Raw genomic sequence first — 121,896 nt, 5'->3', positions numbered from 1 at the left:
ACGTCAGAACCTATTATGACGTCACGTGTTTTTGAAAATCTCTGGCTTAAAGATGGAAATAGTTTGTTCTGCAGCACCAAGTGAAGTGTCGAACTTGGATTCACCAGTAACCTACTGGGACCACACGGCCCTTCTGAGGTATAGCATGGTAAAGGACAGAGTGGCAAACGTCTTCTGTGCGGCAGATACTCACAACGTCGCAAAACACTCGCTTTTGATGCCATTTTCACAGTGAGCGCACTATACAACACGAGTTTCCAACGTTTAAACGGCATAATGTCAAGTTTCATATTTAAGAGGCGGTACAATAAAAATAACTTTTGTAAATAGTTGGACAAATTTCTTGTAAAGCAGCGTACAGTATTTGCACCACTTGCACACACTGCAAGGTAGGTGGGGGAGAGAGATAGACATGGATCGAGATAGTGACTGATAGACATGGATCGAGATAGAGGTCGATAGGCATGGACAGAGATAGAGATTGATAGACATGGATCGAGATACACATTGAAAGAGATATAGATTTATATAGATGGATCGAGATAGAGATATAGATTTATAGAAATGGATCGAGATAGAGATTGATAGAGATATAGATTTATAGAAATGGATCGAGATAGAGATTGATAGAGATATAGATTTATAGACATGGATCGAGATAGAGATTGATAGAGATATAGATTTATAGACATGGATCGAGATAGAGATTGATAGACATATAGATTTATATAAATGGATCAAGATAGAGATTGATAGAGATATAGATTTATAGAAATGGATCGAGATAGAGATTGATAGAGATATAGATTTATAAAAATGGATCGAGATAGAGATTGATAGAGATATAGATTTATAGAAATGGATCGAGATAGAGATTGATAGAGATATAGATTTATAGAAATGGATCGAGATAGAGATTGATAGAGATATAGATTTATAGAAATGGATCGAGATCGAGATAGAGATTGATAGAGATATAGATTTATAGAAATGGATTGAGATAGAGATTGATAGAGATATAGATTTATAGAAATGGATCGAGATAGAGATTGATAGAGATATAGATTTATAGAAATGGATCGAGATAGAGATTGATAGAGATATAGATTTATATAAATGGATCGTGATAGAGATTGATAGAGATATAGATTTATAGAAATGGATCGAGATCGAGATAGAGATTGATAGAGATATAGATTTATAGAAATGGATCGAAATAGAGATTGATAGAGATATAGATTTATAGAAATGGATCGAGATAGAGATTGATAGAGATATAGATTTATAGAAATGGATCGAGATAGAGATTGATAGAGATATAGATTTATAGAAATGGATCGAGATCGAGATAGAGATTGATAGAGATATAGATTTATAGAAATGGATCGAGATAGAGATTGAAAGAGGTATAGATTTCTAGAAATGGATCGAGATAGAGATTGAAAGAGGTATAGATTTCTAGAAATGGATCGAGATAGAGATTGAAAGAGATATATAGATAGATACAAATGAATGGAGAAATAGATTGATCGACTGAGATAGAGATAGAGGTTGATAGACATGGATCGAGATAGAGATGGAGAGGCTTGGATAGAGATAGGGATTGAGAGGCTTGGATAGAGATAGAGGTGGATAGACATGGATCGAAATAGGGATTGAAAGAGGTAGAGATTGCTAGAAATGGATAGAGATTGATAGAAACAGATGGAGATAGAGATTTATATGCATGGATAGAGATAGAGGTTCATAGACATGGCTCGAAATAGAGATTGATAGACATGGATAGAGAATGCTGGAAATGGATGGAGATAGAGATCGAGATTGATAGACTTGGATAGAAGTAGAGATAGACAGAGATAGATATGTTGTTCATACGCAACTTGTTACAACCAGATTTGTGAGTGGAGTCCCTTGTGCTCAGTAACACCTCATCACACGCAACTATTTTGTACTTTCCTGACGCAGCATAAATTAATGGCTAAATAGGGCTCACAGTACTCTAACCTCAGTACTGATATATCACAATTTTGTTTATTGGTCATATTGTTGATGGGTTTTATTCGGAATAAATGAACACTGCCCTGTTATTTAAAAAAAACATTGTTTGAGAAAGTATCTGCAAGTCATGCCAACTGCACAGAAAGTACCCCGAACAGATATTGTTTCCATTTCTGGGTGAGCCAGTTATAGTCATGACTACAAATAACATTAACCCCCTCTGAACATCAACCACACCGGTGTGCATAAAGTATCTCCAGCTTTGGTCTCATCACCAACCTCAGTGCTCTCATTAACCACAGCAGGTAGATTTTTTCTTCTTCTCCGAGTTGATGTAGTCTTGGATCCGAAATTTTGCGTCGTTTGGCTGCTTTTCCACCCGGTGTTTGAGCTCTCTGTGGGAACATGGCAATATGTTAGTTATTTTATTGGCCTTTAGTCCCTGCAAGTATTGATCTTATGGTCAATGTGCCCGACTAACAAGGATGATTGTTTAAATAGAAGAAGAATAAATGCTAAATAAATAAATGACATCTGCTCCCACCACTACCAACCTTCCCCACCCCCTCCTCCCTTGTTCCGCACTAAAATCGATCTCGTCCCAGATTTTGTGCTCACCCCGAATTTTTTTTCTCTGTAAAAATATAGCAATTTAACATTGCAAAGCACATCAGTCCCATCATAAGGTCGGTTTGAAGGAAAGTGCGTGGGGTTGGAGAGAGTGTTAAGACAACGCCATTGTGGAGAGCTGGGGTAGGGGGGGGGAGAGGGCCGGTGCATGTTAAAGTAATCTCAAGCACTATTGAATTGCAATGGCTGTTCCTTGCCCATCGATATAAACTTTCATCATGATGCTTCACAGGCAGCATTGTTTGCTGGTGGGCAGGTGTTATGGAGGAGGCATTTCAGGTTTGGGGGGAGGGTGTGGGGGCGAACTAAAAATGGAAAACAAACATGAAAATAGTATTTTTCATTACAAAAGGGTTCCTTCTTTTTTCCTGTGGTCAGAGTGCCTCCCTCTCCTGAGAAAATGGTCACGTTTCACCATGGAATGGCACCCATTCTATTCTTTTATTTTATTTTAAACCACCTTACCTTGTCCACCATAAATGGACCAGTTGTGTGTGTGTGAGGCATGTTTTTTGTGGAGTTCTACTGGAGCTTTCTGATGTGGAATGTGATGCACCGAAATGCTCATCATGACCTCCTGAGTTGATTAGGCTAATTAAATACAAATAATCTGGACAAACTCCCATGTTTTAAACACATGCCATGTTAAGGTGTATAGAGCAGCTTTATCGGTCCTTCCAAGGCATGGCATTCTAATTACAAACAAGAAAAAGAGCAATCAGAGATTGCAAACCCTCGCCAGGATGTATTAACAGTGGTTTTTAAGGCTTTTGTGTGAAAACAAATATGGCGGCCGAACCACGTGACCGATGACATCATTATTTTTTTTCTAAACTAATTTATTCCGAGATTATGCTCAAGAAATTTCATCTTGATTGAATGAAGTTTTGTACTTGTCGAATTATGACGTCATAATGGAGGCACCTATGACATCTTCATTACCATATTTTATTCCCCATGGAGAGTTGTTTACAATGAGCCATGTCTCAATTTTTTCTATTCATCGCTTTTGGAGATACAGAGGTGCAAATTTTTCGATTTTTCCAAGATGGTGGCCGAACCACGTGACCTATGACGTCATGATTATCATTAATATATTGCACAGGAGGAGGCGCTCATATGGTGAAAATTTTGTGTCAATCGGATCAAGAATTGCAGAGAAAAAAAATTCATACTGATCGAATCAAGCGTTGTACTTGTCGAATTATGACGTCACAATTAAGTTACCGATAACATCATCATTAACAGCTTTTACATTAACATAATATTTATTATATTTTGCATACAAATCAGAAAACAAATGTAGAGTTTAGCAGTGCTTTGCCTCTGAATTCGTCCTGATCGTGCATGCTCAGAGAGGAGTGAGATCATTTTTTTACTCTGTTTGCTCAGAGAGGAGTGAGATCATTTTTTACTCTGTCTGTTCAGAGAGGAGTGAGATCATTTTTTTATTCTGTCTGTTCAGAGAGGAGTGAGATCATTTTTTACTCTGTCTGTTCAGAGAAGAGTGAGATCATTTTTTACTCTGTCTGCTCAGAGAGGAGTGAGATCATTTTTTACTCTGTCGGCTCAGAGAGGAGTGAGATCATTTTTTACTCTGTCGGCTCAGAGAGGAGTGAGATCATTTTTTACTCTGTCTGCTCAGAGAGGAGCGAGATCATTTTTTTACTCTGTCTGTTCAGAGAGGAGTGGAGTGAGATCATTTTTTTTACTCTGTCTGTCTGTCTCTCAACCAAAATTGAAAATCATTCCAAACAGGAAACTTACTTTTTTGGTTCGTCACAAAGGACACAAACAACAGGCATGAAGAACTAATGTAACGTGTTAAATTGTAAAAAATAAGTTGCATCAACGGTGGTAAACTCCAAAATAATTTTGTTTGACGACCTTACAAATATTTATTTGATTTCAATTGAATTGTATACTTGAACAGCCTGGTGTTGGCTGAGTGGTTAGGGCGCCGGCTTGGGATACGAGGATCCTGGGTTCGAATCCCGGTCGATCGCTGAATTAACGCCAGGGGGGTTGACTCAGCCTGTTCATCCTTCGAGGTCAGCAAATTAAGTTCCAGCTTGCTGGGATGAATGATCCCAGTGTGTACCCCAGCTTAGAATAGGTACACCGTATCCCTGCACATCGCAAGAGGCGACTAAGGGTTGGCATCCGGCCATAAAAACATTGCCTCAAACAGGGAACCATGATTGTCATGGTAGTCAGGTTCACTATGTTTTTTCGTTCAAAATTTTGGTAGATTAGTAAAACTATACATTTTTGGAATATTCAGAGCATGAGGAATCCAAAAATTAATGTTTACATTTGCGTAGACACCTTTGCGAAAATGACACTCAGGACTCAGGACTATGGGGCCCACAAGGCTAACCCCCACTATAGTGGGGAAAATGGCCTTAAAATGATCATTCATTCATTCATTGTATACTTGAACAATGCAGAACACAAATCGCCTTTTTGGCACTTTCAAATCCCTTCTGTTTAGCGGTACTTGGAAAAAATATTACGGCATATTACATCATCAGGACCAATCAAATTTGCCAATTGTAGACTCCGCCCATTTCCTTGTTTCTCAAGACATCACGGGGTGTGTTCTATGAACTCTCTAGTTAGGTAAATGAGTTTTGGGTTGGGGTAAAAGGTGTAGGAGAGTTTGTTTATAACTAGTTCTGGACAGTTTGCTAACTAACATTAACGAGCTGTTAAAAGTTGCCAGAAAGAAACATCAAATGTCTTCTTTTTTTTGTATACAGAATCAAGGCTCGTGTAAGAGCTAACACATTGAACATGAAAACTTCCACAGACACATAAAACCTACAATGAAGGGAGCGGGAGACAAGAGGGGAGAGAGAGGGAAGCACACAAGCACAACAACAGTAGATAACAGGGACGTCGGTAGATCTGTGGAAGGGGGAGGGCTGGGGTGCACGGTGTAAAGCAAATGAACATTACTAGGAATTTCAGGAAAGAAGTTGGGGATTGAAAGAGGCGGATTTGGGGTGTTTTAACGGGGGTAGAACAGGTTTCCCAGGTTTACATCAGATTGAAGTTGCCTTCAGTTGTTTCTCACTATTTTGTCAAAACAAACCGTATTTTAAAAAAGAATTATTGGCCAAAGGCTCCTGGCATTGTATAGGCCTACTCTAAAATAGGAAGCATTTCATTTTCGGCGTAAAGGAATGACGAGTTGATTTGAAACGTCCTTTACCCCTGAAAATGAGATTTTATTTCGTGTGTGACGTCATAATTATTTGGATAATGTGTGCACATAGCCTGCTGTGACTACACATAATTGCATCTCGAATCCTGACACTTCACCGACGTAAGCAATATTCCCAAGGAAGGTGAAAACTCCGCACGTATTAAATCACCAATACAGCAATAACGACCAAGACTTCAGCAAATGTCATTTGAACGTGGGAAAAAAAAGACAAGTGATTGCTTTCTCGGCGAGAAGACCTTACTCAGCGGTGCGATATCAAATTAAAATAAATTAATTCGACTTATCATCTTCCACCAGATGCTTGCTCAACAAACAGAGAGGCAAAAATCACGATTATTTGGAGCAGAGAGTTGGTGATGATTGCTACAATTGAACTCGTGATTCCTTCCCTCCTAGCCAGCAGACTATAAGACGGGTTATGCCGTACGGCACGGTAACAAGCTCCCATTGAGGGTCCGCTCCTCTCCATCAAAACGGTGTCTCCAGCAAACAAGTCCCAGGGGAGCAGAGCCGGGCAAAAATGGCGACTTGGTAGCAGGCGAGAAGCCCGCTAATGAATTTCCTGCCGCACAGGGACCAATGAGTCTGGAAGAACGAAATAAACCAAGTTATCTTGCCCGTCTGCTTCCTGTATCAATTTTGGGGCAACCTTTCAGACTTGCTGATGCTCTCGGCAGGGTGTATTGAGAATGTCCACAGAGAAGCTTCATCCTCGGGATGTTTGTCAAATCGTTTATTATCCAAACGCGCTAATTCCTACAACAATTCATGGGAGGTTTTGGTGAAGCTTTGTTCCAGTTCATTGGGTTAGAAACTGTAAATGTTTGGGTTATGTGCTTTTTCTGCTTCCACTTCTTCTTCCTTTAACAGCCCCAATTATCTCGACCTTGTGGGATCGGCCGGGGATGGAGTACGATTCTGGCCCAAGTCTTTGTGGAACCGGCTGGCCTGGTCTGACATTCGATTGCGGCAGGAATTTGTAATTGGCTTCAGGTACCAGCGACAACTCGCTTACTCTTCGACAAAGACACCATGGGATATTGAACGACTTCCATTGAAACCCCGAGTGCTGGTAGCCTGGTCATCTGACGTAATGGCCTTCTGATGGACGACGCACAAACTGATGCCTCACCATGGATGTGAAACACCAGGGTAACAATTTATCGCTGTGTCAGATTCAAACCCAGCCTCGACAGCTCAGAAGTGAGTACACACACATCGGCTATATCTTGCCAGCCCAGTTTACCATACTTGCATATACACTGCTTTTTGTGGGACAGTAAAGAGGAATGCTCAGTAAAGAGAGTAAAGTAAAGAAACATTAAAGAGGATTGCTCCAAGCTGGCCTCCAAAGCCAGTCGCCGACTGGGCATCCTCCGTCGTGCGAAGTCCTTCCTTGGCACACCTGAGCTCATCACCACATACAAGGCTTTCATCCGCAGCTCAATGGAATACTGTTCCCCCCTCTGGGCTGGTGCTCCTGCCTCACACCTAGCTCGGCTTCACGCTGTTGAAACCAAAGCTTTCAGAATCATTGGAATCTCCCGCGATGAAGCTAACTCCGAGGGCCTTTCACGCACTCACCGCAGGCAGGTTGGTGGTCTTTCTGTCTTCTACCGACTCCTCTCCAGCCTTTCTCCCCCAGCTCTCTCTGTGCTCTGTCCCCCAAATATTCCTACAGGTCGCACAATATCTGCCAGCAACCCTCTTATGGCGAAACTGCCAAAATAAAGACTCTCTGCTCACCTTCACTCTTTCATTCCTCTTTTCTCCCGCCTCTGGAACAAACTCCCTCACTCCCTTCAATCCCACTCCTCCCTCCAAGTCTTGAAAACAGCTGTTCACCACCATCTCTTATCTTCCCCCATCCAAAACCTTGATCTTTTCTACCCCTGTTAATTCACCCCAGATCCACTTTTGTGAAATACCAACTTCTTTCCTGGAAGTTCTAGCAGTGTCCGTGTGTTTTTTTGTTTGTTGTTGTTTTTTTTTTACTCCATGTGCTTTTTACCTCCCCCACCCCCACCCGCCTTCCCACGCCTCCTCCCCCCAAGCCCTCTCCCTCCCACAGATCTCCCGATGTCCCCGCTCTCAGATGTTGTACTTGTGTGCTTCCCCCTCTCTCCCCATCTTGTCTCGCTCCCTTTATTTTGTCTTATGTGTCCGTTTGTTTTTATGTCATTAATGTTAGCTCTTACACGAGTCTCGATCTTGTATACAAAAAAAAAAAAATGCAACTTATTCTTGACAAGCAAGTGATGAGAATATCAACATAAAACTATTTTTTTCTTATTTAGTATTAATAATGTTATACTTTTTTATGATGGTGTATTTTTGTTTTGAAAAAGAAAAAAAGAAAAAAAAAAGCTGATCTGTAGGTTTGTTACAATGTGTATACATGTGTGTATACATGTCGTATGATTGAACTTTGCTTTTAACTTTGCAGCCCAGTGAAGTCATTAATGATGTGACATACCAGCCTAGAAAACTGCTCAATATCTCCATGGAATTAGAGTCGAGGACCCATTCACAACCAACAATACACATGAACTTGCCAACATGCATGAAGGAAACACCATGGGCAGATGATGTAAACCTACTTTGCAATTGCAGTGAATGCCAGCTCCACGTTCAAGCCAGTTTTGGCGCTCGTCTCCATGAAAGGGATGCCATACTCCTGGAAAACAGTGCGCACAGACAATATCCTGGGAGGAAATGATCTTTAAATGCCAAAATTATCTATAGCTTTAAAAAGTAGTTGTAGCAAAGCAAGACTATTATTTGTAACAATACAGAGCACGGCCTTGGTTTTAAAGACATGTTCCGGCACCAGTTCCACAATCTTTTTTCGACAAAATGCAGAAAACAATAAATTGGACTTGCAGACTGCTACAACAGATTCTTGTTGTAGAATATAAGTTCCCTTACAAGTAAGTTGGCCATTACCAGAATCGGTAGCTTAATGGTTAAAGCATCTGCTCTAAACCTGGGATAGGTCGGCGGTTCAAATTGAGTCTGAGTGTGGGAAATCGGCCAATCAAATCAAAGACTTTAGAAATGCTCCGTGCTGCTTTCTTGTTTGATCCTCAGCATTTAGAAAGGATAGAGCAAGGACAAACAACCATAGGTCAGGCTTTGATGTGCCTAATGGCCTCCCATTTGAAAGTTTATTGTAAGGGAACTCTTACTATTATTACACGAGTGGGATATCCTTACACATTGTGTAAGCAATAACAAACCGTGCTTTGTACATACGTACATAATAAATAGAAGCTTTATGATTATAGGCAAGCATTATTTTGGCAGGAGAGCCATTGCTTTGGCTTTGGCCCTATATTTCAATGGTGAAGAATCACTTTTTTAAATTCTAGCACCCAGATCCCGATTTTCACCAAATTCGAATCGTTTCGTCCGTGTCAAATACCCAACCTCTCCACCAAATTTCGGCCAAATCCGTCCATAACTTTTTGAGATATCCCGCAATGTATAGTTTTTGGCCCTATCTCGCAATGGTGCAGAATCACTTAAAAAATTTAATAATTCTTATATCCGAATCCATATTCAGATCTTCACCAAAATCGAATCGAATCGTCCTTGTCACACATCCAACATGTCCACCAAGTTTCGTCCACGTCCGTCCACAACTTTTTGAGATATCCTGTTCACAAACAAACAGCCAGTCAGTGGTGAAAACATAACCTATGTCTACCTTCAGCGGAGGAGGTAATAAACTGGCAATTGAGAGTTGTATTAAATTTATACTTAGAATATATATATATATATATATATATATATATATATATATATATATATATATACAGTATATATATATATACAGTATATATATATATATATATATATATATATATATATATATATATATATATATATATATATATATATATATATATACATACATATATATATATATATATATATATATATATATATATATATATATATATATATATATATATATATATATATATATATATATATATACATACATACATACATACATATACGGCTCGAAATTCGATCAATCAAAAGGGTCTTCATTTCCACATTGATCAAGATGGAATTGAAATTTGTCCAAAAAATTTACAAATCAAAACAGGTTTGCCTGTCGGAAGTGTCGTTTATTACAATGAAATCCATTATAAGGAATGTTCCCGATAACAACATCCTACTGAATAATGGGATTTTGACCATTTCGGTTCTACACAGGTCTCGGAACCCATTTCTCAGCATCAGAAAGATGATGCAACCCTTTAGCAATGTGAAGCGCAGCAAGAACTTGGGGCTGTGGAAAGGTCGCCACACATTGTGCTTCCTTCAAGACTCGAGACTACACCGGCCATGAATCATGAGCTGGTACATTATTCATACGAGTCGAGGTGGGTTAATATACAGATGTAATGGCGGTGACATGTCGTGGCGGGGAGGTCGTGCGTTTAAGACGAGTGTCAAGAGGACCGTACCTTGACCAGCTACCTGACACGAATAGAGGAAGAGTCTACGGACGTGCAAGAATCTTAATCGAAATTTCAAACCTGCATTATGGGATTTGGTAACCATGGAGAGATTGGAAAAAAAAATTCAAAAAAAAATCAAAAAAAAAAATCATGCGTCTTCTAATAACTTTTTTTTTTTAATGTGTCATTACATTACCTTGGCGAGTCTTTCACCTTCATCTTTCTTCACAACCCTTTCGGTCGTCATGTCTCCCTGGGATGTGGAAAAATAATAATGATGATTGTAATTAAAACATCTATCTTTAATTACAAGGAAATTTGGGAATTTACACCTGCTCAGCAAGTCAAAGAGTGCAGCTCGAAATGCCAGAGTGAAACTCGACACAACGATGTTGAAAACAACAATCTGTTCTGGAAAACAGAATCTTTTAAAAGTGGAACAATCCTCACTGATGTGCGACAAACATAACAAATGTTTTATAACCTACAATTAACAGAAAATAATTTTAAAAAATACACAAATGAGCCTTGCAGCCCCTTTTGCGACACACCGAGACCCCCTGTTTAATCCCTATGCATTTCCCCGTTGCTAGAGAACGGATGGATCACCTTGTTTCCAAGCAACATGATGACCACGTTTTGCTGCGCGTACTCGTGGATCTCGGTCAACCAGGCCTGAAGCAGCACAGATGGTGAAGGGTGGGAGGTGGTGAGTTCGAGTTTGAGAAAGCTTATCTCCAATAGACATCCATAACGCACTCATAAAACATGCAAATGCACGCACAGTCACACTCCCTTTCTCACTCACGATGTGTACGATAAACCGCTCGAATGTTGACACAGCCAATCAACTTTGGAGGGACACTTTACAAATATACTTTATACGAAACATCATATGAACATCATGCAATCTCCATTGCTGAAGCCTTGGTCGCATCGTCTAACATCGACCTTTGTACTATCTTAATTCTCGATGATTTCTCCTGTGAAAGACAACACCAGACATCTCAAAGAGTCTGTCTGAGAAAGGCATGAAGCTTATAATGTTTCATTTATATTCCATTACATCAAAAGGCTAAATTCCATCTTCTTTCTGATGGTTTAACTGTCACTTTTTCTCCAACCTCTAAGAAGCTATTTTTGCTTAAGAGGAGATCCAACTCGCTTTGTCTGATCTTGAGACTTGTACAGAAACAAGGCCAAGTGGAATCAGACCCTTAACCTTGAAGGTTTGCTCAACTGGGATAGCTTCAAATTCGTCTTTTTTCACACTGTCTGGTTGTCTACCTCCGACGTGAAAAGCAAACAAATTTGGCAACGAATCACAATAATAGAAATACAAGATCTGCCAGCAACCCCCTTCTGGTGAAATTGCCAAAATCAAGACTCTCTGCTCACCTTCACTCCTTCATTCCTCTTTTCTCCCACCTCTGGAACAAACTCCCACACCCTTCAATCCCATTCCTCCCTCCAGGTCTTTAAAACAGCTGTTCACCACCATCTCTTATCTTCCCCCATCCAAAACCTTGATCTTTTCTACCCCCGTTAATTCACCCCAGATCCACTTTTTTGAAATACCGACTTATTTCCTGGAAGTCCTTGCAGTGTCCTTGTGTTTATACTTCTCCTCCCCCCCCCCCCCCCCTTCCCACGCCTGCTCCCCCCAAGCCCTCTCCCTCCCACAGATCTCCCAATGTCCCTGCTCTCAAATGTTGTGCTTGCGTGCTTCCCCCTCTCTCCCCATCTTGTCTACCGCTCCCCTTATTATATATTTTATGTGTCCGTTTTTTTTTTTTTGTGATTGATGTTAGCTCTTACACGAGCCTCGATCTTGTATACAAAAAAAAAAAAAAAAAAAGTCAGGAGACGACGATGGTTCACGAGCGAGCGGTATTCAATGACAAAGGACGGACTATAATCGAAACAGGCCCAGACATGCCAGGCCTGGAAATGGCAAAACGAAGGTTACTGACCTTGAAATGAGATAGAAAATAATGTATAATCAGTTATGAGGTTAGTTAGCCACACAATACCGAAAATTCGGTGAAAAATGAGGAAAAAAAAAAAATGAAAAATCGAGCTCCATGGGGCTAGACACGACATTGGCCGAACCAAATATCGAAACACCTGTCAGATTCCACCAACTCCCTCGGAGAAGATATAGCTTGAACTCGATTACCCCCTAAAAAGACATCTTTTTCGGGCGTGGCTCCGCCCACAATGGGCGCAATACGCCCACTATAGGCAGGACACAACTAGATCATGATATCAACCTCCCACCCAAGTTTCATCAAGAACGGATGATATCATCAGGTAGTTATGATGCGGACAGACAGACACACACACACACACACACACACACACACACACACACACACATACACACAGACACACACACACATGACGAATATAGTGGTCACTTGATAACTCGTGAACCAAAAACTGTATATTTTATCCAATGAATCACCATCAAATATAATATATACTCTCCGAACAACGAAAAACGTTATATAATCCATCGCTACAATCATTATTGGGTCTTATCTCTTCTCTAATTTGCTAATAGGTCAGAGGTAATAAGATGCCATAAATGCGCCATTTTGCAAAAAATTTGCACAAATCATACATTTTGCTTGTACTCTCAAGTAATGCCATGGAAACCAAAGCCTTCAAGATCATTGAAAGCTCCCATGATTGAGCTGAGATTAAGTTCATTACAGGCCAGAATGAGCTAAAACGCCAATTTTCAGCTTTCTGTATCCATTAGAACAGAAGATATGGGAATTCAAAAATGCCAATAAACCAAATGTCCAATATTCAAGAGCGTGAAAAAGAGGCATGGCACCCATATTTTGAGGGGCTACAACTCGAAAACCGTTGGAGATGTTGAGCAGAATCTTGGGAATCCTTTGTTTGGCATGAAGAGGTAGTTTTAGAAAATTTCCAGGCAAATCTGAGAGGTGTCATATGGGAGGGTGTGTGAATTGAAATGGAATGACCCCTTCTACCACCTCCTTTCTGGTTTTGCACATGCAATGTCGATTTAATTCTATTTCCTGTATTGTGTATTTTTGTTATATCAGATCGCGAGTGTGTTTCATTTATTTATTTCTCTGCCCGTTTTCGTGTCTGTCTTTCGTCCCGGGATTCTTCGTTTTCGTCATCCTGTGCCTTCTTATAATGAACTATATGTGGTGACCGAGATTGCAGACTTTGCATGTGATAAACCATTGTGGCATAGCTTTAATGGTAAATCCCTGGGGGAAGTTATAATTGGTGATGTTCTATGAAAGTGGCTTTTGAATTAACAATCCTGACAGAGGGCCTGGCACATTATTTATATTTGCGCAATTTTCTCGATTTTTCAGGAGTTTCAACGACTTGGCCAAATTTTTAAAAAGACTTTCCAGTACTGGAAAATGTTTTTTCATTTTTTCAGGAGTTTCAAGAACTGTGCGAATCCTGTCCCTTATTTGTCTAAATCCCCCTCTATTTTGTCTCTCAATCCTGCTGTTTGTGTGTTTCCTCCCCTCTCTTTCTACTGTTCCTTGTGTTCTGTTGCATCCTGATCCATTCTATGTTGTAGCTCCTCCATGAGCCTCGACTTTGTTTACAAACAAAATGTTTTTTTTATGTGTACACACCTTACTACATAGCAAATAGACTAGTAACCTTGCCTTTCATAATTAGAACACCTAAAGAGGGTTAGAACACGTTAATCCGCTCTCAACCTTGTAAAACCTTTTTTCTTTTTCAAAAGCTTCCTTCAAACGTAGGAAGGAAGCTGTTATATTCAGAAAGCCAAAGTCATCAGCACCATGCATATCAAGCTGGTAACATGTGCACGATGAACACATTGAACTGTGAGCAGACGTCAGGTGCTTTGCTTACACGGATGTTTTCAAATGAAGGTCTGTTGGTGATGTCATAAAGCAGCAGCAACGCTGCAATGAAGAAAGAGAGGTGTAAATGTACGGCATAATACAACTTTTTCCAGCTTTGGCAGACTCGATTGTGGACTGGTGACATTTTACAGTCAAAGGGAGCTGGGACTTGGACTCGAGTTGCTTTATCACTCGTCGTGCTACACATGTACCATCAATGACTCATTAGGTGGGAGGAAAAAGAAATGATTTGGATGTATTTGTGTCAGGCACTGCTGTGATGAAACAGGAGTGAGTGGATGATAATGGAACTAAGTAATGAATAAGTATACTTAATAAGCCTGGGCCTTTGTGTATGGGCCCGAGCACGAGGAGAGTAAATTATGAAAGACCTAAATAATGGCAGGAGGGATGGGTGATGACACACCATCGTTGTTTATGTGGAAAGCCAAAAACAGTTTGGACCTACTTTGATGAAATCACGGTGAGCAATCTTTTGATTATCGCATGTTTTTTTTCAACCCCAGCTGAGCTGTCATGGTGAAAAGAGTGCTAGGTTCGAGACGCTGTTTAAAAAAACCCCCCAAAAAAACAGACTAGACTATGCATGGTAGGAGTCAGGAGGAGAGGAATTGGGAAAGGGGATAAGGAGTGGGCTGGGTGGAAGGCAAGGGCAGAGAATGATTCAAAATGAATTCAAACTTTAAAAATTCAAAAAGCAGAGACATATTCAAAATGTCATAAATTTCAGGTAGCCACAATTGTATTGAAACAACATTTTGGGTCGGTCACCTGGGCCTTGGAAACAGAAATTACATTGATTTCATGGTTTAAGCTGAAGATAAAAACACGGACAAGGGGAGGTTTCATTCATGCAGAACATAGTTTCAGGAGTTTCATATATATATATATGTGAAGGAACTGCGCTCCAACGCGAGTCGAAAGAATTGACGCGACCAAAGACGGAATTCGTCCGAGTTGCTTTATTGAAACAAAACAGCTCAGGTATTCTGACAAGCCCGTTTATCGGGCAGCAATATATATACACATTTATGTCGGGAAGTTTGCCCGGCAAAAGCTATACCGGGCATGCCCGGGTGTCAAGGGCGAGCCTTGGAAAGGCGAGTCTGGACCTGCCCGGGCGTGTTTGGCTGCGGCCTGGCAAGTCGAGGCTGGGCGTGCCCGGGCGCTCTGGGCGAGCCCTGGAAAGGCGATAGCGGGCATGCCCGGACGCTCTGGGCGAGCCCTGGAAAGGCGATAGCGGGCATGCCCGGACGCTCTGGGCGAGCCCTGAAAAGGCGATAGCGGGCATGCCTGGACGCTCTGGGCGAGCCCTGGAAAGGCGAGAGCGGGCATGCCCGGGAAAGACGAGACCGGGCGTGCCCGGGAGGTTCGGGCGTGCCCGGGAACAGTGAGTCCGGGCATGCCCGGGAGAGGCGCGTCTGGCCGTGTTCTGGCCGGTGCAAGGCGATTGTGTGCATCCAGCGGTAACCGCTACACACGCCCCTCCAGAATCGACCTGCACCGGCAGGGTCAATTTAAGGGGGGTCCGGATGACCCGGCCGAAGCGACCCCTGGAGGGTCGTGGGGAGGGGTCCGACGTGGTGGTGGGTGGTCGAGCGGGGGGAACTGTGGACGGGGGGCGGCCTCGCCGCGGAGGAAGGGCCAACCGTGGTGGTCGGTCGACGTCCATGTGCGCCGGTTTGAGGCGGTCCACAGAAATCCGGTCCGGCCGGCCGCCGAAGTCGACGATGAAAGACTTGTCGCCCCGTCGCAGGACCCGGAAGGGCCCGTCGTACGGCAGCCGGAGTGGCCCCCGGTGCGCGTCATGACGCACAAAGACGTATTCCGCTGTGCAAAGCGCCGGGGGGACGTAGGACTGGGGGCCACCGTGGCGGGACGTCGGCACGGGGGCAAATCGTCGGGCGGCCTCCTGGAGGTCCGAGCGCTGGCGAGCGGCGGACCAGGGACTGGTAGCTTCGGGCACGAATTCGCCCGGGACGCGGAGCGGCTGGCCGTAGACGAGCTCGGCGGCGGATGCCTGGAGGTCTTCCTTGGGGGCCGTGCGAAGGCCCAAAAGGACCCACGGCAGCCGGTCGGCCCAACCGTCGTCCTGAAGGCCGGCCATGAGTGCGGCCTTCATGGAGCGGTGAAACCGCTCGCACAACCCGTTGGCTTGGGGGTGGTAGGCCGTGGTGCGGTGTAGCGTGACCCCCAACGAACGGGCGACCGCGCCCCAAAGCTCAGACGTGAACTGTGGGCCGCGGTCGGACGAGATGTCCGCTGGTGCGCCGAAGCGCGCGACCCAGGTGGCGATGAACGCCTGCTCCACGTCGGCGGTGGTGGTGGAGGCGAGGGGCACGGCCTCCGGCCACCTGGTGGTCCTGTCCACCATGGTGAGCAGGTGGGTGAACCCCCGCGAGGGGGGCAGGGGACCCACCAGGTCCACGTGGACGTGGTCGAAACGCCGTTCAGGCACGGCGAAAGGTGCCAGCGGGGCCTGGGTGTGGCGGTGGACCTTGACCCGCTGGCAGGCCGTGCAGGCGTTGGCCCAGTCGCGGATGTTTCGTCGAAGGCCGTGCCAGACGAAACGCGCCGACACCAGCTTCTGAGAAGCTTTCCGGCCCGGGTGAGAAAGGCCGTGGATGGAGGCGAAGATGCGGCGCTGCCAGGAAACGGGCACGATGGGGCGAGGCTGGCCCTGGGAGACGTCGCAGAGCAGGACGGTGCCCGCGAAGGGAATGTCGGCCAGGCGGAGGCCCGTGTCCGCCGCACGGAGTGCCTGCACCGAGGCGTCGGTGGTCTGGTCGGCCGCCATGAGCGCGAAGTCCACGCCGAGGTGGACCGCGTTCGCGCTGGCCCGAGAAAGACAATCGGCCACGGCGTTGTCTTTGCCGGCGACGTGCCGGATGTCCGTGGTGAACTCCGACACGGCGGAGAGGTGGCGCTGCTGGCGGGCCGACCACGGCTCCGTGACCTTAGCCATTGCGTAGACCAACGGCTTGTGGTCGACGAAAGCCGTGAACGGGCGGCCCTCCAGGAGGTGTCGGAAATGGCGAATGGCCAGGAATAGCCCGAGCAGCTCGCGGTCGAACGTGCTGTAGTTTAACTCGTTCGGCCGGAGTTGCCGGCTGAAAAAAGCGAGTGGCTGCCAAACCCCGTCCACCCATTGCTCATGGACGGCGCCCACCGCGTAGTTGGAGGCGTCCGTAGTGAGGGCGATGGGCGCGTTGAGCACCGGGTGAGCCAGCAGCGTTGCGTCGGCGAGGGCCCATTTGGCGCTGGCGAAGGCTGCGTCCATGGCCGCGGACCAAACAATGTCATGCTTGGCCGGCTTGCCCCGGAGGGCCTCGTAAAGGGGCTGCATGAGCTGAGCAGCGCGGGGCACGAATCGGTGATAAAAATTCACCATGCCGAGGAACTCTTGGAGGGCCTTGATGGAACGGGGACGCGGGAACGTGGTGATGGCCTCGATCTTGGTCGGCAGCGGCACGGCCCCGGTCTTGGTGATGCGGTGGCCCAAAAAGTCAACGGTCGTCGCGCCGAAGTGGCATTTGACCGGGTTGACAATTAAGCCGTGCTCGCTGAGGCGACCGAACAGTGTTCGGAGGTGGAGGAGGTGCTCGGCGCGGGACGTGCTGGCGACGAGGATATCGTCCAGATAGACGAAAAGAAATGGCAGGTTGCGCAGCACGCCGTCCATCAAGCGCTGGAATGCCTGGGCCGCGTTCTTGAGGCCAAACGGCATCCGCAAAAATTCGAACAGGCCGAACGGCGTGATGACGGCCATCTTCGGGATGTCGGCCGCCCGGACAGGTACCTGGTGGTAGCCCCGTATCAGGTCAATTTTCGAAAAGATGACCTGTCCCGCCAAACGGGTGGAAAAGTCCTGAATATGCGGGATCGGGTACCTGTCGGGGGTGGTAGCGTCGTTGAGACGGCGGTAGTCACCACACGGGCGCCATCCACCCCCCGGCTTTGGCACGATGTGCAGTGGCGAGGCCCACGCGCTATCGGAGTGCCGCACGATGCCGAGGTGCTCCAACACGTCGAACTCGGCCTTCGCCACGGCGAGCTTGGCCGGGTCGAGGCGGCGGGCCCTGGCGTAGACCGGCGGGCCCGTAGTGGGTATGTGGTGCTCGATCCCGTGCCGCACCGCGACGGCCGAAAACGTCGGCCGCGTGAGGGCCGGGAATTCCGCGAGCAGGCGAGCGAACTCGTTCGCTGCCGGGAGGGCGCACGCCAGTTTGGTCGGCGCGGAGCTGCTCATCGTGCACGCCAGGGAGCTGAAGGTCTCGGTGTTGACAAGGCGACGACGTTTGACGTCGACCAGCAGCCCATGCGCGCAGAGGAAGTCGGCGCCCAGCAAAGGCATGGGGACGCAGGCGGTCACAAAAGTCCATTGAAAACGCTGGCTGCCGAAGCAGAGGGTGACGACGCGTGGGCCGAAAGTGCGTATGGCCGAGCCATTAGCAGCGACCAAAGAGGGGCCGCAAACGGCGTCCCGCCTGTCCTGCTCGGAGGTGGGTATGACGCTCAGTTGGGCGCCGGTGTCACACAGGAAACGCCGCCCAGACGCTTTGTCCCGAATAAACAGCAAGTTGCCCGAGTGGCCGGCGCTCATGGCTGGGAATGAACGCCGGCCCGGCCGTTTCCCGACCTGCCGAAAGTGCACGGGGGCCGGCACGTCCGAGCCTTGTGTCCGAACCTGGCGTGGTAATAACACCACGCCTGGTCAGGTGGAGGCCCCGGCCGTCGTGTCGGAAGCGGGTGGTGCGGCGTGGCGGCCGCCAGTTGCACCGGCAGTTCGGCCTCCAACCGCGCAGGGCGCTCGGGCGTCGTGGGCGTCGCCTCGGACGGCGGCGGGCTCCAGGTAACCGCGCCGATGTGCTGGCCCGCCGAGGAGATCTTATCGGCTTCCCTGGCGAGGGCGCGGGAATCCGTGATCAACGTGCCAGCCAGGGCGAGGCGTACCGGGTGAGGCAGCTGGGGAAGGAACAGCTCGCGGAACAGAAAATCCGGAGAGTGCTCACCGAGCAACGAGAGCATATAGTCCATGCGCTCTGACGGGCGCGTGTCGCCGAGCTCGGGCAGAGCGAGCAGGCGCTGTGCGCGTGCTGCCGGTGAGAGGGCGAAAGCGTCGAGGAGGAGTGTCTTCAGCGCGTCGTATTTGTCAGCAGCCGGCGGGTGCTCGAGGAGGCTCAAGGCGCGGGCCGCGGTGGCGGAACCGAGCGCCGCCACAACATGGTGGAAGCGGGTGTCGTCCGCGGTGATGCCTCGCAGGGCGAACTGAGAGTCCGCCTGAGCAAACCAAACAGCCGCGTGAGCCTCCCAGAAGGTAGGCAGTTTAAGCGTCACTGCCGTATCCATGTCGGTAGGTCACCAATGAAGGAACTGCGCTCCAACGCGAGTCGAAAGAATTGACGCGACCAAAGACGGAATTCGTCCGAGTTGCTTTATTGAAACAAAACAGCTCAGGTATTCTGACAAGCCCGTTTATCGGGCAGCAATATATATACACATTTATGTCGGGAAGTTTGCCCGGCAAAAGCTATACCGGGCATGCCCGGGTGTCAAGGGCGAGCCTTGGAAAGGCGAGTCTGGACCTGCCCGGGCGTGTTTGGCTGTGGCCTGGCAAGTCGAGGCTGGGCGTGCCCGGGCGCTCTGGGCGAGCCCTGGAAAGGCGATAGCGGGCATGCCCGGACGCTCTGGGCGAGCCCTGGAAAGGCGATAGCGGGCATGCCCGGACGCTCTGGGCGAGCCCTGAAAAGGCGATAGCGGGCATGCCCGGATGCTCTGGGCGAGCCCTGGAAAGGCGAGAGCGGGCATGCCCGGGAAAGACGAGACCGGGCGTGCCCGGGAGGTTCGGGCGTGCCCGGGAACAGTGAGTCCGGGCATGCCCGGGAGAGGCGCGTCTGGCCGTGTTCTGGCCGGTGCAAGGCGATTGTGTGCATCCAGCGGTAACCGCTACATATGTATATATAATTTCCTCATATATATATATATATATATATATATATATATATATATATATATATATATATATATATATATATATGTACATATTAGTGAGGTACCTGTGCTACGCATGGGAGGGCACAATCTCAAAAAATGAAATGTTTTGAGAAATTTTATGAAAACCCCCACCCACATTAGGACATGTGCAGGGACCCTAAAAGCTGCACAGAAAATTTGGTGGGCTGTACCCAAAACTGTATACCTTTAATGATGATAGTGTAGCTGATAACAATGATGATCATTTACTGAACCAGCGAATGTTTCCCCATGCAGTAAATGGCGAAACTGCGAATGCTGAATCCGAGAATGTGTTTACATGCGGAGAGACAGCAGTATCATACGGGTGGAAACTCAAAATCATAATTGGATTGAGACATTTTGAAAGCTTCGATCCACCTTAGGATTCCACTTTGACATTATGGGTTATGTGTAGCTCAGTGACAAAAAAATCTCAATTTAATCCATTTTAAATTCAGGCTGCAACACAACAAAATGTGAAAAAGGTCAAGGGGTGTGAATACTTTCTGAAGGCACTGTAATTGCCCACATGGAATGAATAAATGCTACAGCCTTCCATTTTAATTAGTGAAAAAAAAAAACTTCCCTTCTCCCTGCCCCTTTCGCATGTCATTTCCTCATTCTCCTTTAAACTTAAAATCCCTATATTTTCATTACAAACAGCATCATTCCAAACACAAATGAATACTATACCATAAAGTACAAAACACAATGTTACAAACACTCGTGAGGTAAACTAATATAAATGCCATTCTGACATGATAACCAACTAGATGGTATTCATAGAATACTTACCCTGCGCAGTCAACTTGGTGCGAGCCAACTCTTCTGTTTTTGAAGGTTTTTTTTTACTTTGATCCAATATGGCTGCCAGACCACGTGAGCGATTACATCATTAATTTTTATTCTCGAATGTAATTGTTGCGTAGATCACGCTCAATAAATTTCAAACTGATCAGACTAATCGTTGTCCATGTCAAATTATAACATCATAATTACAGCACCAATGACATCATTGTTAACAACAAACACCTATTCCCCATGCAGAGTTCTTTACAATGAGCCACATTTCAATTTTGTCCATGGAGCAGTTTTGGAGATATAGAGGTGCAACATTTTTCAGTTTTTCCAAGATGTCGCCTGTACCACGTGACGTATAACGTCATAATTATCATTAAAAGATTCTACAGGGCACTCCTATGGTGAACATTTTGTGTCCATCAGACCAACAGTTGCAGAGAAAAAAAAATTCGTACTGATCTGATGAAGCGTTATACTTGTCGAATTATGACATCATAACAAAGGCACCGATGACATCATCATCAACATATCTTATTCCCCATGGGGAGTACTTGGCAATGAGCTATGCTTCCATTTTTTCCATGGAGTGGTTTCAGAGATATAGACGTGTGATTTTTTTTCCAAAATGGCGCCTGTACCACGTGACGTATAACATCATAATTCTCATTGAAATATTCTACAGGAGGAGGTGCTCCTATGGTACAAATTTAATGTCCATCGGATTAACAGTTGCAGAAGATTTTTTTTTCATACTGATCATATCAAGCGTTGTACTTGTTGAATTATGACTTCATAATGAAGGCACCAATGACATCATCATCAACATATCTTATTCCCCATGGTGAGCACTTGACAATGAGACATGTTTCAACTTTTTCCATCGAGCGGTTTGGGAGATATAGAGGTGTAACGTTTTTCCAAGATGGCGTCCGTACGACGTGACCTATGACGTCATAATTGTGAATAAAAAAATTCTACAGGGGGAGGCACTCCTATGGTAAAATTTTGTGTCAATCGGACCAACGGTTGTTCTAGAAAGTGAATTTTAAAAATGCAAACACGTACGCCACACGTATTTACACGAATGCCTAACCCTGCTTTTCGCTTCGCGAGTGCAGGGTAATAAAGACAAATCTGCCAGTGAGCAAGGGCGGATACGTCTCATTTCGTATGGATGGAAACTCAAAATCATAACTGTATTGAGAAATTTATGAAACTCCCCACCCACCTAAGATGGATAAAAGCAGCGTCGTTGGGGTGGAAACTCAAAATCACAATTGTATTGAGATATTATCAAACCAGCGAATGTTTCCACATGCAGTAAATGGCGAAACTGCAAATGCCGAACCCGTGATTGTGTTTACTCCTGATAGGGAAGAGTTTTGTACAGATCGAATCTCAAAATCATGATTTTATTGAGGAATTTATGAAACCTCCCACCTACCTGAGGACACCCGCTGGGACCCCAAAACATTCCAGGGAAGGTTTGTCAGGACTAACTCCAAAACGGAGGGAGTAGTTCGGTGACGGATGGACGGACACTCTTGACGGTCTTGTTTTATTTGATTTACGTGTGTGTGTGTGTGTGTGTGTGTTTTGGATTACACATTTGAACAAGGAAAATAACATGAGCACCTTAGCTTCTGGTTTTAGAAACACTAGAATATAAGACCAGTCGCTTCGCTGATGGGATCACCAATTTTTTGTGTGTTGCAAGTAGACTGTAGAGCGACCTGCTTTGTGATGCTTTAATAGGCGGTGTATATAAGAATCATCTGGAAATGCTGCCCTCCGGAAATGCCGGTATAACCAGTGGGGAAGTGCCTACATAATGAATAGATGGTATTGTGTTTTCACCGACAGGTTTTAAGAGAATATCAATAGAAATGAACTTGTACACTTTAAAAATTGTGTGAATAAATTATTGAAATATCACTTGCCTTTTTGTTGATGTATTAGTTGTGTACAGCATCAAGTCATTGAGAGCGATGCTCCTTGATTTCCTATTCCCTTGCAGAGGCGTGACTGGTCTTGGTCAAGTCGTTGTATATCGTGCAAATGAATTATTGTTAATTATTGAAATAGGTGCTTTTTGGTTCTTATCCTTTTCTCACCTGTGTTGCAAGTGAGACTGCAGAGCGACCTGCTTTGTGATGCTTTAATAGGATTCATACGTCACTGATAAGCAACGTCACGTGTGGGCATTTACACTTTTGACACGCGTGTCCATGTACCCATAAAAAAAAATTGGGATCACAAACCTGGGATTTTAAATTTGGATCCTGGGATTTTGGGATTTTTTTTGAAAAATTTTGGATCCTGGGATTTACCCAAATCCACCGTAGTTGGATTTATTTAAATCCGTTAATCCGTTCTCAAGTTATAACACGACCAACAGACAAACAGATAGACAGACACGACTCCTTTTATAATATATATAGGAGAGTGCAATGCATGCACAGACAAGTGAGAAAGTTACTGGTGGCAAACACTTCAATGCGAGGCTTACCATGTGCATCTCTGTAGTAGGCATGCGTAACGCTGCGAAAACGTTCTTGTCCAGCCGTGTCCCAAATCTACAAACAGGTAAAGTGTTACGGAAACAATCAAAACCTTTCCAAAAAGATGTAACTTCGTTTTCAATCTGCTCACCTTGTGATTTGCTGTGTGTCAGACGCAGGCTGGTCCTGAAGAAGCAGCGAATATTAAATAATTAAATGCACCAAGTCATGCTGAGAGCTTCCCGAAACTTATTGAGGTGGTCCTGGATGCCCTACTACCTTTCATACCGCACGAGATGCCATGCTCAATATGGTGAGAGTGATTGCTCCCTCATTTGTTTTGAGCTTCTTTTGACTGTCTCCCCAGTTCACCATGTTTCCAAAAGCTGAAACTTGCATCACTGATTAATATGGAATAGGTATACTGTACCTAAGGTTGCGGAGCTAATACATGTACCCGTTTTGGGTCAATGATATGTAATGTCATTGTATGCACTCCTTGAAATAAAAGTTCACAGAATTAATAATTTATAGTTTTTCACAATTGTAGGCCATGCCTCTCATGGATAACGATGGAAGAATTCATCAAAGTCAACACAAGAAATATGTCGTGCATAGCACATAACTTGCAAAATCCCTAAAATAAGTTGTTGGCCTATGATGACCTCAAAAATAATTGGTGGTTGAATTCAGTGACCTGCTATGCAAATCCTCTAAACATTTCAAGTTAATCGATGAAAATTGAGGATTTTAGAAATTTGGCCTATCTTGACCTTTTGGCCTATGTTGACCTAAAATATAAATTAATTGGTGGTTGGATTAAGTGACCAGATATGCAAATCCTCTAAACATTTCAAGTCAATCGATGAAAATTGAGGATTTTAGAAATCTGGCCTATGTTGACCTTTTGGCCTATGTTGACCTAAAATATAATTGGTGGTTCGATTAAGTGGCCAGATATGCAAATCCTCTAAACATTTTTTTTTTTTTTTTTTTTTTTTTTTTTTGTATACAAGATCGAGGCTCGTGAAAGAGCGAACATTAATCACACAGAAAGACAAACCGACACATAAAACATATAACATAGGGAGCGGTAGACAAGATGGGGAGAGAAGGGGAAGGACACAAACACAACATTTGAGAGCAGGGACCGAGAGACATGGAGACATCGAGAGATCTGAGAGAGGGCGAGGGCTTTGGGGGGGGGGGGGGCGTGGGAAGGGGGCAGTGGGAGAGGTATAAAACATATGGACACTGCCAGGACTTCCAGGAAAGAAGTTGGAATTTCAAACAAGGTGGATCTGGGGTGAATTAGCGGGGGTAGAAAAGATCAAGGTTTTGGATGGGGGAAGATAAGAGATGGTGGTGAACAGCTGTTTTAAAGACCTGGAGGGAGGAGTGGGATTGAAGGGAGTGAGGGAGTTTGTTCCAGAGGCGGGAGAAAAGAGGAATGAAAGAGTGAAGGTGAGCGGAGAGCCGAGATTTCGGCAGTTTAACCATCAGAGGGTTGCTGGCAGATCTTGTGCGACCTGTAGGAATATTTGGGGGACAGAGCACAGAGAGAGCTGGGGGTGCAAGGCCGGAGAGGAGTCGGTAGAAGACAGAAAGACCACCTACCTGCCTGCGGTGAGTGAGTGAAAGGCCCTCAGAGATAGCTTCATCGCGGGAGATTCCAATAATTCTGAAAGCTTTGGTTTCAACAGCGTGAAGCCGAGCTAGGTGTGAGGCAGGAGCACCGGCCCATAGGGGAGAACAGTATTCCATTGAGCTGCGGATGAAAGCCTTGTATGTGGTGAGGAGCTCAGGTGTGCCGAGGAAGGACTTCGCACGACGGAGGATGCCCAGTCGGCGACTGGCTTTGGAGGCCAGCTTGAAAATGTGGTTTTCCCAAGAAAGATCATGGCAGATAGTGAGACCCAAAATCTTGAGCGACAGAACTTCTTGGAGAGGATTGTTGAGAAAGTAGATGGGAGGGTTGTCCAGTCGATCTTTTCGGAGAGACATAGTAAGAGTGTGAGATTTGTCAGGATTGAAAGACATGTTCCACTTGTTTGACCAGTCTGTGATTTTGTCCAGGTCTTCAGAGAGTGAGGAGGCAGCAGACTGCCGATCTGAGGGAAGAGGAATGGAGCGGCAGAGAGTGGAGTCATCAGCAAAGAGATAGAGAGGATTTTCGAGAGTCAGAGAGATCATTGATGAAGACCAGAAAAAGCACGGGGCCCAGAACACTGCCTTGGGGAACTCCAGCCTGAACAGGAAGAGGAGATGAGAGAAACCCATTCAGGGCCACACGTTGACGACGACTAGAGAGGAAGTCCGCCAGCCATGCGTGGAGATTTCCATGGATACCAAAGGAGGAGAGTTTGGTGAGCAGAGCGGGGTGCCAGACCGTGTCGAAGGCACGTGATATGTCGAGGGAGACAGCTCTAATTTCCTGTTTGGCATTGAGGACCTCCATCCATTGTTGAGACAGCAGAAGCAGCATGTCCAGAGTAGAGTGACCTGGTCTGAAACCAAATTGATGATCAGAGATCAAGCCATTGGAGAAGAGGAAAGATTTCATATCAGAAGCAATGATGGATTCCATGACTTTGCTGATAATTGGGAGAAGGCTGATTGGTCTGTAGTTGCTAGGATCTGTTTTTGCACCTTTTTTGTGCAAAGCGGTGATGTTGGCTGATTTCCAAGCAGATGGCAGTTGACCTTGAGCAAAAGAGAGGGTGAAGAGAACAGAGAGAGGGTGAGATAGAGCAGCAGAGCAGGATTTTAGGACCCGTGGGCTGATGCCGTCGGGTCCAGTTGCAGAATCAGAGTCGAGGGTTGACAGAAACTTTTCCACCTTGTCAGGAGGAAAGGACACGGAGTCCAGGAGCAGCAGGGTACGACTGGGTATGGTGGGTACAGAGAGGGATGGGTTTGGGACACAAGATTTAGAGGCAAACACAGAGTTGAGGCATTCAGCTTTTTCACGTGCGGAGTCAGCTGTGTAGCCGTTTGAGGTAAGGGAGGGGATGGAGGGGGAACAAACACCAGAAACGGATTTGACCAGACGCCACCAGGATTTGGAAGAGGGAGACAGATAAGAGAGTTCGGTCTTGAGAACGGAGAGATATTGTTTCCTGGCTCTCCTGAGGGTGGACACACACTTGTTTCGGGCTTTGTGAAAGGAAATGAGATTTCCTTCCGTTGGATTTGCTTTCCAGGAGACGAAGGCAAGTTGTTTCTGGGCAACAGCCTCACCACAAGATTCCGTGTACCATGGACGGGAGGAAGGGTATGACAACTGAAGACGAGATGGGATAAATCTGTGCATGAGAGAGAGCAATTTACTTTGGAAGAATTCCCAGGATGAGTTGATGTCAGAGGTGGTAGAGATGGGAGACCAGTCCAGATGATTGATGGCTGCTTGAAGACCGTGCCAGTTGGCCTGAGTGAAATGCCAGACTCGTCGACGCTGAGCAGGCTCCCTGAGGATGGTCAGAGAGATGTCCACTTTAACAAGGACATGATCAGATGATCCGATCGGAGCAGAAGAAGAGCAGCAGACATTTTCAGGGAAGTTAGTCATAACCAAGTCCAGAAGAGAAGATGTTCCGTTGACTGAGATCCGGGTCGGGAAATTGACAGATTGTGTCAGTCCCAGTGAGTCGCAGAAGTCCTTTGCTGAGGAGCCATGGCTGGTGAGAGAGGTACCCACACCCAGCCAACTGGCATGATGACAGTTGAAATCACCACATATGAGGAAGAGAGAGTTGGGATGAGTAGATAGAAGTTGGTCCATATCATCAGACAGCGAGATGTAGATGGAGTCATCACTGTTTGGTGGACGGTACAACACACATATGAACAAGAGGTGGGAGCGAAGGGGAAGCCGTAGCCAGAGGTATTCCTGGGGGTGAGGTGGAGAGAGTGCAGTGCAGGGCGAGTGAGGAAGAGAGTTTTTGATAAAGATAGCAACCCCGCCTCCAGGACGAGGCTCAGGTCTATCATACCGGAGGAGGGAGTAGCCCGGGAGAGATACTATGGAATCAGAAACATCATAAAGGAGGAAAGTTTCTGTTAAGCAGATCACGTCTGGTTTGACAGAAGCAACCTGTATGGAGAGATCAGTTAAGTTTGAACGAAGGCCCCGGATGTTTGAGGTCCATACCGTTAATGAAGAGGAAGGGGGAGCATCAGATACAGAACAGGGGGGAGGAGGGGTAGGGTAAGATGTGGAAGAGGTGGAAGAGGTAGGGAGAGCTGTTGAAGGTGTGTCAGAGATTTCAGAATAGCTCGGAGAAAGGGAAGGATGGGGCGGACAAAAGGTTTGATGGTGATTGGGTGAGCCACAATGAGGTGTTATTTGAGGAGGGGGAAGAGCGAGGCAGAAGGTTGGGGGAGATGGAGGTGAGAGTTTGAAGGGGGAAGAAGCGGGGAGGACGCTTTGAGGAGGGGGAGTGAGAGGGGGGAAATTGAGAAGCAATGAGGGTGGGGAGATTTGAAGGGGAGGGGTGAGGGGGGAGTTTGGGAGGGAAGGGACAAGGGGAGGGATTTGAAAGGGATGGGATATGGGGGAGATTTGGAGGGGAGGGGTGAGGCAGGAGTCTAGGAGGGGAGGGGCGAGGGGGCGTCTTGGTGGGGAGGGGTGAGGGGGTAGTTTAGGAGGGAGGGGGCAAGGGGGGAGATTTGAAAGGGATGGGTGATGGGGAAGATTTGGAGGGGAGGGGTGATGGGGAAGATTTGGAGGGGAGGGGTTATGGGGAAGATTTGGAGGGGAGGGGTGAGATTGGATTTTTGAAAGTGTACGATTTATGGGAAACGAACATTTATTGCAAAATGAGTTTCTTGTGACCTTCGAGTTAAAAATACGTTTAAGGACGCTGGATGGAGGATGGAGTGCAGGAGAGTTTAGGGAATGTAGAAAAAAGGCACTATAGGAGATGGATATTTTTTTGGGGATGAATTGATTTGGTGAGCAAGTCGAAAGCAGCCTTTTAAAGAAGAAGAAGAAAAAGGTGTTATAAAATATGACGGAATACATAACTTGAGGGGAAAGTGTAAACATTGAAGGTTAATGAGTGAAAACTATCTGGGGAAATGGGGGAGAAACACGTGGTCGAAGAACGAACGAACGAATAAGAATGAATAAACGAATGAGAACAGAGAAGGAAATGTTTTTTTTTTTTTTTTTTTTTTTTTTTTTTTGAGTTGAGATTTACACAAGGAAGTAGGCTATGGGTGAAAAGACTGGGAGTACAGAGAACGAAAGTTATTGGATCACAAACGACGGACCACTGAGAGAAAAACAAAGCCTCAAGGTTGTGCAGTGCACACTGTACAAGGCCTTGCTCGCGACACGGCAAACAGACGATCAATTTATGAAAGATAAACACCGAGAAACAACCAAAGTTGCACACAATAACTTCACACACCGAAAGATAAATACAGTTTCGACAAAATATAATTGTGAACAGACTTAACTTCGAAAAACGTGGAGACCGTGTGGAGCTTCGAAAATCCCTGCCGCCGTCTCCAAGATCTCCGTCTCCAAGATTTCAAGTCAATCGATGAAATTTGAGCATTTTCGAAATCGGGCCTCTGTTGACCTTTTGGCCTATGTTGACCTAAAATATAATCAGTGACCAGATGTGCAAATCTTCTTCAAATTTCAAGTCAATCAAATAAAAATTGAGGATTTTAGAAATTCGACAAAGTTGGTGACCTTTGGGCTATGTTGATCTATGGACCTTTTCACCCCAAACACAATAGGCTTCTTGCTTATGACCATTGACCAACTCTACCATCTGGTGAAGTTTCGTGAAGATCGGTTGAAAATTGTGACCTGCAGGCGCCTGACATACAGACAAACAGATAGACAAACAGACAGACAGAATAACGCACAAGACCAACCAATATACGTACTTGAAAAATCTTCGATTTTCGCAATTAATAACCGTTTCAGCAGTGTGATGAGAGGGAGTGAGGGAATGAGCAGGAGTGACAGGTAGAGAGGTGGAGAGAAGGAGACAGACAGAGAGAATAAGACAAGAGAAAAGAGAGTCCTGAACAATTCCATCAACTTATTGAGTGACTGATTCAATGACCGTCCGGATCATCAACTACAAACTGTCCAGGTTTCCACCCTTCAATCACAGAACCTCTCTGAACAGCAGGTCCACATCCATAGTAGTTGTCATTGATAAATGAGCCAGGAAGGGAGAGAGGAAGGGAGTTCGACAGACAGAGACAGACAAAGTTGTTCTCAATTTGGAAACGACAGAAGAAGTGATCTTTTTGAGGATTTTTTCACCGAAGAGATGACATGTTTTTTATATCGGTTCTCAGATGTTTAAGAATGGAAAGAGTTTCAGATTATGTTATGTCGATTTTCTTAGAACTGGTTCATGGCTCTGATGTATTTGGAAAAGTTTAGCAAAGTTTCAAACTGTGGGAAACACTGCAGAACTCATTACCTCCACCACCAAAGGTGAATGGAGGTTATGTTTTCACCCCTGTCTGTTTGTCTGTCCGTTTGTTTGTTTGTGAACAAAATATCTCAAAAAGTTGTGGACGGATTCGGACAAAATTTGGCAGGGGTGTAGCGTATGTGACAAGGACGAAATGATTACATTTTGGTGAAGATCCGGATTCGGATCCGACTACTAGAAATTTTAAAGTGATTCTTCACCATTGGGAGATAGGGCCAAAAACGATACATAGCAGAATATCGCAAAACGTTATGGATGGATTTAAACGAAACTTGGTGGACCGGTTGGGTGTGTGACAAGGAAGAATCTATTAGATTTTGGTGAAGATCTGAATATGGATTCGGACATGAGAATTATTTAATTTTTATGTGATTCTTCACCATTGGGAGATGGGGCCAAAAACTATACATAGCAGGATATCTCAAAAAGTTATGGATGGATTTAGACAAAACTTGGTGGACGGGTTGTGTGTGTGACAAGGAGGAATCTATTAGATTTTGGTGAAGATCTGAATATGGATTCGGATATGAGAATTATTTAATTTTTATGTGATTCTTCACCATTGGGAGATGGGGCCAAAAACTATACATAGCAGGATATCTCAAAAAGTTATGGACGGATTTAGACAAAACTTGGTGGACCGGTTGTGTGTGTGACAAGGAGGAATCTATTAGATTTTGGTGAAGATCTGAATATGGATTCGGATATGAGAATTATTTAATTTTAAAGTGATTCTTCACCATTGGCAGATGGGGCCAAAAACTATACATAGCAGGATATCTCAAAAAGTTATGGACGGATTTAGACAAAACTTGGTGGACCCGGTTGGGTGTCTGACAAGGAAGAATCTATTAGATTTTGGTGAAGATCTGAATATGGATTCGGATATGATAATTATTTAATTTTTAAGTGATTCTTCACCATTGGGAGATGGGGCCAAAAACTATACATAGCAGGATATCTCAAAAAGTTATGGACGGATTTAGACGAAACTTGGTGAACCGGTTGGGTGTGTGACAAGGAAGAATCTATTAGATTTTGGTGAAGATCTGAATATGGATTCGGATATGAGAATTATTTAATTTTGTAAGTGATTCTTCACCATTGGGAGATAGGGCCAAAAACGATACATAGCAGGATATCTCAAAAAGTTATGGATGGATTTGGACGAAATTTGTTGGACAGGTTGTGTGTGTGACAAGGAAGAATCTTCAATTTTGGTGAAGATCCGGATCCAGCTAGTAAAAATTTTAAAGTGATTCTTCACCATTAAGTAATATGGCCAAACAGGCGGACGTAGGTATGCTCTCTACTGAATGCCGTTCTAGTTTCAAATGGTTTTGCATGGAAGGAGTCCAATACAAAATATGCAAAATATATAATGATGTAATGTGTGAAATACAAAATGTATATGATACAAAATATATAATGATGTAATGTGTGAAATACAAAATGTATATGATACAAAATATATAATGATGTAATGTGTGAAATACAAAATGTATATGATACAAAATATATAATGATGTAATGTGTGAAATACAAAATGTATATGATACAAAATATATAATGATGTAATGTGTGAAATACAAAATGTATATGATAGAAAATATATAATGATGTAATGTGTGAAATACAAAATGTATATGATACAAAATATATAATGATGTAATGTGTGAAATACAAAATGTATATGATACAAAATATATAATGATGTAATGTGTGAAATACAAAATGTATATGATACAAAATATATAATGATGTAATGTGTGAAATACAAAATGTATATGATACAAAATATATAATGATGTAATGTGTGAAATACAAAATGTATATGGTACAAAATATATAATGATGTAATGTGTGAAATACAAAATGTATATGATACAAAATATATAATGATGTAATGTGTGAAATACAAAATGTATATGATACAAAATATATAATGATGTAATGTGTGAAATACAAAATGTATATGATACAAAATATATAATGATGTAATGTGTGAAATACAAAATGTATATGATACAAAATATATAATGATGTAATGTGTGAAATACAAAATGTATATGGTACAAAATATATAATGATGTAATGTGTGAAATACAAAATGTATATGATACAAAATATATAATGTGTGAAAATGTTCGCAATACAAATCTGGTCGCATTCATTTTTGAAATGACAATTATGGACTGATTAATTCTCCGCTTGCATTCGGAGGGTTATAAGCTCGAGTTAGCTTGTTGTATTTTGTTTGTTCATTTTGCAACAGTTACTACTACGACTCATTTCAACAGCGCCAAATATTCCAGCATTCTACGGTGAGCTGGTGAAGGTTTTCGCTGAAGTCCTTCACAAATTGAGGGCAAGGACATCTGGCAAGGACTGATGTTCAACTGAAGATGCGGAAGGAATTTGTAATTTGTTCACGGTGCCGTTGATAACTCGCCTACACTTCATGAAAGACAGCATGGGAACTATGACGCCGCCAACGGCCGGTGCTCGCAGTCGGGTCCTCCGGCTGAACGTACTCCTGATGGATGGCATCCACATTGACCTGTCACCCGTGTGAAAAACACCAGGGTGACAGTTTATAGCTCAGTCGAGATTTAAACTCCGAATAAACAACTCAAAGGTGAGTGCTTTCAGAAAGTTGACTTTTCAAAAAGTTGATTAACACCCGTTGACTTTTTTCACATTTTCCTGTTACAGCCTGAATTTAAAATGGATTCGATTGAGATTTTTTTTGTCACTGATCTGTACATAATACCCCATAATGTCAAAGTGGAATCTTTTATTTTTAGAAATCTAAACGTAGTAATTGAAAATGAAATACAGAAATATCTAATTTACATAAGTATTCAACCCCGAGTCAAAACTTCATGGAAGCGCCTTTGAGAGCGATTTCAGCATTGAGTCTTCTTGGGTTTGTCTGCATCAGTTTTGCACATCTTGATTTGGGGAGTTTCTCTCATTCTTCCTTTGCAGATTTGGTTAAGCTCTGAGAAATTGGATGGGGAGTGTCGGTGAACAGCAATCTTCAAGTCTTTGCACAGATTCACAATGGGATTCAAGTCTGGGATTTGCCTGGGCCACTCAAGGACTTTCATGTTCTTGTTCTGAAGCCATTCCAGTGTTGCTTTGGCTGGATGATTGGGGTCATTTCCTGTTGGAACGTAAATCTTCGCTGAAGTCTAAGGTCTTTTGCAATCTGAAGATGATTCTCCTCAAAGATTTGCCTGTATTTGGCTCCATTAATTCTTTCCTTTATCCTTACAAGTCTCCCAGTCCCTGCCACTGAAAAGCATCCCCATCACATGATGCTGCTCCCACCACACTTCACAGTAGGGATGTTGTTAGATGGGTGATGAGTTGTGCTCAGTTTTTGCCAGACTTAGGACTTTGCATTCTGGCAAAAGAGTTCAATCTTCGTCTCATCAGACCACAGAATATTTTGCCTCGTGCGCTCAGAGTCTTTCACATGCACTTTTTGCAAACTCCAGCTGTGCTGTCATGTGCCTGTTTCTCAGGAGTGGCTTCCATCTGGCCATTCTCACATAAAGCCTAGATTTGTGAAGTGCTGCAGAGACTGTTGTCCTTCTGGCATGTGTCCCATTTCAGCCAAAGATCTCTGTAGTTCTATCAGAGTGGACATTGGGTACTTTGTCACCTCCTATACCAAGGTCTTTCTTGTCTGGTTGCTCAGTTTGGTTGGACGGCCAGCTCAAGGAAGAAACTGGGTCGTTCCATATTCTTTCCATTTCCTAATGATGGAGCTCACTGTGTTCTTGGGACTTTCAACACTCAATAAATTGTTTTATACCCTTCCCCAGATCTATGCCTCCTCACAATTATATCTCGGAGTTCTATGGACAGTTCCTCGGACTTCATGGTCGAGCATCTGCTCTGACATGCACTGTCCACTGTCCTTATATAGAAAGGTGTTTCTCTCTAAATCATGTCCAATCAATTAACTTGGCCGCAGGTGGACTCCAATTATATTGTAGAGACATCTCAAAGATGATCAAAGGAGTGTCATAGCAAAGGAACTGAATATTTCTTGACTCAAGACATTTCAACTTCTCTTTTTTTTTTTGGTTAAAATTTCTAAAAAGAAAATCGACTGACATTATGGGGTATTATGTGTAGATCAGTGGCAAAAATCTCAATTTAATCCATTTAAAATTCAGGCTGTAACACAACAAAATGTGAAAAAGTCTAGGGGTGTAAATACGTTCTGAAGGCACTGTACACCTCGAACTCGAAGCTATCCTACCAGCCCTGTTAACTGTACAAATAAAGCATAATATAGAAGCACAAAGCAAGTTGCATAAAATGTGTGCTAAAAATAGTGTATTAGGAAGGTGAGAATATCAATGTTCGAATAAAAAATGCAAAAGCTTTCAGTAAAGCGAAACATTGGCCTGCAAAGTCAAGCTAAACGCACATTTTCTCCATAATTTCAATCACAACCTTGGTTTTTGCCGACAACAAACAAAAATGCCATCTTGTTCACCCAGTCCAACCTCCCTTACCCCTCATCCCTCCCCACACACATTGTTTGTCCAAGTCTACGTCTATTTTATCCTTCAACACTGCTGTTGGTGTTTCTCCCTTCTATTTCTAGTTTATTTTGCTCTGTTGCATCCTGATCTGTTCAGTGTTGTAGCTCTTCCACGGACCTTGACTTCGTATATAAATATAAAAAAATAACCACCTTTAGAGGCCATTTTTCCCCGCAAAGCGGGGGTTGGCCTTTTTCGGGAACCGTGGTTGTTGTTGTTTTTCGGTCCCCTATTTGAAGCAATGTTTTACGGCTGGATGCCCTTCCTGACGCCAACCCTTTTTGCCGCCTTTAACGACAAACAGGGAATTACCAGTGAACTGGTACTCAATTCGTATGCAAAAAGAAAATGAAAGCATTTTCCAATATGACAAACACCAACAACCTCATATCTGCATAAACCAATTTAACTAGAGGGTTCATAGAACACCTTACCCCGTGCAGTCTTGAGACAAAAGGTCATGGACAGGGGTCTGCGAGCAGCAAATTTGATTGGTCAGGATGACGTAAAATGTTGTAATATTTTGTACATGTACTGCTAAACTGGAGGTTTTTGGAAATGTCAATAAGGCCATTTTTGTTCTACAGTGAACAACTGTATATAATTAATATCTAACCAAGTATATAATTAAATATAGTTAATTAAGTATATAATTATAATTAAATTAAAATTATTATAATAAATTAGTAATTAACTAATTAGTAAATAAATTAAATTAGTAAATAATTAGTAATTAAGGAAGTAAGTATATAATTAAATTTAAATAAAATAGATATTACAAAGGTTGTCGAATTTTTTTTTGGACGTTTACCACCGTTGATGCAGCATCTTTTACACCACCTTATCTAACACGTTCCATTATTATTTGTGCCTGTTTGTGTCCTTTATGATGTCCCTAAAAACAGCAAGTTTCCCGTTTGGAATGTTTTTCAATTTTGTTTGACTGCCAGATAGGCAGACAGAGTAAAGTGTTATCTCACTCCTCTGCTCATGCTCGGTCGGGTCAAATTCAGAGCCAATGTACTGTAAAACTGCAGGTTTGTTTTCCGGTTCAAGTTGTCATTCGTGTTTAAAACATAACATTCAATTGAAATGAAGTTGTTCCTTGATCAAAAATTGATGTTTGAGAAAAAAAGTACATACCTGAACACTGCATGGGGTAACGTGTCCTATGAACTCTCTAGTTTACGCATGCGGCAATCACACGTTTTGGACATTTCGGTATATCATGTCCAAAAGACAATGAAACTTCAAAACTATTAAATTTTCCCTTCTTTAAAAATAATTGCTTGAGGGATTTTCACAATAATAATTTTAACAGCAATCAATAATTAATCGTAACGTACCTGTAGCTTGACTTTTGCGTCATCGACAGCAACAACTTTATTCTGCAGACAGCACAGACATACTTTCCATCAAGCTTTTCCATCAAATTTTCAACAAACCGTTATTATGAGAATATAGAAACCGCTAATAATCTTTTTTATCTGGTGTTTTTGTCAAGTTTAGTTGGAGTACAAAACAGATGCGGTGGGCACATTTTGAGATGCTTTCTAATTTACTTTGTATTAGTTATCTGATAATTCTAAAGCTTGAGATTTTTATTAGAAGGTTCTAGTGATGGTTATTTTCATATTGTTAATCACCATTGTGTGTCTGATGGTACAAATTCCTCGGTGTAAGATTGACCAAGCTGACCAGCAAGACTGGTGCGAGCTATTGAAGTGGCATGTCCGGTGCATCTAACAAGATACAAACTGAGCAGTTTGGGGCCATCTAATGAATATGTATGAACTAGGTGGGTGGTTCGTGTGCAGCCACCCGGCTGCTGGTTGCATAATTTTCAGTGGGCGCGTCTGCCGCTGATGCAATGCCTCTCTATAACCAGTTATCTGGTGCTCATCTTGCCGACCTCAGAAGGACGACAGGCTGAGTCAACCCCACCTGGCGTTAATCCAACGGGATTTGAACTCAGGACCTTAGGATCCCAAGCCCGCCGCCCTAACCATTAGGCCAACACCAGGTATATGAACTAGGCGATCGAGGGGGTGGGGGAGAGGTGGGGAGGAAGGAGTGCTAAATTGAGAAAACGAAAACTAAGAAATGGAGGAAATGGAGAAGGTTGTATAATTGTTAGAGCATCTACTTGGAGTCTGGGAGGTTGGGGGCTCAAACCCCGGCCGAGTCATTCCACAGACTTAAAAAGCTATTAAAAATAAAAGAAAAAAAAAATTGAGCTATTAACATACTAAGTGCTGCTTCCTTGCTTAATGTTCAGCATTTAAAGGATAAGAGCACAAACAGTCCCCATAGGTTGGCATCCATGGGGAAGAGGAAATTCCTCCTTAGGAAATGCTCCGCTGAGTGTAGTGAGAAAGGCGGCATCCGCCATTGTTGTGGCGTCGCTGGTACCCAGAGTTCCGTGCGCCTGGAAGTGACAACACTTCCCCCAAGCCCAGTGGCTGCTTGTCTTGTCTAACAGTCTTGTGTTGCTGTATCTTGTGTATGTATGTGCATGTGCCTGAGGTGTGTGGTGTAATGTAGACAGAACAGAAAGACTTTTGGAATGGGTAAGGGCCGCCGGAGAAACGGGAAGTACTGTACATGGCAGGTATCTCACCATATTTGCATTCATACTATATGGATAACCTATTACGTTGTATTAATCTCAATCTCTAAGCTAAATGAGCGGTTTGGATCCAAGAAAACAATTCAAGCATATTAATGCAAAACCCCTGTTCATCTTGAGCAGTGCATCAATAAAAATGACCTCACACATCGAGCCGTGTACAGTAAACGGAGCACACCATGTTCCAAACACATATGGCTCGTTAATAATGCAAAGGTTATTTCCTGTGATGCTCCACGGAAGCTTTGGAAGAGAGAGACCCAGCTGAAAAGTTGTGTGTGCCCCATAATCAGATATTACTGGATGGGTAATATACATTTCACAGGTGGAGGATAGGACAGGTGTGGGATAGGCAAAGGAGATAGTTAGGGGGTGAATTGGATAGGGATTAGGGTACGGTAATGGGTAATGTTGAGATGGCCATTTAAAAGGTTACCGACACCAATTCTGAAGTGGTCCGAACATTACAAAATAAAGTGAAGACTGCATTGTTGCTTTCTGAAAATTCTTGGAATACCCGGTCCAAACAGAAACCGTAACTGCCATTACATGGGAATGGAATATGCATGTGCATATGGTATAACCACTCACTCAGACACCTTTCACAACATGTACACCCACGGAGCACACCCACATCAGCTTCCATGTCTCGGTGACTTTGTAGATCCTCGTCTGTCTCCTCTGCACAATTGGGCGACTTGTTCCAGTGACTTTTTCAAAGCGCTTTAAAGCTGGGTTATTTGATGGAAGATTCTGTGGTTTTTGAAATAAGAGTCGAGAAAAGCTACGAGTATTTTTATTATCTTGCCAAAACGAAGTTTTTGCAAGATGTATTAGTCAGCTTGTATGTTTGTTTGTTTTTTTTTTTTTTTTTGTGGTTAATCATTTTTTTTTCACGTTTAGATCACTCTGTAGACCACAGTTATTATTGGAAACTCCTGTAACTTCGCATATCAGAGTCCTATAGAGATACCCTTCAGCACACAAAATTTTGAAGGTCAAGGTCAAAGGTCAAGGTCACTTTGCGGTCAATCATGGAGGTCAACGAAACCCTTATTTTTTGAGTAACTTTGATCGGATCGTCTCCAAACTTCATGGGAATCTAGTATATGGTCCGGCGCTCAGCTGATTAGTTTTTGGTGGCGATCGGCCTTGACCTTCATGGTTAGCGCTGGAGGTCGAAAATTATTGACCCCAAGGTCAAATTTTGAAATCGTAGGTACCATATCGAGTAATACCTCATATGAATGCCCTTGATGAGTGCTTCCCAGATCTGTAAACAGTTTGACGCTATGACGTCATTTGATGACGTCATGACGAAAAAACGGAATTTTCATGAAAAAATTATTTCCTCAGTTCTCATCAAAATCTTTCAATATTTCATGTGCGTTGGTCATGAAGACATACTATTCACCATACGAAATTATTAAGGTCAAGGTCAAATGGCAAGATACGGTTCACCCTGTGGGTGACATATGTTCATTTATTTATTTATTTCACGAATAAGCAATGAAAAAGAAATCAGTGCCCACTTATACCATGAAAATAGTGCAAAAGTGTTCAGGCAGAATTGGACTGCAGTGTCATCCACCGGACGAGGAACATGGCTTCCACGGCTTCAGCAGCACAGGGTACCAACCTTCTTCCCCACAAGTGTAGTTTTGTGGTTCTCGTTGACTAATACGAGCTTGTACTCGCTCATCCACCTTTAGATGGCATTTTCTCGATCATGGGTTCCACGAACCCTCTAAAGCTATCTGAGTTTCCACAAACCGGTACAACTTAATCAAGGTTACTTTCTAGGAGACACCATGTCCTTACTGGATGGCTGTTGGCTCCCAAATGGAGATCATCTGCCTTTTGTCAGGTGTTTTTAGTCCCGCAGGGTGTCACATTCACCCTACTCACTGGCAAGCCCGTGAGGGGAGTCAGTTTAGTCGCTGACAACCTGATCATGCGACAGGTAGCATTGGGTTACATGATCATGTGGCAGGTAGCCTGACCAGTAAAGATTACTTGGCCGAATAATGAAACGATTTCATTGGTTCATTTCCACCTCAAAAATATGCTGTTAATTGGTCAGAGCAGTGGAGGGGAGGGGAGGGGCTTTGTCTTTTGACGAATGAAAAAGGAGTGACAAGGTCAAGCTTGAGGAACTTTAATTTTTGTATTACTGGTGATCCTGGTGTGCATGTAAATGAGAGCTCAGTAAATTCCAGGTGAGCTTTGTAAATAAAAAATAATCACATAGTGACCTTTTTAAAAGGTCATTTCAATGGCTATCTTTGAATAATGGGGGGGGGGGGGGGGGGGGGAAATGATGAGAAGTGGAAAGGAGGCAGGCAGGGGTAGGAGGGTTGGGATGAGGGAATTCCCAAAGAGAAATGGTAGAGATGTGGGTTTTGGTTTTGAAAGGAGATATGTAGGGAGTGAACGGTAAAGTAGGGGGGGGGGGGAGGAGGGCGGAGATTGAAAAATAGGTAGTTCGGGGAGGTGGGTAAATGGGCGGGAGGATTGGAGAAGCAAGTAGAAAAGCAAATACTGCTTTGGAGTCATCAGGAGAAATCGGAATAAGTGAAGAGCAAAGATGGAGTCATCAGAAGAAACCGGAAGAAGTAAAGAGCAACGATGGAGTCATCATAAGGTTCTGGAATAAGTAAAGAGCAAAGATGGAGTAATCAGAAGGAACCAGAATAAGGAAAAAGCAAAGATGGAGTCATCAGAAGGAACCGGCATAAGTAAAGAGCAAAGATGGAGTCGTCAGAAGGAACCGGAATAAGTAAAGATGTAAGATGGAGTCATCAGAAGGAACCAGAATAAGTAAAGAGCAAAGATGGAGTCATCAGAAGGAACCAGAATAAGTAAAGAGCAAATATGGAGTCGTCAGAAGGAACCGGAATAAGTAAAGATGAAAGATGGAGTCATCAGAAGGAACCAGAATAAGTAAAGAGCAAAGATGGAGTCATCAGAAGGAACCGGAATAAGTAAAGAGCAAAGATGGAGTCGTCAAAAGGAACCGGAATAAGTAAAGATGAAAGATGGAGTCATCAGAAGGAACCAGAATAAGTAAAGAGCAAAGATGGAGTCGTCAGAAGTAACCAGAATAAGTAAAGAGCAAAGATGGAGTCGTCAGAAGGAACTGGCATAAGTAATGAGCAAAGATGGAGTCAACAGGAGGAACCTGGATAGGATTCAGGTTTTAAAGGCTACTGCACAACCCTCAAACCCATCCAGGTGCAGCCAAGTGAGCCTTACAGAATTTTTTCAGCAAAAATTCAGATAGATAAAGAAAGAGAAATATAGTAAAAGAGATAAAAGAAAAGAAAAAGCAAGAATCACAATGAATAAAGAGAAATGTGAAAATGTAGAAAGAATTGTGAAAGGAACAAAGATGTCTGGAAGAACCCGGATCGATAGATTTCAGCAGTTACTCCCCATGCTCAATCGCAGCAACAGGTGCAAGCTATGGGTAAGTCCATAATTGGGATTGGGTGAGGCTGCATGGAGGGTTGAGAAAAAAACAACGATGAGAAAACCCTGGGCTAAAATTGTATATACATATTCGACACCCACGGACATCCAGACCCGCGCATTCACAACCTACAGACCTTTTGCTTGTGAGATTTCCAAAAGGCGTTCCACAGTCCTCACCACAAGTCATCAACAGCAACACAAATGCCTCACGCCGGGCAGTTTGTCAAAACAATTTTTGCAGCACTCAAAACTAAAAGTTTTACTATTGCAAATGACAATGCACTTTAACACAAGCTTGCTCATTGCAGAAGTAATGTTTTCCATTTGTCATTGCTTTGTGAAGCTATTTATGTTTCCTCAATTGCAGACACTTATGAAGTGTTGCAACATCTTCAGGATAAACAACATAAATCATCGGGCATTTTCAAAGTTAGCTTTAAGCAAGTGTTTCATTTTGGCTTGTTCCTGGTAGACGTCAAATATCCCCCTGGGACTTTTGCTTTTGTACACCTCCCCTCCCTATTCCATCTCCAGGTGATGACGCGCGCCGCCAAAGGGCATACTCAGTTTTCACTCGGTTTGTTTTCTTGTTTTCCTGTTTGTCCGAGCAATATCTCAGCCATCCTTTGAGCTAGGAGGCTGAAATTTGGGCACAATGCTGAACAAGTGCTTTGGCAAAAACCGTAGTTATAATTTTTTGATTAATCAATTAATTACTTAATTATTATCCATTTATTAATTACTTATTTCTTTTCTTTCTCATCTGGCCAATATCTCAGACACATTTTGAGCTAGGAAGCTAATATTTGGACATAACAGTTAACAAAATATTTGGCTACTTTTGATTTCTTGATTAATCAATTAATAGATTAATTATTTCATTGTTCGATTAATTACTTAATTCATTTTCAAAAAGTTACAGATTCGGATGAAACAGTGGTTGTTTAGGTATGCTATTAGCCAATTGATTAAGAAATGAATTATATTACGATTATTATTTATTTATTTTAATTACACAATGATCAATTAATCAATCAATTATTGTACACTGCTCCCTCCCAATTCCGTCTCCATGGCAAGGCCGGGTGCCGAAGGTGCCCCAGCAATGTCGTGCGCTGGAGGATATGATATTTATTTATTTGCCATGGGGTGGTTACTTTGAATGTATCTGTACTTGTTTTCTTTCTTGTTTGTTGTACTCTGCCTCTCCCTATTCCATCTACAGGTGCTGCACGGTGGCATCGCTAGGTGCTAAAGGAGCTTCGGCAATGTCAGCTTCGGCAACATCAACTCAGGACACGTTATTTATTTATTCGGCATGGGGTGGTGTACTTTGATTGTAGCTCTACTTGTTATTCATTTTTCTTCCACAAATTCGAGACTCATTGAAGAGCAGGGTGACAAGCAGAGGCATGAAGGAAGATGAACAGAAGAGAGAAGCGGAGGAAACACCGCAAAAAGAGCAGAAGGCCCGGACAAGGACAGACAAAGCTAATACAAAAGCACAGATGAAGGCACCCAAAAGAGTACATATGTTACATGAACAAATCAAGCCAAGTATTGACTTAATGGTTAAGGTAGCTGCCTTAAGAACGTAGTCTTGAGTTTGATCCCCTGCTGTACCGTTACATAGCACCAGATGGGTTGACTCAGGCCGTCGTTCTTCCGAGACGGGAAAATGAGTAATAATAATAATAATTCATTTATTTTGTATAGCGCTTTTCCAGAAGCCCAAAGGCGCTTTGACAGAGTGGCAAACATAATGCATAACAATACATGAAAACAACAATTTCAAAAAAGACAAGAATCAATAGGGAAATATTTAAAGCAAAAGGAGGGAGAAGGAGAAGAGATAGTCAGGGGTTAAATGCTGTGGGTTGAATGTTGAATGCAGTGTTGAACAGGTGGGTCTTTAGTGATGTTTTGAATGTGGTGAGTGAGGAGGAGTCTCTGATGGTGTGAGGTAGTGAGTTCCAGAGGGTGGGCGCAGCGATGGAGAAGGCCCTGTCCCCCCAGGATCTGAATTTGGTCCGGATGGAGGGGGTCAGGAGGTTTGTACCAGCAGAGCGGAGGTTGCGGGTGGGAGTGTGTCTGGAGAGGAGGTCAGCCAGGTAGGATGGGGCCAGGTTATGGAGGGCTTTGTATGTCAAGAGGAGGATTTTGTACTGGATTCTCTGGGGGATGGGGAGCCAGTGAAGCTTGTAAAGGACGGGGGTGATGTGGTCACGGGTCCGGGAATGGGTGAGTAGACGGGCAGCGGAGTTCTGAATGTATTGGAGTTTATTGGTGATTTTTGAGGGTGAACCATAGAGGAGGCTATTGCAGTAGTCCAGACGGGAGGTGATGAAGGCGTGGATGAGGGTTTCTGCAGCCGTGGAGGAGAGGGATGAGCGGAGACGGGCAATGTTTTTCAGGTGAAAGAAGGCTGACTTTGTGATCTGTTTAGTGTATTTGTCGAAGGAAAGGGTTTGGTCAAAGATGACGCCAAGATTCCGGATGTGAGGGGAGGTGGATACTGGGATACCGTCGATGTTGAGGGCAAAGTTATGGGTGGATTTTGTGAGCGTTTTTGGGCCAATGATGATTATTTCAGATTTATCACAGTTAAGCTTGAGGAAGTTGATTTGAAGCCAGGATTTTATTTCAGTGATGCAGTTTGTCAGGATAGAGTGGGTGTCGGTGGAGACGAACTTGGTGGAGATGAAAAGCTGGATGTCATCGGCGAAGCAGTGGAATTGGAGACCATGACGGCGGATTAAGTGACCGAGCGGGGACAGGTAAAGGATGAAGAGGAGGGGGCCAAGAACTGAACCTTGGGGGACACCTTGGGGGAGGGGAGCAGTGGGGGATTTGCAGTTATTGATGGAGATGAACTGGCATCTGTCATAGAGGTATGATTTAATCCAAGAGAGGGCAGTGCCGGTAACGTTAAAGGTGGATTCAAGTCGGGTGAGGAGGATAGTGTGATCGATGGTGTCAAAGGCAGCGCTGAGGTCGAGGAGGACGAGAATGTTGAGGTTGCCAGCGTCAGAGGAGAGGAGAAGGTCGTTGGTGATTTTGAGGAGAGCAGTTTCAGTACTGTGGTTGGACCGGAATCCGGATTGGAATGTTTCATACAGGTTATTGGCAGAGAGATGATGTTTGAGTTGAGTGGCTACAGCGCGTTCCAAAACTTTTGACAGAAAGGGTAGGTTGGAGATGGGTCTGAAGTTGTTTAGGGTGTCAGGGTTTAGACCAGGTTTTTTTAGAATGGGGGTAACAGCAGCAATTTTGAGGGAAGGTGGGACGATGCCTGTAGACAGGGAGGAGTTTATTGTTGCAATGATAAGTGGAGAGAGAGCAGGGAGGGAGGCTTTGACAAAGCTGGAGGGGATGGGGTCAAGAGTGCAGGTGGCAGTTTTCATTCCTATGAGGAGTTCAGAGAGGTCAGTAGGGGAGATTGGGGAGAACCGAGACAGGGGATGGCAGGACAAGGGGGGGCAGGTGGTTGGAGGGGGAGCGGGTGCGGCGGTGGTCAAGCTGTTGTAGATGTTGTCAATTTTGCGTTGGAAGAAAGAGAGGAAGGAGATGCAGTTGTCTACTGTGAATGACTGGGTGGTGGTGTTCAGGGGGCGGAGGAGTTTGTTTATTGTCGAGAAAAGTGCTTTTGGGTTTCCGGAGCCAGAGTGGATAATTTGATAGTAGGCAGAGCGGGCACGGGAGAGGGCATCTTTGTAGTGTTGTAGGTGGTCCTTGTAGGCTTGGGAGTGAACTGTGAGACCCGTTTTATTGCGGAGTCTTTCAAGTTGGCGAGCACGAGTTTTCATCAGGTGGAGTTCAGGGGTAAACCAGGGAGCAGAATGGGTGAAAGAAACTGTTTTGGTTTTTACAGGCGCAAGCTGGTCAAGGCAGGAGGAGAGAGTGTGGTTGTAGTAGTCAGTGAGGTCAGAAGGGGTGTGGAGGTCAATGAAGGGAGAAGTGGACATTTTTTCAGAGAGGGTGGATGAGAATGAGGTAGGTGAAAGAGCGTTTAGCTTACGGAAGTTGATTGTGCGATAATGCCTTGGTGTTGGGGCGGGGATGTTGATGGTCAGAGTGATGGCTAAGTGGTCAGAGAGGGTGAGGTCAGAGCCATAGAGATGGTGCAAATTTAATCCAGTGGAGCAGACAAGGTCCAAAATGTGACCACGGATATGGGTAGGAAAGTCGACATGTTGAGTGAGGTTAAAGCAGGTGAGTAAATCAGTGAAGTCAGTGGTTATTGTGGAGTCAGTGGAGTCCATGTGGATATTGAAATCACCAAGGAGGAGGATTGAGGGGGAGAGGGAACATAGCTGGGTCAGAAAGTAGGAGAAGTCAGACAGGAATGATGGGTGTGGTTTGGGAGGGCGGTAGACGACAGCCATGACTGACTGCGTGCGACCAGAGAGTTTTAAAGCCAGGTGTTCAAATGATGGAGCAGATGAGATGGAGATGAGGTTGGTCTTGATGTCTTGACGGTGGATAACGGCAATTCCACCACCTCGGCCCTCCGAGCGTGGTTTATTGACGTAGGAATATCCATTGGGTGTGGTGAGGTTAAGTGTGTAGTAGTCCAGAGGTTGTTGCCAGGTTTCGGTGAGACAGAGAAAGTCCAGTTTGTTATCCAGGATGTATTCGTTCAGGATGAGGCATTTGTTGTTGAGGGACCGGGTGTTGAACAGGGTGAGCTTGATGTTGTTTTGAACAGCAGGGATGAATTCAGGTGATTTAGCCAGGGTTCGTAGGCAGGAGGTGCGATCGTGTGCGTTGCTGTGACCAGGTGCGCTGGGACGAAGAGTGAGAGTGCGCTGAGCCGACCAGAGGACGGGGATGGAGTGACCTGATTGCAAATAAACAAACTTACGACCGGAGCCACGGTGAATGTACCTGGGTCGTCGGAGGAGTCCATTTGATTTGATGGCAGAGATGCATGATGGGGTGGAGCGGGTATTGAGCAGAAGAAGCCTTGCGGCGGAGTACCTCAGAGCCATGCCAGGCAGGAGCGAAGGGACGAGTACGAGGCCAAGGTCGAGGAGGCAAAGCGGCAAACGCAGCGGCAAACGACTGCAGCCGCTAATCAAGACCACAGCGGCAAACAGCCACCGCCGCAAACAACGGGAGCGGGCCTGAGGAAACAGTGGAGGAGCCGGGCAGGCGAAGCCAGGAGCAGAGCCGGGACCGAGCAGAGGGCAGACCCAACGGTCAAAAATCCGCCACGACCACCAGAAAAGCAAACTATGTACAATGGCCCAGTCGGAGAAGCGGCGAACAAGTAACGCCAGCGTCCTCTCCAGACCGGACCGGAAGTACCAGCTTATGGGTAACATGGGCATCAGTGGCACAGCCGTGCTCCCAGAAATGATGCTACCAGCAGGCTTAGGCTGCATACGATATATATATACACCCTACCGTACCCTTTTAGCTCTTTCACGAGCCTCGATCTTGTATACAAATATATATATATATATACAGGGGGCTGCGAAAGTAGGTATACAGTAAAGCCTAGGTCACACATAGGCGGATTTGTCGGCGACTACATAGGCGATTATACCAGTATTACCAGTATTGTAATAGTGGTGCTAGGATTCATTTAATACTAGAATTCATTTAATTCATTAAAATTATGCTTGTATAATTTATTGATATCCTTGTATAATCAATAAAATACGTTTTGTGCGCACGTTTTGTTTTTCATTACTGTATACCTACTTTTGCAGCCCCCTGTATATATATATAATTTTTATTTTTTTATATATTTTTTAATATCAACAAACCAACAGCAATAGTTAACAAAAAACTAAACAGGACAATTATTGAACAAGCTTTCCAAGGAGCCTCTCAGAAACTAATACGTTTCCCTAGGATTTTGCCAACACCCTGAGCAGATTCTAAGTTCCAGGCCGTGATGTGTACGATGTACTACATCAGCGGCACAGGTGTGCCTCAGTAATGATGCAACAAGCGAGAAAACTGGTAATTGAATCCCATTGGAATATGCATTTGCAAGAAGAAGAAGAACTCTGCCTTAATAACAAAAAGCCGAGACCAAATTTGAACCATCGTCGTCCGTGTTATAGAAAAAGCTAATTATTTATCCAAATCCACTTTAGAAACTGCCAATCCGTTTTAATCAATCTAAAGTTTTTATGGCCATAATCATAAGTTTTTTTTCTTCTTCAAATTGTACTAGAAATTAAATGGTCAAATCATAACAAAGGAATTTGAATTCTTCTTCGATGGGTTATTGACATGGTACATTATGGGGTTCGAATCTTGGCCCAGCTTTAAACTGTCAGCTTGGTGTTTCACATGCAGGATCCCTCAGAAAGATTTCCCTCCACACTGAACAAATTACAAATTCCTGGCCAAATCACCTTCAGTCGAAGGTTAGGCCTGGCCAGCTGGTTCGTGCAAGATTTGGGCCAAAAATAATTTCCAGCCGACCCCACAGTAAGGTGGTTGTAATAGGGGCCCTTAAACAAGTAATAGGTAGACATGATACACAACAATTGGGATTCAAATGCTACCATACACAAATTGAATCCCAATTGTTTCCATGATTTATATTCACAAGCATGTCTTCTTGTTTGCCTGCAAATGACTTAAATGTTTGCATGAGTGCCTTATACATAATCTGTGATCATCCTGTCCTTGCTCAGGTATAATAATGAGAACATGTGTTGGAGCTGCAGGGTATGTCCTGTTAAACAATGCGTAAAGTAACAATGCGTTTTTACGCATGGGACACCAACTCCGATCCGATGTACCCCACTCTGTGTTACAGATCAACAGTAGTTAGAGCAGGAATTTGGAACTTTTTCATGGTGCCGGAAGTGACTCGTCTACTCTTCACGAAGGACACCGTGGGATATTTAACGTCCACCAACGAATGCCGGCTGATGGAGTCCCAAGTTGAACGTCCATCGGATGGACGGCACACACATTGATGAACCACACTGCATGTGAAACACCAGGATGACAGTTTATAGCTGGGTCGAGGTTCAAAACCAGGCTAGACAGCTCAGATGTGACTATGCGTACCTCTAAGGCGAGACAGTGCCGGACTCGACCAAAAAAAGACGTCACAAACATTTTTATGATAATAATTCTTACAGATTACCTGTTGAGTGGTAACTTATTTTGGCCACATACATCATGTGATAATGATTATTTTATCATGCGTGTTTTCGGGTTTTTTTTTTTCTCTCTCTCTCTCTAGGAAACAAACCAATCATGTGCAGATTATACCAACTCAACAGCAGAGCAAAACCACAAGCAACTAGAACGGCACTCAGTAGAGAGCATACCTCCACCTGGTTGGCCATATCACTCATTGGTGAAGAACCACTTTTAAAATTCTACTAGCTGGATCCGGATCACGATCTTCAATAAAATTGAATCGATTATTCCTTGTCACACACACAACCTCTCCACCAAGTTTCGTCCAAATCCGTCCATAACTTTTTGAGATATCCTGCTATGTATCGTTTTTGGCCCAATCTCCCAATGGTGAAGAATCACTTAAACAATTAAATAATTCTCATATCCGAATTAATATTCAGGTCTTCACCAAAATCAATTCTTCCTTGTCAGACACCCAACGTGTCACCAAGTTTCGTCCAAATCCGTCCATAACTTTTTGAGATATCCTGCAATGTATCATTTTTGGCCCCATCTCCCAATGGTGAAGAATCACTTAAAAAATAAATAACTCTCATATCCGAATCCATATTCAGATCTTCATCAAAATCGAATCTAATTGTCGTTGTCAGACACCCAACCGGTCCACCAAGTTTCGTCCAAATCCGTCCACAACTTTTTAAGATATCCTGCTGTGTATCGTTTTTGGCCCTATCTCCCAATGGTGAAGAATCACTTTAAAAATTCTAGTAGCCGGATCCGAATCCGGATCTTCACCAAATTCTAATCATTTCGTTCTTGTCACATACGCTACATCTCTGCCAAATTTCGTCCGAATCTGTCCACAACGTTTTGAGATATTTTGTTCACAAACGGACAGACAGACAAACGAACAGACAGCAGGGGTGAAAACATAACCTCCATCCACCTTTGGTGGCGGAGGTAACAAGCGAAAGAGGAAGACGTGACCTTTTTCCACATGACGTGCTGCAACTTTTATATTGAATTGATTCTGAACATTCTGTGGAATCAAAAGGGCATGGATTTGCATTCTGCCTCAGAACTGCCTCGAAAGGGTGTAGGATGTCTGGGGAAGAGGATAATGAAAGGATTAGAGAGAAAAAGAAAACACAATGTAGGATCAAAACAGCTCGAATGGTCGAATCCTCGCTATCTACAATGCCATTTGTCATTCACTCCCATGTGGATTTCAATCTGACAAATTCTAAATCCAGAAACGTCACGCCAGCTATTCTTCACCAGATCACAAAGCGATCGCCAAGAGTAAGCCTCCCCCGGCACCCTCAATCCAATGATGGCCATATTTTGTGCGGACCGCCATACAGGCTCGACCTTCAACATTTAGGAATAGAGTGTAAATAAAGAAAATGTGTCCCCATCTACAATCCATAAAACTCAACATCATGAAAATCGGAGGAAAATTATTCAAGTTATGATCAAAAATGTGTTTTTTTGTTAATTAGGTCACAATCTGGAAAAAGTAGGTCGACACAAATCAAATATTAGGTGTAAAACTTTAGTGCAGGTACACTATTATGATGCAAGAATATCTTGGAAGGCCAAGCGGTCTTTGAGATTCCGCATTGGCAAAATTGAGAGATGATAAAAAACGCATTTTTTTTTTCAGACCACCATTTGACCTTGAACTTGAATGGGTATGATGTAAATGAAGTGGAACTGCACCTTTTACAAAAGGCTATCTAGTGAGGGCATTTTTGTTCTAATCAGACAGATTTTAGTCGAGTTATGGTGAAACATGTTTAAATGTCTATAATTGGGTCATGACTTTAAATTAGGTCAAGGTCAAAAATAATTTTATTCCCAGAATTGATGCAGAATTTCATTCCAAAAGTCCCAGTTGGCTCCAAGATACAGCTGGGATATTGGCACAAAAAAAAGCAAGCCTAAATGGTGGTTTAGTATCCCTATGGGTCTAAGAAGTGCTGTGGTAGCATTAAAACTGGGGGGTACTAATTTGTAGAAACAAACCCTACATCAGCTATAAGCGTCGCCCTATCCTATAGGGGGAGGCTTAATTACTGTTGATGCCACAATGCAACTTAGCACTCTTCTACAAGGACATTTTTTGGATTCCAAGCACCCCGAGCTATAGAATAAAAACCAGCAACACGGGGGTCTAGTCTGTTGATAAAATAATTCACAAGCTTAAGGAGACCAAGGAAGCGGTCAGCATGAGATCTGAAGGCAAAAATCCAGTTGCCGCGTTTTGATGGTCGATTCCATGTTGCCATGAGAAATGGTAAAGTCCCAATAATTTAGAATCTTCTAGTCTACACGATGAGTAACTAAGATGTTAAAATAAATGATGGTGCAGGCAGAGTGATTCCATTCATCCATCTGTGTCATGCAGTAACTCCCTGCTGCTTGCATAATTTCTGGGGGCGTCCATGTAAGTTAGAGCAGGAATTTGTTATTTATTCAGGATGGTGAGACCTTGCCTACTCTTTGCCAAGGACACCGTGGGGGCTTTAACGTCCACCAACTAAGGAAGGGTACACACATTAATGAATGATCCTGTCTGTGAAATACCGGAATGACGGTATATAGTTGGGTCGGGATTCTAACTCAGACTCAGAGGTGAATGTTGGTACCTCCAGGCTAATCTTCCAGGATATGCTTACATGAGACAATAACATGGAGTTGTCTAGCCAAGATGAGTTTCCTGTACGAGGCACATTTTTTTTTCCTCTAAGCTTAGATATTTGATGTTTATCTTGCGGTAAAGCATCGTGTTGTTAGTTGTGATTGTGGCAAAAGTGACATTCTTTACACACAACATGCGGGGAAATGACAAACAATCTCCACTGAGCTCCACTAGCCTAGGTTCAATTCCCAACCCAACGATATAAATTGCCGTCCTCGTACTTTGCAAGCCGGGTGCTTCTTCAATAATTACACCATCATTCAGAGGGGTTTATAGGTTACTTGTCCTGTCAGCTGGAATTACCATGGTAGAGACCTTACAGTAATAATGAATCTTCAACGTCCGCAATTATCCCCACACCGTGGAGTTGGCCAAGCAAAATACTCACCTACTATTCTGGAGCTGCCAATAACTCAACTTATTGTTTGCAAAGGACACTGTGAGATCCCACAGTACCTTTCAAAACAAGAAAATTGGCTCATTGTATGCGGGCACCTTAAAACAATAAAAAAATAAAACAATAGACCATTGTGTGCCAGATTTCAAAGATTCCACAGCGCCTTTCAAAACAAGAAAATTGGCTCATTGTATGCGGGCACCTTAAAACAATAAAAAAATAAAACAATAGACCATTGTGTGCCAGATTTTAAAGATCCCACAGCGCCTTTTAAAACAAGAAAATTGGCTCATTGTATGCGGGCACCTTAAAACAATAAAAAAATAAAACAATAGACCATTGTGTGCCAGATTTTAAAGATCCCACAGCACCTTTTAAAACAAGAAAATTGGCTCATTGTATGCGGGGCTCTTAAAAAAAATAAAAATTAAAACAATAGACCATTGTATGCCAGATTTTAAAGATCCCACAGCGCCTTTTAAAACAAGAAAATTGGCTCATTGTATGCGGGCCCCTTAAAACAATAAAAAAAATAAAACAATAGACCATTGTGTGCCAGATTTTAAAGATCCCACAGCGCCCTTCAAAACAAGAAAATTGGCTCATGGTATGCGGGCACCTTAAAACAATAAAAAAATAAAACAATAGACCATTGTGTGCCAGATTTTAAAGATCCCACAGCACCTTTTAAAACAAGAAAATTGGCTCATTGTATGCGGGCACCTTAAAACAATAAATAACTAAAACAATGAACCATTGTGTGCCAGATTTTAAAGATCCCACAGCACCTTTTAAAACAAGAAAATTGGCTCATTGTATGCGGGCCCCTTAAAACAATAAAAAAAATAAAACAATAGACCATTGTGTGCCAGATTTTAAAGATCACACAGCGCCCTTCAAAACAAGAAAATTGGCTCATTGTATGCGGGCCCCTTAAAACAATAAATAACTAAAACAATAGACCATTGTGTGCCAGATTTTAAAGATCCCACAGCGCCTTTTAAAACAAGAAAATTGGCTCATTGTATGCGGGCACCTTAAAACAATAAATAACTAAAACAATAGACCATTGTGTGCCAGATTTTAAAGATCCCACAGCGCCTTTTAAAACAAGAAAATTGGCTCATTGTATGCGGGCCCCTTAAAACAATAAATAACTAAAACAATAGACCATTGTGTGCCAGATTTTAAAGATCCCACAGCACCTTTTAAAACAAGAAAATTGGCTCATTGTATGCGGGCACCTTAAAACAATAAATAACTAAAACAATAGACCATTGTGTGCCAGATTTTAAAGATCCCACAGCACCTTTTAAAACAAGAAAATTGGCTCATTGTATGCGGGCACCTTAAAACAATAAAAAAATAAAACAAGAGACCATTGTGTGCCAGATTTTAAAGATCCCACAGCGCCTTTTAAAACAAGAAAATTGGCTCATTGTATGCGGGCACCTTAAAACAATAAAAAAATAAAACAAGAGACCATTGTGTGCCAGATTTTAAAGATCCCACAGCGCCTTTCACAAAAGAGTGGGCCTCTTGTGACCCGGTGTATGCTTGATCAATTTCCAAATCCCCATCCAAATCTACAGGGGAGCTTATGGAATCAGCAGCAGAGGCGTGTGCTCCAGTAGTGGTAAAACTGGAGGAATACACATCCAATGGGTGGATGTATGGATGAATATGGATCAATCTATCGCCATACATTTTAATGAGACCGACTATATCGCCAAAAACTGCAAGCGGAATGTTTTCTAATTTACTGTGCGGGCATTCACGAGAGCTTACTCTTGTGCATAATAATTGTACTCGGAAAAAAGCATATTTCATTTGCACTTGCAATTCATAATACAGTCCACTATAGACGTGAGCCAATCAATAATCCACAAGAATACAGTGTCAAAAGAACGGCACTCAGTAGAGAGCATACGTCCGCCTGGTTGGCCATATCACTTAATGGTGAAAAATCATTAAAGAAATTCTACTAGCTGGATCCGGATCTGGATCTTCACCAAAATTGAAGATTCTTCCTTGTCACACACACAACCTGTCCAACAAGTTGCGTCCAAATCCATCCATAACTTTTTGAGATATCCTGCTATGTATAGTTTTTTGGCCCTATCTGCCAATGGTGAAGAATATTTATAAGAAAAAAAAAGAAAAAAAAGAAAAAAAAAGTTGGCCATCACCTCCTGCCAATGGTGAAGAATATAAGAAGAAATTAAATAATTCTCATATCCGAATCCATATTCAGATCTTCACCAAAATCGAATCGTCCTTGTCAGACACCCAACCGGTCCACCAAGTTTCGTCCAAATCCGTCCACAACTTTTTGAGATATCGTGCTATGTATCGTTTTTGGCCCTATCTCCCAATGGTGAAGAATCACTTTTAAAATTCTAGTAGCCGGATCCGAATCCAGATGTTCACCAAAATCGAATCATTTCGTCCTTGTCACAAACTCTGCCAAATTTCGTCCGAATCTGTCCACAACTTTTTGAGATATTTTGTTCCCAAACGGACAAACAGACAGACAGGGGTGAAAACATAACCTCCATCCACCTTTGGTGGCGGAGGTAAATAGGTGATTTCCTACCTACTAATACCTTCCACTGACTACATGGTATTCATAGAATATTTACCCTGCGCAGTCAACTTGTTGCGAGCCAACTCTTATGTTTTTGAACATTTTTTTCTTTTATCTAATATGGCTGCCAGACCACGTGAGGAATGACATCATAAATTTATATTCTCTAATATAATTGTTGCATAGATCACGCTCAATACATTTCAAACTGATCAGACTAAGCGTTGTCCTTGTCGAATTATGACGTCATAATTATGGCACCAATGACGTCATTGTTAACAACACCTATTCCCCATATTGAGTTATTTACAATGAGCCATGTTCAAATTTTTTCCATGCAGCGGTTTTGGAGATATAGAGGTGCAACTTTTTCCTTTTTTTCCAAGATGGCGCCTGTACCACATGACCTATGATGTCACGATTATCATTAAAATATTTCAAAGGAGGAGGCGCTCCTCTTGTGAAAATTTCGTGTCCATCAGAGCAACAGTTGCTGAATCTTTTAAAAATAATGATTGGATGGATAAGTGTTGTATTTGTCAAATTATGACGTCATAACGAAGGCACCGATTACATCATCATTAACATATCTTATTCCCCATGGGGAGTAGTTGACAATGAGCCAGGTGTCAATTTTTTCCATGGAGTAGTTTCAGAGATATAGAGGTGCGAAGTTTTTCAAAGATGGCGCCTGTACAACGTGAACTATGACGTCATAATAATCATTAAAATATTATACAGGAGGAGGCCCTCCTGTGGTAAAATTTCATGCCAATCGGACCAACGGTTGCCGAGAAAATGATTTTTTAAAATGCAGACACGGCACATGTACGACACACGTACGGCACATATACGCAATGAATGCTTAACCCCGCTTTTTGCTTCGCGAGCGCAGGGTAAAAAGGAAAGCAAACAGAGGGGCAGGGGGAAATAAAAAGGAGAAATAACAAATTGGACGTGAATGGAAAAAGAGGGAAAGCATTGTACGTGCGAGGCGGCATGTTTCGACAAAGGTTGCTTTTGAAATTGCCATTAACATCCATAATAGGGACTTGGAAAGGTGCAGGCAACAGTGAAAGCTCAAATTATCTCATCCAATGCCAGATGCGTTAGCAGGGGCTCCGCGTCGAGCGGAGAGTCGTTCCAAGTGCATTTGGACACGGGTTACGTGCGCTTGCCTCCCACATGAGATATGACAACACTGATAATCTCCCCACCAAAGATTTCATCTCCTGGACTGAGTGGTCAAACGGTATCGATAGTCACAATTGGAAAATCCTTCGGCATGTCTCGTTTCAGCAAATGAAACCATTTATTTTTTGTGACGTTTGCTTAGCCACTCAATAACAATCGATGCTTCTGTCATGAAAATGCCAAAATCATATTGATTTGAATGTCCTCACAATAAGGTAATTGGCTGTTCTGGGAGTTCTGGTAAATTGATCCAATTTTCCAGGGGTAAATGCAATTATTTTTTTTGTTGGACGGTCACATTTTTTGGATCAAAATGACTTCACAAACACATAGAGAGACAAAAGGAAAACGGTGTCTTTGAAGGTAGTTTTAATAATGCGACAGGACAGGATGTTCATAGTCGGTTGGCCGATTTCCCATCTGAACAGGAGGGAGACATGATGGAAGGAATCTAGGTTCAAATCCGATATAATATATGTTTGTCCATCGTCTACCAATGTCCTTGTAATTAATGTAAAAATGTGCTGGTTTCTACAGATGTACAGTGTTTGTCTGGGCTGGCAGGATATCCTAGTGGTGTGTGTGGTGTATAGGCAACAGACCACTGCCTCGATCACTCCCCCCCCCCCAAAAAAAAACCCCAAATTCATGAAACAAATACATGCCTACTGCTTATGTGCATATATAATACATCGTGGTTATATAGCTTGGATAAGTCGAATTGCACTGACCCATAGGCTGACACCAGATGCCTGAAGCCTAAGGCCTGAATCCAGAGGCCTAAATGTACTGTTGTCTTCACAAGGCCCACGACACCTATCGGCTCCAACCTTTTGATACGTCATGATCCTTTTAACAGTCGCTTAGGTTGTTTTACACTGAACGGAAAACTTGTAGGGAGGCCATGACAATTGTGAATATGAATCTTGTGAAGATGTCTTCGGGTTACCGTAGCTCCAAAATGGCGGATGTATAATGTTTTTACAGATTACAATTGTGGGTGGCATCAGGCCAGCTGTCTAACCAATGGGTATAGAGCAGACATATGAGATAGGTAAATAGGATAGGTAAAAATATGTTAAGTTACGTTAAGTTCATCACGAGAATGGGATTAGTACACAGAAGACAAGTAAATTGATTAAGTTTAATGGCGTGTATTGACAAAATGGCCTCCTCCTGTGTCTAAGCGATTCCTTATGCAGTATTTTCTTGCATTCCTACATTTACAAAGCATTGGAGTCAAAATAGTTTTGAAATTGCATGCAACATAGATATTTCATCACAAGAAGCTTTGTAGGAACCGACCGACTTAAAATTTTGTTCCAGTCATCAAAGATATTGCAAATTAAACTGATCTGCCAATTTTTCCCTTTCTCATTGCACCGATCTCTGCTGGATGAAACATCAATTTGATGCCACTTATACTACATCGTGATTCGTGCCTATTGCAGAGGGCGAAAAAAATGGGAATTCAACCCGCCAATCATTTCAATCATTCAGCCCATTTCAAAGGCAAAATGCCATTTTTGTAACTTTTTTTTAACCAAAATTGCTTCCAGAACAACTCATTTTGTGTAATAAGGCAATTGCAGGGCAATATTGTAAAGACGCTTTGCCATTTGAAAGGGGATTTTGAAATGTGGAGCTTTCTGTTCTGCCGTAATCTCACAACTCCCCGCCTGCCTTGATTCAACAATATACATCATGCATAGAGCTATATTGTGCCTGAATGCACGACGGTTCCAAAATGGCCTGCAAAGTATAGATACGTCCAATGCAAGACCATTTGTTTTTTGAACCAATTTCAGAATAGGTCTTTTGACACCACATTTTTCATATTTTGAGACTTGTGCTCTAATCTTGCCTGCCGTTAGCATATTATATCGCCATGTATCACTTTTTAGAAGAAAAGTGACATGTATATGCATATGTACATGTGGCCTTCTTTCACCACCAGATTACAGATCTCTGTCATTCTCTTCACACCCCAACTTCCTGCTGCCTTCAACATATCTCCCACAACTCCCGTCGGCCCTCCCGCTTTTCTACTCTTCATTGCTTTTATCGCTTCCTCAACTTCCTTCTCAGTTATCTTCTCTGCCGGTCCTAAAACTGGGTTACTCTCTATGTTGCCATCCCATTCATTCTCTGTATTCAACAGCATTTCCATATATCTTTTCCATCTTCCTTTAATTCCATCTGGGTCCACAACGATTTGTCCCACTTCATCCTTCAAGCAACTCACCCCCATCACATCACACCTCTCTTTCGCTATCTGCTTTGCAATCCTGAATACCGCTCTCTAACCCTCTTCCGAATCCAAGCGTTCTCCGAACATTTTCCTACATGCCTCCTGCGCCTTTGCTACCTCTTTCTTTGATATATACGTATATATATATATATATATATATATATATATATATATATATATATATATATGTATGTATATATATATATATCGTTGCGGTTTTAGAACCCACACTTTTGTAAATAAATAATCACTTGTAAATATGACATTAAAGGTTAAAGGTTGCACCCCTACTTAGTTCACAAGCAACACGTAGGCCACCAGAGGAACTCAGTTATTTCATTATTATGTGTTTTAGTTAAGGCCGTGTTTCCAATAATTGAATCTGCGTTGCATCAATCAAATAAGGAGTAGGCCCTTTCGTCCATTTTGCGACCTCCCTCTCCAAGCGATGCCATTACGCACCTTTGTTAGCAGCTTTCGCTGCCTTGCTGCTGAAGCTCACTCAAACGACGCCACTAACCATGCGGTCAGGTTCGAGGAAGAAAGGGGCGGAACGCCAAGAACAAGGTGTGGCCTGTCAACCAGCCGTCAAAGGCGTGGCCGGTAAGCCCTCACCAATCAACCAGGGCTGAGGTGAGATCGCTGGCGGGCGTGGTTTTGGAGCGTGCGGTGTGATCTTGGCTCGCGTAATATAAGCGCGAACGAAAAGCCCTTTCACAGGACTGATGGGAGAGCGCGCATTGTAAGGGACTATTCAGCGGCGCTCATTGCAAACGAACTTGGGAGGACCTGTTGGAGGCGCGCACATTTGCGAAGGAGGACTCACAGGCTGGCGCTTTTAAGAGAACCTTGGAGAGGGTGCATTTGGCACGCTGGTGCAGTTATTACGTGCGCTGAAGGACACCAGCCTCCCCCAGCTATATGTAAGGTCCGCTCGCGTCCAACTACGCGCAGAGCTGCCTGCCGGGTTTCGCCTGCGGGACCGGAGCCTGGACCCCATCGCCTGGACCATCCACCTGGACCTTCCACCCTACCAGCTACAATCCCCGTGTGAGTGTGTCTGTTTGTCTGGGGTATAGAATAAGACTGTAATAAGACTGCCCTGTGTCCTGCTTCTTCTTCGTCTTCCTGTACATCCTTTTGTTTCCTCTTTCCTCCTGTATATTTGTAATAAATTACCTTGTTCTTTCTTGGTTTTCCCTAATCTGATCGCATCCGTCCTTTCTCTCAATTGAGTACCTGTGGCACGATTAGGAACCGCTCAGAATCGGGTTTAGTCTTTGTTTATAGCTCGGATCGCGGATTGCTAACCGCTCGGCATTATCCATCATATCCGTGGTTCGAGCGGGAGTTATTCCCTCGTTTCCGGCTGGCGTTAGTACTTAGGTAGCAGCGAACCCCTAGGCCGAGCAAACCCTACCTAACGCCGTGCCAGGAAGGACGTTATAGCTTCCCAGGACTTGGGACGGCCAGCTAAAAGGACAAGGGGATTAACCCCCCCTTGATAAGGGGAGAGCCGACCCCCGAGATCTGTAACAATATTGTTGCGGGTCTCCCGAAGCCCGTCGACGTTACAAAAGGGGGGGTTAAACCCCTTTTTCCGCTTGGGTCTTCGTGTCCACGAGGCCGAATCGCCACTTCCGCAGCGAGCGTGAAAAAAGGTATCGGGGACCGGACCTCACACAAGCCACACTAATCGAGTACGCCCGAGTGGTGTGCGTATCACGTGACTCGTGCCGTTACTTTTATTGAACCTGATTCGAGCAGTTCTATTCGTACTATGCTAGGCCAATTGATGGAAAGGACGGGAACGGTCAAATAAGAGGAAGAACACGATTTCTTATTAATGTACAATGATCCGAAGAGACACAGAGCAGGCACTTAAGCAATGTTAACTAATTCCCAGACAAAGGGCCCACTCACTCACACGGGGAAAAAGGAGGAAGGAAGAGTTCGCGTTCCCAAACGCGTCCTGGCGTCGTCCACTCCGGACAGCTCGCTCCACGTGGCCCTCTGGTGGTCACGGCACGTGCAGGGAGCGCAGGCAAGGAGGACGCGCGTCTGTGGCCCGGAATGGGTCGTCTTCTCAAGCGCGATTAATACAGCGCAGGGCGCAGGGCACAGGGCACGGGGAGAGTTCGTGTACAACGAGGCTCTTACAAAACAGTTCAATCCACTCGTTCTCTGGCTCTCGCGGGCTCCGACTCTCACAGGGGCTCCGACTCAACTGACTCTCGACTCTCTGATACCCCGACTCTGACTGAGGCAGGGGGGGGGGGGGGGGGGAGGGCCCGAAGCAGGGTTTTATGGCCCCGCCCCAGAGTCTTACTCGAATGTTCCAAGCCCCACCTCTCGTCGCCGTGGTGAGCCACTCTCCTCGAGCTCTGATTGGCGGCTCGTTGCTTACCGGCCACTCCCCCTGCAGCTCCTCCCTTCGGCCTCGCCAGACTTGTTCCAGGCCTACCACGTGGCATGCTAGCCCAATTGAGGCCTACTCACTGGCCTACTCAACGCAAAACTAACACAGGAAGGGACTACGCTTACATTTACTAAGAAATAACTGAACTACAGCGAGGCTACATGTTGTGGTGCGTCTACCTACGAGGGGGGTTATCCTTTATTCCAAAACCATAACAATATATAACACCCTGAATAACTCATTATTATTATTATTATTAGCTCACCTGGTTATTATTGTCTTCTAAAAAGAGGAACAAAAAAGAGTAATCAGAGATTGCAGATCCTCGCCAGGACGTGTTTTTAGTTTTAGTGGTTTTTAAGGCTTTTGCGTTAAAACAAATATGGCGGCCAAACCACATGACCGATGACGTCATCATTTTTTTTTCTTCACCAATTTATCCCTCGATGACGCTCAACAAATTTCATCTTGATCGGATGAAGTTTTGTACTTGTTGAATTACGACGTCATTATGGAGGCACCTATGACATCATCATTAACAGATGTTATTCCGTATGGAGAGTTCTTTACAATGAGCCATGTCTCCATTTTTTCTATGCAGCGCTTTCGGAGATATAGAGGTGCAAAGTTTTTCGGTTTTTCCAAGATGGTGCCCGTACCATGTGACTTATGACGTCATAATTATCATTTAAAAATTATACAGGTGAAGGTGCACCTATTTTGAAAATTTCCTGTCAATCGGACCAACGGTTTCAGAGAAAATCATATTTATTCTGTGCAGACAAACAAACGCACAGACAGACAAACAGACGGACTCAAATGCAATACCCTCTCCTCTGGCGAGAGTAATAAGCACATGTCCTGCTGCTCCCTCATTGTGGCTATGTTGATATGACGTGTCAGATTTTATTTTATAATAAGTATCCCATTGATTGGCCGGATCTGGATTCGGACCTGAACCAGAATCTAATCGGCTTATTCTTGTTACCTATGCAACTCATCCACCAAGTTTTGTCATAACTCGTCCATAACTTTTTGAAATAACATGCTGTGTATGATTTTGGGCCCCGTCCCTCAATGATGAAGGATTACTTTAAAAATATAAAATTCTCGTATTCGGATCGAGATTCGGATCCTGACTCAAAATGTGCATCGCTGTCCTTGGCCGGTCGCCTACATACACAAACATTTCAGAACGATTGCTTCAAAACTGTGGACAAAAATTGTGACAGACAAACAGACAAACAGGTGCTCCAGGCGGACATACTTGCTTAAATACTTTTTCCAAATTACAAACAGACAGACAGAGGTGAAAACATAACCTCCGTCTACCTTCAGTGGTTTGGATGTAAAAAGTGAAATATAATAGGTGAAGTGCCGATGTAAGGAACGCATCCCCACCTTCCCCCGCCCCCCCCCCTTATTCCATTAATTATTATGAGAAAAATTGCTTTGATTTTTTGTTATTTTGATTATTCGTCGCACATTTTAGGAACACATCCTAGAATTTAAAGGAAATACAAATTAGTTTGTCAATTTCAATAAAAAAAACAATTTATTCAAATATCAAAACACAATCAACATTGACTTGCATTCATGGTTCTGAAATAACAGGTTAACTGTGTGTTTCTGCTACTTATCCCAGCATGGCATTGGTCCATGTTGAGTGATGGGGTGCCAGATCCCTTCCAACGTGGGGAATTGGATTTGGGCGAGCAAGTTAGGTCAGGAATTTAGAATTAGTTCAGAGCAGCGATGGACAGGTGATAACTCGTGGGATATTTAACGTCCGCCAGCTAATGCTCACAGACGGGTCCCCCAGTTCCACATCCCATTTTATAGATGGTTCACCTTTGGATGCATAACACCAGGGTGACAATTTACGGTCGTAGGATGGAGAATCGAACACAGGCGAGACAGGTGCCATCTACCTCTGCACTTTCCTGTCAGACATGAAAAATATTACCGAATGCAATTATTTATTCAACTACCTATTTTATTTTGACCAAATTGTTGAATCACTCTTTTTATATTATCTGCAAATTATTTTTCAGGATAAAATGTCATGGCAGACCTGAATACGTCAAGTTACATCAAAATGCGTCAACGCCACCCACAGCTTCTTGAGAAGATTTTAGCTGTGAAAGGTTGTGCAGTAACGAGTGATATCAAAAATAACTGTCGAGGACAGCTCAACTGCCAATGACGTCACAGCTAGAGAGTAATGCTCAGAAAAAATGGAGAAAATACCAAATGTCATCAATTCTTCATCAGACTTGTCAATTACTCCTCATGGGTGTTTCTGCCCCAATCTTTTTCTGAAAATATTTGCTTCCTGAATCATGAATTCACCAATCACTGCATTTGACTCAATAATCATGTTTTTGACTTGGATGTCTCATCGAGAGCCAAAGAGTAAAATAAGAAGAAGAAAAGAACCACCTTTATAGGCCATTTTTCCCCACAGAGCAGGGGTTGGCCTTTTTTAGGGCACCGTGGTCCCCTTTTTGAAGCAATGTTTTATGGCTGGATGACCTTCCCCTCCGCCAACCCTGTTAGTCGCTTCTTGCGACACACAAGGAATTACCAGCAAGCTGGTACTCAATTTGCCCACCTCGGAAGGATGACAGGCTGAGTCAACCCCCCTGGCATTAATTCAGCGATCGACCGGGATTCGAACCCAGGATCCTAGGATCCCAAGCCGGCACCCTAACCGCTAAGCCAACACCAGGCAACTGTGCCAAAGAGTAACCAAGAGTTAAAATATCCCCAGGCTTAAGGAGAAAATGGATGCCTTTGGAGGAGGAATGAATGAATGATAGAGTGCACTGCAATTCAGGTGCTGTCTTCATATTATATACACAAAGGCACAGAACTTCGACCGCCTTGTCCTCGTGGTCGGACCCGTGCACAATTCATTCCTCTTCATTCCCCATCTTTCTCGTCCTTTTTCTAACAATTCCCCAACTCCTCCTGTCCCTCCAGCTCCTCCCACTCCCCATTCAATCTTCCAACCCAACCTAGTCTTTTCTATATCAATTAATACATAGATGGCAAGCCACACCAGTATAATGTTCTCTTGTAAAAAAATTATATCACAATCATTTGTATACAATGATGTACACCTACAAACCGAAGATGATAATCAAAGAAGCTTTATAGCCGGCGAAGCCGGTGTTGTGAATGAACGCGTACGTATTATGTTGAAAAGCCAGATTTTGCTGGATCCCTTGAGAATTTCGAAGCTTTGACGCACCAAATCGCTCAATGGAGGCCGCCATCTTGCGGATGCGGAAGTATGCATTAAAAAATTGCGAAAAAGTTCAATAGGAGTTTGTTTCACCCGTATTTGTTTGACTCACAATCTTATGCACCTCTAATTTGTAATTCAAATACTTTAAGACCCACCTTGTTCCCCGGACCCGCGCGGACCCTGGTTATCTTCAACGAAAATCGTCACCAATTACCGGAACCAATGAGATTCGAGCATTTGAAAAAATATTTCAAAAAAGCTTTTTACCACATTTCGGACGCTGAAAACGGCGTCAAATATTCTAAAATTGACGAATAATTATTTTTTAGAAATCTCGCGGCCGTAGGGGATAGTTTTTCACGGCCGGAAATATCCGAAGTTGAGACGGAATTCACCGAATTAAGCAAGGAGAGTTTATACATTTTAATCTCATCCAGAATGCAAATGGTGTCATTTTGAACGAGGTACGGTACCTACTACACCTACCTACTACCAACTACCTAACCTACTGATGCCATAGTGATGGGTAAAATAGTGGCAAGAGGCTTTGGCTTCGCCGGCTCATTGCGGCTTTGCAGTAGGGTACTAGTAAATTATTTTCTAGTGTAAGGAGATCATATCCTCCTGTACGAAGTAAGGGATCATGAAATAATACGTTTTTTTTCTATAAATGAAGGAACCAACCTTGCTTGAAAAGGATAGAGCACGGACATTCCCCATTGGTTGGCATCCATGGGGAGGAGACATTGTTATGACGTCGCTGGTACCCAGAGTATCCCGGGAAGTGATGTAGTGACAGCACTTCCCCCAAGCTCAGTGGCTGTGTTAAGTGTTTCTCTTGTGTGTGTGTGTGTGTGTGTGTGTGTGTGTGTGTGTGTGTGTGTGTGTGTGTGTGTGTGTGTGTGTGTGTGTGTGTGTGTGTGAGCTCTATTACGAGCCTTAGCTCATGTATAAATAAATAAATAAATAAAACAGTTGGTTGCTGTAAAATCTGCCAACAGTATACAAATCGTTTCGACACCGAAACGTCATTGAGAAGTGATGTATAAAATCCCAACACGTGTTATGGTGAGGAATTGTGATGCGGGGAATTCAAGGATGCGAGTCGTGAGTCGTAACCACGCAAGAATCTTATCTTCATCTCTTATCGCAAGCATCTCTTATCTTCCCCCATCCAAAACCTTGATCTTTTCTACCCCCGTTAATTCACCCCAGATCCGCTTTTTTTTGAAATACCGACTTCTTTCCTGGAAGTCCTCGCAGTGTCCATGTGTTTTATACCTCTCCCACGCACCCCATCCCTTCCCGTGTTTCCCCCTCCCCCAAGCCCTCTCCCTCCCACAGATCTCCCGATGTCCCTGCTCTCAAATGTTGTAGTTGTGTGCTTCCCTCTCTCTCCCCATCTTGTCTCTCGCTCCCTTTATTGTATGTTTTGTGTGTCCGTTTATTTTTTTTGTGATTTATGTTAGTTCTTACACGAGCCTCGATCTTGTATACAAACAAAAAATAAAAAAGAAAAAGAAAAAAAAGAAAGGGAAGGGACAAGAAACGTCGGGCCTGCATTTCACAGCGCAAACGCTGGAGAGTCATGACTCCTCGCTTTCCTTTCCTCACCCGAAAATCGATGCCCACGGTCGAGATGAAACTGCCAGACAGAAAGGCGCCGTCTTTGAAGCGAACGAGCAAGCAGGTCTTGCCCACACCCGAATCACCGACGAGCATCACCTGTGTGTGGGGGGTATAAGGTCTCGATCTGCGGCCACAGGAGACGTGTGGGTGTTTTAAGGAATGCTCTGCTGAACAGAACAACGCGAAACATGCAATCGGTCGATTAAATTTGTTTTTGATTTTCACTGTTTATTTGTCCTGAACTTGTAATTATAACGCAACCATTCGCATTATAGATTGCCACACCTCCAAGTACATCATCGGGAAGGCTGGAAAGTGATCTGAATCAGTGAATCGTACTAATATAATTAATTTGACGTCTTTAGGCAATTTATATATGACACCACATAGAGTTGGAGAATTTTGTTAAGAAATCTGGGCTTATAGAAGAGTAAGGTTTCGGATGGTACAGGGCGTCTCAAAATACATGGAACCCATGTCACTGCTAATAATTCTGCCAATATTAATGTTCTTGTTCTTTTTTTTCAGATTTGAAGAGAGGAGACCATAACAACTAATAATTATTATCAATCAAAATGCCTTGGACAAAGGAGGAAAAAATATTTTGCGTCACTACTTATTTGGAGACAAAATCATTCAAAACGGTGCAAGCAAAATGTCGCAGGAAGTTCAACTTCAACAACTATCCCCAGAAAAACCAAATTTATCGTTGGGCACACAAATTCCAAGCCACTGGATCAGTAAACAACCTCAACAAGAAGGCAGAAACACCCAGTTCTGGCAGGAAGCTGACTGCAAGATCTCCTGGCAATGTGAATGCGGTGAGACATTCTGTCGGAAGGAGCCCGAAAAAGTCCATCCGAAGACGTAGCCAAGCGCTGGGTCTTTCACGTGCGTCAGTGCAAAGAATCTTGATCAAGGATCTTCAGCTGTACCCATACAAGATCCAGATCAAGCATAAACTCACACCAGCTGACATGGCAAAACGTGTTGTGATGTGCCGGTGGTTCGAGAACAAGATCGAAGAGGATCCTGACTTTCTTGATGATGTTTGGTTCAGCGACGAAGCACACTTCTTGCTCTGTGGGCATGTCAATAGCAAGAACAATGTGTTCTGGGGCACACAAGCCCCAGACGAGGTGCTTCAGAGGCCCTCGCACTCTGTGAAATGCACGGCCTGGGTGGCCATCTCAAAACATGGCATAATCGGCCCGTTTTGGTTTGAAGACGCAGACGAGGAGGCAGTCACTGTCACAAAGGAGCGTTACATTGTGGTGCTCAACAAGTTCTGGAGGGGACTTGGGAGACGTCGTGGCGTGAATCGAGATGTGCAATGGTTCCAACAAGATGGGGCAACTCCACATACAGCCAACATCACGATGGAGTGGCTGGACCACCGATTCCCTGATCGGCTGGATCAGCAGGCGCCGCGAACCCGAGTGGTCTCCGCATTCACCCGATCTGAACCCCCCAGATTTTTATCTCTGGGGGTTCTTGAAGGACCACGTGTATGAGAATCGTCCTCAATCCATTTCTGAACTGAAAGTGGCCATCACCCAGAAGATTCGTGCCATCAGGAAGGAAGAGTGTCAGGGTGATTGACAACTTCGCTCGTCGGCTTCAAGTGTGTCTAAGGCGCAAAGGCGGTCATTTGGAACATGTGCTCTAATAAATGTATCCTTTGAGCTAGAGACCTCAAATCTTCAGTTTTTTAATTGTTATATCAGCTTCCAGGAAATGTAATCTTTTTTGGAGATTCTTGTCTGAGTAATAAATTATTATCATGTTAATGGGTTCCATCTATTTTGAGACACCCTGTACAAAGGTACGGTAACATAATGGGAGAGAGTGAGAGGGAGAGGGAGAGGGGGAGAGGGAGAGGGAGAGGGAGAAGGAGAGGGAGAGGGAGAGGGGGAGGGAGAGGGGGAGGGGGAGGGAGGGGGAGAGGGAGACAGGGGGAGGGGAGAGAGGAGAGAGAGAGAGCAGAGAGTAACCTTCATAAGAAGGATTGGAGCAAGGAGGGTTCTTGGGGATATTAGTCGAAGATCGCAGGTCGGGAAGGAAGATGATATGAGATGGCGCTGTACGGCAAAACTAAAGCCTCAGTGGGAGGAAAGAGTGGGATGGTACTACCTCAGGGTGGTTCCACAGGTGGAAGAAAAGAAACAGGAGATTATGGGTGAGGAGTAACCTTGTGGAAGAACAGGACCAAAGTTATAGAGTTATTCGAAAACAGAGGACACCAACCTGTCTGTGATGAGGAAGCAAGTGACCCTGACTTGCATTAATGCTTGCATTGCCCTATTTGTGAAAGATGCTAATGATACTGAGAGGTTTTCATTTCAGAGAATAAAGGAGCGAGAGGTGAAAAGTCACAGGCGTAGTCAATTGGAGAGAGTCGTATTCCGTTGAACGATGCACAAATGAATTGTGGCCTGTCAAACTACTACCACGACTTCTTTATGGCCCTACTTATTCCCACATTATTGCGAGTTCAACAGAGGAAACGTATTGACCTGTCTTTCTCAAACCTGCTGGCTAGGCCTGACGTTCAGCTGAAGGTTGCAGCAAATTGTCATTTGTTCAGGGTCCTGGCGATAACTCTCCTACTTTTCACGAAAAACACTGATATTTAACAACCACCAACTAATGCTAGAATATGGGTCACTTCCTGTGAAACACCAATCCGACGGTGTTTAGCCGTGTCGGCCATTCAACCCAGACCAGACAGCTCAAAGGTAAGTGCGCTACCTCTGCACCATCCTATGAGACTCTTGTGGGTTTGTGAGGATGTTATATTTAATGAGGAAGGACTTGGTACAATGGCTCCTTGGATGCCGGCTTCGCCATACTTCCTGAACAGGAGAGATCTTGGCTTATGACGAGGCACATCAGATCCACCTGGAGATTGAAATTGCGAATATGATATTTGCCTGGATTGAATAGCAGGTTCCATATGTTGGACTGGCATCTGATCCTTCCCAGTCTCTAAGGGAATGCAGCAGCTGCTGCAGATCTGGCCGTGGGCAAACCACAAGGCAAAAAGTGTAAATTTGGGGAAATATCTGCAAAGAGAAGAGCAAAACTTTCTCGGCATTGGAGGAACTTCATTGATGTATATGAGGAACTAATCTTGTCTCAAAATTCTGTCTTAGAGTATTCCAATATCCAATCGGAGAGAAGGTGAAAAGGTATCATGGAAACTACTCACTTGTTGTATACATGGATGAAGTCGGCATGCCAGGAATAAATGTGGCATCGGATGTCACAGGTAGAAAGCTTGGCGAGTGGCGTACCTGACCCTATCAAAGCTCCAGAGACGGTTCTGATCTCTCGTTTTGGATTCAGGAAGTCAATCCATCCTTGAAAGAGAAGCAGCAGCATGTACACACTTGAGTGGCATGGGACATATGAGAGAGAGAGAGATCAGGCTGTTCTTCTTCTTCTGGTAAGTCTGCCTCCTTTAATCCTGAGGATTCTTGCAGAGCAACATATGGTGGTTTCTCCATGCTCTATCCTTCTTAAATACTGAGTGTAAAGCAATGAAGTAGCACACATTTAAAAAAAAGTTTTTGATATGACTCGGCCAGAAAAGCTCCAACCGTTACGCCACCGAGTCTGGGAGACCACTATTGCTACTACTGCTCCTGCTGCAACTACTATACTACCACCACATTCCAGAGGAGGAAATAGAATGTCAGCTGTGATGTTGGGTTTCATAACTTTGTTTACAACTGAAAGTCAACTTATTGGGCCATCGAGTCCAGAATGGTGAAAAGTCTCTCCAGCAACTCAGGAAGCAGTGAGAGTAATGGTACCAGCTAACGTGCGATCAGAGAAGGATGGACTTGGTACCATTGGAGGAACGTTGAATTCAGACATTCTTCCCCATTACGAGCTGAGTGTCCAGTGAAACGTTTAGGGGAGAGATTGAGGGAAGTGTAAAGGAAAAGGGTGAGTTTGTAAGAGGGGGAAATTCTGCCCTTTTGAATAATTAAAATATGTAGATGAGCCTTTTCCCAAATTCAGGTTTCTTCTTATTTCCCAAAGGTGTGATGGTACTGAGTCTTCACATCGTGCAAGTTAATAATTCAATACAGATTTCAAAGTCATGGAAGAGCTCAGACTTACTTATGAGCTTGTATAAGACTTGGGTTGTATAAAAACATAAATTCCGGAAGTTTACCGCCGTTGACACAGTGGCTATTACACCACCTTATCTAACACATTACATTATTTATTCGTCGCTGTTGTTTGTGTCCTTTTCGACATCCTTAAAAACAGTAAGTTTCCTGTTTTGAATGATTTTCAGTTTTGTGATATCTCACTCCTCTCTGCGAATGTGCGATCAGCTCGAATTCAGAGCCAAAGTACTGCTAAACTGCAGGTTTGTGTTTCCCATTCATGTTAAATAAGCTGTTTGTCGATAGTAAACTGACATTTGTGGACGGACGGACGGACGGACAGACAGACAGACAGACAGTGAACGTATTGCTTAACCCCACCTCCCGCTTTGTGTGTGGGGTAAGAAGAATGGTACAGCGGCCAGGGTGATTCCATTTACCGTGTTGGGTCCATGAGTAACCAGACTTATGCCGAATGTTTGAAGCTTTGCCAGAGATGTTTACAAACAAATTTTTGGTTTAATTATCTTGTGTAACCGTCTCTCAGCAGTCAGCTCCGTACCCCACAATCTTGATCGTCACAATGCGACCAGTAATTATTCCTTCAACAATCAATTTCATTTTTATTTTGAGACCACCTGCTTTGAGCAACTGCTAGTTCAGCTCACATATGTGTGTTTTCCGAGCACGAGAGATCTTCCCTTCATGGCGAACACTAAATTAACTCCAGCACTTGTTGTTAATCTTGCTCCCCAGTACCGATTGCACAAATTGATTACAGGAATCAATAATGAAATAACGCTTGAAAACGCCGCGGCTCAATTGACTGTTGAGCTGCGAGCTTGCAGGTCTGCATCGTGGCGTGCGTGACCAATGTGAGGCATGAGCGACCATTACTCACATTCATTACTTGCTCAAAATGACTTGCTCAGCTCGTGCTGGTAATAACATCTCACATATCTGGATTATTAAACAGAAGACCCGCAACACTTATAATAGCACGGCATTGCATCCCATTCTCCAAACCCGTATAATTGACTCTATATAACCCAAATTAGGTTTCGTAAAATACCTCGTTTCGCTATTACAATCTTGCAGCTCATTGGAGAGGTAACAGCCTCCACCTTTAAATTCTACATATTATGTAAGCGAACATGTGTTAACCCTCATGTGCTGCGCACCCCTTTTCTCGTCATTCTCCATTCTATCTTTCTCTCTTTGGTAACCTACCTAATACATATACAATTCATGATGCAATATGTGTGTGTATGTATGCATATATAAAAAAAAAAATAACCACCTTTAGAGGCCATTTTTCCCCGCAAAGCGGGGGTTGGCCTTTTTCGGGAACCGTGGTTGTTGTTGTTTTTCGGTCCCCTTTTTGAAGCAATGTTTTACGGCCGGATGCCCTTCCTGACGCCAACCCTTTTTGCCGCCTTTAACGACAAACAGGGAATTACCAGTGAACTGGTACTCAATTAGCCGACCTCGGAAGGCATGACAGGCTGAATCAACCCCGCTGGCGTTAATTCAGCAATCGACCGGGATTCGAACCCAGGATCCTTGGATCCTAAGCCGGCACCCTAGCCGCTAGCCCAACACCAGGTGTGTATGTATGTATGTATGTATGTATGTATGTATGTATGTATGTATGTATGTATGTATGTATGTATGTATGTATGTATGTATGTATATATGTATGTATACATACATATATACATACATACATATATATATAGGCTGCTATATACAGTCGTGGCCAAAAATATTGGCACCCTTGCACCTTTTTTCAAATAATGCACCATTTCTTCCAGAAAATAGATGAAATTAAAAAATATTTTGGTATCCACATAATTATGTATTTCTTTGGCTTACAGTGGAACAAAACAAAAAAAGCTGAAAAATTACTAAATCTTAGCTATTCCACACAGAAATCCTAAAATGGCCCAGACAATATTATTGGCACCTTTTAGAAGTTGTTAGAAATAAGTAGATTTGAAGAAGGTGATTCTCCTTTACTTTGGAATTGAACTCACCTGTGGTGAGTTGCAGGTGCCTGCAATACAACAATTACTCATTCAACCAGTTTGAATGGAGAAAAGGAGTCATTCTGCTGTTTTGTGTCACTGTGTGTACTGCAATGAGCATGGAGAAAAGAAAGAAAACCAGAGAATTGTCTGAGGAGGTCAGACACAAGATTGTAGCCAAGCATGGAAAATCTCAAGGGTACAAGTCCATCTCCAGAGACCTTGATGTTCCTGTGTCCACCGTACAGAATGTTATCAGGAAGTTTAAGGCCCATGGCACTGTAGCTAACCTCCCTGGACGTGGCCGCAAGAGAAAACTTGATCGAAGATTGCAGCGAAGGATTGTTTGATTGGTGGAGAAAGCACTTCGATCAACTGCCAAACAGATTCAAGCTGATCTTGAGACATAAGGTACGACAGTTTCAACTCGCACCATCCGTCACCAACTCAATGAAAGGGGGTTCTATGGTAGGAGACCCAAGAGGAGCCCACTGCTGAGAAAGCCTGACTGAAGTTTGCTAAAACACACCTGAACAAGCCAAAATCCTACGGGGATAATGTCCTGTGGACAGATGACACCTAATTAGAGCTTTTTGGTGAAGCACATCATCTCTATCTTTACAGAAAACAAAATGAAGCCTTCAAAGAAAAGAACACCTTCCCTACAGTCAAACATGGAGGAGGTTCAGTGATGTTTGGGGTTGCTGTGCTGCCTCTGGCACTGGGTGCCTTGAATGTGTGCATGGCATCATGAAATCAGGAGATTGCCATGGCATTTTGGAGTGCAATGTTCAACCCAGTGTCAGAAATCTGGGTTTCCGTCGAAGGTCATGGGTCCTGCAGCAGGACAATGACCCCAAACACACTTCAAAAAGCACCCAGGAATGGTTAAAGACAAAACGCTGCACTGTCTTGAAGTGTCCAGCAATGGGTCCAGATCTAAATCCCATTGAACACCTGTGGGGAGATCTGAAAGCAGCAGTTGGGAGAAGGCACCCTTCAAATCTGGGAGAGCTGGAGCAGTTTGCACAAGAAGAGTGGGCCAAACTGTCAGTATAGAGATGTAGGAAGCTCATTCATGGCTATGGGAAGCGCTTGACTGCAGTTATTTTGTCCAAAGGACGTGCTACCAAATATTAGGTCTCGGGTGTCAATAATTTGGTCAATGCCATTTCTTTTTATTTTCTGATTTGAAAGGAAATATTAAGGTCTGAATCAAAAACAAAGGTTCTGTAATATCAACAGTGAAATAAATAATTGTGGAGACCAAATACTTTTGTCAATTTAAACGTATTTTTGGAGAAAATTGTGAGTTATTTGAAAAAAGTGCAAGGGTGCCAATATTTTTGGCCACGACTGTATATATATACATAGACACATATGAATTATCTTTGAAACGGACATGGATCTGTATTGCACATGTTGCGTCACAAGCATCACCTAATTGGGTTTGTGTATATAATATCCATTGAAAAATTGGAGACGACATTAAAGAGTGGAAGCGATTGGAGGCATCGAAAGCAATTTTGAGAGGAGTGCAAGATAAAAACATCTCATGATCCGTTTCATGTGGATCGTTAGAGAATGACGCGGGTCATCTGGTTTATCGGAAAAACGAACGCGAACATAATCGTTTAGAACAAAGTAATTCTAACAATCGATCATTCTCTGAGCAAAAGGAATCGAGGGAAAAGTGGAAAATATTAACGAGAAGAAAGAAAAGAAGGAGTGAAAAACTGGAAATCGTGCACAATAATAAGGCGTTCAAATTGAGCGCATGACGTCGAGGACCTTATGACGTAATAATTATCAGCACGACGTGACCAAAATAATTACGCAAAATGAGAAATTCATATATAAAATACGCTTACACGGCTCGTGCAAACTAAAGTAGTTGGAGGTATAAATCATAGCATCAAGTGTTAATGCATCAAACTTCGTATTTACAGCGATGGTATAATATTGGCGAATAAGCAATTAATTGTATAAAAGAACGCGCGACGTCAGAACGAATTGCGCGAAAGTGTATTTGCTCAAAAACGCATTTACAAGGACAATAACGCAATACGAGGGATGCGTGACGTCAGAGCGAGCCGTGATCGTCGTGGAGAAGGAGTCCCGTCGACGAGGCTCTCACCTTGCAGGCCACGTCGTAAAACTCCCTGCTGTTGTTGAGAGACGATCGGTCTAGGCGGTCGTGTCCGACGTTGCCGGCTCCGTTCGCCGCTTTGCCGGATACTTCGGCGGACGCAGCGTGAGCCTTGGTGCTCCGCGCCGCCGCGCACTCTCTCTTGGACAAGCCTCTCTTTTTAGACATCTCCGCATGCTTCTGCTCGAATCTCTCACGGCATGATAAGCGGGTACGACGGAGATGGGTTCGGCGGGGGAGTGGAGGGGGGGCGCACCTCTCCCCTCCGCCCCCCTCGCAGCTTCCTACCCACACCTACCACAGACTCTCCATCGCACCGCGCTCACGATAAATGCGCTCAAAATAACAATTATTTTTTATCCGATTTGAAATATCACGTCGAGCAAGGCGAAAACAATGCCAAACCATCCATTTGAGCGGGAAAAAACCCGACTGCACCTGTTTCTTCATGCAAATGATGGAAAAAGAAGGACACCTTCGTCCCGTTTATCATGTCCAAACGTCCATAATAATTAAATAACGCACTGGGACAAATGTGCAGCATTGGAAAATCAATATGATCAGTACCGGCACCACCCAAGATACGACGTCATACCGGACGTCACAGAGCGCTTCATCAACCCGACGGTCTGTACATGGATGAGGGGAACGCGTTTCCACTACACCAAGGCTGACCAAGTCAGCTTCATTCAACAAGTCCTTGAAAACAACCTGATCTGACAGTTTCTCTTTCTCCCACCAACCACCATCCACCCCTTTCACGACCACAAACCTCTTGTACCCTCTAGTGGGTGATTTGGGAATAGCACCGACAACAAACAAGGGGCACTTCAAAAGGAACAGGTAATCGCATGTAAATGAAGCGACGGAGGGAAAACTGAAAAGTATGACTGATTTGTATGGGAGTAATCAATCGAGATGACGAAAAATAAGAGGATGCATGGTGTCACTGCATATACACTCGATAATCACGATACGTCATGAATACACTCGATAATCACGATACGTCATGAATACACTCGATAATCACGGTACGTCATCAATAGGCTACACTCGATAATCACGATACGTCATGAATACACTCGATAATCATGATACGTCATGAATACACTCCATAATCACAATACGTCATGAATGCACTCGATAATCACGATACGTCATGAATACACTCCATAATCACAATACATCATGAATACACTCGATAATCACGATACGTCATGAATACACTCGATAATCACGATACGTCATGAATACACTCGATAAGCACGATACGTCATGAATACACTCGATAATCATGAAACGTCATGAATGCACTCGATAATCACGGTACGTCATCAATAGGCGACACTTGATAATCACAATACGTCATGAATACACTCGATAATCACGATACGTCATGAATACACTCCATAATCACAATACGTCAGGAATACACTCGATAATCATGATACGTCATGAATACACTCGATAATCACGATACGTCATGAATACACTCGATAATCACGATACGTCATGAATACACTCGATAATCACGATACGTCATGAATACACTCGATAATCATTACACGTCATGAATACACTCGATAATCATGATACGTCATGCATACACTCGATAATCATGATACGTCATGAATACACTCAATAATCACGATACGTCATGAATAGGCTACACTGATAATCACGATACGTCATGAATACACTCGATAATCATGATACGTCATGAATACACTCGATAATCACGATACCTCATGACTACACTCGATAATAATTACCCGTCAAGACGACACTCGATAATCATAACACGTCATGTCTACACTCGATTTTAAATCGTCATGATTTTAGAAATTTGAAATGGTTGTTCACCTTTGGCCTATGTTGACCATTTGGCCTATGCTGATCTCAAAAATAGTTGGTGGTTGAATTCAGTTAGCTGATATGTAAATCCTATTCAAATTTCAAGTTAATCAGATGAAAATTGAGGATTTTAGACATTTGAAAAAAAGTGGTTGACCTTTGGCCTATGTTGACCTTTTGACCTCAAAAATATATCGGATTTTGTTGGACCACAAAGTCTACCATTTGGTGAAGTTTCGGGAAGATGGGTTTAAAATTGTGACCTGTAGGCAAGTATAAGTGAGCGGACAGACAAACAACACACAAATGAAAAATCACTCGTAGAGCGACACTTGGAAAAACAGAACAAAGTAGAATGTCACTCAGTAGAGCATCCTTTTGACCTCAAAAATAATTAGTGGTTGAATTTAGTGACCTGATATGCAAATGGTCTTCAAAGTCTAAGTTAATCAGATGAAAATTGAGGATTTTAGAAACTTGAAAAGGTTGTTGACCTTTTGGCCTATGTTGATCTCAAAAATAATTGGTGGCTGAATTCAGTTCGCTGATTTGTAAATCCTATTCAAATTTCAAGTCAATCAGATTTAAATTGAGGATTGCAGAAATTTGAGAAAGGTGGTTGACCTTTGGCCTATGTTGATCTTTTGACCTCAAAAATAAATAGGATTCTGTTGGACCACCAACTCTACCATTTGGTGAAATTTCGTGAAGATCAGTTTAAAATTGTGACCTGTAGGCAAGTATAAGTGAGCAGACAGACAAACACACACAACTGGAGTGATCAACATGGTTGTCCCAAAAAATTTTTTTGCCGCGTAACAACAAAACTAGAAAGCATCTGAAAATGCAAAGCCCATTCACATCCGTTTGTATTCAGACATCTTCTTCTTCCGTAAGCTCAAAATAACGAAAACAGTTTTAAAAAATACAAAATTAAAATTGATGATTTTATGGAGCCTTGACCTTTGAGCTATAGATCGAAAAAAAATCATCAGCTTTTAACTTTCGATTGGTGTACCAATTCTGTGACCCAATATGCAAATTCTTAACATTTCAGGTCAATGGGACGAAAATTGATGATTTCATGCAACCGTGACCTTTGACTTGTTGTTCTAAAAAAAACAATCGACTCCTACCTTTTGATTAGTGAACCAATTCAGTGAGCCGATATGCAAATTCTTAAAATTTCAGGTCAATCGGGAGAAAATTGGTAGTTTTACACAACATTGACCTTTGAAATTTTGATCTATAAAAACAATCGGCTTGTAGCTTTTGATTAATGAACCAATTCAGTGACCTAATATGCGAATTATTTTAATTTCAGGTCAATGGGGTGAATATTGGCGATTTTATGCAACCTTGACCGTTGACCTTTTGATCAAAAAAACAAACAATCGGTTTGTAGCTTTTGATTGGTGAACCAATTCAGTGACCCAATATGCAAATTCTAAAAATTTCAGGTCAATCGGATGAAAATTGACGATTTTATGTGATGCCGACCTTTGACCTTTTGACCTTTTGACCACATTATTAATTTGCCTTCCCCATATTCTCATAATAAAACTTTGGTGAAAATTTGATGACAAAACTCAAATGGTAAAAAAAAAAAGTTATGGCCCAGACACACACACACACACACACACACACACACACACACACACACACACACACACACACACACACACACACACACACACACACAGAAGTGATTGTAAAACCCGGTCCACTACGCTAACGAGAAAACAAACTGAGTGAAAACTAAGTACGCCCTCTTCCCTCTTCGGCGATGATGTCATGCAGCACCTGGAGATGGAATAGGAAAGGAGTGCACAATTAAAATTCATAAATTAAGTGTACAGTGCAGACATGCTGGTTGTAGGTTTTCTGAAGTTCCTGCTTGGATATCACTCCACTTCCTTGTGGATATGGTTTGTGCGTACACCTGGCACATATCTGTGTTCATCATCCTCCAAACATACCACCACATAACCATGGGATACCTTCCCTTAAATGATGCTGTGGTTGGTGACAACACTTTACACACGTAACACACCCTTTCACTCCACCGCTCTCTCACCATGAAGCTTATGCCGACAGTGGCGGAAAATGAACCTGAGATGAATTTTCCTTGGTCAAATTGTACCAGGAAGGACGTCTTTCCAACTCCACTGTCACCAACCAACACCGTCTGTCAAGACACAGCAACAGGAATAAAGTACTCAAACCATGACGGAAATCGTATAACCGATAAGATTGATTGGCCAATCCAGTTTGATCCAAATTATGACATCATTGATGACGTTTTGGGGTAATGGTCCAGGGGCAATGCCTGTGAAAAAAGGTTCTCGCTCAACCCACACCACATACAATGTTTGGTGGCATATTCTGTTAGGGGCCAGTGGTTCCCAAACTCATGGTCGCAACCCAAATGAGGGTCGTGAGGATGTTCCTGAGGGTCGCGGGACGGTCTCAAAAAATAAAAATTACAATGTTATAAGGGGTTTACTTCACTGGCATAATATGATGGATTATTGAAATAGTAATTAAAGTAGAATAGTTGTGGATAATATAGCATCTGTTATGTTTGGAATTCACGTGTTATAATTCACATGTAATTTATGTTTGGAATTCACATGTTATAGTTCATATGTATGGGAAACGGAAGTGACGGTTGGTTTTGGAGAGTGGGAGGAGTTAAGGAAACACGGGGTTTTTGGAGGCCTAATGGGCATGCTGTGCTATGCTGATATTTCGGATTAAACCGTTGACGTTACCATCAAGTACGTTTTGGGTAATTGCTGGATACAACAGCATCCATATACGCTTAATATAATAATGTTCGAGTCTGTTCATGTCCAATACTCGTGCGTCAAGCAGACCAGTGAGAGGCCTGTTGTTAAGTATCACTCTTATCTGAATGCGATATTATAAATGGCGCTGTAATTTTAGTGTTTTGAGCTTAATGATCGAATGCACTGTTTTTATTCGTTAAACGTTTTTATTTAAATTTAAAATGTTTGATTTTTATACATTCATAATTGTTCCAGATGAGTTTTATCATTGGAGTTAGAAATTAGATTTTCGCATGTGTCGACAGTTCACAATCTGACAGTCGTGCTTTCACTTGTTTACTGGAGGCTGAGATCTAGTTACTACAAACAAAGTAAGTATTGCCTGCAGCTTACTTGTCTTTATTTACGTGTTTTTTGTTGAATGTTACTGTGTGTGTAGTCAAATAATATAATAATTAATAATAATGAACTTTACAATTGGTTATTTCTAACTTTTTGAACAATTTCCAATGTTTTCTAAAAATGTTATAATTTATAACTCTTTTCATTCCAGGGCTGGTCTTTAACTGGAAAAATGGCCCAACACTAAACACAACGGCTGTATAAGCCTGAGTTTTTGAAATATGGCTTCACCGAGATGAGAGAAAAATCTCGTCTTGGTGAAAAAAAAAAACTACCTTCATTTAATGATAGAAGATGCATTGTTGAGTCTTCAAATGTATGCCAGAGGCCTATGAAGTCAAAGAGGTATGTGAAGTGAAGAAAATAGCGGCGATTTCTGGCCCACTGCAGCATTTGGCGTCATTTGCTTGTGACACAAGGGAGAGGAGGGAGAGGAGGAGGGGCATTGCCTTGTAGAATGAGTGGCGCTTATGACCCACCCAAAGACACGAAATCAGCTTTATATTTAAGACTTTTTGATAGCCATACCATCTCAAAATGGTGGCTCATAAATACTATTTCACTAAGAATAGGAATGCTCCTCTTAGACAGCACTGAATTAACGATAGATTTTCAAGAAACAGAAACAGAAATATACAAGAGTACGAAAACTGCACAGTCTCTGGCATGGGGAGGCTATTTGCCAGTTTCATCCTCATCGTCATCATCTACAAGGTTTCCTTGGGTTTTCAAAAGTGTCACCCATGCATGTACAGGCCTCTGTACACATAAGTCCATTCACCCTACATGTGCAATCAGAGTGACGGCAGGTAGTCGAGGCACAGTGGCAAACAACAAGCTCGACGAGACCTTTTGGTGCTCGATCTTTATCCATTATATTGGGCTGAGTCATAGCTTGCTCATCGTCTGATATTTCTCATCCACTGCTAATAGGATCTGGTAGGTTTTGCTCTGCCTGAAGAGATCGCCTCTACAGAAGAGTCTGATAGCTCATTTAATACGAAGAGCCAGCCTGTCTAATTTACAGTGCCTTCAGAAAGTATTCGCACCCCTTGACTTTTTTCACATATTATTGTTACAGCCTGAATTTAAAATAGATTAAACTGAGATTGTTTTTGTCACTGATCTACACATAATACCCCATAATGTCAAAGTGGAATTTTTAGAAATTATTACAAAATAATTAAAAATGAAATTCAGAAATATCGAATATTTTGTAGAAGTCAATACTTTGTAGAAGCGCCTTTTGCATTGAATACAGCTTTGAGTCTTCTTGGGTATGTCTGTATCAGCTTTACACATCTGGATTTGGAGAGTTTCTCCCATTCTTCCTTGCAGGTTTGCCTAAGCTCTGTCAAGTTGGATGGGGAGCGTCAGGGAACAGCAATCTTCAAGTCTTTCCAAGTTGGTCGAAGTTGGATTTACTCGCATTTTACCTCAACATTCATTTTATCGTCTTGTATTTAATTTCATTAAATTCATTATTGTGGCATTTCTCATTTGCCGTGTGTGTTTATTTGTTCGTGGGTCCGAGAATAAGCCCGTGTGGCTTCCGTCCAGGTAAGCATCCCGTTGCCTTCTGTCCCACGCGCACCATAAAAACGACCGCATAATTTCGGCTACGCGCCTCGGAATTAAGGACCGTTACGGCTTTCTGTCATCCAGCGGTGTTAACCGCCGGGTGACAGGACAATACACTATGCACTATATATATAAAAGAAAGTTTTTGTTTGTTTGTCTGCACGCGCGAATCTCCTGAACGGTGAAAGATAGGAGGAAACCTCTGAAACAAAAAATGTCGGGACGGGCCCCAGGAAGGTTATAGGCTAGGTGGCGAGGCCGGTCGAGGCCGCCTCGGCCGGGCTGGGCCCATTTCGCAATAAATCTTCTTCTTTTCAAAAATTATCTTGAAGTACAACTTATGCACTTAATAGGAATATCTGACTGATTGCAACACATGCTTTGAAAATTCTCTCTCACGGGGCCCGACAGAAGAAAGAACAAGGAATCGATGAGCACTATTACTGATACTGGGCTCGCGTCAGACCTATGTACAGAAGATTAAATTCATTCAAAAAGAACCCGGGCAACGCCGGGTGCATCCAGCTAGTATACTATATAAAATATACTATACTTTATATAAAATACACTATACACCATATAAAATACACTATATAAAATACACTATACACCATATAAAATACACCACATAAAATACACTATACACGATATAGAATACACCTTTAGAGGCAATTTTTCCCCACAGAGCAGGGGTTGGCCTTTTTTGGGCACCGTGGTCCCATTTTTGAAGCGATGTTTTTATGGCCAGATGCCCTTCCTGCCGCCAACCCTGTTAGTCGACTCTTGCGCCACACAGGGAATTACCAGTGAACTGGTACTCAATTTGCCGACCTCGGAAGGATGACAATATACACTATGCGATATACAAAATACAACATACACGGTACAAAATACACCATTCAATAAACACTAAACAAAATACACTTTGTACTGTATAAAATACACCACATAAAATACACTATTCACCACATAAAATACATCATATAAAATACACTTTACAAAATACACTATATACGATATAAAATGCACGATGCACAATATAAAATATACTATACACGATACAAAATACACCATATAAAATACACTATAAATAAATAAAATACACCAAATAAAATACACCAAATAAAATACACTATATAAAATACACTATATAAAATACATTACACACGATAAAAACACCATAAATAATACACTATACAGTGAATAAAACACACGAGATAAAATACACTTCATAAAATACATTACACTAAAGCGCGGCGTTACGCGCGCTGCTTGTGAGCAAGGAGGAAGCGGACAAGCGGTAACTTGTAAGAGTCTTTATTCAAGAGCTCACTGTAACACTGAGCTGCTCAGGGCTGCGCGCCCCGTGTATATCGTGAGGCCACGCCTCTCTCCGGGGCGTGGCCCACCCCCACTTGGTGTGCGGGGTGATGTCACCACGTCAGTGCTTTCGTGTCCGCCACAACACACTATAAAATACACCATAAATAATACACTATACAGTGAATAAAACACACTAGATAAAATACACCACATAAAATACACCACATAAAATACACGATAAAATACACTGCACACTACAAAAAATACATTACAGTCACGTGAAAAAGTAAGTACACCCCATGTAAAATTTTGACTTTTTCAACATATTTCAACATACAGCCATTTGATCTTCATTTCAACAATATTGATAGATAAAGGTGATATAATATAACAAATATCATGAAACATTTACATTTTGCAGTCCATTGTATAATTTAAATAAGCATAAATGCAAATTTTGCATGTGGAAAAAGTAAGTACACCCCCACATTTATCACTACTTCAAATACCTAAAATTAGAATCAGGTGCACCAGCTCAGGTGCAAATGATTAGAACATCGTTAGAGAGGATCTTGGAGGAATCTGTCTTATTTAAAACTCAGACATTTAGTTTGGTTTGCTCTTTGTTGTTGAAGTGTGTGGCGTCACCATCCCGAGATCAAAAGAGCTCTCTGAGCCCGTCAGAAAGAAGGTTATAGATGCCTACGAGTCTGGGAAGGGATTTAAAGAGATCTCCAAACAATTTGAAATCAATCATTCGACTGTCCGGAAGATCATCTACAAGTGGAGAAGATTTCAAACAACTGCCAACTTGTTCAGGCCAGGCCGCCCCAGCAAGTTCAGCCCGAGAGCAGACCGCAAGATGCTGAAAGAAGTCTCTAAGAACCCCAGAATGTCATCACGGGACCTACAGGTAGCTCTTGCCACTGTTGATGTCAAAGTGCACGAGTCTACCATTAGAAAGAGGCTGCACAAATTTGATCTACATGGGAGGTGTGCCAGGAGGAAACCTTTGCTGTCCAGAAAGAACATCAGGGCAAGCCTAAAGCTTGCCAATGAACACCGAGGCAAAGACCAGCACTTCTGGAACAATGTGCTCTGGACAGATGAGTCAAAGGTAGAGCTATTTGGCCACAGTACCAGAAGACATGTTTGGCGAAAACCAAAGACAGCATTTGACCACAAGAACCTGATACCAACTGTAAAGCATGGTGGTGGATATATTATGGTTTGGGGCAGCTTTGCTGCATCAGGGCCTGGGCAGCTCACCATCATAGAATCCACTATGAATTCTTCATTGTACCAGAGGGTGCTTGAGGATAATGTGAGGTCATCTGTCGGAAAGTTGAAGCTCAAACGAAGGTGGACCGTGCAACATGACAATGACCCTAAACATACCAGTAAATCCACCAAGGAATGGCTGAAAAGAAAGAAATGGAGGGTTCTGGAATGGCCAAGTCAAAGCCCGGATCTAAATCCCAGCGAGATGTTGTGGGGGGATTTGAAACGAGCTGTGCATGCAAGAAACCCCTCAAACATCGCACAGCTGAAAGAATTCTGCATGGAGGAGTGGGCAAAAATTTCTCCCAGTCGATGTCAGAGACTGGTAGAGAGTTATAAGAAACGCCTACTTGAGGTTGTTTCTGCCAAAGGGGGCAATACCACCTATTAGAGCCAAGGGTGTACTTACTTTTTCCACATGCGAAATTTGCATTTATATTTATTTAAATTATACAATGGACTACAAAATGTAAATATTTCATGATATTTGTTATATTATATTACCTTTATCTATCAATATTGTTTAAATGAAGATCAAATAGCTGTATGTTGAAATATGTTGAAAAAGTCAAAACTTTACATGGGGTGTACTTACTTTTTCACGTGACTGTATATAAAATACACTTTACACTATATATAATACACAATATAAATACTCGATATAAAACGCACAATACAAAATATAAAATACACTATACACAATATAAAATACACCATACACCATACAAAATACACTATACACCATATATAAATACACTATAAAAAATACACTTTATATAATACACTATATATAATACACTATAAAAAATACACTTTATATAATTCACTATATATAATACACTATACAAAATACGCTGTACAAAATTCTTCCCTCTGGGCTGGTGCTCCTGCCTCTCATCTAGGTCGGCTTCACGCTGTTGAAACCAAAGCTTTCAGCATCGTTGGAATCTCCCGCAATGAAGCTAACTCCGAGGGCCTTTCACTCACTCACCGCAGGCAGGTCGGTGGTCTTTCTGTCTTCTACCGACTCCTCTCCGGCCTTGCTCCTCCAGCTCTCTGTGGGCTCTGTCCCCCAAATATTCCTACAGGTCGCACAAGATCTGCCAGCAACCCTCTTATGGTTAAACTGCCAAAATCAAGACTCTCTGCTCACCTTCACTCCTTCATTCCTCTTTTCTCCCACCTCTGGAACAAACCCCCTCACTCTCTTCAAACTCACTCCTCCCTCCAGGTCTTTAAAACAACTGTTCGCCACCATCTCTTGTCCTCCCCCATCCAAAACCTTGATCTTTTCTAACCCCCCTTAATTCACCCCAGTTCCACCTTTTTGAAATACCAACTTCTTTCCTGGAAGGCCTAGCAGTGTTCACTTTTAAGTTGAAGTTCACCTTTAATAAAATAGAAAGTTCACCATGAAAGCATGACAACGACCTGAAGGACACAGCCAAAGCTAAACTGGAGTGGCTGAGGAACAAAAAGATAAATGTGCTTGAGTGGCCCAGTCAGAGCCCCTAAATCCTAAATCTTTAGATTGGACCTAAATCCAATCGAAAATCTGCGGCATGCTGTTGCATTGCTGTCCATCAACGCTCCTCGTGCAACTTGACTGAGCTTGAACAGTTTTATGCAGAAGAATGGGCAAATATTGCCCAATCAAGGTGTGACAAATTGGTAGAAACCTATCTCAACAGACTCACAGCTGTAATTGCTGTCAAAGGTGCTTCCACCAATTATTAACTCAGGGGGGTGGACACTTATCCAACTAAGATAATCCAGTTTTGTATTTTAATAAATCTTCTGAAATTTGTAGAATTTGTTTTTCACTTGGAAGTTGTGGGTTTTACTGTGTAAATATTGGTGGAAAAAGACTGTTTTAATGCAATTTAATTCCAGGCAAGCTATAAGGCAACAAAAGGTGAAATTTGGAAAGGGGGTGTAGACTTTCTATCTTTCTATAGGCACTGTATATATATATATATACATTCTTCGGATCTCCTCCCGAGTCCAACTCACTTGTTAAAAAAGCTATTTTCATGTTTAAAAAAGCAACTATTACAATGTTTTTTTTATTTCTTGCATGTATGTGGGTGCAAGGGAAACGTTCTTCGGATCCTGCTCTCAAACCGTTTGAATGCGTCTTTGAAAACTATGCAACGGTAACTTAAATTTCCATTTTTCTCCCTTATGATGTCACAAGGTGCAAGATTAAACATTGTGCATAACGATTTCACATATAAAACAGGTGGATATAATGCATTCATACATGAACAGGTGGATCGAATGCATTAATATATGGAACAGGTGGATAGAATGCATTCATATATGGAACAGGTGGATATAATGCATTCATACATGAACAGGTGGATAGAATGCATTAATATATGGAACAGGTGGATATAATGTATTCATATATGGAACAGGTGGATAGAATGCATTAATATATGGAACAGATGGATAGAATGCATTCATATATGGAACAGGTGGATGGAATGCATTCATACATGAACAGGTGGATAGAATGCATTCATATATGGAACAGGTGGATGGAATGCATTCATACATGAACAGGTGGATAGAATGCATTCATATATGGAACAGGTGGATATAATGCATTCATATATGGAACAGGTGGATAGAATGCATTCATATATGGAACAGGTGGATAGAATGCATTCATATATGGAACAGGTGGATAGAATGCATTCATAAATGGAACAGGTGGATAGAATGCATTCATATATGGAACAGGTGGATATAATGCATTCATATATGGAACAGGTGGATAGAATGCATTCATATATGGAACAGGTGGATAGAATGCATTAATATATGGAACAGGTGGATATAATGCATTAATATATGGAACAGGTGGATATAATGCATTCATATATAGAACAGGTGGATATAATGCATTAATATATGGAACAGGTGGATATAATGCATTCATATATGGAACAGGTGGATAGAATGCATTCATATATGGAACAGGTGGATAGAATGCATTCATATATGGAACAGGTGGATAGAATGCATTCATATATGGAACAGGTGGATAGAATGCATTCATATATGGAACAGGTGGATAGAATGCATTCATATATGGAACAGGTGGATAGAATGCATTAATATATGGAACAGGTGGATAGAATGCATTAATATATGGAACAGATGGATAGAATGCATTCATATATGGAACAGGTGGATAGAATGCATTAATATATGGAACAGGTGGATAGAATGCATTCACATATAGAACAGGTGGATAGAATGCATTAATATATGGAACAGGTGGATATAATGCATTCATATATGGAACAGGTGGATAGAATGCATTCATATATGGAACAGGTGGATAGAATGCATTCATATATGGAACAGGTGGATAGAATGCATTCATATATGGAACAGGTGGATAGAATGCATTCATATATGGAACAGGTGGATAGAATGCATTAATATATGGAACAGATGGATAGAATGCATTCATATATGGAACAGGTGGATATAATGCATTCATATATGGAACAGGTGGATAGAATGCATTCATATATGGAACAGGTGGACATAATGCATTCATATATGGAACAGGTGGATATAATGCATTCATAGATGGAACAGGTGGATAAAATGCATTAATATATGGAACAGATGGATAGAATGCATTCATATATGGAACAGGTGGATAGAATGCATTCATATATGGAACAGATGGACATAATGCATTCATATATGGAACAGGTGGATATAATGCATTCATATATGGAACAGGTGGATATAATGCATTCATATATGGAACAGGTGGATAGAATGCATTCATATATGGAACAGGTGGACATAATGCATTCATATATGGAACAGGTGGATATAATGCATTCATAGATGGAACAGGTGGATAGAATGCATTCATATATGGAACAGGTGGACATAATGCATTCATATATGGAACAGGTGGACATAATGCATTCATATATGGAACAGGTGGATAGAATGCATTCATATATGGAACAGGTGGATATAATGCATTCATATATGGAACAGGTGGATAGAATGCATTCATATATGGAACAGGTGGACATAATGCATTCATATATGGAACAGGTGGATATAATGCATTCATAGATGGAACAGGTGGATAGAATGCATTAATATATGGAACAGATGGATAGAATGCATTCATATATGGAACAGGTGGATGGAATGCATTCATACATGAACAGGTGGATAGAATGCATTCATATATGGAACAGGTGGATAGAATGCATTCACATATAGAACAGGTGGATAGAATGCATTCATATATGGAACAGGTGGATATAATGCATTCATATATGGAACAGGTGGATATAATGCATTCATATATGGAATAGGTGGATATAATGCATTCATATATGGAACAGGTGGATAGAATGCATTCATATATGGAACAGGTGGATAGAATGCATTCATATATGGAACAGGTGGATAGAATGCATTCATATATGGAACAGGTGGATAGAATGCATTAATATATGGAACAGGTGGATAGAATGCATTAATATATGGAACAGGTGGAAATAATGCATTAATATATGGAACAGGTGGATATAATGCATTCATATATAGAACAGGTGGATAGAATGCATTAATATATGGAACAGGTGGATAGAATGCATTCATATATGGAACAGTTGGATAGAATGCATTCATATATGGAACAGGTGGATAGAATGCATTCATATATGGAACAGGTGGATAGAATGCATTCATATATGGAACAGGTGGATAGAATGCATTCATATATGGAACAGGTGGATAGAATGCATTCATATATGGAACAGGTGGATAGAATGCATTAATATATGGAACAGATGGATAGAATGCATTCATATATGGAACAGGTGGATAGAATGCATTAATATATGGAACAGGTGGATAGAATGCATTCATAGATGGAACAGGTGGATAGAATGCATTAATATATGGAACAGGTGGATATAATGCATTCATATATGGAACAGGTGGATAGAATGCATTCATATATGGAACAGGTAGATATAATGCATTCATATATGGAACAGGTGGATAGAATGCATTCATATATGGAACAGGTGGATAGAATGCATTCATATATGGAACAGGTGGATAGAATGCATTCATATATGGAACAGATGGATAGAATGCATTCATATATGGAACAGGTGTATAGAATGCATTCATATATGGAACAGGTGGATAGAATGCATTCATATATGGAACAGGTGGATAGAATGCATTCATATATGGAACAGGTGGATAGAATGCATTCACATATGGAACAGGTGGATAGAATGCATTCACATATAGAACAGGTGGATAGAATGCATTCACATATAGAACAGGTGGATAGAATGCATTCATATATGGAACAGGTGGATAGAATGCATTCATATATGGAACAGGTGGATATAATGCATTCATGTATGGAACAGGTGGACATAATGCATTAATATATGGAACAGGTGGATATAATGCATTCATAGATGGAACAGGTGGATAGAATGCATCAATATATGGAACAGATGGATAGAATGCATTCATATATGGAACAGGTGGATGGAATGCATTCATACATGAACAGGTGGATAGAATGCATTCATATATGGAACAGGTGGATAGAATGCATTCACATATGGAACAGGTGGATATAATGCATTCATATATGGAACAGGTGGATATAATGCATTCATAGATGGAACAGATGGATAGAATGCATTCATATATGGAACAGGTGGATATAATGCATTCATATATATGGAACAGGTGGATATAATGCATTAATATATGGAACAGATGGATAGAATGCATTCATATATGGAACAGGTGGATGGAATGCATTAATATATGGAACAGATGGATAGAATGCATTCATATATGGAACAGGTGGATGGAATGCATTCACATATAGAACAGGTGGATAGAATGCATTCATATATTGAACAGGTGGATATAATGCATTCATATATAGAACAGGTGGATAGAATGCATTCACATATAGAACAGGTGGATAGAATGCATTCATATATGGAACAGGTGGATACAATGCATTCATATATGGAACAGGTGGATAGAATGCATTCATCGATGGAACAAGTGGATAGAATGCATTAATATATGGAACAGGTGGACATAATGCATTCATATATGGAACAGGTGGATAGAATGCATTAATATATGGAACAGATGGATAGAATGCATTAATATATGGAACAGGTGGATGGAATGCATTCATACATGAACAGGTGGATAGAATGCATTCATATATGGAACAGGTGGATAGAATGCATTCATATATGGAACAGGTGGATACAATGCATTCATATATGGAACAGGTGGATAGAATGCATTCATATATGGAACAGGTGGATATAATGCATTCATAGATGGAACAGGTGGATAGAATGCATTAATATATGGAACAGATGGATATAATGCATTAATATATGGAACAGGTGGATGGAATGCATTCATACATGAACAGGTGGATAGAATGCATTCATATATGGAACAGATGGATAGAATGCATTAATATATGGAACAGATGGATAGAATGCATTCATATATGGAACAGGTGGATAAAATGTATTAATATATGGAACAGGTGGATAGAATGCATTAATATATGGAACAGGTGGATAGAATGCATTAATATATGGAACAGATGGATAGAATGCATTCATATATGGTACAGGTGGATATAATGCATTCATATATGGAACAGGTGGATAGAATGCATTCATATATGGAACAGGTGGATAGAATGCATTCATATATGGAACAGGTGGATAGAATACATTCATATATGGAACAGGTGGATAGAATGCATTAATATATGGAACAGGTGGATAAAATGTATTAATATATGGAACAGGTGGATATAATGCATTAATATATGGAACAGGTGGATAGAATGCTTTAAAATTAAAGGTCACATTGTCTCTTTAATTAGAGCTCCAAACCACTGACGAGATATTATGAAATGGCTGAGCCCAAAACTCATAGTTTGTCAGGTTAAGTGACATTTCTAAGATGCAGTGCCTCGGTACCACCATTGCATTGTGAACGTTCGAGGCGGTGCATGACGTCAGACTGTTAGAGAGATGTTAACCTGTTCCTAAATTCCTCAAACATCCTTCCCAATGATCACCCTCCCCTTCAGCGCCCTCATCCCACAACTCTTACTTTATGAATGAGCTCCTCGTCATAGTGCGGTTCCACGGAGGGTTCCGAAGGAGCCGTTGAAGCTCCTGAAGTGCGGTCGCCGTTGGCGAGGGATGCCGTCGGAACCGCCGAGTCGTCCGTGGGCGGCGGCTGCGCGGCATCTTGTGGAGTGCTGGGAGCCGCGTCCGCCATGTTAGGGCGAGCGGAGCCGTGCGGAGGAGACGTGGGACGAGGATGCAGCGCGTCCGTGTGGGGTCCCGTTGGGACAGGTTGTGATGGTGACGAGGACCCCGGCGCGGCGCACTCAGGTCCGGCCCGATTTGGCACCAATGTGCTGCTGCGGGAGGGTGCGGGCGATCGTTAGAAATGGCACCCGCGCTCGGTGGAAAGAAAACACCAGCCGAGCGCCCAAAGTTTCCTCGTTTACGAGCGGGATGTTGTACAACTTTTAAACGTTCACTCCATGATGCATTTTATAAAATAAACCGCTCGTGTAAACGGTTCCAATTGATCGTTTTGTGATTGAACGTGCACTGTATACTGCAGACACACCTTGTGCCAAGCAGTGCTTGTGACAGGCAGCTGGGAAGGTGCAGTGCCGGATTAGCCTCGGCTGGCCCGAAGGCACATTTTGAAATTTTAGAGAATGGCCTGAACAATTTAAATTAGATCTCGGGCTCATGGAAATGGACCCCAGACAAAAGATGACCTGATTCATGAACAAAATATTTAATACAAAAAAAGACAAATATTTAATGTGAAAAGAAACTACTTTCAAACTAGTTTAGTCTATACAATTTGCAGTGTATGAATATATGCATGACAAAACACGCACAGATTTGGCACTTTGCTTTACAGTTTACTAGACCTTAGATTGTAACCTTGCGCGCGTTTACAACTGCAAACTCTTCAATTACGGAACTGAAGTCCAGTTCTCGGAGCAAATCACTTTCAATGCACAAAAGGGCCAACGCACCAAGACGCTGTTAATGCATGGTAGAACGCTTCACATCTTTGATTCTCTTTAGCTGCGAAAATGAGCGTTTTCCTGAGCAATTGGTGGCCATCAGTGCTAAGTATATTCGGAGAGCCACTGCAGTGTTTGGAAAGGCTGCATGAACTCCAGTGGTGTGCAGCAGCTCAAACATATGCTGTGCCTGTGCACACCCTGTTGAGGGGGAACTTGAGGGCAGTTGGTCTTTATACCAGCAAATGAACTGACGGAACTCTGACACAAAATCAGTATTCAGATCCTTGTGATACACACTGACAAGCCCTGTAATAGCAGTGTTGATATCCTCGTCAGTCACAGAGTCAAACACTGTCAGAACGCCAAACCGCTGCAGCACTACAGAATACGCCTCCATGCGTTTCTGCAATGCACTTCGCAGTTGGTCAATGATGACATAAAATGTATTAACTTTGAATTTTTGTTGGCCCGTCATCCCTTCTGTGGCATCAGTAGCATTTCCATCATTGACACGCTTCTTACACTTGGGAATTCGCCGACTTTCGGATTTGTAAGTGTTTTTGCCGCAGCGATCACATGCTTGTTGCTCATAGAAATCAAAATTTTCTCTGCGCGCATGTAAAAACTCATTCAAACTCTTCAGCAGACCAATAGCCGGTGTTAATTCTATGGTGGCACTTTGCAACAACTTGCTGCAGCAGTTGAACCGATGCAAAATATCATTCCAAAGTTCACACATCAGGGCAACTTCTATGGTGCCCATCTTTTCTGCCAAAGAATCCGCCTCATTTTGTGTCTCCCTGTTCTGATTTTCATCTGCAGAGATCTCTTCGAGAGCACTCTGGAACTGGTGGTAACCGCGGAACAGAGCTTCAGTGGCATCAGCTCGGGCAGACCACCGGGTATCCGATGGGTGTTTCGGAACAAGGCACCCAGGTTGCTGTTCCACATGGGTCTGCAGGACACCCCAACGGTGCATGGATGCCACAAAGAACGCATACAGGTCCTGCAAAAACCCAAAAAATGAAACCGCGTCAATGCAACAATCCACCGCGGACTGACCAACTAGGTTCAAAGAGTGAGCTGCACAGGGAATGTAATCAACCAAACTGTTCTTGTTCTTCTAAATGTGCTGCATACCATTGTACTTGCCCGACATATTACTGGCATTGTCATACGTCTGACCGCGGCAATTGTCAAAGTCGATGTCATGGTCCTTCAAGTATTGGAGAAGAGTATCAGCAAGATTCTGACCTGTATGACTAGAGATACTAATGAACGTGAGGAAACGCTCGACAGGCTTGTGATCTGTCATGTTGACATAGCGGAGGATGATAGTGAGCTGGTCCGTATGGGCAATGTCTGGTGTGGAGTCCACTGAAACGGAGAAATACTGCGACTTCGAAATCTCATCCTTGATGCGACCAAGTACTTGCTTGCCCATCACAGCAATTAATTCTTCGCAGATTGTTTTTGACAAATAAGACGTGTGATGGTAATGTGATGGTAACCCCGATCGGCATGGTAATGGATGTGCTGGGACAAAAACGGATCAAACTGGCTAATCAACTCCAAAATGCCCAAGTAATTACCATTGCTGCTGGAGCCAACAATTTCGTTACTACCTCGAAACGACTGACCCCTCTCGCAAAGAAAAGTAATTGTGGCAACACATTTTCCCAATAGTTGCGCTGCTCCAGCATTTTTTGATGCAATTGCTCATCAACTCGACCGGCATCAGCACTCCGCTGACAAAATGTTAGAAATGATTCTATGTGCTTTGGGCTGATTTCATGTACTGAGCCGTATTCTTCCAATCAGTAAATCCCGAGCCAGAAAGCTGTGCACCTCTGTCAGAGGACAACAGAGTGCATGGAAAACAGAAAACGCAAGTATTGGCAGGAGAATAAACAAGCCAATCACGATCAGCTACCTCCCCATTTGGCAAAACCAGTTTGAAGGCACTGGCATTAAGAAAGCGATTCACCCCAGAGTATTCGCGCTTCGTTTCTGGATAACTGTCATGCAAGTTCCGAAAATGGTCAGTGCCCAAGCTGATGCATACATGGCGCAGTTTGTCTGTGATGTTACCAAACAACCCGACATCGTTGGGAATCAGTGGAGTCGATACCGAAGCACCTTCGCCCCTAGTGTCTGTGTCACCATCGTCGGCCGGCCTGTCTTCGACAGGATCAACTGCGGGGGATGTTGAAGGGGAGTCCTTAGTTGAATCTATATCATCATCACCACCAACACCAGCATCTTTCTCCACCACATGGAAAAACGATGTCAATTTATGAGTAGTCTTGAGTAGTTGATCATCCTTATGCTTCTTTTTCTTCAACTCCTGAGCTCGCTCCCAGCCACCTTTACGTCCTGACATAACGATGGATTGAATCTGCAACTAGAACATCAGATGTATAAGTTTTAAAACCTTTTATTATAAAATACAAACCACATTAAACACTATAGAGTGATGTAGCGCACCTTGAAAATATTTGCGAAAATTGAGATACATATATTACCCTGTACTGGCAGGGACAGAAATTAGAAATAATTTGTTTAAAATAATAAAAATTGACGAAAACTGCTTGTCCATTTTTGTGGCCCGAATTTTTGGCTGGCCCTGAGGCACATGCCTTGTCTGCCTAATGGTTAATCCGGCAATGGGGGAGAGAGGGTGAGGGAAAGGGTGGTGAGTTGACGTGGCCACACCTCGTTCTTGCCGCCCCGCCCCCTTCTTCTCCAAGCCTGACCTCGTGTTCAATGGCGGCTGAGCCAGGCAGCGAACGCTACTGGCAAGCCCAGGAACACAATTTGGAGGAAGGCTACGCCACAATATGAATTGACAAGGGGGCCTACTCTTATTTAATTAATACAACGCAGATTCAACTATTGGGAACAGATCCTTACCTGAAACACATACGAATGAAATAACTAAAGGAGAAGCCTATGGTGTGCTACGTGTTGCTCGTGGCCTAACTAGGGTGCGACCTTTGACCTTTTACACCAAAAATGGGAATACTTACAGGGGATTATTTATAAGGGATTATTACAATATTTACAAAGTGGAGGGTTCTAAAAACCACAACAATGTATATATATATATACATATTGTTACGGATCTCGGTTTCGGCACTCCCCTTACCGAGGGGGGTTTAATCCCCTCGTCTTTTAAGCTGGCCGTCCGAGTCCTGGAACTATCTCGCTCCTTTGCGGGGATGAGATTGGCCAGGGTGATTGGTCAAGGATTTCCCAAATACCTTCACCAATCTCTCCGCAACACAGGGAACTGAGTCCCCGCTCGAACCGCGGATGTGATGGTAGATTGCCGAATGGTTTAGCAACCCGCAGCTCGAGCCGTTAACAAAGGACTAAACCCGACTATAAAGCGTTTGGCCAAAATCGCACCACAGGTATTCAATGGGAAGAAGGGACTAAAGCGATCGGGGGAAAGAATAAGTAGTTGATCATCCTTATGCTTCTTTTTCTTCAACTCCTGAGCTCGCTCCCAGCCACCTTTACGTCCTGACATAACGATGGATTGAATCTGCAACTAGAACATCAGATGTATAAGTTTTAAAACCTTTTATTATAAAATACAAACCACATTAAACACTATAGAGTGATGTAGCGCACCTTGAAAATATTTGCGAAAATTGAGATACATATATTACCCTGTACTGGCAGGGACAGAAATTAGAAATAATTTGTTTAAAATAATAAAAATTGACGAAAACTGCTTGTCCATTTTTGTGGCCCGAATTTTTGGCTGGCCCTGAGGCACATGCCTTGTCTGCCTAATGGTTAATCCGGCAATGGGGGAGAGAGGGTGAGGGAAAGGGTGGTGAGTTGACGTGGCCACACCTCGTTCTTGCCGCCCCGCCCCCTTCTTCTCCAAGCCTGACCTCGTGTTCAATGGCGGCTGAGCCAGGCAGCGAACGCTACTGGCAAGCCCAGGAACACAATTTGGAGGAAGGCTACGCCACAATATGAATTGACAAGGGGGCCTACTCTTATTTAATTAATACAACGCAGATTCAACTATTGGGAACAGATCCTTACCTGAAACACATACGAATGAAATAACTAAAGGAGAAGCCTATGGTGTGCTACGTGTTGCTCGTGGCCTAACTAGGGTGCGACCTTTGACCTTTTACACCAAAAATGGGAATACTTACAGGGGATTATTTATAAGGGATTATTACAATATTTACAAAGTGGAGGGTTCTAAAAACCACAACAATGTATATATATATATACATATTGTTACGGATCTCGGTTTCGGCACTCCCCTTACCGAGGGGGGTTTAATCCCCTCGTCTTTTAAGCTGGCCGTCCGAGTCCTGGAACTATCTCGCTCCTTTGCGGGGATGAGATTGGCCAGGGTGATTGGTCAAGGATTTCCCAAATACCTTCACCAATCTCTCCGCAACACAGGGAACTGAGTCCCCGCTCGAACCGCGGATGTGATGGTAGATTGCCGAATGGTTTAGCAACCCGCAGCTCGAGACGTTAACAAAGGACTAAACCCGACTATAAAGCGTTTGGCCAAAATCGCACCACAGGTATTCAATGGGAAGAAGGGACTAAAGCGATCGGGGGAAAGAATAAGCCAAAGTAAGGAATAACAGATATTTATTAATTATTTACAAAACCAAAGAGGAGGAGGAACGAAAGTAATTTACAGAAGAAAAAGCAGATACACAGGGCAAACCTTAAAACAGTCTTAATTATCAACACCCAGACAGAACAAACACAGACTCACATGAAAGGGGAATAGCCGGCAGGAATCACTGGACGAAGGAGAAGGGTCCGTGCAGGTGAGAGGGTAGGACGGTCCGGGCCGGTGCGCAGCGTCGAAGGTGGCTCCAGTCCACGTTACGGGCTCGAGGCGAACAACCAGCGGCAGCTCCACGCACTCGTTTTCACCCACACGGTCGGACAATGTCAGTTGACTTATTGTATTGTGGTCGCCGTCACGGACCCACTCGCCGGATCACCTCTCTCTCTTGTGCCTTCACACCGACTCTCCTTCCAACTCCAACTGGTAAAAAGGCTTCGCTTTGCTCTTATATTGGGTTTGTTGCAAATCAATGCACGCTTCATAGAGGCACGCCCGCGATGGGACCTCACCAGCCCTGGTTGGTCGGTAGGGGATCGCTGACTCCACCTCGGGTGGTGCGTCGGCGTGCCATGCCCGTGATCTGGCGGCTCCTCCCCCTTCTTCTCCGAGATGGAGCACATGGGCAATGGCATCTTGTGGGGAGATAGCAAACCACTCTCACCGCTTTTGAAGGGAACTTTGAAGAGCGGAGATGATTCGGGAAATTGAAAGGGCCTATCTTATTTGATTAATGCAACGCAGATTCAACTACTGGGAACAGGTCCTTAACTGAAACACATAATAATGAGATAACTACGGAGGTCCTATGGTTCGCTACGTGTTGTTCATGGACTAACTAGGATTTTTAACCAGCCAATTGATGGTGATATCTACAGGGGGACATTTATGAGGGATACATTTACTAGTGAAGGTTCTAAAAACCGTAACACAGCACCCGTTTTTCCTCTAGGGTCGTCTTGACCCGAACTAACTTTACTTAATGTGACACTCAGGTGTAGTAGCCCTCTACTATTAACCTTACCCTTGAGTGCGACAGTTTTAAAACAACTACGTATGTCCCGCCTGCTACGTTGCATCCTACCTAAGAGACTCACACCCACAGGATAACCGAATCACGGAATTATTCGCAAACTATACATTTACGGTGGGGAGCATTATTTACAAAACACTAATTTGTATTTACACTGCAACCCAGGACCTGTCATTTTGGGAGACAAAATATGTTCCTGAAAAAGAGGAAGAGCATGCACTGCACTGCACCGATACACCATACTCAAGTGCCTGGGGATGCACAATTGATATTGCAGTGCACCCCCTAGCACAAGAGCATTACAAAGCACCAAAGCACCAATCAGCACCAAAAAAAAAACAGCAAAGCACCATCCAGTGCTCATTGCACATATTTCAAATAAAAACAACACAAACTGTTGACCGGGTTCTTCTTTCTGCTCCTGCTCTGCTGGCCGATGTTTCTTCCAGATGTTGTCCTATCTTGTGGCTTGCTGCCTATTTGCAAATAATAAAAAGACACAAAACGCGTCCATTTTTATTTATGGCCAACAGGGGCCAACTAAGGGTGGTCCACCTGTATGGCAAAAGGGGCCATCTCTCTGTGTTCCGCAAGCCAACTCTTCTCTGGCCATCATGGCCGGTCCCAGCAGAGGGGCCACGCCCCAATACATGGGGTCCATAAGGGTGTGGTGCTTAGCCACAGAAGCGTGTGGTCCATATGGTGGTGCTCGGCCGCAAGTCGTGCGGTCCATAAGGTGGTGTACCGATCCAGGCAGGCTGTGCAGCGGCGGCTCGGGCACACAAATGCGGCTCCTGCATGCTTTCCCCCTCAGTGCCCAGAGAGCACGGTCCATAGGTGGGGAAGGAGGACAAAGCAGAGTCAGCGGGGTGCAAGGGCGCAATGGTACACATCAACACAAGGTAATGCAGAGGTGAGGTGCACAGGAGAGCGAGCGGAGAAAGCTCGTCCCTGTCGTACGCCACCCCCCCTCCCCCCTGTCACCTAATCTACCCTTGCCCCTTACCCCATATTTACACAACAATTTACAATTCGGCTCTACGTCCTGTCTTCCCCATATCTCCCCTAATTCCAAATTCGTCCACAATCCCTCTAATCCAAATTTGCCATCAAGCCCAATTTCTCATCAATTCCTCATAAGGAGGAAGAGATGGAACAACCAGCACATTGTCACCCCCACGTCATGATGCGTCTTACCATTCCAAAACATTTGCACAAAAAAATACACAAAACAACCATGGTGTGGAGTCATGTCATCACCTCAGGTGAGTGGCTGCAGATGGTACGAAGGGATTTCAATCCGAACTATCCTTCTAAATGACTTCAACACTCTTACTCTACCCAGGGTCTTTCCCTGCAAAACCATTGGCCACCTTACTCTATGCGGTTCTAAAAACCAATTCCCACTGACCATCTGTGGCGCTCACCAATTTTGGGTCTCACTCCCCCGATTCAACTCCTTGTGCCTTCGCACAATTTCCGGGCTGGGTCGTGTGGCTCCCCAACAGGTCTACTTACCTGCACACCTCCGCCACTGCAGTTGCCTCCGAGCTTACCTGCTCCTTACCCTAACCTATCTACCTGGGGAAGGCCCTCTGGCGCTCTCCCCACTCGGTGCCCTCTCTGGCACTGGGCTACCCGGGTCCGTCCTCCGGATCCTCGGGCCCCACTGAACAACTCTACTGGCTCCCAGAGCCCACCTGCAGCCTCACCTGGCCGACATCCTGACAGTGGCGGAGTGCCCATTCAACTACACTTACTAACAGGCCACATGCCCAGCCATTTCCACTTCACTAATGCACCCATCCAAACACCATTCTACCACACGCACCACAGATGCCAATATCCACCACAATATACCTATACCCTCTACCTACTTTTAAACTACCCTCCCCGGGTATTCGTGAAAGGGGTCCATCTTCCCCATCCACTCCTTTCGCACCAACCACTCCACTCCACATATTCCACACTACTCACTCCACACCATCCATTCCATACTCCATATAATCCATACCAGCTATTTCACACAACCATTCTCCATACACTCCATACTCTATTCACTCCAGACCATCTATTCAATTCAACCATTCTCCATTCACCTGTACTTCACCTACACACATGTGTTCACACACACCTGGTGGCTCTTGCACCCGTCTTTCCTCCAGGACCATTCGCTCAATACAACTCACAATCGCACTTTTCACCAAACACTGCTCAATCACCTCCTTCACACACACTGCATCGTCTAAGCTGACTACCCCCCTTCTGAAACTCGCGCTTCCCAGTCACCCCTTATACTATTGCGCTCCCAGGTTAACAACCATCTAACCTCTTCTACGTCGCCGACTACCTGTACATGTCGCTACTTAAATATAACGTTACCTATGGTCATCTTTCTCTAAATTCCTATCAATTATCCAAACCCTCCCTGGCTTGGTTTACACCGCCATAACCCCATAAACTACAGCTCAGCCTGCCCAGCAGAAGGTTCAAGATCTGAGAGCTGTTCCAAAACCTGAGAACAAAGCCGAGCTTCGAAATTTCATCGGCCTCGTGACATATTTGTCGCGCTTCATCAAAGACTTCAGTGTGAAATCCGCGACTCTTAGAGACCTTCTCAAAAAGGATTCTGAATTCATATGGGAGCCGCACCATCAAATTGTATTTGATCATGTGAAGAATGAGGTGTCGGAAACATCATGTGGATGTGAGGGATGGCAGAGTTGCCATCCCACCACATCGGGCATCTCTCACTATCAATTTTGCCCATCCAATTTTTGCCAATCATTACTGCCAATCAGTTTTACCCATCAAATTTGCCAATCATTACTGCCAATCCTATTCACTATTCCCAATTTCGAATCAAAACACTATCATCATCACAGTCCGCTATATCTGAGCCTCTCGGTACGTCAATGCATTTTCAAAGCTCGGCTTCGCAAAGCCGAGCAATGAATTCGGGTGGTTTGGTCACCTGCAGGTTGGGTCCGTCCGGCATTCGGTTCAGGGGAGGAGGTTTGGTTTGGCCGAGATTCAAAGCATCATCCCGGCGTGGGGCCTTTCGGTCTCCCGCGCGGTGGGCCAATCTTGCCAGGCCGGAACGCCGCAACCACAAGGGGGCTCCGTTCCGATCCCTCCTACCTTCCCTCGAACCGGGCCGGTCGCCTTGCCCGGCAAAGCCCGGACTCGACCGTGCGGGGCGGGGCCCGGCCCGGATCGTGCACGACGCTCCGAACAGAAGCGACGCTGCACCGATCCCCGCCGGCTCCCGCAACACCCAAAGCCCGGCACGGACCGTGTGCTCGCGTTGGCTAAACGTCAGTCTAACCGCTGCTCCGTTTAACGTCGATGCCTTACTCGCATGCTCACACGCATACGCGACCCCTTTCACACTCACCAAGCCCGGCGTCTCAGCGCCTCTCGTACATCCCACACACTCCATCCATTCCACCACCGCACTCCCTGTTACACACCACTCCTCTCACGCACCTTCTTGTGCACACTCGTCGTTCGCACACCTCCTCGCGCCCACTCCTCGGTCACATCCTCTGTGACAACCATGGGTGTGCACTCTTTTGCACACCCAATCACGCGCTTCACCACCAACTCAGGTGTACCTCCTCGCACACGCTCAACCATTCCAAGTGTGCATTCCCACACCAGCTCCTCATCCATCTCTCTCTCCGTATCACTCTCATCACACATACACTCCGACGTGCATTCTTGCTCGCACTCGGTTTTACTCCCACACTTTGTAACACACTCACTTTTCTGGTCTTTATCAATGATCTCTCAGACTCTCTGGAAAATCCTCTCTATCTCTTTGCTGATGACTCCACTCTCTGCCGCTCCATTCCTCTTCCCTCAGATCGGCAGTCTGCAGCCTCCTCACTCTCTGAAGACTTGGACAAAATCACAGACTGGTCAAACAAGTGGAACATGTCTTTCAATCCTGACAAATCTCACACTCATTTTTTTTTTTTTTTTTTTTTTTTTTACTGAATCGAGGCTCGTGAAAGAGCTAACATTTACTTCACAAACAAATCAACCAGACAAACAAAATACCCAAAAAGAGGGAGCGGAAGACAAGATGGGGAGAGAAGGGGAAGCACACAAACACAACATCCGAGAGCAGGGAGATGTGTGGAAGGGAGAGGGCCCGGGAGGAGGAGGCATGGGAAGGGGGGGGGGGGGGGAGGGAGAAGTATAAATCACAAGGACACCAAGGACTTCCTGGACAGAAGTTGGTATTTCAAAAAAGTGGAATTGGGGTGAAATTAGCGGGGGTAGAAAAGATCAAGGTTTTGGATGGGGGAAGATAAGAGATGGTGGTGAACAGCTGTTTTAAAGACTTGGAGGGTGGAGTGGGATTGAAGAGAGTGAGGGAGTTTGTTCCAGAGGCGGGAGAAAAGAGGAATGAAGGAGTGAAGGAGCAGAGAGTCTTGATTTTGGCATTTTAACCATAAGAGGGTTGCAGGCAGATCTTGTGCGACCTGTTGGAATATTTGCGGGACAGAGCCCAGAGAGAGCTGGGGGGGGGGGGGGGGGGGCAAGGCCAGAGAGGTGTCGTTAGAAGACGGAAAGACCACCAACCTGCCTGTGGTGAGTGAGTGAGAGGCCCTTGGAGTTAGCTTCATCGCGGGAGATTCCAATGATTCTGAATGCTTTGGTTTCAACAGCGTGAAGGCGAGCTAGGTGTGAGGCAGGAGCACCAGCCCAGAGGGGAGAGCAGTATTCCATTGAGCTGCGGATGAAAGCCTTGTATGTGGTGAGGAGCTCAGGTGTGCCAAGGAAGGACTTCGCACGACGGAGGATGCCCAGTCGGCGACTGGCTTTGGAGGCCAGATTTGAAATGTGGTTTTCCCAGGAAAGATCATGGCAGATAGTGAGACCCAAAAGCTTGAGTGACAGAACTTCTTGGAGAGGATTATTCAGAAAGTGGATGGGAGGGTTGTCCAGTCGGTCTTTTCGGAGAGACATCGTAAGAGTGTGAGATTTGTCAGGATTGAAAGACATGTTCCACTTGTTTGCCCAGTCTGTGATTTTGTCAAGGTCTGCAGAGAGTGAGGAGGCTGCAGACTGCTGATCTGAGGGATGAAGAATGGAGCGACAGAGAGTAGAGTCGTCAGCAAAGAGATAGAGAGGATTTTCAAGAGAGTCAGAGAGATCACTGTTGAAGACCAGAAAAAGCACAGGGCCCAGAACACTGCCTTGGGGAACTCCAGCCTGGACAGGAAGAGGAGATGAGAGAAACCCATTCAGGGCCACACGTTGACTACGACTAGAGAGGAAGTCCACCAGCCATGCGTGGAGATTTCCATGGATACCAAAAGAGGAGAGTTTGGCGAGCAGAGCGGGGTGCCAGACCGTATCGAAGGCACGTGATATGTCAAGGGAGACTGCTCTAATTTCCTGTTTGGCATTGAGGACCTCCATCCATTGTTGAGAAAGCAGAAGCAGCATGTCCAGAGTGGAGTGTCCAGGTCTGAAACCAAATTGATGATCAGAGATCAAGCCATTGGAGAAGAGGAAAGATTTCATATCTGAAGCAATGATGGATTCCATGACTTTGCTGATAATTGGGAGAAGGCTGATTGGTCTGTAGTTGCTGGGATCTGTTTTTGCACATTTTTTGTGCAAAGCGGTGATGTTGGCAGATTTCCAAGCAGATGGAAGATGACCTTGAGCAAAAGAGAGGGTGAAGAGAACAGAGAGAGGGAGTGAAAGAGCGGAAGAACATGATTTTAGGACCCGTGGGCTGATGCCGTCAGGTCCAGTTGCGGAATCAGAGTCGAGGGTTGACAGAAACTTTTCCACCTTGTCAGGAGGAAAGGACACAGAGTCCAGGAGCAGCTGGGTACGACTGGGTACGGTGGGTACAGAGAGGGATGGGTTTGGGACACAAGATTTAGAGGCAAACACAGAGTTGAGGCATTCAGCTTTTTCACGTGCAGAGTTAGCCGTGTGGCCATTTGAGGTGAGGGAAGGGATGGAGGGGGAACAAACACCAGAAACAGATTTGACCAGACGCCACCAGGATTTGGAAGAGGGAGACAGATAAGAGAGTTCGGTCCTGAGAACGGAGAGATATTGTTTCCTGGCTCTCCTGAGGGTGGACGCACACTTGTTTCGGGCTTTGTGAAAGGAAATGAGATTTCCTTCCGTTGGATTTGCTTTCCAGGAGACGAAAGCAAGTTGTTTCTGGGCAATAGCCTCACCACAAGATTCCGTGTACCATGGACGGGAGGAAGGGTATGACAACTGAAGACGAGATGGGATAAATCTGTGCATGAGAGAGAGCAATTTACTTTGGAAGAATTCCCAGGATGAGTTGATGTCAGAGGCAGTAGAGATGGGAGACCAGCCCAGATGATTGATGGCTGCTTGAAGACCGTGCCAGTTGGCCTGAGTGAAATGCCAGACTCGTCGCCGCTGAGGAGGCTCTCTGAGAATGGTCAGAGAGATGTCCACTTTAACAAGCACATGATCAGAAGAGCCGACTGGAGCAGAAGAAGAGCAGCAGCCATTTTCAGGGAAGTTAGTCATAACCAAGTCCAGAAGAGAAGATGCTCCGTTGACTGAGATCCGGGTTGGGAAATTGACAGATTGTGTCAGTCCCAGTGAGTCACAGAAGTCCTTTGCTGAAGAGCCATGGCTGGTGAGAGAGGTACCCACCCCCAGCCAACTGGCATGGTGACAGTTGAAATCACCCCATATGAGGAAGAGAGAGTTGGGATGGGTAGATAGAAGTTGGTCCATATTATCAGACAGCGAGATCTAGATGGAGTCATCACTGTTTGGTGGACGGTACAACACACATATGAACAAAAGGTGGGAGCGAAGGGGAAGCCGTAGCTAAAGGTATTCCTGGGGGTGAGGTGGAGAGAGGGCAGTGCAGGGCGAGTGAGAAAGAGAGTTTTTGATAAAGATAGCAACCCCACCTCCGGGACGAGGCTCAGGTCTATCATACCATAGGAGGGAGTAACCTGGGAAAGATACCAAGGAATCAGAGACATCATGAAGGAGGAAAGTTTCTGTTAAGCAGATCACGTCTGGTTTGTCAGAAGCAACCTGTATGGAGAGATCAGTTAAGTTTGAGCGAAGGCTCCGGATGTTTGAGGTCCATACTGTTAAGGAAGAGGAAGGGGGAGCATCGGATACAGAACAGGGGGGGGGGGGGGGGCGTTAGGGTAAGATGTGGAAGAGGAGGAAGTGGTAGGGAGAGCTGTTGAAGGTGTGTCAGAGATTAGGATTAGGGAATAGCTTGGAGAAAGGCACGAATGGGGCAGACAAAAGGTTTGATGGTGATTGGGTGAGGCGCAGTGAGGTGTTATTTGAGGAGGGGGAAGAGTGAGGCAGAAGGTTGAGGGAGAAGAAGGTGAAAGTTGGAAGGGGGAAGAAGCGGGGAGGATGCTTTGAGGAGGAGGGGTGAGAGGGGAGTCTAGGAGGGGAGGAGTGAGGGAGAGTCTCGGAGGGGAGGGGTGTGGGGGGAGTTTAGGAGGGAAGGGGCAGGGGGGGAGATTTGAAAGGGATGGGTGATGGGGAAGATTTGGGGGGGAGGGGCAAGGGGGAAGATTTGAAAGAGATAGGTGATGGGGAAGATTTGGAGGGAAGGGGTGAGATTGGATTTTGAAAAGTGTACGATTAATGGGAAACGAACATTTATTGCAAAATGAGTTTCTTGAGACATTCGAGTCAAAAATACATTTGAGGACGCTGAAGGATGGGTGGAGTTCTGGAGAGTTTAGGGAATGAATGAAAGATGCACTGTAAGAGATGGAATTTTTTTTTGGAATGAATAGATTTGGTGAGCAAGTCGAAAGCATCCTTTTATAGAAGAAGAAGAAAAGGGTGTTATAGAATATGACAAAATAAAGTTCTTCAGGGGACAGATGAAACATTTAACAACGTGATCACGTGATCACGAACAACGTGGTCGAAGAACGAACGAACAAATAAGAATGAACAAACGGATAACAACAGGGAAGCAAAATATTTTTTTTTGGTTTTTTTTTTGAGATTTTAAAACAAGGAAGTATGGGGTGAAAAGACCGTGAAAAACAGAGACCGAAAGTAATTTGCAGCGTGATCGAAGAACCGCTGAGACAAAAAAAAAGCCTCAAGCCAAGGGCTGACATGGTAGCCTACTAGCACTACACTAGGCCTCAGAATACACGATACGAAAAAAACGACGATTCTGTACACAGGTATGAAAAACCAACACCGAGAGACCTATTAAAGTCACCCCAATAGGTACATGCACCGAAAGAAAGATACAGATTCGACAAAAACACAATTGTGAAAAATTACTTAACTTCGAAAGCGTGCGCGCGGGGACAGCTTTGAAGAGACGTGACGACCAATCTTGCGCATGCGCAGAAACTTACTATGTCTCTCTTACTACTTACTACTTACGATGTCATCTTACTATGTCTCTCCGAAAAGCTCGACTGGAGAACCCTCCCATCTACTTTCTCAACAATCCACTCCAAGAAGTTCTGTCGCTCAAGCTTTTGGGTCTCACTATCTGCCATGATCTTTCTTGGGAAAACCACATTTCCAAGCTGGCCTCCAAAGCCAGTCGCCGACTGGGCATCCTCCGTCGTGCGAAGTCCTTCCTCGGCACACCTGAGCTCCTCACCACATACAAGGCTTTCATCCGCAGCTCAATGGAATACTGTTCTCCCCTATGGGCCGGTGCTCCTGCCTCACACCTAGCTCGGCTTCACGCTGTTGAAACCAAAGCTTTCAGAATTATTGGAATCTCCCGCGATGAAGCTATCTCTGAGGGCCTTTCACTCACTCACCGCAGGCAGGTCGGTGGTCTTTCTGTCTTCTTCCGACTCCTCTCCGGCCTTGCACCCCCAGCTCTCTCTGTGCTCTGTCCCCCAAATATTCCTACAGGTCGCACAAGATCTGCCAGCAACCCTCTGATGGTTAAACTGCCGAAATCTCGGCTCTCTGCTCACCTTCACACTTTCATTCCTCTTTTCTCCTGCCTCTGGAACAAACTCCCTCACTCCCTTCAATCCCACTCCTCCCTCCAGGTCTTTAAAACAGCTGTTCACCACCATCTCTTATCTTCCCCCATCCAAAACCTTGATCTTTTCTACCCCCGCTAATTCACCCCAGATCCACCTTGTTTGAAATTCCAACTTCTTTCCTGGAAGTCCTGGCAGTGTCCATATGTTTTATACCTCTCCCACCGCCCCCCCTTCCCATGCCCCCCCCCTTCCCATGCCCCCCCCAAAGCCCTCTCCCTCTCACAGATCTCTCGATGTCTCCATGTCTCTCGGTCCCTGCTCTCAAATGTTGTGTTTGTGTCCTTCCCCCTCTCTCCCCATCTTGTCTACCGCTCCCGATGTTATATGTTTTATGTGTCGGTTTGTCTTTCTGTGTGATTATTGTTCGCTCTTTCACGAGCCTCGATCTTGTATACAAAAAAAACAAACAAAACTTCGACGCACACTTTTTCCTCACACGCGTGCCATTTTCGCTCACACAGCGCACCACGGACCTCCCACAAACGCCCGTGGTATGCTGGGATCCCAAGCGCGCGAAAATTCTTTTCGCGCCAAACATTCTCCCGCAAAACCTCTTAGCACCATATACCACCTTACTCACCTTTGGGATCCTCCTCTCCACACGCACCTGCAAATCTTTATAAGGATTAGCAAGTACGGCATCCGGATGTGAATTCAGACTTTGTACATTATCCATTTCTTCCTCCGATTCCATTCCTATCTCTGCCGTCTCTTCAATCTCAATTTCCACTACTGCTTCAATTGATTCGGACTTAATTTCTTTTTTCTTTCCCTCGACGACCGCTGGTCCGAATAAAATTTCCTTTTCTACCTCGGCGGTCGCCGGCTTCCCCATACCCCGGGTCGCGATTTCTATGCCCGTCCAGTTACCTGCGCTCTGCTCCGCCTCGCTCAACCCGCGCTTCTCAAACTGCGTTACCTCGTCGCGTACCCGTGTGCCTTTCCCACCTGACCTGCTGTTAATGTCCTTCTCTATTCTTTTCATCGTGGCGTTTATTTGCTCCTTAAATCCATCCGGGTTGTACCTTGCTTAGTGCCTCATTTTTTCCCATGTCGATCCCCTGGGTAGCCATCATTGCATCCAATCCCTTACTGTCACCCTTCATAGATGCACTGAAATGAATCATATAAAGGCCCCAGTCCATTGGCACTGCGGGTCCGGCTATCACCGTCACGTACGGGAGGCCGCCATTTCGTGTGCCTGCAACCCCTGCTACCGCACCTTCTTTGCTTTCCTCCCGCATTACTCCCACCTCTTCCCTGGGGTCCTGGGTTGACTCTAACCCCTCTTCTATCTCCCCTACCGGCATCCGACCGCCTTGATCATCCATGGCACGATTTTAATTTGGTGGTGTTAATAAAAATTTCGGCAGCTCGAGCCGTTAACAAAGGGCTAAACCCGACTATAAGCGTTTGGCCAAAATCACGCCACAGGTATTCAATGGGAAGAAGGGACTAAAGCATTCAGGGGAAAGAAGAAGCCAAAGTAAGGAATAACAGATATTTATTAATTATTTACAAAACCAAAGAAGAGGAGGAACGAAAGTAATTTACAGAAGAAAAAGCAGATACACAGGGCAAACCTTAAAACAGTCTTAATTATCAACGCCCAGACAGAACAAACACAGACTCGCACGAAAGGGGAATAGCAGGCAGGAATCACTGGACGAAGGAGAAGGGTCCGTGCAGGTCAGAGGGTAGGACGGTCCGGGCCGGTGCGCAGCGTCGAAGGTGGCTCCAGTCCACGTTACGGGCTCGAGGCGAACAACCAGCGGCAGCTCCACGCACTCGTTTTCACCCACACGGTCGGACAATGTCAATTGACTTATTGTATTGTGGTCGCCGTCACGGACCCACTCGCCGGATCACCTCTCTCTCTCGTGCCTTCTCACCGACTCTCCTTCCAACTCCAACTGGTAAAAAGGCTTCGCTTCGCGCTTATATTGGGTTTGTTGCAAATCAATGCGCGCTTCATGGAGCCACGCCCACGATGGTACCTCGTCAGCCCTGATTGGTCGGTAGGGGCTCGCTGACACAGCCTCGGGTGGTGCGTCGGCGTGCCACGCCCGTGATCTGGCGGCTCCTCCCCCTTCTTCTCCGAGATGGAGCACATGGGCAATGGCGTCTTGTGGGGAGATAGCAAACCACTTGCACCGCTTTTGAAGGGAACTTTGAAGAGCGGAGATGATTGGGGAAATTGAAAGGGCCTATCTTATTTGATTAATGCAACGCAGATTCAACTACTGGGAACAGGTCCTTAACTGAAACACATAATAAAGAGATAACTACGGAGGTCCTATGGTTCGCTACGTGTTGTTCATGGACTAACTAGGGTGCGATTTTTAACCAGCCAATTGATGGGGATATCTACAGGGGGACATTTATAAGGGATACATTTACTAAAATTTACTAGTGAAGGTTCTAAAAACCGTAACAATATATATCCAGACTTGGCATTTAATATGGAATATTTTTTTTGTGGGGGTGAACTTACTTTTCAAGATATCTTAGAACCAAAAATTCATTGGAATTATGTTGAAATCATTCTAGATTTTGTTAATGTGACCTTTAAAAGAAACAAACACCACATTTGACATTTCGAAACAAATAAATTGATCCTTGAAAGTGATGTAAACTGATATCGAACTCAATTCATGGACAGTACTGTGTTAAACTTCTGTACGTTTTCCAGAAGTATCTCTTTATTTTGAACATTTGCCAATTTTTTTTTAACAAAAACAAAAGTTAAATTACGACTGGGATTACGGACAGTAAAATTACAGTTCAGTACTTCGTGTAACCCCCACAAGCATTCAGTAGAGCACGTACATGTCGAGGCATGCTGTTCACGAGATTTGCCAAGGTTTGGACAGGAATCGCTTGCCATGCAGTGACAATAGTCTGCTGCAATTCACGCACAAAGGTCGGCTGCTGGTCCAAGTTGTCGATTTGACGCGTTAATTCTGCCCACAAGTTCTCGATCGGATTCATATCCGGGGACATGGCAGGCCACTCCATATGCTCTACACCATGGTCAGCAAGAAAGTGCTGGATCATGCGAGCACGATGAGGCCGTGCATTGTCATCTTGGAAGACAAAGTTTCCTCGAAAGGCTGCACGAGCAAATGGAAGCAATGTTTCTTCCAGAATGGCCCTGTACTTGAACTGGTTCAGGTTTCCATTCAGAACAACCAGGTCAGTTTTGCCCCCTGCATGAAAAGCAGCCCAAACGGTCACCCCACCACCTCCAGCTTGGACTCTTGGCACTATACAATCTTTGTTGTAGGCTTCATGCACTTGGCTGTGCACTCGGACACGGCCATCTTGACGATAGACCAGAAATCTAGACTCGTCACTGAAGGTCACGTGATTCCAGTGTCCTGGCTGCCATTGACGGTGCTCTCTGGCCCACTGCAATCGGCGCTGGCGGTGTTGTCTGGTCAGGCGTGGCTTTCTCAGGAGATGCCTGGCAAGATAGGCTGCTTGAACCAGTCGTTGGTTGATGAGCCTTCTGGATACAGGCACATTTGTCAGTTGCTGCCACTCAGCCCTAAGCCGATTAGCTGACTTGGTACGGCCATTGCGGACCAACCGGTGCAGCTGGCGATCATCCCTCCTTGTGGTCCAGGGGACATCCTGGCCTCGGTATTGGAGTAGGGACACCCCTCTGAGCATTTCGTTTCAGGATCTTTGACACCTGACCTTGAGTGATGCCATACTGCTGAGCAATAGCACGCTGTTTCATGCCGTAATTTCGTAAAGCCACCACTCCATGACGAACAGCATTGTCGAGTTGACGGACCATCTCCAGAGGAAGCGGCAATAACTTTTGGAGACGTGCAGCAGTTGTTTTCCACTAATACAGAACGCAACAACCCTTGTATACCCGACTGTGAAGCCAATCATCAAATGCACCTGTCCGTACATTTTGCCACGCCACCTGTGATATAATCCTGTTGTTGACTTCTTGCTGCGACAGACAATCAGTGACATGGTTCTTTTAACAAATAAATCACCAAAGTGTAAAAGAAACTCACCAGATTGATATGCTGAGTTAAGGAAGTAAACCCAAGTCAAGAAAAAAAAAATATTCCATATTAAATGCCAAGTCTGTATATATATATTGCTACGGGTTTTTGAGATTTGTACATATGGACTCATTAAAGGTTAAAGGGTTGCCCCCCATAGTTAGTTCCACGAGCAACACGTAGGCCACCTTGTAGTATAGTTATTTCTTAGTGTGTGTAAGAATAGGCCATTTCCCCTAGTAATATCTGCGTTGTGTAAAGACATGAGATTAGGTCCCGTTCATTTTGCGGCCACCTTCCACCTTCCCCCTAACAGGCGCAATCCATCCCGCACCCCATTTGGCTGCCCCTAGTCGAGTTAACATGAGGCAAGGCCTTGGAAGGTAAAGGAGGGTCGGTAAGGGCGGCTGCAGGGGGGGGGGGGACGGTAGGGGTCACCAACCAATCAGGGCTCGAGCGGCATGGTGTGACAGGGCATGGCAGAGAACGTCTGGTGAGTTCGGGAAGGTTCCCAGGGCGGGGCTATATAAGCCCACGCGGAAAGCCCTTGAAAGGACTCGTTGCCAGGACTCGCAGAGGGAGAGGACTTGTTGAAGGGCTTGTTGGGAAAGGAGCGCGTTGTAAAGTACTTGAAGGAATTGCGCTTTGTCAAAGGACTTGCAGAGGAGAGTGTTGGAAGGACGTTTACGGCAAGCGCATTGTGAGCACGTGAAGTGTAATAGTGCTGCAAGGCGTTGAACTGTATTCACATATTACGTACGCGGCTGCAGCCAACCCAGCCAATAGAGCATAACCTAGCTATGTGAGTAAACGCAGCCATAGCCGCCAGTGAATTACCGCCGCACCAGAAGCCCTCCCCTACCGTTCACCCCGTAAATAGCCCAGTGCGTCCCAACGGCACAATACGAGCTCCTGCCTGCTGCCTTCACCTACTTCGCGGTACGAGCTGGGCACCGGGGAGAGAGCTGCACGGAAGCCATCCCTAGACGCGCTGGTGACCATCAACTTGCTCATCTGCAATCCCTGTGTAAGTGTCTGTGTGTGAGACGGGCCCGTTTGTCCTGGGTAGTAAGTAAGACTGTTTAAGACTGCACTGTGTCCCCTTTTTCTCTGAATCATTGTGAATAGTGTAAATAAACCATTTGTTCTCCTGTCTTTCCTGATTCGATCGTACCTGTGATTTCTCCATTGGCTAAGCGTGGTACGAATAACATCGCTCTAATCGGGTTCCACCATCTGTAACGGCGCAGATCACGTGTACGCATAACCGCTCGGCGTCTTCCATCAACACGTGATTCGTGCGGGGCTTATTTTCTTGCTTCCTGGGCAGCGCTGGTACTTAGGTAACAGCGACTTGGTCCTGATACCCTACTCAGCGCTGTCCGGAAGGGACGTCATAGGTCCCGGGTCCCGCCAGGTCAGTCAAAGATGAGGGGACTAATCCCCCCTTGGTAAGGGGAGAAGGCCGGCGTCGAGATCTGCAACAATATATATATATATATATATATATATATATATATAGAGTGCATTCAGAAAGTATTCAGACCCCTTCACTTTTTTCACATTTTGTTATGTTGCAGCCTTATGCTGAAATCGTTTAAATTCATTTTTTCCCTCATCAATCTACACTCAATACCCCATAATGACAAAGAGAAAACAGGATTTTAGAAAGTTTTGCATATTTATTAAAAAGAAGAAACTGAAATATCACATTGACATAAGTATTCAGACCCTTTGCTATGACACTTGAAATTTAGATCAGGTGCCTCCCATTTCTCTTGATCATCTTTGAGATGTTTCTACACCTTGATTGGAGTCCACCTGTGGTAAATTCAATTGATTGGACATGATTTGGAAAGGCACACACCTGTCTATATAAGGTCTCACAGCTGACGATGCATATCAGAGCAAAAACCAAGCCATGAGGTCGAAGGAACTGCCTGCAGAGCTCAGAGACAGGATTGTGTCGACGCACAGATCTGGGGAAGCCTACAAAAAGATTTCTGGTGCATTGAAGGTTCCCAAGAGCACAGTGGCCTCCATAATTCTTAAATGGAAGAAGTTTGGAACAACCAGGACTCTTCCTAGAGCTGGCCGCCCGGCCAAACTGTGCAATTGGGGGAGAAGGGCCTTAGTAATCGAGGTGACCAAGAACCCGATGGTCACTCTGGCTGAGCTCCAGTGATCCTGTGTGGAGATGGGAGAAACTTCCAGAAGGACAACCATCACTGCAACACTCCACCGATCTGGGCTTTATGGCAGAGTGGCCACACGGTAGCCTCTCCTCAGTGAAAGACACATGAAAGCCCACTTGGAGTTTGCAAAAAAGCACCCAAAGGGCTCTCAGACTGTGAGAAACAAGATTGTGTGTGCTTTCATGTGTGTATTGTCAGCTGTGAGACCTTATATAGACAGGTGTGTGCCTTTCCAAATCATGTCCAATCAATTGAATTTACCACAGGTGGACTCCAATCAAGGTGTAGAAACATCTCAAAGATGATCAAGAGAAATGGGAGGCACCTGAGCTAAATTTCAAGTGTCATAGCAAAGGGTCTGAATACTTATGTAAATGTGATATTTCAGTTTTTTCTTTTTAATAAATTTGCAAAACTTTCTAAAATCCTGTTTTCTCTTTGTCATTATGGGGTACTGAGTGTAGATTGATGAGGGAAAACATGAATTTAAACGATTTCAGCATAAGGCTGCAACATAACAAAATGTGAAAAAAGTGATGGGGTCTGAATACTTTCTGAATGCACTGTACATATATATACTGTATTATGATCCACCAAGCGGTGACCCGGGTTACGCCGTGACGCCGCCATATTGATCAACACGGGTTCCCTCGTGAGAAACGGCAATTCTCAAATCAGGGCCATTTAATAGTTTCCCGTTCTCTCGTGAAGGCTAAAATGACCCGGAACATCCACACTGGGCATGCAGTTCTTCAAAAAAGTTTGTTTCGATGTGATACCAAATTCAACAATCAAAATACACCGGGAAAATAATGCCAATACTGGCGATCCAATCATCATCATCAGCATCATCATCATCATTCTGCAGTGCTCAGCAGTATTTTGAATTCGAGTTTCCTTCAATTTTATAATGTGATGCCTTCTGTTGTGGAGCTTGGTTTGGCCGTCACGATCGCCATGCCCATGGACCAGCTCACTCCAGTGCCGGGTGACTCCAATAGCCAGGAATCAGTTATTGTAGATGGTGTTGTGGAAGACATGCTTGGGTTTCCAGGGGAGTAAAGGAAACAGGTAGGCTACACTATACAGTGGAGGTGCTGTCAGTGTTGAATGCACTGATCTCTCCAACCACCGGATAGCGCATCGCCCACTGAACGTAACACACACAACTGACGCTGCCGCACACACAGGTCGGCCATCTTAACCACTCGCATCGTATGCGGACGCGTCAGGAGTCACGGAGTGAACAACGCGTAATTTGTATGCAATTCCCAACCGAGCTCGCTACTTTCCTTCAGATCTGGACTTTATATCAAATCCCTTATACTATAGTTTCAAATTGTATTGTCGTAATCGAGGCCTCCATCAACATCGACTTGTTTAATCATCCAAAAAATGTCCCCACGACACCAAGTCCCAATCATTTGCTTCCTTCTTCAAAACAAAGCAATGCTATTAATGTTGCAGCATTTTGCAGCCGAGATCAGTAATGGCGTCCACTAACAGTTCTTATTGAATGGTCATTTGTTTTCTTTGCTGAATAAAAGTAATTTAAAAAAGGTAATTACTTTCTAGTGATTTATTTCCATTCTTATTTCTTGTCAGAAGTAAACTCTTTTCAGTAGTAAATGGGGGGGGGGGGGGGGGGGGCATGAAGGAATCTTAAAAATCATTTAAGGAATACATGTCCTGTTATGGCAATAAAAGGCAATATGTAAGGCAAAAAGTACAGTTGTGGCAATAAAAGGCAATTTGTAAGGCAAAAAGTACAGTTGTGGCAATAAAAGGCAATATGTAAGGCAAAAAGTACAGTTGTGGCAATAAAAGGCAATATGTAAGGCAAAAAGTACAGTTGTGGCAATAAAAGGCAATATGTAAGGCAAAAAGTACAGTTGTGGCAATAAAAGGCAATATGTAAGGCAAAAAGTACAGTTGTGGCAATAAAAGGCAATTTGTAAGGCAAAAAGTACAGTTGTGGCAATAAAAGGCAATTTGTAAGGCAAAAAGTACAGTTGTGGCAATAAAAGGCAATATGTAAGGCAAAAAGTACAGTTGTGGCAATAAAAGGCAATTTGTAAGGCAAAAAGTACAGTTGTGGCAATAAAAGGCAATATGTAAGGCAAAAAGTACAGTTGTGGCAATGAAAGGCAATATGTAAGGCAAAAAGTACAGTTGTGGCAATAAAAGGCAATATGTAAGGCAAAAAGTACAGTTGTGGCAATAAAAGGCAATTTGTAAGGCAAAAAGTACAGTTGTGGCAATAAAAGGCAATTTGTAAGGCAAAAAGTACAGTTGTGGCAATAAAAGGCAATATGTAAGGCAAAAAGTACAGTTGTGGCAATGAAAGGCAATATGTAAGGCAAAAAGTACAGTTGTGGCAATGAAAGGCAATTTGTAATTGATCGTCCTTTGGCAATGTTTGTATTTAAAGGAGTACAATTGTGGCAATGCAGGGCTACATCTCGGGGCTACATCTACATCTCGAATATACAGGGCTACATCTCGGGGCTACATCTACATCTCGAATATACAGGGCTACATCTCGGGGCTACATCTACATCTCGAATATACAGGGCTACATCTCGGGGCTACATCTACATCTCGAATATACAGGGCTACATCTCGGGGCTACATCTACATCTCGAATATACAGGGCTACATCTCGGGGCTACATCTACATCTCGAATATACAGGGCTACATCTCGGGGCTACATCTACATCTCGAATATACAGGGCTACATCTCGGGGCTACATCTACATCTCGAATATACAGGGCTACATCTCGGGGCTACATCTACATCTCGAATATACAGGGCTACATCTCGGGGCTACATCTACATCTCGAATATACAGGGCTACATCTCGGGGCTACATCGACATCTCGAATATACAGGGCTACATCTCGAAACAGTAATGACGTATTGCATAGTACAAACTCATCGTCTGCATTACGATTTTAAGGATTTTTTTTTTTTTTTTTGTATACAAGATCGAGGCTCGTGAAAGAGCGAACATTAATCACACAGAAAGACAAGCAGACACATAAAACAAATAACATCGGGAGCGGTAGACAAGATGGGGAGAGAGGGGGAAGGACACAAACACAACATTTGAGAGCAGGGACCGAGAGACATGGAGACATCGAGAGATCTGTGGGAGGGAGAGGGCTTTGGGGGGGAGGCATGTGAAGGGGGGGGCGGGGGAAGGCATGTGAATGGGGGGGGGGGGGGGGTGGGAGAGGTATAAACATATGGACACTGCCAGGACTTCCAGGAAAGAAGTTGGAATTTCAAACAAGGTGGATCTGGGGTGAATTAGTGGGGGTAGAAAAGATCAAGGTTTTGGATGGGGGAAGATAAGAGATGGTGGTGAACAGCTGTTTTAAAGACCTGGAGGGAGGAGTGGGATTGAAGGGAGTGTGGGAGTTTGTTCCAGAGGCGGGAGAAAAGAGGAATGAAAGAGTGAAGGTGAGCAGAGAGCCGAGATTTCGGCAGTTTAACCATCAGAGGGTTGCTGGCAGATCTTGTGCGACCTGTAGGAATATTTGGGGGACAGAGCACAGAGAGAGCTGGGGGAGCAAGGCCGGAGAGGAGTCGGTAGAAGACAGAAAGACCACCTACCTGCCTGCGGTGAGTGAGTGAAAGGCCCTCAGAGATAGCTTCATTGCGGGAGATTCCAATGATTTTGAAAGCTTTGGATTCAACAGCGTGAAGCCGAGCCAGGTGTGAGGCAGGAGCACCAGCCCATAGGGGAGAACAGTATTCCATTGAGCTGCGGATGAAAGCCTTGTATGTGGTGAGGAGCTCAGGTGTGCCGAGGAAGGACTTCGCACGACGGAGGATCCCCAGTCGGCGACTGGCTTTGGAGGCCAGCTTGGAAATGTGGTTTTCCCAAGAAAGATCATGGCAGATAGTGAGACCCAAAAGCTTGAGCGACAGAACTTCTTGGAGAGGATTGTTGAGAAAGTAGATGGGAGGGTTGTCCAGTCGATCTTTTCGGAGAGACATAGTAAGAGAGTGAGATTTGTCAGGATTGAAAGACATGTTCCACTTGTTTGACCAGTCTGTGAGTTTGTCCAGGTCTTCAGAGAGTGAGGAGGCTGCAGACTGCCGATCTGAGGGAAGAGGAATGGAGCGGCAGAGAGTGGAGTCATCAGCAAAGAGATAGAGAGGATTTTCCAGAGAGTCGGAGAGATCATTGATAAAGACCAGAAAAAGCACAGGGCCCAGCACACTGCCTTGGGGAACTCCAGCCTGAACAGGAAGGGGGAGATGAGAGAAATCCATTCAGGGCCACACGTTGACTACGACCAGAGAGGAAGTCCACAAGCCATGCATGGAGATTTCCATGGATACCATAGGAGGAGAGTTTGGTGAGCAGAGCTGGGTGCCAGACCGTATCGAAGGCACGTGATATGTCAAGGGAGACAGCTCTGATTTCCTGTTTGGCATTGAGGACCTCCATCCATTGTTGAGACAGCAGAAGCAGCATGTCCAGAGTAGAGTGACCTGGTCTGAAACCAAATTGATGATCAGAGATCAAGCCATTGGAGAAGAGGAAAGATTTCATATCCGAAGCAATGATGGATTCCATGACTTTGCTGATAATTGGGAGCAGGCTGATTGGTCTGTAGTTGCAAGGATCTGTTTTTGCACCTTTTTGTGTAAAGCGGTAATGTTAGCTGATTTCCAGGATGCTGGCAGATGACCTTGAGCAAAAGATAGGGTGAAAAGAACAGAGAGAGGGTGAGATAGAGCGGCAGAGCAGGATTTTAGGACCCGTGGGCTGATGCCGTCTGGTCCAGTTGCAGAATCAGAGTCGAGGTTTGACAAAAACTCCTCCACCTTGTCAGGAGAGAAGGACACAGAGTTCAGGAGCAGTTGGGTTCGACTGGGAAAGGTGGGAACAGAGAGAGATGTGTTTGGGACTAAGGATTTTGAGGCAAACACAGAGTTGAGGCATTCGGCTTTGTCACGTGCGATGTCAACTGTGTGGCCATTTGAGGTAAGGGAGGGGATGGAGGGGGAACAAACACCAGAAACGGATTTGACCAGACGCCACCAGGATTTGGAGGAAGGAGACAGGTTTGAGAGTTCATTCTTGAGTGAGGAGAGATAGTGCTTCCTGGCACTCCTGAGGGTAGACACACACTTGTTCCGAGCTTGGTGGAAGGAACTGAGATTGCCTTCAGTTGGATTAGCCTTGCAAGAGGCAAAGGCAAGTTGTTTCAGGGCAACTGCCTCACCACAAGATTCAGTGTACCATGGACGGGAGGAAGGGTAAAACAACTGAAGGCGAGATGGGATAAATCTGTGCATGAGAGAGATCAGTTTGCTTTGGAAGAATTCCCAGGAAGAATTGATGTCAGAGGCAGTGGAGATGGGAGACCAATCCAGACGATTGATGGCTGCTTGAAGACCGTCCCAGTCGGCCTGAGTGAAATGCCAGACTCGTCGACGCTGAGGAGGCTCTCTGAGAATGGCCAGAGAGATGTCCACTTTGACAAGCACATGATCAGAAGAACCGATTGGAGCAGAAGAAGAGCAGCAGACATTAGCAGGGAAGTTTGTCATTACCAAGTCTAGAAGAGAAGATACTCCATTGGCTGAGATCCGGGTCGGGAAATTCACAGATTGTGTCAATCCCAGTGAGTCACAGAAGTCCTTTGCTGAGGTGCCATGACTGGTGAGAGAGGAACCCACACCCAACCAGGTGGCATGATGACAGTTGAAGTCACCACATATGAGGAAGAGAGAGTTGGGATGAGTGGATAGAAGTTGGTCCATGTTGTCAGACAGTGAAATGTAGATGGAGTCATCACTGTTTGGGGGATGGTACAGAACACATATGAACAAAAGGTGGGAGCGGAGAGGAAGCCGTAGCCAGAGGTACTCCTGGGGGTGAGGAGGAAAGAGGGCAGTGCAAGGAGAGTGAGGAAGAGAGTTTTTGATAAAGATAGCCACCCCAACACCAGGCCGAGGCTCAGGTCTATCATACCGGAGGAGGGAGTAACCAGGAAGAGATATTAAGGAATCAGAGACATCTTGAGGGAGGAAAGTCTCTGTTAAGCAGATCAAGTCTGGATTGTCAGAAGCAACCTGTATGGAGAGATCAGTCAGGTTTGAGCGAAGGCCCCGGATGTTTGAGGTCCATACCGTTAATGAAGAGAGAGGGGGAGCATCAGGTACAGGACAGGGGAGGGGAGGAGTAGGGTAAGATGAAGGATGAGAGGGGGAGGTAGGGAGAGCAGTTGATAGTGTGTCAGATATTGCAGAAGAGTTCCAAGAAAGGGAAGGATGAGGAGGATGAAAGGTTTGATGTTGAAGGGATGAGGCACAGTGAGGGGTTGTTTGAGGGGGGGGGCAGAGGAAAGTAGAAGGTTTGGGGGGGTGGAGGTATGAGATAGAAGGGAGACGAAGTGGGGAGGAGGCAGCTTGGAGGAGGAGGGGGGAGGAGGGAGAATTGGAGAGGAATGGTATGGGGGGAGAATTGAATGGGAGGGGTTGGGGGGGAGTTTTGAAGGGGAGGCGCAAGGGGGGAGTTTTGGAGGGAAGGGGCAACGGGGAAGTTTAGAAGTGGAGGGGCAAGGGGGGAGTTTAGGAGGGGAAGGGCAAGGGGGGAGTTCAGGAGTGGAGGGGCAAGGGGGGGGGGGTTTGGAGGGGAGGGGCAAGGGGGGAGTTTAGGAGGGGAAGGGCAAGGGGGGAGTTCAGGAGTGGAGGGGCAAGGGGGGAGTTTAGGAGTGTAGGTGCAAGGGGGGGGGGGGGATTTGGATGGGAGGGGCAAGAGGGGAGTTTAGAAAGTGGATGATTAATGAAAGACGAACATTGATAACAAATTGGGTTTGTTGTGATTTTCAAGTTAGCAATCCGATTCAGAACAATGGAGGAGGGATGGAATGAATGTGAATTTAGACCATGTAGTGAGGGAGACGTATAAGATATTGAATTTCTTTTTTTTGAAGTGGAATGAGTTGGAGAGGAAATTGAGAAAAGCCTTTTAAATAGGAAGAAAAACAGCGTGTTGTAATATACCACTGAATAAAACACAGAAGGGGAAAGGTTAAACATATTTAAATAATATTTAAACAGAACTGTGAACAATCTTCTATGCACAAAATACCAACGGGGGGAGAGCCGAGAGGGACCACCACGAGTCACGTGAACAGGGCAAACGGTGGATGGCAAGGAGATAATGGGGGCGGGGCGAACAGCACACCTGGACAGAAAATACAGGATGAGACAACAGTACACTTGGAGAAAGGAAAATAAATGTTTTTTTTTTTTTTTTTTTTTTGGGGGATTTTTTTGGGATTTAGAACGTTAGACAGAGTATTATGTTCGGGGTAGAAGGGAAAAAACTAAGAGCCAAGCAAAACACACTTAAGTTAACAAAACACCGACGGGGGTACAACTACAAGGCCACACACGAGGAGCAGAACACGATTAATTAATTACGAGTTACAGGAAATTCAAACCAAAACTAACTATAATCAAACAATATCGCATGGACGATAAAATAACGAGTTGAAATTTGACAATCTATCTGGGGAAATGGGGGAGAAACACGTGGTCGAAGAACGAACGAACGAATAAGAATGAATAAACGAATGAGCACAGAGAAGGTAATGTCTTTTTTTTTTGTTTTTTTGAGTTGAGATTTACATAAGGAAGTAGGCTATGGGGTGAAAAGACTGGGAAAACAGAGAACGAAAGTTATTGGATCACAAACGACGGACCGCTGAGAGAAAAACAAAGCCTCAAGGTTGTACAGTGTACACTGTACAAGGCCTCAAGACACGACACGAATTAACACGATTTTCAATACAGGTATGAAAGATTTGCACCGAAAATCTTCGTCGGGACAATATACGTACATACACCATAAAATAAATACAGTTATAACGAAAATACAAATGGGAACAATTACTTAACTTCGAATTCGATGGAGAGCGTGTAGAGCTGCGAATAAACGAACCCTCGCCAGCAAGACCGGAAACGGAAGTCAAAGGATGAATTTAAATACCATCTTTCCTTTGTCAAAATAATAATTTAAGGAATACAGTGATCCCTCGTTTATCGCGGGGGTTACGTTCCAGAACCCCCCGCGATAGACGAAAATCCGCGAAGTAGCGACCATATTTTTATTTTATTATTTATATATATTTTTAAGCTTTATGACCCTCCCCACACTCTTATTAACCTTTCCCATACTCTTATAAACACTTCCTATACTCTTAAACACTTTTTACACTCTTAAACATACGTAATTTTAACAACATATAAAATTATAATGGGTACTCACCATTGAAGATACTGTAGCATTGGTTGCATTGCATTGCATTAGTAGATTGGGCATGGGTCCCCCAAGCAAGACCAGCATCAGAATCTCCTTGCTCCAGCCGGTGACGTCACCGGCGGGGATCCCCGGCGCGAGAGTGGCTGGTCACGTGACCGCTAAAGCGTGCCGCGCTTTGCGGGTATAATCAGCTACACCTGTTGATCACGTGACCACCGAAGCACGCCACGCTTGAGAGGCGTGGCTTTCGGTTTCTGGTTGTGCTTTATAATGCAGCCCGATAAACGGGCTTTTCAGTGTTCCCGAGTTGGTTTTGAGAATAAATATCTTCTCGGACGAGTTTGTGTCTTGCCCGTCATTTCGTCCGTATCAAGCAAGAGCCCCGGCTCTTCAATACTACAACTTGCGTGATGAAGATGATGATGAATTAGCTGTGCAGTACTGATGACGATGAAGGTGATGACGATGAAGGTGATGACGATGATGAATGTACTGCACAGCCAGAAAGAGCATTACAGTTACCCATTACGTGGGTAACTAGCGCAAGTGGAAGCTGCCGCATCTGCGTTTTCCATACGCAAGACTCTTTGTCTCTTTGTCTACCCTTCAACTGTACACTATGTACAGTATTTTATTTCTTGTAATATGTTTTAATTACTGTATTTTTCTTATTTCTTTACGTTTTTTAATTTTTTAGGCTAGAAAATGCTTATTTTACCACAAAAATATTTAAAATAATAGTATATAAAAATACATTTGTACCGCAAAATCCCGCGATATAGCGAAAAATCCGCGATATAATTTTACATATACTAGCGAGAAAAACCCGCGATGTACCGAAGCCGCGAAAAGTGAACCGCGATATAGCGAGGGATGACTGTACATGTGCAGTTGTGGCAATGAAAGGCAATTTGTAATTGATTGTCCTTTGGCAACGTTTGTATTTAAAGGAGTACAATTGTACTGGTACATTGCGCTATCAACTGAGGCTATTCTCATTACAGCGACTTGCCACAGGGGGACTCAAGTTACATTTAATATGCCTACATTTGCTGTGGGTCTTTGACTTGCAAGCTTTTGGTTTGCATTGACAAAGTCAATAGATGTAGTGATTTAGATAAAATATCTAAAAAGTTATCCTGTACGTCCATCCATGGTAATAGGATGCGGGTAGTTTCCTTGTTCATGAAAGCTGATAATAGTTCGAACTACTCATGCCTAAATAAGATGAGCTTTGACAATTGTTTGCGTAGTTTGGGTCCTGTTATCTTCTCAGTGAAGCACTTGGCAAGGTGATGCATCCGGATCTTGATGTAACATGCTGCAATGCACTCGATAAGCACAAAAACGTGATTGTGGTCTGGCGGACAGTCGAACATGTGATCGTTCAGCTGTGCAAACAAACATTGAGATCCGACATCATGCAGAACAGCCGTCGATAGGGCAGATGCAATCCCTTCAGACCGAGGTAGAGCACCGTCTGTTGTACGGAGCAGTCTCTGCAGGCATCGCTCAGTAGATTTGCACACCTTCACCACATCATCAGAAGATTTGATAAGGCCACCCCGATTCTTTCTCTTCAAGAGGCGTCCACCAGCATCCATCCGTCCATTGCTTGAGCTCCGAGTCCAGACTCTTCAATGACAATGTGACTAGATCTAGAGTCTCGACTCTAGATCTAGTCACATTGTCATTTGTGTAAAACTGTAATCAGATCTAGATCTGATTACAGTTTTACACCGTAATTTTGTGCATTTTTTTTTTACAGATTTCTTTTCTTCACTTTGAAGTGTGGTGCTGCGCACACACAACTTGCTTGCCAAAGAGGTAGGCCACAACGCGTTTGTTAAAACAAAAGAGACTTTATTTCGAAAGCTCGAACTGCAGCACTGAGCGGGCTCGAGCTTAGAGCCCACATATATGTGCCGAGGCCACGCCTAGTCCCCGGGCGTGGCCGATCGATCAAAGGGCGGGGCATGTGCCATCGGTCCCCGCCCGGGCGCTCACGCCACCCACTGGTGCGCGGAATTATTGCCCCTTGTGCCCGCCACACGCGCCCCCCCAGAATTCCCGCGCACCTGAAGGGTGAGTTTGCGGGGAAGCCGGATGACCCGGCCGAAATGCCCCCTGGCGATGGGTGCAGGGCTGGGGGGTAGCGGGCCGGCAGGGCTGCCGGGGGTCCGATCGCCAGGGGGCGGCCTCAACGCGGAGGCAGAGCTGCTGGCGGGGGTGCCGGGGGTCCGACCGCCGAGGGGGCGGCCTCGACGCGGAGGCAGAGCTGCTGGCGGGGGGTGGTCCGGATCGAGGTGGGCCGGCTTGAGGCGGTCCACGGAAATGCGATCCGGGGCACCGCCGATGTCGACCGTGAAAAATTTGTCCCCGGTCTCCAGCACGCGGAAGGGCCCGTCGTACGGGGGCCGTAGCGGTGCCCAGTGGGCGTCGTGCCGGATGAACACGTACTTTGCCTTGCGAAGCTCCGAGGCGACATGGGAAGGCGGGCAACCGTGGTGTGCCGTTGGCACCGGGGCGAACCTCCGGGCGGTCTCCTGAAGGGCGGAGCGCTGTTGCGCTGTGGACCAAGGAGCCATGGAGTCTGGGATAAATTCACCCAGGTACCCGCAGTGGTTGCCCGTAGACCAGCTCCGCCGAGGACGCGCGCAGGTCATCCTTGGGCGCCGTCCTGAGGCCCAGCAGGACCCAGGGGAGTCTGTCGACCCAGCCGCCGTCGCGGAGGCTGGCCTGGA

General features: G+C 44.1%; 2 protein-coding genes across 2 annotated transcripts; both read right to left on the bottom strand.

The window, feature by feature from the left end:
* Positions 1–727: 727 nt before the first annotated feature.
* On the bottom strand, positions 728–72,735 carry LOC137426772 (ras-related protein Rab-37). The gene is made up of 9 exons (XM_068115642.2): positions 72,543–72,735; positions 64,240–64,350; positions 35,942–35,983; positions 23,566–23,632; positions 14,227–14,279; positions 10,945–11,010; positions 10,532–10,588; positions 8,461–8,537; positions 728–2,393 (listed from the first exon to the last, which is right to left on the bottom strand). Exons 1-9 carry the CDS (start codon positions 72,720–72,722, stop codon positions 2,291–2,293), a joined length of 756 nt encoding a protein of 251 aa, XP_067971743.2. The 5' UTR covers positions 72,723–72,735; the 3' UTR covers positions 728–2,290.
* Positions 72,736–75,259: 2,524 nt separating this feature from the next.
* On the bottom strand, positions 75,260–89,501 carry LOC144892418 (ras-related protein Rab-37-like). The gene is made up of 3 exons (XM_078779043.1): positions 88,985–89,501; positions 76,486–76,596; positions 75,260–76,211 (listed from the first exon to the last, which is right to left on the bottom strand). Exons 1-3 carry the CDS (start codon positions 89,153–89,155, stop codon positions 76,167–76,169), a joined length of 327 nt encoding a protein of 108 aa, XP_078635169.1. The 5' UTR covers positions 89,156–89,501; the 3' UTR covers positions 75,260–76,166.
* Between the last annotated feature and the right edge of the window lie 32,395 nt (positions 89,502–121,896).

The sequence above is a fragment of the Myxine glutinosa genome, chromosome 5 (assembly GCF_964187855.1).
Source record: "Myxine glutinosa chromosome 5, kmMyxGlut1.1, whole genome shotgun sequence".
NCBI lineage: Eukaryota > Metazoa > Chordata > Myxini > Myxiniformes > Myxinidae > Myxine > Myxine glutinosa.
The sequence above is the reverse complement of the archived record's forward strand: the minus strand, read 5'-3'. Positions and strand labels throughout refer to the sequence as shown.

Excerpts from the sequence above, each read along its gene's own strand:
- LOC137426772 (XM_068115642.2), bottom strand. The coding sequence starts at position 72,722 with ATGTCTAAAAAGAGAGGCTTGTCCAAGAGAGAGTGCGCGGCGGCGCGG. Across the intron at positions 14,280-23,565 it reads CTACTACAGAGATGCACATG|CGTTGCTGCTGCTTTATGAC; the intron begins GTAAGCCTCGCA and ends TCTTCATTGCAG. Across the intron at positions 8,538-10,531 it reads AAGGTGAAAGACTCGCCAAG|GAGTATGGCATCCCTTTCAT; the intron begins GTAATGTAATGA and ends ACTGTTTTCCAG.
- LOC144892418 (XM_078779043.1), bottom strand. The coding sequence starts at position 89,155 with ATGGCGGACGCGGCTCCCAGCACTCCACAAGATGCCGCGCAGCCGCCG. Across the intron at positions 76,597-88,984 it reads ACGAGGAGCTCATTCATAAA|ACGGTGTTGGTTGGTGACAG; the intron begins GTAAGAGTTGTG and ends GTGTCTTGACAG. Across the intron at positions 76,212-76,485 it reads CTGTCGGCATAAGCTTCATG|GTGCTGCATGACATCATCGC; the intron begins GTGAGAGAGCGG and ends TTCCATCTCCAG.